This window comes from Physella acuta, unplaced genomic scaffold (genome assembly GCF_028476545.2).
Source record: "Physella acuta isolate Inbredline_101_S28 unplaced genomic scaffold, ASM2847654v3 ptg000029l, whole genome shotgun sequence".
Lineage (NCBI taxonomy): Eukaryota > Metazoa > Mollusca > Gastropoda > Physidae > Physella > Physella acuta.
This window is the reverse complement of record NW_026731549.1, coordinates 110,254-253,921: the sequence shown is the minus strand read 5'-3', so window position 1 is coordinate 253,921 and position 143,668 is coordinate 110,254. Positions and strand designations below refer to the sequence as shown.

Here is a 143,668-nt window from a genome sequence, read left to right as displayed (position 1 = left end):
TAATAACCTCAAAACCCCAGAATTAAGTGCAAACATTTACCCTAAATCAAATGGTAACTCTGAAATTAATAGTAATCAAAACTAATTAAGAACATGGGTCGATATAAAGTGGGTATTTATATATATATAATTCTCTTCTTGGAGACGATAGAAAACACCAAGCTGTAAGCGCGCTCCCTACCACCCCCACCCCGACATGGTCTGGTCAGAGGCGTAGCGACCCTTCCCGGCGCCCGGGGCGAACTTTCAATTTGGCGCCCCCCCCGCTTATATATATATATATATATATATATATATATATATATATATATATATATATATATATATATATATATATATATATATATACACACACATGTGTGTGTGTATAATTATGTGTGTGTGATAGTGTGTTTATATGTAAGCTTGTGTGTGGGTAAGAGTGTATTTGTGTGTGTAAGCGTGTGTGTAAGCGTGTATGCTACAGTCCGGACAAGGTTTAATAATTACATTGTATGATTTTCATTCCTTAAAACTTTACGACAATTTAATTCCCATTAAGATGCGTTTAATTTTTTTTGCGAAAGATTAGTAATGTCAGTAAAAAAAAATAAGCCTGATCTGTGTTAGAGGGTAGCTTGTAGCTAACGCTAATATGTTTAGACCAGCCTTTTATGTTCTAGTTTTGGAACGATCTCTGTTGTGATATGGTACATAGTTGAATTCGAAGTTTGTTAGAGTAAGGACACACAAGTGACATACAAGAATAAGTTATCAGAAATATGTATTGTTCACATTGGAATACGACATGGGTATTTCGTTGATTGGTTGATGGTATGACAAAACAAGCTAGAGAAAACAAACTGGAATCCAACGGATGTTAACAGCTCGTAGTCTTGGATTTCGCAGATTTGCCCTGCCTTCTCGCACACAGAGTTTCTTCCAGGCATCTCTTCGGGGGGGGGGGGGGGCAAAGCCCCCCGAAATTTTTTTACCGCCCCCCCCCCCCCTCGAACGAAATGAAATTTATATAATTTATATATAGAAAATATATACGTTTAAGTGTCCGCCCCCCCCCCCCCCCGAAGAAAGTCTACCGCCCCCCCCCCCCCTCGAAAATTTCAAGTGCTCCCCCGGAGAAAAAAGTCTGGAAGAAACACTGCTCGCACAACGTCAACAACAAATGCAGAACTAATTGTATTGATTGAAGAAGCAGTAACAATCAATTTAATGATAGCCCATGACGTTCTGATTATAATCAGCAGCAATAAAACGCGTTTTAACACTCTAAGAAAATGTAGAATTCAAATGCATTGTCAAAAAAATTCAATCAGGATCTATAACTAAATGTGGTCTCTTTTACTGTATGCCTTGGAGCTAGATTACAGACAGTGGAGAATGAAAAAAGAGCATGGAAAAAAGTGGTGGTTAGTGGCTTAGGGATTCAAGAATCCGTGATATTTAGTTCTCTTTAATATAGTTCAGTGATCCAGGTAAGATGTAATGCAATCAATCAAAAGTATCTGATCTCTCACGTTGAAGTTGAGAGAATCGTAAGAATCTTACAAAGAACTAGTCGCGTCTTTTTTTTAAACAAAACTGGCTATTGAAATTGTACATTACGCGTTAATACACTTGGTTTCTTTACTAAGTGTTAAGAGAGTTATCTACTCACCAATCCAGTACAAATACTTGCGATTTTTGTTAGCGAAAAAAGCACCCCCCACACACACTCATCACAACCATCTTGGACAAAGTATGTAGAGCGGTTTTTAACGTAACTAACTTTTTTTAAAATGTTACACAATTATACAATGCACAGTACAATTCGTTTCTTTCTGAGAGCTAAAGGTTGTTTACTCAGAATCCTGTGTAATTTTGCTATTTTATTTAGGCTAAAAGCGCCCCCCTGCACCATCTTGATAAAAGTCACTAACGTATTTTACAGTTCAACAATCGTACAATACGTTTTAATACAATTGGTTTCTTTTAATAGCGGTAACGTTTATCGACTCAACAATCTAGTGTAAATTCTTCCGTTTTAAGTCTCGAAAAAGCGCCCCCCCCCATCTAGGAAAAGCTTCAAAGCGGTTTTGCCGGTCACTTTTTCTTAAGAGTATATGTTTTACATTAAGAAATCAAGGTAGAAAACAGTTAAATCAGTATGTAAAGGCGTGTAGCCATTACATTTCTTAACTTAGACAGTTTATAATTCAAAACTGCAGCATAAAATCAGCTTTAAAAAATTTTTCCCACCCCTTTTGGCGCCCCCATAGGGTCGGCGCCCGGGGCGGCCGCCCCCCCCCCCCCGCCCCCCCTAGCTACGCCTCTGGGTCTGGTGAGCTGTGGTTCACGCTAAATGTTTACAATCGTAGAGCCGGGTTTAGTGACGCCTATTAGGGGCAGATAATTTAGCTTGAAACGATTTTAAACGAAGGGGAGGTAACTAAGAGGAGTTTACTTTCATGGTGGGGGGGGGGGGGGGGTAGATATGTGGGGTAGTGGGTTGGAGAAAGGAGGGGGGTTATCGTCCTTAACGAGCTACTGATAGTGTTTTAAAGCAAATATTTTCAGTGGCAGCGTTGCTACTGTCGAATTCACAAATTATGATTACTGAAAAGTAGAAAATAAAACTACTAAATAGTGGCGTATAATACTCCGCGGGTCGGCTCGTTCTATATAAAAGCACCCAAACCAACCGGGACGAATTAGAACAACGAGCCGACCCGCTGCGTATCATACGCCGCTATTTAGTTGTTTTTTTTCTACTTTTCAGTAATTTATAATTTGTGAATTCGACAGTACCAATGCTGCCACTGAAAATATTTGCTTAAAAACACTAAACCCCCCTTCCCCCCCCCCCCCCCCCACGTGAAAGCAGCCTCCTCTTAGTTACCTCCTCTAAGTTTAAAATAGTTTTGAACTAAATTATCTGCCCCTGATAGCCGTCACCAAACCCGTCTCTATGATTGTAAAATGTAAACAGCGTGAACCACAGCTCACCAGACCATGTGAGGGGGTGGGGGTGGTAGCGATAGAGAGGAAGAGAGGGGACTGTAAGGCGCGCTTGCAGCTTGTTTTCTAACGGCTCCCAGAAGAGAATTATATATATATATATATAGATACTAATTTATATAGAAAATATATCAAGTGGCGAACCATCCCCCCCCCCCTGCCGCTCCAATAGGTTTCAAGTATCCTCCCGAAAAAAATCTCGGTGGACCCCTCAGGAACTGTGCTGTAATAATCCTATTAGTGTTTTGATTTTTTGAAAAAGTAATTTTTTTATATTTCTCCATTTTTATCATTTTCCATTCCTTCATTCCAAAGCGTAAAATTCAGGTTTTGGTGGTGAGAAGATGCTCAATGAACATTTTAATCTGAGGTTGGGGCCCTTTTAAAATTTCCGGGACCTCTTGTGTGGAAATCGCGTGGTAGAAAACAGTGGTAAACTTGATACAGATATTTTGAAAAAAAAAATGTTAATGAAAAATCGTGACAAATGCAACAGACAAGTTTTGATGAATGTGATAGAAAAGTTTTGATGAATGTGATAGAAAAGTTTTGATGAATGTGACAGAAAAGTTTTAATGAATGTGATAGAAAAGGTTTAATGAAAGCGATATAGTGTTAAGACATGAGTTCAGAAATCGTGTTGAAGCTAAAACTTTTGATGAGTGTGATAAAAAAGGTATTGATTGTGGTTGGAAGTTTCGGAAGAAATATCTCTAAAGATTTTTTTAATGGCTAGTCTGAAATCATTTCACGTAGCATTTCTGTGAGCGTTTTGTGTTCAATAAATTGCTCCGTTTCTTTCGGTCTCCACAAAATTGGGTCACTAGGTTGGATAAAAAAAGATTGTTGGTGAGATTGGCATTTGGTGTGGTTGAGTGGATGGTGTGTTGGTTGGTAGTAGGCCTATAGGATGAAAGGACAAGTCATTATGTACCGGTCGAGTTGATTTATTCATGACTTTGAATGTATGCCAAGATTAGCATAAAGATATTCCATCAATAAAATGAATCACTTGAATTGTGGTTTATTCGATATCGACACCGTTTATTGATTGGAAGCTTCTGACTTAAGGGTTAGTGGCCACACGAGAATCAGCCCTAGTTTCAGTTAATTAATTCTCGAACATTAAATGACTTTAGCCAGGGAAAAAAAATCTTAGATCGACGTCAGTGCGCCATCAATCACTTTGACTATAGGGCTGGTAAGTAGGTCACCAACCAGTTCTATGGCTCAATAAAACCTGCATGAGCCATAGAACTGTTTATTGACCTACTTACCAGCCCAATAGCCACGTCGATGTTTTATAGAGCCGTGCGGAGCGAAACGGGAAGTAGTTAGAAGAGATTTCTTCAGCTTTGTAGCTAGCCGCCGGTGGCCCGTTGGTTTCCGCTAGGCTTTTGGATTTTCTTTTGGTTGGGAAAAGTGGGGAAAAAAAATTGGCTGTGGGGGGGGGGGGGGGGGGGGGGATTTTGCTTAGCGACAAAGTTCAGTTGAATAATTAGATTAATTATTGATTGCTTACTTTAACTCTGATGTTTTATTGAAATAATGAGGTTAAGAAAATTGCTATTTGATTATTTTTGGCGTTTGTATAAGTTTAGGTTTAATAATTACTTTCGTTAATGGTTTGCTTTGTTTGATGCTGATATTATAGTCAAAGATACCGATAAAATTATTTTTAGCATAAATTTTACATTAGCATACTCATAAATTAACTTCAGCGTCAAATTAAAATTATTGTTTGTGTTAAACTTGCGTTAATTAAGTGTTACATTATTAATGACTCACCCTGGGAATAGCTAGAGCAACGCCTTGACAGGACCGCAAGCGTATTATTCCTATATACACGTTCAAAACGTCTTGAAACTCTATGAGTAACGTTCAAAACGTCTTGAAACTCTATGAGTAATACATGGGGATAATCTATTTTAGACTTATTGAAAAGTGTTGTAAAACTTAAACAAAGCTTATTACACATCAATCCTGCAGAAGGAATTTGTTTTTTTAATAAAACCGAGAGTGATCTCCCCTAAAGTTGTCAAATATTCTTAAATACTTTGACACAAAGAGGATGGCACCTCGGGATATATACATGATTTTAAATCCATTTTTAATAACTTAAACTATTTAAAAGAGAAATGAATCTCGTGGAAAAAAGAATTGTGCACCAAGTGAACGCCAAACAATTTATGTATAATAGTGCGGAATATTACTAGTAGGCCACTACTTTATAATTATAAATTTACATGGTTTTTTTTGTGAGAAATCGGAAATAGCGTAAATTACTACTTCCGGCCAACGGAAATTACTCAAAATTTGACAGAAGGCATAGAATTAGATCTTTTACTTATTTGTGAAATTTCGTCGATTTATCTTAAATAGTAGTCGAGTTATAGGCTTTAAAAAAAAAAAATTGAATAAGCTCCTATTCCGTTTACCGGAAATTGCTGAAAAGCTGATACAGAACTACAAATTTGACATAATACTTATTTATGAAATTTCATCAACCTAGCTGTAACAGTACTCAACTTATCGTGTTTACAGACAAACATTCACACACAGACATACGGACATAATTTTTCCGAGTCGATTATGTGTAAAACGCCGAAATTGTGATAAATCTGGATTAATAGTTTTTACCCGATTAAAATAAGTCCCCTATACTCCAGATGTGATGAAGTACTGAGGTGTAAAGCGGTGAAAACTGTCAAAATTTCATGTGATTTTTGTGCACGATTACAATACTTCCACTACGAGAACGTAAAAAAATGTATATGCAACTTCAACTATCGTCACCCCCCCCCCCCCCCCCACAACCCTGTCACAAAAGTCTAAACCCATCTTGTTACACATTGAGATAACGATAGGATAGCTCTAAGCTATGGATGAGACCCCAAGTCGATGCTCCGTAATATCAACCCTACCCTTTATAAAGTATAAAAATTTATGTATATTTTTGTTCTCTAGTTTTCCCCGTGAGTAGAATTTGATTTATCTCGTCTTCACTGTGAGTTGATTCAACGACGAACTTTATAGAGGGGTTGTATGGCCGTGACCTCTCTGACCTTGACAACCTTCGGGTCAAGGTCCTTGTACCTGGTCATGACGTCATCGATCTTGGAAGGTACGCTGCAGGTCTTCCAGGTGTCCTCTGGGCACTTCCGGTAATGATGTAAGATGGCCTCGTTAGGTTCAATGTTGACCCTGGCGTAGAGTAAACGTTATCTGTGACATTTGGCCTATAAACGGATGGTCACATATTCAGCGAATTTCGCTTAAAAAAGGGTCATGGTTTAAATTTTTTAAAAATATTCATTACATTATATCGTTTTTATAGTATTAATTTATTCTATTTTATTTTTTTATTAATTTAAAGAGTATTTTTTTAAAGTATCCAGTATTGATCAATTCCAAACCTGATTGTGCAAATATCACTGAGTCAGTGGCGGAACTAGAAAAAAAAGGCTCCCCCGCAAAAAAATTTTTTGGGCCCTATATATATATATATATATATATATATATATATATATATATATATATATATATATATATATATATTTATATATATATATATATATATATATATATATATATATATATATATATATATATATATAATATATATATATATATATATATATATATATATTTAAATAGCCTGCTTCTCAAAATTTTAAATAGTCTATTACCTGAGTATTTTGATCTATTTTATTGCAATGTATAACCACTCTGAGATAACGAATCAGACAAAAATAAGTCCGATTTCATTTCGCGCCCGAAATAATCGTGTTTTACAAATGTTAGTATTACTTTCATGTTAACCGAAAATTGTGAAAAATAAAAATTCAATATTTTGCGAGCTGGTCCAATTTATATAAACACGTAAGCTTGATTTGTGCAATGGTTTCTCGCGTTATGTTTATTTTTATGATTTTTTGTATTTATATTATTAGTTTTGAATACATTCATTTTTATAACTCTAGATTTCTTCAGTATACCTTATTCAAATAATAATTAAGAGAATAAATTACTTTTTAATTTACATAGTACAAAACTATTTAAATTAGCTTTATGGGCACCTGTGTTTTAATGAAGGGCAGTAAGTCACGGAAGTAGTCTGAACATTTGACTACCTTTCAAAGTACAGCTCTTGTAGATTTTATATTTTTCTACGCAATAGTGTGTGTTAGTTACTGTAGAACAATCACTGCTATAGTAGACCTGTTTGTTTTTTACAAAACCACTATCAAGGTGCACGAAAAACATAATTTATGAAAAGAAACTTCATTGTTTTTTTTGGTCGAAATTGGGCCCCTAAACGTCGTGCCCCCCCCCCCCCCCCCCCGCATTGCGGGGTCTGGCGGCACTGTAGTTCCGCCCCTGCACTGAGTATATTCATTAAAAATACCAAACAATCGAGGTTTACCGTACATTTTGGTATTATCGTTAATTCTAACATTTATTTGAAAAATCGAATATTCGATTCTTCAAATGTCGCGGGCAGAGTAATAAAGAGCACGAATGTTTAAAACTGAAACATTATTTAACCCATTTTAGATTATCGATATACGGTTATGCAAAACTCTGGTTAAGTCCATACATCTTCAAAATATACGGAATGTGATACATCAAGATGTTTGACCAAAAGGTCTGTAAATGCCACTTTGTTGTGAGTATGAATTGTTGGGCTGGGTTTGGACAATACTTTAAATATAAACTAAGACGTTTATGTAAGTCTAACAAGTCTCTTGTTATATTGGCCCAGTCAAGTAATTTGCAGAAGAAATAAATCCCAACAAGTTGCTACAATAAAACTCACGTGCCAAAGCCTGGCCTGGCGAACACAGTGTGAGTAATGGACGTAATGACACGTGACGGCTTGTACACGTACTTGTAGCACTCCCACCGTGGTACTGTGGTGTTCCTGTATGACGTCACAGATTAGCTCAACGGTTACAAGTACACATTTTTACACACCAGATCAAAACTAAATATTCAAATTTTGATTTTAAAAAAATTAAGCTACTTACAACTAGCTGCATACCCGTGCTACGGTGAATCTTTTTTAAATGTACCAACTTTGGAACAGAACAAATCAAAACACAAACGCAAACACAAATGCAAACTCAAAACTCAAACACAACGCAAACACACACGAAAATGCAAACACAAATGCAAAAAAAAAAGAAAGAAAATACCTGCACAAACACAAAAGAAAACGCAAACACAAACACAAAAACAATGCAACCAAAAACACAAAAGAAAAAACACAAACGAATACACAAGCACAAACGCTAACGCTAACCCAAACGCAACACGCATACACAAACAAAACCAAAGTAATTATATGAGAGCCACAATAAATACATAATTTAGAACCGCATGTTAGTGAGATTGTTATGCTATCGACACCCTGATAGGTTTAATGACTTATCTGAACCACATTGACTCACCTGAACCACCCTGACTCACCTGAACCACCTTGAACCACTTGAACCACCTGAACCACCTTGACTCACCTGAACCACCTTGACTCACCTGAATTACTTTGACGCACCTGAACCACCTGAACCACCTGAACCACTTCGACTGACCTGAACCACCTGAACCACCTGACTCACCTGAACCACCTTGACTCACCTGAAGCGTTTGACCATCAGCTGTTCCTCAGGATTGCTTGGCTCCCAGGTGGTGAGAAAAAATTCCGTGTGGAAGAAAAGAGCTGAAGCCGTCGGGTGCTGGGACCATTTTTCCTGTCATACACAACATACAACAAAGTCATTGGTGGGACCATTTTTCCTGTCATACACAACATAGAAAGTACAATGGTGGGACAATTTTTCCTGTCATACACAACATAGAAAGTACAATGATGGGACCATTTTTCCTGTCATACACAACATATAACAAAGTCATTGGTGGGACCATTTTTTCTGTCATACACAACATAGAAAGTACAGTCATTGGTGGGACCATTTTTCCTGTCATACACAACATAGAAAGTACAATGGTGGGACCATTTTTCCTGTCATACACAACATAGAAAGTACAATGCTGGGACCATTTTTCCTGTCATACACAACATAGAAAGTACAATGATGGGACCATTTTTCCTGTCATACACAACATAGAACAAAGTCATTGGTGGGACCATTTTTCCTGTCATACACAACATAGAAAGTACAATGTTGGGACCATTTTTCCTGTCATACACAACATACAAAGTACAATGCTGGGACCATTTTTCCTGTCATACACAACATAGAAAGTACAATGCTGGGACCATTTTTCCTGTCATACACAACATAGAAAGTACAATGGTGGGACCATTTTTCCTGTCATACACAACATAAAAAGTACAATGCTGGGACTATTTTTCCTGTCATACACAACATACAACAAAGTCATTGGTGGGACCATTTTTCCTGTCATACACAACATAGAAAGTACAATGCTGGGACCATTTTTCCTGTCATACACAACATACAACAAACAGTGTTTCTTCCAGACTTTTTTCTCCGGGGGGGCACTTGAAATCTTCGGGGGGGCGGTAAACTTTCTTCGGGGGGGGGGCGGACACTGTTAAAAGTATATATTTTCTATATAAATTATATAAATTTCATTTCGTTCGGGGGGGGGGGCGGTAAAAAATTTTCGGGGGGGCTTTGCCCCCCCCCCCCCCCCCCCCGAAGAGATGCCTGGAAGAAACTCTGACAACAAAGTCATTGGTGGGACCATTTTTCCTGTCATACACAACATAGAAAGTACAATGCTGGGACCATTTTTCCTGTCATACACAACATACAACAAAGTCATTGGTGGGACCATTTTTCCTGTCATACACAACATAGAAAGTACAATGATGGGACCATTTTTCCTGTCATACACAACATACAACAAAGTCATTGGTGGGACCATTTTTCCTGTCATACACAACATAGAAAGTACAATGCTGGGACCATTTTTCCTGTCATACACAACATAAAAAGTACAATGCTGGGACCATTTTTCCTGTCATACACAACATAGAAAGTACAATGCTGGGACCATTTTTCCTGTCATACACAACATACAACAAAGTCATTGGTGGGAACATTTTTCTTTTTTCTTGAACGAAGTATAGAGAAAGAATTGAGTAATCGTACAAAAAATCGAAAATCTCGACGTTTTACAACTCTTTCAGTCGGAATAACACAGATTTGTATTTTTGTGCGTTTTTTTTTTCTTTGATATACAACACAACAATCATAGTTATTGATTAAAACATATTTCCTTTGTTTCACAACATATATATTCGGGGTATTGATTAAGGATTTAGCCCATGCATGTTAAAAATAGAACACATTGTACTAATGAAATTGGATAAGTATAGAAAATATACAAGAGGTTAAAATAAAATGAATAGTTTTTAGTTTTTAACGCATAAAATCGACTGTCGACCCAACATCCGTTAATTATAAACGTTTATTGTATTGTGACAGTAAATTAAAAATCTAACCTGAAAAAACGTTTTTAAATTGACTGCCTGTCGTGGTATGATCATCTCGTCCATGTCATGACTGATGACGTAATCATAGCCCGCCATCCTATGCCTACACTCCAGGACCGCCAAAGTCTCGTCATAATTAAACTGTGCCGTGTGCTTGTACGCCTCTGTCAGTGATCGGGTTTCCGGCTCCCCCGGAAGTTCGTACGGCTGCAAGTCTAGAATCCCTTCCTGTTGGTAATGTCTAAATACCCGCGTTAAACCTTTGGGATTTCCCAAGTCGTAGATCAGAATTTTATCAACTCCAAGAAGTTTTTGCATCTCAAACCATTCAATGGCTTTTTGTGGTTCCACACCTCCACTGTGAGCTATTTTACCACATAGTGCAATGCCAGGTTGTTTAGTTGGGTACAAGACTTTCAGGTAATCTTTCGTGTCTGTTGGGCACTTGGAACTGGAGGTCAATGTAGCGTATTCCGGCATGTTGTTTGCAGTAGAGACTGTTCCATGACAGACATATTGCCGTGCGGCATAAAGTTTTTCATTGGACGGACCACCCACAATAAACTCCCTAAAGTAGTGGCTAGCAGGCGTCACGGTTAGAGTCACCGACTCGGGGTCATGGTAGATGACGCAGCAGTTGTAACCGTGTCTAGTGGCGTCAAGCGTCGTGAGGATCAGCTCCAGGTCAAAGCTGGGGATATTTTTAGCTTCCAGCTGCTTCTTTTTCTCCTCGTATTCAATGTTAGCTATAGCCGAGTAGATGTATATATCTTGGCCTGGGACCCGAGTGAATGAGCGACTGCGACTGACCGGAGGCTTAACTTCGTGTGTTGTTGTTGGTGGTGTAGTATTTTTTACTGGGGCTTGTGTGTTGATCTGATTGTTTTGTTTGACAGCTTGACTCAATTGAAATGCTTTTATTTCTTTTTGAGAGTTGTAGCCAATTACATTAATCTGTAGAATATATATATATATATATATATATATATATATATATATATATATATATATATATATATATATATATATATATATATATATATATATATATATATATATATATACGTCAATTAGTGTCACGAAAATTCTCCATACTATTCAAATGAAAAGATTTTTGCCCGTTCTTTATCTTACCAACTCACTACATCAAATCATCAGAAACCGCTAAACCATTATTGATCTAGTTGTTGTATAACTGGTTACATTGAGCCTTTATCCGAATCGACCAAGACATTTTACATTTTGCTCACTTCCTCCTTGAAGCAAAACATATTCGCAACCTGTTCTTGCGACACGGATGCATAGGCCTACATTTGAAACGCTCTAATGATTTTATTCTTTAGCATTGATTAGGTGTATGTTCTCTCTTTTGGTTACACAATTCTTTTTTAACTGATATTTTCTCTTAAAACGTTATTGCAAAGAATTTGCGTCTTAATTTTTTTAAAAAAATAAAGCTTTTTAAACACCGCATTTGATAAGAGTATATTAATGGTAATTATTACAATTTTGCAAATACTCATCGAGGTAGTTTAACGAAGTGTTTGGTAAGCTTAATTAAACTAATTAATTAAATGACTCACCACCCAGTTGTTGGAGCAAAGCCTGATTGTCAGTACCAAAATAACCAAAACCAGAGTCCCTAGCTGGCACTTTTTCGACATCACCGGCATGTTTTCTGGGAGGTTGAGACACTTTTGTGTAGACAAGATGTTGTGCTATCTGAAACTTGATCACAAGATTAAACCAGTTTGTGAATAGGCATCTGATTACATCTCTGTATAGTTGATTTACTCCTAAATAGCTGTTTGCAATAAGGGATTATTGTCTTTAACTAAGGTCGCTTTATTCCATCTATGTGTATTTGATTCAAGTTCTGGATATTTTTGTCACAACTTCCATTCGCTAATCATCGCACCCTCAAACCAACACAACTCTTTTTTTAGCTAAATTTATTTAAAAATCGCTTACACGTTTGATAGTTGATGGTAACCTGACGTTTGCCCGAAAGATACTTGCCCAAATACGATCAAAGCCCTAATGGACACTTGCCCGAATACGACCAAAGCCCTAATGGACACTTGCCCGAATACGACCAAAGCCCTAATGGACACTTGCCCGAATACGACCAAAGCCCTAATGGACACTTGCCCGAATACGATCAAAGCTCTAATGGACAATTGCCCGAATACGATCAAAGCCCTAATGGACACTTGCCCGAATACGACCAAAGCCCTAATGGACACTTGCCCGAATACGACCAAAGCCCTAATGGACACTTGTCCGAATACGACCAAAGCCCTAATGGACACTTGCCCGAATACGACCAAAGCCCTAATGGACACTTGCCCGAATACGACCAAAGCCCTAATGGACACTTGCCCGAATACGATCAAAGCTCTAATGGACAATTGCCCGAATACGATCAAAGCCCTAATGGACACTTGCCCGAATACGACCAAAGCCCTAATGGACACTTGCCCGAATACGACCAAAGCCCTAATGGACACTTGCCCGAATACGACCAAAGCCCTAATGGACACTTGCCCGAATACGATCAAAGCCCTAATGGACACTTGCCCGAATACGACCAAAGCCATAATGGACACTTGCCCGAATACGACCAAAGCCCTAATGGACACTTGCCCGAATACGATCAAAGCCCTAATGGACACTTGCCCGAATACGACCAAAGCCCTAATGGACACTTGCCCGAATACGACCAAAGCCCGAATTGACACTTGCCCGAATACGACCAAAGCCCTAATGGATATTTGCCCGAATACGAACAAATCCCGAAAGCCATTTGTCTGAATGCCGTTTGCCCGAAAAAATGTTAATATTATACAATACACTATAATACCAAATGGACATTCCTAATCAATTGAAGTTTGACATTTTGATAATCAACGCAGTTCTAGGCAAAAAACGGAAATCGAACCTAGATTGAACCCGGCCTAATGAACCCATCAAATTTGAGGCACCTGTACAAACAGTTTTAAACTGTTTCACGTGACTGTTCTTTTTACTTTCTCGTAGACGAAGTTTAAAGAAAGTATTGTAATTGTGCAAAAAATCGAAATATCGACGTTTTACACCTCACTGAGTCGGAAAAACATAGTTTTACAATTTTGTCCGAATGTATGTGTGTGTGTGTGTATGTCTGTGAACACTACAACTTGAGTACCGTTACAGCTAGGTTGATGAAATTTCGTATATGAGTATTATATCAAGTTTCTAGTTCTGTATCAAGATTTCAGCGATTTTATTTACAAATTCTAATTCTCCGCCATCTGTCAAATTTTGAGTTATTTCCGTTTACCGGAAGTAGTAATTTACGCTATTTTCGATTTATAAATCAATTTATAAAGTACTAATATTCCGCACTATTATACGCCTATTGTTTGCCGTTCACTTGGTGTGCAATTTTTTTTCTACGAGATTCTATTCTATTTTAAAAAGTTTAGGCCTAAGTATTAAGAAATTGATTAAAAATCATATATCGATCTATATCCCAAGTTGCCATACCCCCCAGTTCTATATAAGAAAATTCGAGAAAGTTTAGGGGAGATCACTCCCGCTTTATTTGTCTTATAAAGGTGAGTAATTTTTAAAATATTTTAAATAGTTCATTAACTAGCGGTTGCAGTGCATATATTGTAGAATGTTATTAATTCTTAGAATAATCAGAAATGTGTTATAGTTAATGATAGATATGGATAAGGTTGAGTGTTCTTTTTAGAAGTATTTATATTGTAAACTGGGCATTACATTTTTGAGAAACTATGTTACACACGAAGACGCGCATACACACACACACGCGCATACACACACACGGACGCGCACTCAAACATACACATACAAACACACATACACAAGACTAGCACACGTGGTTTCTATGAGTCAGGAAGTTTTGACGTTTTGTGTTGTTAGTGTTATCAACATCGGAGTGAATGTGAATAATGTTTATCATCAACATCGGAGTGAATGTGAATAATGTTTATTATCAACATCGGGTGAATGTGAATAATGTTTATTATCAACATCGGGTGAATGTGAATAATGTTTGTTATCAATATCGGAGTGAATGTGAATAATGTTTATTATCAACATCGGGTGAATGTGAATAATGTTTGTTATCAATATCGGAGTGAATGTGAATAATGTTTATTATCAACATCAGAGTGGATATGAATAATTTATGATATCAAGATCGGGTGGATGTAGATAATGTGTATTGTTAACGTGCATGAAACGGAATTCTAAATTAAAATTATACAGAAATGTAAATGGACTCAGTGGCGATTATTTTTGTTAAATACAAAAGCACCAGAGAACGCTACGGCAGAGTTTCCAACCCGTCGTCTCAATTATCGATCTCGTTACCCCGGATCAATCGATTCATCAAAGTCACATCTTATAAAACCCAGCTCGATAAGAATTCACATCACCATTCAACGTATTGGCCAGGAAATTTGAAAGAAGTTTTAATTAAACACGAGATGAAACGACAGGAGAAAGAAAAGAAATAAAAAGGAAACTATTCGCAAGTCGGATCAAGCGAAGACTTTCCCAGTCTGGACAGCAAGCAATGATAATCTTTATGACGCTTCGTTAACGTTTATGTAGATAAAATGTAATTTGTCTATATAAAAATTTGGTTAGGGACAATACAACTCTACGGTCAGCCCCTCCCCCCCCTTGTTATAACTCCAAGATCAATTATATGTAATTAACAGCGTCAGTTCGCTTGAGTATTACAGTTTTCATCATCGGCTTGTGATGGTTTGAAGGTCCCTTAATATTATTGAATTTAGTAAGTTTTAAATTAAATTTGTAATCACTAACCATGTCTAATAAGATTGAAAAGTAGATATTATTGCATTGTCATTGGAGATTAATGTATATAGAAAGCTTGAACGAGATTGCTGGCTCGCTGCTTCAGAAGTGGGCAGATTAAGTTAAAATTGTAAGAAATTCACAAACCTACCACAAATAAAAGCTTATAAAAATATGATTTTTCTCTACAAACACAGAAACCCTAGAAAGTACAGTTTCTTTTTTTTTTTTTTTTACAAAAAGCTTTAATTTGAAGATAAAATTTAAAGCTTACCACGATAACTGTACCCTGAACTTTAAACTTTTGCAGAAATAATCTTTTTATTTCAACCAGAAAGCAATGACACAAACATCTATATATATAATTCTCTTCTGGGAGCCGCTAGAAAACAAGCTGCAAACGCGCCTAGAAAACAAGCTGTAAAAGCGCTCCCTACCTCCCCACCCCTACATGGTTTTAGTGAGCTGTATTCACTCTAAATGTTTACAAGCAGAGCCAACGATTTTAAACGTAGGGGGGGGGGGGAGAAAGGAAGGAAGGGGGGGTATGGTCCTTAACGAGCTACTTATAGTTTTTTAAAGAAATATTTTCAGTGGCAGCGTTGGTACTGTCGAATTCACAAATTTTGAATTACTGAAAAGTAGAAAAAACAACAACTGAATAGCGGCGTATGTTATGCCGCGGGCCGGCTCGTTTTGCAATATTTCATATAGTTAGCTGAGATGATGTCACCATCAGGGGTGGATTAAGCTTGAGAGGGGCCGCGGCTGAAATGGTTTAGGGGACCAGACACACACACACACACACACACACATACACACACACACATATATATATATATATATATATATATATATATATATATATATATATATATATATATATATATATATATATATATATATATATATATATATATATATATATATGCGTGTGGGTGCGTGTGAGATATTTTGTGAAAAATAAATTGAAGCTTGTGATGCAAACATTAAAACTTAAGTTTTTATAGATTAAACAGTAAATTGAGTTCCTAAAAATCGGGGGCCCTTACTGCAGTCCTCTCAGCCCCACCCCTCCCCCTTAATCCGCTACTTGTCACCATTTGCTTTTTTTTAACAGATGTTGACATTCAGTGGTTTTTAGATCGAAATTTAAACAGCTTAAACCTTATTTGCATTGATTTTTTTTTAAATTCAGCTTTGTGTTGATGACCTCTACATTTTTGCTCATAACAAACAGTGGAATGTTTCAAACAAAATGTTTATGTGTATATGTAGCGGACTATGCTTCAGTGTCACACTGAAATGTTAATAACCTAAAGTTTTATAAGAAATGTTTGTTTTTTAATTAAAAAACGAACAAAACTTTAAAAACGCTTTTAATACGTCTACATTTCAACAGTTTTTGAACGCTACCTCGACCCCCCCCCCCCACCAACACTTGAACCGAAACCAACAACCACTTCTGCTTTTGTATGTGTTTTGTATTGTTTGTATTCGAGTTCATAACTCTTGACCACCATATTAATGTGTAATTACTATTAATGTTTTTACATTAATGCAGGATCAACATTAATATCACCCATTTTCTTCAACCTAGCATTGAGCTCTAGATTAATGTAGAAACATAGCATAGTCCGCTACCTATATATAATGGTAAATTAACACACACACACACACATATATATATATATATATATATATATATATATATATATATATATATATATATTTATATATAAATATATATATATATATATATATATATATATATATATATATATATATATATATATATATATATATATACATATATATACATATATATAGACTTAAAACATTAAGGTCGCCATATAAGCCTGTATATAAACACACACACACACACACACACACACACATATATATATATATATATATATATATATATATATATAGGCTTATATGGCGACCTTAAGATTGAAAGTTTATATCCGTGTGTGCTCACATAACAAATGTGAAAATAATTCTTATCTTGTCAAACATTCTAACAATTTGATATAAAGCTAAAATATATTTCAAACGACACATAAGCATATAACTAAATAGAATAATGTTATCTTTGATCAACTCACCTGGTTAAAACAATCCTTCAAGTTTTTCCTAAAAGAATGCGGTATATATTCTAAACAGACGAAACAGCTCTACATAATTTGTAATGGTTACAAGCCCCACAGTTAAGATCGATCAATTTGTTTGTTGCACACAACGCCGCATATACTAAGTCGGCTGCCTCGATACGGAGCTGGGAGCAGTTCAATCTAGAGGTATGTGGGTAATGGTAAAGACGAAGTTTAACGTTATGGTTTGTTATAGCTTGTGTGAGACTTGGGTTATGTTTTAGGTTGAATGGTTTGGTTTGTATACTGTAGCTATTGACTTGACGTATAATGTTTAGACTCGTATTTCTTACCTACCGACTTGACTTTGAATGTTTAGACTTGTATTTCTTAGCTATTAACTAGACCAGGGGTCTCCAAACTACGGCCCGCGGGTCGGATACGGCCCGCGGAGATCTTTTTGTCCAAGGAAAAATCGTTGTTGGTGATGGCTGAGGAACTTTGTCCAGAAAAATCAAAGACATGCCTGGAAGAAACTGGCCCCCGAACTGAAATGTGATAGTTAATGCGGCCCTCGGACTGAAAAGTTTGGAGACTCCTGGACTAGACGATGAATATTTAGACCTATATTCCTTAGCTTCTTGACTTAAAGCTGAATGTTTAGTCCTATATTCTGTAGCTTTTGACATAAAGCTGAATATTTAGACCTATATTGACCTTGGACAGACACAGTTATTTAACTAGACCAGTGGTATTAGCTCAAATACAAAACATCCGGCCTGGTAATCAAGTGCTCTACTAATCGATCACCAAACACAAAAAAAAAAACCCAGTTTAATAAGAAAGAAATCATATTTTTATAATCAAACCAGCGAAATGCAGTTTTATCTAGTTGATTTTAAAAGCAGTTTATTTAAAAATGGAGAATCATTTCAATAAACATTACATTAAATAGGACAAAGCAAGAATTAATTAATTGAATGTACATAATAATATATCAAATCGATTTACAAACCAGATACTTACGCACAAAAAATTTGACAATCATACATTTGTTCGTTATTTTTTTAAATTACTTCCTTGTGTTTTTGCTTACTGTATCAATTCCATTTATCCTTGTCTATGTTGTCTGAGACACCATCTTTTAGTCTACTCCCTCCCCCAGATATCCACACAATCTCACATATTGGCTTGTTTAACACACACAATTTGAAATATTTCTATTTTCATTGTCATATCTCCTTTAATACAAACCTTAAAACAATGCGCAGATTTCTGATCGGACGATGTTTATGTGAAATCGTGTAAATCGTTTAATTGAAACTCGGATACTAATTTAACGTTGGGAATATTTAACTTTAATTATTTATGCTATGTACATAACCTATATACTTTGATTACGTTAACCCTAAAAATTTCAAGCTAAGTCATACACATTCAAAACATGTATAGGCCTAATATCACGTATGGAAAGTTTTTTTAAATTAGAACGTAATAGAGTTATATCTCTTCCAATACAAACATATTAACCTCAAATACGAAAATAGCTTCTCTGTGTTGCAAACTAATCACACGCTTATAACAAGCAATTTTGTCTCCACAACAAAGATACAGACCTTCATGAACAGATGCCTTAGACAGATATTGAAACATGGCAGGACAAAGTGCCGAACATAGAACTATGGAGGAAAGCTAGGCAGGAGCCTATGGGTGTGCAAATAAGAAGGAGGAAGTGGCGCTGGGTGGGTCACACACTGCGAAAGGCTTACACAAATGTTACACGCCAAGCGCTTGAGTGGAACCCCCAGGGAAAGCGAAAGAGAGGGTGCCCTAGACAGACCTGGAGGCGGAGTCTTCTTGAAGAACTGAAGCCAACAGGGATGTCTTGGGAGATGGCAAAATTAATAGCCGGGGATCGGATGAAATAGAAGGAAATGGTTGAGGCACTATGTTCCATAAGGAGCAAATGGGGCTAAGTCAAGTAAGTCATAACAAGCATTTTTATTTTGTGCACGATCACGAAAATCGATATTAATCAACACTCTATGTAAGGACATTCTGTCTGACTATATCATGGACACAAAGCGGCATATTTAATACGTGTTTAAAAACATTATGTAAAGATATGGACGAGGGCATTACACAATAGTTTAAAAACATTATGTAGATATGGAAGAGAGCATTACATAATAGTTTAAAAACATTATGTAAAGATACGGACGAGGGCATTACATAATAGTTTAACTGCTTCATTTTACCGGCTGCTTAAATAATTGTTACTGTACAGTTGTGAAAGGCGTAAACATATGATAGCACTACACCACACACAATTTAAAAAAATGATATAATGTCAAATTCTTTCTTGTTGAGTTGATTGTCAAAATGCTCCTTACATTAGTTTTCTGATTTGTATCAGCAAAATGTCATACCGTTGCACATATTCAAACATAATAAATGCATGTGTAGTTCATATAACCCTAGCATGTAGAAAACATAAGCAGTGGTTTCAATAATTATAGAAATATCACAGTTCTTAAAAGAGGGCACAGGTCAACTTTTGACTATCTTAATTTTTTACAAGATAGACGTTCTATATTTAGCTGGTCCAGCCTCCTTGCATGCATAACTCAAGCAGAAATAATCAGCGTCTGAACCATCAAGACCAAACTGTCCGTCCACACACGAGTACCCCTGTATGTCCACCTTCTGCAGGTGTCGGAACTGAGGTGAGTACATGGCTCCAATCACCTGCTGGTCAGTGCTGGACATGCCGGCCTTGATCAGCTCCTGGGATACATATTTGTACGACGTGATGAACGTGCGGATTACCTGGGGAAGGTTGCAGGTAAATTGTACAATATTTAAAATATAGAGTCGAATATTCAAATCCCTGGCTACATACTCTATGCAGACGCGTAGCGAGGGGGGGGGGGGGGTGCGGACCGCACCGGGTGACACCATTTCGGGGAGGGGTGACACCAAGGTAACAAATAGCAAAATATATAGAGACAAATGATAGTTCCACTTAATTAAGTGATTAATTCGAGTGTTTAATAGTCTTTTAAAATGTGCAAATCGAAAGTTTGGGGGGGGGGGTGCAAATCGAAAGTTTGAGGGGGGTGCAAATCGAAAATTGAAAGTTTGTCCCCGGGAAGGGTCGCTACGCCTTTGGGTGGTGACACCATTAAGTGCCGTTAAGTGCCGCACCGGGTAACACCCGACCTCGCTACGTCACTGACTCTATGGGCTTGATGAACTATTGCTAAAAGGACAATGATAATGGCAGGTCTGCCAAAGTTTATGAAGCTAACACGGAGTCGTCAATAAATGACACGACGCTATGCCTGTGCCAGTTTAATTTCATCTTAATAGGGAGTTTCCTACGCCATCAACATCCCATAAAAGATGATGACGTCACAAACCAATTATCCAATCAGAGACCTAGTTGTGGTTAGAAAATTTAAATGTAACTATTAAAAAGTTATTTTTAACCCAAGCCTAACCTCGTGAGTGCCCATCACGTGACCCCCTGCCACCCAGACATGATTATCTCTGATGTACTCCCACGGGCTGAGCCTCTCCATGGCTTGTCTTGACGACACCTGTGTAAACCCCACTCGACTGCTGTTGAAGTCTGCAGGTACCTCCATGGTGAAGCTGTTGTTTTTGGGTTTCAGCCTCTTCTTGAGGAGATTTCTGGAATGTAAAATTTTGGCAATGTGGGAAAACTTAAACAATGGTAAAATTATTCAAGTTTGGAAAACTAATTTAAAATATTTTCGTTGAACATTATTTAACAGTTGAACTTTATAGTAGTATATCAGGTCAAATTTGAGTCGTATTTTGAGGGGGAGGGGGAGCAATGAATATATAGAAATAAATTGGGGAGGCGGAGGGTTAGAGGGGTTCCGCAAACTGGCTGAGGGGGGAGGAGGGAGCAGATGGCTGTTCCGCCTCCGACCTATTTTTTTTTGTTCCGCGACACACGACCCATTTCAAGGCTATCGAATTTTTTTTTTAAATTTATGTTTAAATAGTCATTGTAAAATGTATTGAGCCAGTCTTACAATAGTGCATAACGACAGCACGTTTTAAACACGTTGGACGTATGAAAGAGCAATCTTTGTTGAATAGGGCTGGCCTTGTCTTACACCAGATGTTATTTACACCCTTTGTACTACATATAGTTTATTAGAAGTATTTTTTTATTTTTTTAATACTTGCTTGTTGGTTTCATGCACGTTTATTTATTTACATAGATGAGACTATGTTGTAATCGCTGCGTTTTAATTTTTTTTAGTGTTTTTAAAACGTCGATTTCTTTCTAAAATATTGACTAGGTTCAGATATCAAAGAGTATATTAATCAATTTCTTTAACAGTTTAAAAATTTAATTTAGGATGCCAATGGTTTTAACATAGAAATTACACTAAATATCCTTGATTATGTCTATGATTTTATAAAAGAAAGTCGGTTATGTTTCAAATCTCAAGTTGTGTAAACTTCTTTAAGTGTTTACATTGTTTTAAGTATGTTCACAGTATATTTTCAAAATGTATTCTTCGTCGTGTAATGTTTATAAAACCCGCCAAGTAACTCAACTCTAAAAGACACGAATTATAAAAATCATTACTCTTTAGACCTACCGATCCATGGTGCAGATGAAGTAGAGTTCTCATGTTTCTTGTTCTCGGCATATCAACAAATAGTGTGGTCAGTACTATGCCCAGCCGCCTTTACTTTCCCTAACTGACTTAAACCAGGATTCGAACTCGGGTTAGCAGTCTAGCACTCTACCACTAGGCCAAGCTGTCCCATGACCCTAATTATCAGCCTCTAATTGACCTCCGTGTTTGGCTCTAATGTGTTACCATCGTTAACATACTTCAATACTATCGACTGACTAAGGTAAAAGGTTACTAGAGATGTAGACAGGCAAAGGACTTCATGGACACATCATATGCAAAAAAACCTACAAGAAACATAAGCAAAAGCCTAGATTAGATCTATTGTTCAACCCAATATTTTTTATGATTTTACGACTTCACATGATGTCTTACATGCAACAAGGTAATGCGGACGATAATGTCCTATTAGCGACATTCACCCATGTTAGATGGGTAGATTGGGTTCTATGTGTACATGTACCACACTATCGTCTCATCTCGATCTGGGTTTTGTTACGCTAAATGGCCGTGACATTTATAAATAGTTGGTTTTAAAAATAGAAAGAAGAAAATATCTGATTGAGTTCTTTTAAAAATATGATTTAGGTTTATATTTAGAAAGTCGTACGTGAAATTGAAGCTGCTGGCCCCAGGGCTGCTGTTGAAGTATTAGGTCAGGTGTATGTGGGGTTGTTTATGTTGTGTGGTGTCGTACAGCACATATTGGATAATTAGGTCAGCTGTATGTGGGGTTGTTTTAAGTATGTTGTGTGGTGTCGTACAGCACATATTGGATGATTAGGTCAGCTGTATATGGGGTTGTTTTAAGTATGTTGTGTGGTGTCGTACATCACATATTAGATAATTAGGTCAGCTGTATATGGGGTTGTTTTAAGTATGTTGTGTGGTGTCGTACATCACATATTGGATAATTAGGTCAGCTGTATGTGGGTTTGTTTTAAGTATGTTGTGTGGTGTCGTACATCACATATTGGATAATTAGGTCAGCTGTATGTGGGCTTGTTTATGTTGTGTGGTGTCGTACAGCACATATTGGATAATTAGGTCAGCTGTATGTGGGTTTGTTTTAAGTATGTTGTGTGGTGTCGTACATCACATATTGGATAATTAGGTCAGCTGTATGTGGGTTTGTTTTAAGTATGTTGTGTGGTGTCGTACAGCACATATTGGATAATTAGGTCAGCTGTATGTGGGTTGTTTTAAGTATGTTGTGTGGTGTCGTACATCACATATTGGATAATTAGGTCAGCTGTATATGGGGTTGTTTTAAGTATGTTGTGTGGTGTCGTACATCACATATTGGATAATTATGTCAGCTGTATATGGGGTTGTTTTAAGTATGTTGTGTGGTGTCGTACATCACATATTGGATAATTAGGTCAGCTGTATATGGGGTTGTTTTAAGTATGTTGTGTGGTGTCGTACATCACATATTGGATAATTAGGTCAGCTGTATATGGGGTTGTTTTAAGTATGTTGTGTGGTGTCGTACATCACATATTGGATAATTAGGTCAGCTGTATATGGGGTTGTTTTAAGTATGTTGTGTGGTGTCGTACATCACATATTGGATAATTAGGTCAGCTGTATATGGGGTTGTTTTAAGTATGTTGTGTGGTGTCGTACATCACATATTGGATAATTATGTCAGCTGTATATGGGGTTGTTTTAAGTATGTTGTGTGGTGTCGTACATCACATATTGGATAATTAGGTCAGCTGTATATGGGGTTGTTTTAAGTATGTTGTGTGGTGTCGTACATCACATATTGGATAATTAGGTCAGCTGTATATGGGGTTGTTTTAAGTATGTTGTGTGGTGTCGTACATCACATATTGGATAATTAGGTCAGCTGTATATGGGGTTGTTTTAAGTATGTTGTGTGGTGTCGTACATCACATATTGGATAATTAGGTCAGTTGTATATGGGGTTGTTTTAAGTATGTTGTGTGGTGTCGTACATCACATATTGGATAATTAGGTCAGCTGTATATGGGGTTGTTTTAAGTATGTTGTGTGGTGTCGTACATCACATATTGGATAATTAGGTCAGCTGTATATGGGGTTGTTTTAAGTATGTTGTGTGGTGTCGTACATCACATATTGGATAATTAGGTCATTTGTATATGGGGTTGTTTTAAGTATGTTGTGTGGTGTCGTACATCACATATTGGATAATTAGGTCAGCTGTATATGGGGTTGTTTTAAGTATGTTGTGTGGTGTCGTACATCACATATTGGATAATTAGGTCAGCTGTATATGGGGTTGTTTTAAGTATGTTGTGTGGTGTCGTACATCACATATTGGATAATTAGGTCAGCTGTATATGGGGTTGTTTTAAGTATGTTGTGTGGTGTCGTACATCACATATTGGATAATTAGGTCAGCTGTATATGGGGTTGTTTTAAGTATGTTGTGTGGTGTCGTACATCACATATTGGATAATTAGGTCAACTGTATATGGGGTTGTTTTAAGTATGTTGTGTGGTGTCGTACATCACATATTGGATAATTAGGTCAGTTGTATATGGGGTTGTTTTAAGTATGTTGTGTGGTGTCGTACATCACATATTGGATAATTAGGTCAGTTGTATATGGGGTTGTTTATGTTGTGGGGTATCGTACATCACATATTGGATAATTAGGTCAGTTGTATATGGGGTTGTTTATGTTGTGGGGTATCGTACATCACATATTGGATAATTAGGTCAGTTGTATATGGGGTTGTTTATGTTGTGGGGTGTCGTACATCACATATTGGATAATTAGGTCAGCTGTATATGGGGTTGTCTTAAGTATGTTATGTGGTGTCGTACATCACATATTGGATAATTAGGTCAGCTGTATATGGGGTTGTCTTAAGTATGTTATGTGGTGTCGTACATCACATATTGGATAATTAGGTCAGCTGTATGTGGGGTTGTTTTAAGTATGTTGTGTGGTGGCGTACATCACATATTGGATAATTAGGTCAGTTGTATATGGGGTTGTTTATGTTGTGGGGTGTCGTACATCACATATTGGATAATTAGGTCAGCTGTATATGGGGTTGTCTTAAGTATGTTATGTGGTGTCGTACATCACATATTGGATAATTAGGTCAGCTGTATGTGGGGTTGTTTATGTTGTGTGGTGTCGTACAGCACATATTGAATAATTATGTCAGCTGTATATGGGGGTGTCTTATGTATGTTGTGTGGTAGATCTAGAAGTATTCCTAAACATCATCCATTAACCCTTATTGGATTCGTTGACCTTATAATTCTACGCCATCCGTCTGTGTCCTCTACCGTTCTGATTAGTGCAATAGATATTGAAGTATTAGATCAGTTGTGTTTGGTGTGTGTTGTAACTTTCTGTAGATCTAATCACTTTCTGTTTATATTGCTATTTCAGTTACAACGCCCGTTGCCACCCTCCCTCACCATGTTTACACTATACTCATTTAAGGAATCTACTATTTGTCTGTATCGTCGTCCCTGTACTTGTGTCGCCTATGTGGTCGAATAATGGTCCTTGTTGTGTGTATGAGGCTAGCGGTCAGACCTTTCGGGGTTCAGAGGTCAAGCCAGCCCGCGTCTTCCGTGCACAAGTTGTGATAGTGGTCTGTCATGAAAGAGCTATTTTTGAAGAGCTGATTGGCAGAAGTGGTGACACGTCTGCCCCTCCTACCCCCCTCCACCTCAGGATCCTGCGGCTCCTCAATTTATTTCTATATATTCATTGCTTCCGCTCCCCTCCAAAATTCGACTCAAATGCGACCTGATATACGACTCATTATAACAATTGTAAATAAATGTAAATAAAAGATATAATTTTCTGCCTTCGGTCAAATTCTGAGTAATTTCCGTTGACCGGAAGTAGTAATTTTCACTATTTCCGATTTCTCGAAAAACGCACGTGAATTTATAAAGTACTAATAATATTCCGTACTATTATACGCATCTTTATTCGGCGTTCGCTTGGTGCGCAATTCTTTTTTCTATGAGATTCTATTCTATTTTAAAAAGTTTAAGCGTTTAAGAGGGATTAAAAATCATAACTATATCCCGAGTACACATATCCTGTTGTTTTATATAAGATTATTCGAGAAAGTTAATGGGGAGATCACTCCCGGTTTATTTAAAAAAATATCTCGGTTATGTGCACAATCTATCTTCTAGAGATGTAGACTTGCACATCAAAAGTTAGAATTTTAATACAATCTACATGAACATATCAATGCCATACCTAAACAGACCAATGTCCATACCTAAACAGACCAATGTCCATACCTAAACAGACCAATGTCCATACCTAAACAGACCAATGTCCATACCTAAACAGACCAATGTCCATACCTAAACAGACCAATGTCCATACCTAAACAGACCAATGTCCATACCTAAACAGACCAATGTCCATACCTAAACAGACCAATGTCCATACCTAAACAGACCAATATCCATACCTAAATAGACCAATATCCTAAACAGACCAATGTCCATACCTAAACAGACCAATGTCCTAAACAGACCAATGTCCATACCTAAACAGACCAATGTCCATACCTAAACAGACCAATGTCCATACCTAAACAGACCAATGTACATACCTAAACAGACCAATGTCCATACCTAAACAGACCAATGTCCATACCTAAACAGACCAATGTCCATACCTAAACAGACCAATGTCCATCCATGCCAGATATTTTGTCTTGACCAGTCCCATGTCTAGTGCCATGGTCATGACGTCATATTTAGCACTCATGGTGCAGCTGTAGTTGGCGTTGATGGTGTTGGGTGAATGTTTGGGGTAGGAGCTGTTGCTGTAGATTTGTTTGATCCTCTCCAGGTTCTTGAAGGCGTCCAGCTGGGACCTGTTGACTTTCACAATCACAGTCCTGTGGGCGGGCTGCTTGCAACGGATTTGTCTGATAAAAAGATAACGTGTATGGTATATGAATATGAGCACTTACAAATCATTCAACCACATTCAACTCATTCAAGTTTGGTTCAATTAGAAGTCGTTGAGCTTACACAGCTGAAACGGGTACCAAGCTGTCGTTGGTGAAAAATAACAATTATCAGACAAATCTATCCCGAGTAAGGTAGCTGATGTACTCTACCTCGTGGTCTTGAGAATAAAAAGTTATTGGATTTTCACGACTTATCAAAAAATGTAAGTTTTTTTTTTTTTTTTTTTTTTTTTTTTTTTTTTTTTTATTTTTATTTATTATTGTATACAAGGTTTTATTTTTAAAAATGCATTAGCAACAAAGGCAAGTATATACAAATGTGAGTCATGTTCTTTACATTAGTTTCCATTTATGTGATCTGTTATTGCACTTCTGTTCACCTTGCCTTGCTCTTCAAACTCCTTGATATTTTTGTCAAAAATTTTCTCGGTCTTTATCATCAATATTTCCATGGCTAATTTTACAAATTCAGTGGTGGTAAGATTTTCAACTGGCTTCTTCAGAGTCAAAAAGGGACATTTGGGTGAATGCTTTGTGTGTTCTTTGACTGGATCATCATCTGGCTCCCACCCATCTAATTCTTTCAGGCAGAATATGCAGCACACATTGTCAGGACAATCAGAACATGGGCTGAAGTAAAATCCAGCTTGTGCAAGCTTTTCTGGAGTACAGTGCCAAGAACTATCATTTGGCCATCCTTTAAACGTCTTAAGCCTCTCCTTCTCAATAAACATAAGCATTGTTCTGTCGTCTAAAAGTAAATTTTCGGTCATTTTAAAATTCAAAAACTATTGTTTGTTTATTGTTTGAATCTCCTTCCGGAAGTGACATTCTCAAAAAATGTAAGTTAAAATTTAAACCAAAAACATAAATAGTAAAGTCGATTGAATAAAAAAAAATTCGGAGATTAAAAATACATTTGCCCTGACAAGTTCATCAAAGCGTTCATGTCATATTCTTACTACCTAGATAAAAAAAATTATAACCTACATTAGAATTTTGGCACCCGAATATATTATTTTAATATTTACAGTGTATTTTAGAAAGACATCATTTGCGCACATGTGAAGGCCGAAAAGTAACGGTGTTAGACAAGAGACTGTATCATTGTTTTCAATGTATTATTTGATTGCTTCCCTTGGTTTTTATTTTCTTACACAATCGAAGGGAGATAACGTATTTTTTTTTTTTTTTGCGGATAAGAAGAAAAAATATATATTTAGCAAAAGATTTATCTAAGCAGAAATAATTTTTGTATAACTATGTAATGATACAAATCTTCGTACAACAGAGAAATGCAAAATTTAAATAATACAAAACAAATGATCTTTTCCCCATGACAATATCCCGTTTTTAACCATGCAATGCCAGATTTTCACGGATGATAATTTTCACACGTGACCACGGCTGCTGTTATCAAGTTGACCTGGAGATCAGCATAAGATGCTGCAGCAGAGGGGTAGCGATGGGGGGGGGGGGCAGGGGGGGGACATATGTCCCCGGGCGCCGACCTTAGGGGGCGCCAAAATGGGTTGGAGAAAGTAATCGAAAGTTTGAGGGGGGGGGGGGGGAGGTGGGTGCAAATCAAAAGTTTGAGGAGGGTGCAAATCGAAAGTTTGAGGAGGGTGCAAATCGAAAGTTTGTCCCCGGGCGCCGGGAAGGATCGCTACGCCTCCGTGCTGCAGTCTTTAATAATCTTTTCCTCCACCAGAACAAAAAGTATACCTCTAGAATCCTGGGGTGGGTTATCGACTTACTTAAAATACTGAGATATCTCTTCGTCGTCTACAAATATGATCACGTGATTGGTCATCCAGCCCCACGTGATCATCCATTGCTTGTACTTGTCATGTGTGTTGTACAGGCCACTGAAGCCCTTCTGGAGAGATCCTAGGCGTAGAAACATTGTAACAATTGTGAGAGAAGGGACATCTTCACTTGCAGAGATCTGAGAAATGTTGCAATTTAATTAACAAATTAACAACCTGATATATATATATATATATATATAAATTTATTAATGTACTTACTTGATTTACTTGAATGTTCAGTACAGATTTTGTACCTTATATTAATTTTGTGTCATTTTTTCAAAATTTACAAGTTCCTCTTTTGTTTTAAAAATTTGTTTTAAAAGAATTCAAACATGCGACACCCTACACTTCAAATATTTATATAGGGTGGATAATATATATTACATAAAATAAGGTTCGCTGTAAATCTACCAGATTATTGTTTTAGCTGATATAAACGTAACCCAAATAAAAGAAGTCGAGAAAATATACTCTTGTCAGTTAATGGGAATCGATCAGAGTTAAAACTGTATTACCCAGCCAAGATGTTGAAATTTAAAAATTTCCTTCACCGAATGACACAAAAAAAAATGTTTTGGTTGATTGCTTAAAAAAATACTATGACAGCGTACAACAACAACAACAAAATTACCGTAATTTTCCTTTGAACCGTTTTCGCTAGGTGTTCATTGTTCTGCTGTTCTGCGGCGTTCTCAGTGCAGTTGGGAATGTACTGTGATGAAGAGAGCGAGATTTGAATCAGTTAGCTCTTGTATTAGACGTAAGTCCAATTTAAAGAAATTTGAAATTAAGTGTTCCTTAAATATTTGAGTCATATGCTAGAGATAAAATCATTTACAGATGTTGATTTTCGAAGTATTTGAAAGTTTTTTTTTATGCAGCAAGATAAAATGTAAATTCTAGGTTTGATATTTCGGTTATTTCATCTCGTAAGTATAATATGCCTATGTTTAAACTAAATTTTAGCAATACACATTTAACACTACATCTAATAGCTAAATCAGCATCGGGATCATTTGCCGTTCGTGTCCAAGACACACGGGGCAGATGAAGTAGAGTTCATCTGCTTCAAAGACTTTGGCATATGAAAGGATAGCATGGTAGGCTTTATGAAAAGCCGTCTTAGTTTCCTTAACGTGAGTTAGGTGAAACGTTAGAGGTGATTGGACTCGTGGACATTCTACTGACTTTAGCCCGGATTCGAACTCTAGACTCTCGGGTTAGAAGTCTAGCTCTCTACACTACGTCTCGTAATAGCTAAATACATAGTCGTAAAATAAAATTTATTTTGAATATTATTTGTTACAAAACGTTTAGTCCCATGTTTTGTGAAGTATATCACATGTTTTACCTAATATTTTGTGAAGTATATCAAATGCTTTTACCTCATGTTTTGTGAAGTATAACACAAGTTTTTACTTCATGTTTTGTGAAGTGTTTCACGTTTTACCTCATGTTTTGTGAAGTATATCCCATGTTTTACCTCATGTTTGTGAACTATATCACATGTTTTACCTCATATTTTGTGAAGTTTATCATGTTTTTACCTCATGTTTGTGAAGTATGTCATTTATTTTTACCTCATGTTTTGTGAAGTGTATCACATGTTTTTACCTCATGTTTTGTGAAGTATATCACATGTTTTACCTCATGTTTTGTGAAGTATATCACATATTTTAACTCATGTTTTGTGAAGTATATCAAATGTTTTTACCTCAGTGTAATCTATGAATTCATCCGATGAAAAATTTCCTGCAAAAATAATTTACAAATAAATTTTAAAACACGGTTCTGTTCATTTACTGTCATTTTTGTTTCTCTAGTACCTTATAACAACGGTATATTTGACATATTTCACTACATTAAATAATATAAAACAATTGTGATAAGAACAGAGACAAATACAGCTGTTGGTTGTGAGAAGGGGGGGGGGGTGCTTGGTATGAGGGTCTACATGTCCCTCCTGACATACGGCCATAGCCTTATACAAATATACATACGAAATATCAAGAACAAAAGATACTACACAATGAAGTAAAAAAAAGATTAACCATTGTTCTAAATTTACCTCTCCCCCTCCCCCCTCCCCGTCCCCGAAATAATTAATACCGAAGGGGTGTGGGGGCGGAGGTTGAGCTACAGTAATCAACAATGGGGGGTGGAGGTTGAGCTACAGTAGTCAAAAATGGGGGGCGGAGGTTGAGCTACAGTAATCAACAATGGGGAGGTGGAGGTTGAGCTACAGTAGTCAACAATGGGGAGGTGGAGGTTGAGCTACAGTAGTCAACAATGGGGGGGGGGGGGGTAGAGGTTGAGCTACAGTAGTCAACAATGGGGGGGGGGTGGAGGTTGAGCTACAGTAGTCAACAATGGGGGGGGGGGGTGGAGGTTGAGCTACAGTAGTCAACAATGGAGGGGGGGGGGGGGGGTAGAGGTTGAGCTACAGTAGTCAACAATGGGGGGGGTAGAGGTTGAGCTACAGTAGTCAACAATGGGGGGGGTGGAGGTTGAGCTACAGTAGTCAACAATGGGGGGGGTAGAGGTTGAGCTACAGTAGTCAACAATGGGGGGGTGGAGGTTGAGCTACAGTAGTCAACAATGGGGGGGGTGGAGGTTGAGCTACAGTAGTCAACAATGGGGAGGTGGAGGTTGAGCTACAGTAGTCAACAATGGGGGGGGGGGGTAGAGGTTGAGCTACAGTAGTCAACAATGGGGGGGGGTGGAGGTTGAGCTACAGTAGTCAACAATGGGGAGGGGGAAGAGGTTGAGCTACAGTAGTCAACAATGGGGGGGGGGGGGGTGGAGGTTGAGCTACAGTAGTCAACAATGGGGGGGGGGGGTAGAGGTTGAGCTACAGTAGTCAACAATGGGGGGGGGGGTGGAGGTTGAGCTACAGTAGTCAACAATGGGGAGGTGGAGATTGAGCTACAGTAGTCAACAATGGGGGGGGGGTAGAGGTTGAGCTACAGTAGTCAACAATGGGGGGGGGGGGTGGAGGTTGAGCTACAGTAGTCAACAATGGGGGGGGTAGAGGTTGAGCTACAGTAGTCAACAATGGGGGGGGTGGAGGTTGAGCTACAGTAGTCAACAATGGGGGGGGGGTAGAGGTTGAGCTACAGTAGTCAACAATGGGGGGGGTGGAGGTTGAGCTACAGTAGTCAACAATGGGGGGGGGGGTGGAGGTTGAGCTACAGTAGTCAACAATGGGGGGGGGGGGGTAGAGGTTGAGCTACAGTAGTCAACAATGGGGGGGGGTGGAGGTTGAGCTACAGTAGTCAACAATGGGGGGGGGGGTAGAGGTTGAGCTACAGTAGTCAACAATGGGGGGGGGGTGGAGGTTGAGCAACAGTAGTCAACAATGGGGAGAATCAAAGATCCCAGAGAATCTGTATAGTCTTATTAATTATCTCCTGGTCATGAGACTTTTGTTTTTAGACATTTTTGGTTTCAATCTTTTGTTATTGGGCGTTAGGTAGTGGACATTTGTAATTAGACATTTGTACTGGACTTTTGTTTTAGTGGACTACTGTTATTAGGTAGTTTTGTTATTGGTTCTTTTGTTATTAGACATTTTTGTTATTGTTTATTTGTTTTTGAGATTTCCACCATTAGACTTTAGTTATTAGACTTTTTTTGTCATCGGACATTTTTGTTACTGGGCTTTTGTTTTGAGACATTTTTATGCGACTTTTGTTTTTAGACTTTTGTATTGAGACTTTTTTATTAGACTTTTTTGTCATTGTACATTTTTGTTATTAGACTTTTGTTATTCGACTTTTTTTATATTAACCATTTTTGTTATTAGACTCTTGTTACGAGACTTTTGTTATGAGACTTTTGTTATGAGACTTTTGTTATGAGACTTTTGTTATGAGACTTTTGTTATGAGACTTTTGTTATGAGACTTTTGTTATGAGACTTTTGTTATGAGACTTTTGTTGCTATAAAAAAAAAGATAACTCACCCAAGCACGTGATAATTAAAACGAAAGACAACTCACCAAAATAAATGCTTGAGTAATTGAGCAGGAGGATGCACAGACCACAACACACCAGCATAAATAAGGTCTTCAGGACCAGCCGCATCTGATGTAACAATAGAAGCAGCTGGTTAACATTGGAGTATTTTTATCTCACTCACTATATGTTGGTTGGCCATTGGTGGTTGGCCATCGGAGTATTTTTATCTCACTCACTAAATGTTGGTTGGCCATTTGAATATTTTTATATCACTCACTAAAGGTTGGTTGGCATTGGAGTATTTTTATATCACTCACTAAAGGTTGGTTGATATTTAAGTATTTTTATATCACTCACTAAAGGTTGGTTGATATTTAAGTATTTTTATATCACTCACTAAAGGTTGGTTGATATTTAAGTATTTTTATATCACTCACTAAAGGTTGGTTGATATTTAAGTATTTTTATATCACTCACTAAAGGTTGGTTGATATTTAAGTATTTTTATATCACTCACTAAAGGTTGGTTGGCCATTTGAGTATTTTATATCACTCACTAAATGTTGGTTGGCCATTTGAGTATTTTTATCTCACTCACTAAAGGTTGGTTGATATTGGAGTATTTTTATATCACTCACTAAAGGTAGGTTGGCCGTTGGTGGTTGGCCATCGGAGTATTTTTATCTCACTCACTAAAGGTTGGTTGGCCATTTAAGTATTTTTATATCACTCACTAAATGTCGGTTGACCATTTGAGTATTTTTATATCACTCACTAAATGTGTAAAACTAAAAGCTTGTATAAAAATTATTCAATTAAAATTTACTTTATGATAGCGCATTCACTGAGCAAAAAATGTCACCAAATCCACTTTGAAATTTAATAAGTTCACCGAAAAAAAATATATTTGAACAACCTCTCCAAACATCTATCGTCCATGTGTTTGCTCGTGTATAGCTTGAAGATTCCACGCCAGTATCGCCCACAGGTATCGCTCGAGTATCGCCACATATCCCCACCAAGTCTCTTTTCCACAGGAGTCGCCCCAGTATCGCCCACAGGTATCGCTCGAGTATCGCCACAGGTCCCCACCTAGTATTTTTCATGGGAGTCGCCCCAGTATCGCCCATAAGTATCGCTCCAATATTGTCTACAGGTATTGCCGCCACACGACACCTCCCCTCCTTCCTCTTCCCCCCCCCCCCTCCGGGCGAACACTACTCAGAACAAATATGGGACATATCGGTGAGCCAAGATCAGGTAACCACCTTCCTTCTCACCTACAATGTACAATTTAGATACAAATAAAATGTTTCAGAATAGAATAATTTCAAAAGTTCTATAATTGACTTCATTACGTGAAAACTTCGTGTATACCGTGTTATGTATCTTGAGTTATGTAAAAACCAGAATGTAGGAAGGACAATTTTTTTTTACAAATCCCAACACAAATACAAATTAACAAAGCACTGTGTAGTATAGATTAAATAGAAGTAAAGCATGACTCTAGAAAGTGGACGAATTTTAAAATCAAAGTTACATTGGATATTGAAGGCATTTCCAAGTCACAAATAAACGTGAGGATTTTATGACTTGTTGAGGGGAGGTTGTTTCTCGGTATCACTGCTGAGATAATGTGTCTTGGTTGAATTGGTCTCACTATAGAGATTGTGAATCGTGAAATTGGTCTCACTATTATTACAGTATGTTTTGTAGATTTGGTCTCACTATTCTGACAGTGTGTCTTGGAAGAACTGGCCTCACTATCGAGGCCATAACGTTCACGGTCTACTCTATTTCTAGTCGCAGGGATGGATTAACCCAAGGGTTCTTGAAGAACTCGAGAATTCCGACGTCCCGTCTAACTAATCGACTCGATAAGGAACGGATTGAAAGATTTAGTCTTAATTATGAATGTAGTTCCTATTACAAAAATTCCACTTTAATTGTAATTTAAACGGGTTTTTTACCATTTTATTTTTAAATACAGCAATATCTAAGATGACATCTTTAAGAAAAATATTGTGTATAACGTCTAAATAATAAACAGCCAAATGTTATACTGTAGTGTAGTGGTGGAATGTAGCTCAACAGATTACTGCTACTCTCTCCTTGTCTCCACTACCTCTCTCTCTCTCCCCCTCTCTTTTTCCTCCTCCCCCCCCCCTCTGTCTCTCTTTCTCTCTCTCTCTTTCTTTTGTAAAAGGTCATCATAGACTCAATTCTCATCAGAAAAGAAGACTGAAATAAGAATCAAACTTTTTTCCTCTCACTAAATGTAACCTATCCTCCATACCAGAGGGTAACCGCTAGACTTTTGCGAAAAGTAAGGTAAATAATAAAAACAAAATTTACGTACAAGACATGTAGGCCTATACCTTATTTTTTTTTTAAATATACTTTTTTTTGGGATAAAAACCATGTAAATGAAAAGAAAATCGTTAAATCTTCTTACCTTCACTATACAAAAAATTTAGGTACGGTTTACTTAAAACATGTAAAAATCATAATAAAACTAATTTCAAGTACGCCACTTGCGACGAAAAGAAACATATATTCCACAACATTTTAAAATATTTCCTCTAGGAAAAGACGACAGTTTGAGAAGCTGTTCCAAACTTGCTCCACAAAAAAAAAAGCCAGGCCTCTGTGACGTTCGCGCATCAGCCAAGGACACCGCGATAGACTGGTCGATTGACACACAACTGTGTATTGGTTAGCCGTTATGTGTGCTAGCTGCTCAGTCAAGTGACTAAATCTTAATGGCCGTAACATAAAGAAACTGAATAAAAGTCTTTCCACTGCGTCATGAAACACGATGCTTCATGATACTTTATTGTTAATCCATGATTTTTTTTCTAACAGATCAGAAACACTCACTGTATTTTTGTATTTAAGTTTCATCTCAGAGAACATTGTCACGAGTTTAACAACGTCATGTAGGACTTACATTTTTTTTTAATTATTACGTTCTAAAATGTAATGTTTCTTAATATATGCACTTTTAAAACATACAACCAGCCTACCCCTCTATGATCACAACTAACCTACCCCTATATGATCATACAACTAACCTACCCCTGAATATACCCCTATGAAACTACTAAGCCCGTATATTTACCGTTTTATTCTACGCCAAGCGCAAAAAAAAGTTTCTCTCATACGTTTTGACTAAAGGATAATTTATGTCTAAAATATTTTGTCAAGAGATTTAGTGTCCGCAGAGGCGTAGCGAGGGGGGGGGCGGGGGGGGGGGACATATGTCCCCGGGCACCGACCTTAGGGGGGCGCCAAATTGAAAGTTTGAGGGGGTGCAAATGAAAAGTTCGAGGGGGGTGGGTGCAAATCGAAAGTTTGAGGGGGGGGGGGGGTGCAAATGAAAAGTTCGAGGGGGGGGGGCGCAAATCGAAAGTTTGTCCCCGGGCGCCGGGAGGGGTCGCTAAGCCTATGAGTGTCCGTAAGACTTTTGGGTCCATCAGCTGTGTGGAGAGGGGGGGGGGGGCTGATACATAAGCAATATCTCGCTCTTTTCATCTTAACATCCAATGGTCTATTAGACTATATATATTAAAGGGTGGGGGAGCGGTGGCAGGATGAATAGCGCCTTAATGTATTAACGCCACACTAGATAAACTTGTATAGATCCCCTGACAAAATAGTTCTGCTTCAAATTTCTTTACAACGTTTGTGCGATATCTTTAAGAGATCTTGTATAGTCGCGACTCATTACCACAACCAAAAGCTTAATAGGCGTACTCTTAAAGATTTATATATCGACGGTCGGGCTATTATATCAATAGTCTTATCTGGTGTATAGCAACAAGTCAAATCATGACTATATATCATTAATACTATATATATATATATGTGTATATATATATATGTATGTATGTATACGACAAAGTGGGTCAGCAACTGAAATAAGACCAACGATAAAATGTCTATCGCAGGTGGGTTTTTTTGTGTGTGTAGAGCGGTGCTTTAAATTCAAGCTGTCAACACGTTTTGGCTGGGTCTTTGTTCCGTGTTTTTAGCTGGGTCTTTGTTCCGTGTTTTTTAGTGTCCAGAGCGTCAGGCCTCGCTCCATTGATCGCCTGAGACATGAATGGTCAGGTCAGCTTGATTCAATCAACCGGAACGGGTGGCATTGAAGTCTCGGCCGGCTGTGTATGGTCCGACGCGACCATTTCTTTTGTGGTGAGGCTAGGCCTTCTACTACTGAGGGGTCGTACACAAAAGACGTTAAACTCTTAAGGGGGGTGGGAAGGGTGGGGGGATTTTTGTGACAATGTGAGATGTGGGTTGTGTCCGAAAGTGTGTAGACACACATTTGTATTTTTTAAAAATAAGTAAAAATAGAAACTGAAATTTAGCTGTTATTTAGCATTGTAAAATGCGATTTGTGTAAGTAGCATTACAAACAATTACCATACTTAACCGAGCACAGATATATTTTAGAAAAATAGCGATGTTTAAAAAAAAAAACGTGCTGAGTAGTTACGCCATTTTTTTTCTTTGGGGGAGGGGGAGGGGCGGTGAGTGATCTAGATGTTTGTGACAGCGTGTCAGGATTAGGAGCGGGGATGGAAGATTAAAATCGTCAAAAAGCTGAACGTCGTTTTTTGATAACCTCGAATTCGTAATAATTTTTAAAAGTTTGAGTCGTAGGCCCACATTCATCCTTGCAGCGTAAGAATATCTCAGTATCATTCTAATTTTGATATATAGTTCTCGGAAATACATAATTTATTCATAAAATATTGCTCTACTAATAAAAAAATAAATACAAAAAAAATTTGAAAAATAATATGAAATAATAAATATATAATTTTCATGTTTAATAAAAGCATTGTCGATTAATTAAAAAAAATGTATTACATTTTAAGACTATCATAGTAAAAATACAATTTTTGTATTTCTTTAATTCTAATTACCTTCATTTGAATTGTTGATCGACAAATCCTTTTTTAGTAAAGTTCACCATGTAATGATACATTTTATAAATGTTTAAATTATGTTACCGACTAACGCACACACACACATTTGTATTTGCTGATGTAATTACTTGTATTTGAAAATAAAAGTTAAAAAAGTTAAAGTCCCGGGCAAGAGGCCAACAGGGATTTTCCGCGGTAGACCCACGGGCCAGGGGCCAACAGGGATTTTCCACGGTAGACCCACCGGCCAGGGGCCAACAGGGATTTTCCACGGTAGACCCACGGGCTAGACCACACGTGACCACCCGGCCTAACGCCAACATTTGTACAACAATTTAAAAACTCTACCGAAATTAAACGAACATTAACATAAACCTCGTTTGAAAACCAAACCTAAAAACATTTTTAAAAAAGTCTTACGCTAAAGAACTATAAATACGCCTCACGCAGAACCTTGCCGTTAATTCCCCTACCCCCTACCTCCCACTGCCTACCTACGTACGGCCAACTCCCTACCCCCTACCTACGTACGGCCAACTCCCTACCCCCTACCTACGTACGGCCAACTCCCTACCCCCTACCTACGTACGGCCAACTCCCTACCCCCTACCTACGTACGGCCAACTCCCTACCCCCTACCTACGTACGGCCAACTCCCTACCCCCTACCTACGTACGGCCAACTCCCTACCCCCTACCTACGTACGGCCAACTCCCCACCCCCTACCCCTACCTACGTACGGCCAACTCCCCACCCCCCTTGCTACGTACGCCCTACCCTACCCTCTACCTACGTACGGCCAACTGCCATACCCCCTACCCCCCACCCCGTACCTACGTACCTACGTACGGCCAACTCCCCACCCCCTACCCCCTACCTCCCACCCCTACCTACGTACGGCGAACTCCCCACCCCCTACCCCCTACCTACGTACGGCCAACTCCCCACCCCATACCCTTACCTACGTACGCCCAACCCCCTACCCTTTACCTACGTACAGCCAACTGCCCTACCCCCCTTCCCCACCCCATACGTACGTACGGCCAACTCCCCACCCCCTACCCCTCACCCCCTACCTCCGTACGGCCAACTCATGCCAGAACTCTAACGAGGCGACTGCCCTGGATTCAGCAGCATTGTGTGCAAGAAACACATTGATCGGATTTCAGCGTGGTGCTTATAATTCAATTCTTTCAGCCGATCTGTTCGGTTTATTTGAAATGTATTTCAGTGTTTAGTTCAAGATTTCTAGTGACGTTGGATCTTATTATACGACTGTAGCGTATGTACCAGCTTATTTGTAATATAACTTAACTGTTACACTTTTTATAACAATTAATGATCCATACTCTATACCCCTTGTTCAAGTGACTTAATTACTTTTACGTGGTGTTTAGCATTTGTGTTGCGCTTATCAATCAACGTTGTTTTATTTTTTTGGGAAAACTTAAACAGCAAAACAATTCTTTTAACTCATTAAAAACAAACTGTCACTTTATAATTACATGGGGGGTATCCGTTCATATACCCCCTGGACATAAACCCCCAGGGAACCCCCCTCCCCCACCCAGCGACGTAAAACCCTTGCAAAATACCACCTTCCTCCCAACTGAGGTTTATATCAGAAATACTAATGATGATAAGAAACAGACATTTAAAAAAATTAAAAACAACACAAAGATTGGGGAAAAAATAGTTTTTTTTTTTTAAATTATAAATTGATAGTTTAAATTAATCAACATTTTAAAAATGGAGTTTGTGATCAATGCCTCGCAAATACTCCAAACGGCCGTTATTGAAATTTTTAAAAATTCGAGCGTAACTCTCAATATATTGTTCTGTGTTTATATAAAACATATTCCTGTGTTTATTGACATGGCGAAAACTCCCACGTTAAACTGGTAACTTTTTCTCCGGGGGTGGAGGGGTGGGGTACATAACACTTCCAGCGGGGGGGTGGGGGGGTGGAGCGGACTAATTTTTCCGGGTGGGGTGGGGAGGTGGTCGGACACTGGTAAAAGTATGTTTTCTATATAAATTCCATTTTGTTCGGGTGAGGGGGGTGGGTGGGGGGGGGGCTGTTTACTTTCTTCAAGCTCCCCGCTCTTTGATCAAACACAAATGACGTCTTTCCATGACGGCCGAATAGAATTAAAAGTAAAGTTCCCCATTCAAACCTGACGGTGTATGGGGCAAGTGAAGTAGAGTTTACTTGTTTCTGTTACCTCGGCATATGAAGAGATAGTGTGGTCAGCACTATACCCAGCCACCTTTTTTTTTCCTTAACGTGAGTTAGGTACCCGTGAAGTCACGGTCTACTGATTTGAACCTGGATTCGAACTCGAGACTTACGCTAACGGGTTAACAGTCTTGCTTTCTACCTCTAGGCCACTCCGTCCCATGGAATAACATTTTTTTAAGTAGAAACCGTGTTGTTAGTAGTTAAAATTTTAATTAATTTAATTAAATACAAAATTATATAAAATATTACCTTCATATTGATATCTTTCTTTCTGGTTATGATTCGTATTTCCTTGTATAATCCTCAATCGGGGGGGGGGGGGGGGGGGTGTTGTTATCCAGAATAATTTATGTCACGAGGTTTATGTTAGTGCGGATGTCCGAGTGGTCATTGTCCAGGAGCCTTTTATACAACACACGAGTATCGAAGTTAAAAGCATGTTCATGTCGATCCGCTCGAAACTTATTTGTGAGGAAAAGACATGAAACTTTTTGTTTAAGTGTTGACAGGCGATGAAAAAAGATTACATAATTACTTTTCATTTAAAATGACAAAACTAGTTTAATCCAAAGTGTTTCGAGCTTTAAACAAAGTCTAGTGTTTCCGGGCATAGAGCCTTGCCTAGCGAAACAAGTTCCGAATTTTTGTGATTCTGCCGGATGATTCATTCTCATGACTTGACATAAATGATTAAATTTAAAATAAGTCGTGGGTGATTTCCGATTTTAATTTTTTTTTTAAATAGAAAAAAATGTTGGACGAAGGAGTACATATGTAGACTTCTTCAACGGCAATCGATTATAACAACATTCACTCATAAAGTAAAGTATAAAAAGCACTTCAAGACAGTTCTATGCCAAGTCTCCGTTAATTTTAATGGTGTATGGGTAAACTTAGACTATAAATAACATTTGAAAACATTTGTCACACAAATATTATGATGAAAACTTGAATTATTCTGTTTGTGGATAAAGTTGAATTATTCTAGACCTATGTTTGTTTATAAAGTTAAGAAAAAAAAACCTAGACTAGACCTCGTCACACATATGTTGTGATGAAAACTTGAATTATTCTAGATCTATGTATGTTGATAAAGTTTACGAATAAAACCTAGACTAGTCCTCTTCATACAAAACTTTAACAATTGTTTATCAATTATATGTTTAATTCATTAATAGGCGCGCGCAACGTTTGGTAAACTATCAACCAGCATGCATTTAATCAATTCTCAACCGAATTCAGCTAGGCAGAGTTGAGTTTGATTATCCACAGCAGGAGAAAGCAGTCTCATGTTGGAATCGGATAGGAAAAGTTGGAGTCGAGTATTCACATTTCAGCCGGCGTGATTAAGGTTCAGATAGCAAGAAATTTCATGTTGGAATCGGCTAGGAAAAGTTGGAGTCGAGTATTCACATTTCATACGGTGTGATCAAGGTTCAGATAGCAAGAAATTTTATGTTGGAATCGGCTAGGAAAAGTTGGAGTCGAGTATTCACATTTCATACGGCGTGATTAAGGTTCAGATAACACAGGATAGTCTACAACGAAGTGTCTCAACCTCCCAGAAAACATGCCGGTGATGTCGAGAAAGTGCCAGCTAGGAGCTCTTGTTTTCGTTGTTTTCGTTTTGACAATCAGGATAAGCTCCAAGAACTGGGTGGTAAGTGTTTTAATTAATTAGATTAATTAAATTGACGTAATTACATTAGAGTTCATGATTAGCTGTTACATAGATTTGAGGAAAGGCAATTAACACAGACATATTGTACTGGAAGATATAATCAAGAGGAACTTATCCTTAACCCTATGACTAATGGGTTTCAAATACAGGCCGGTAGGCTACTTGACAAAAAGATTTAGATCTATGTACAAAGTGAGTGTAAACAATAAAAGAATTAACGTACATCTTCCGACGTGGTCGTCTTTAAATCAGATTAAGATCAAGATGACATGTTTGTGTGAAATCGTCAAAAAATCTGAATAACCTCTAAAAATAGATGTATTCGTCACCCAACCTAAATTTTAAATTACGTTTCAATTATGATGTCATACATTCAATGATATTCCATCTGATGGATCAGGCTAAATACCATACAGGGGGGTCGAATTTAACAATTAGTCTTCTTTGATAACAAATGTTAAGCCGCTAGGTAGTGTGTCATTCACTCATCGGTATATCCATGTCAACAATATTTATTTATACAATTCTGGGTATATATTTTTTTCTTCTTTTGCCTCAGACATGTAATTTACAGCGTCAGTTTACCGTGCAATGTTCGCTTTAGTATTACAGTTTTCATCATCGGCTTGTGAGGACTGATATAGGTTTACAAAAGTAGTATTATTTGTGACATGTACGCCTACTTTCTTTCATTGCAGATATTTTTGAAAAAAAAAGGGGTGGGGTGGGTTGAGAGTTTGGACTTATAAGTAGAGTTGCAGTAAATTTGGAAGTAAAGAAAACATAACATTATAAATATTATAAGCACTCTTTATGATTTGTTGAGTACACTGAGAAACATCAAATCAAACATTCTTCCCTTTCAAACATCTTTATCTATAGCAGTCATCCTAGGATTGTTTTTTTTTTTTGCTGTTTTTTTTAATAAATAAATTAAACAATTCAAATAATAGTAATAATATATTGGGTAGTTTAACACAGGTTCAAAGACACAATCATAAATTATACAAATACTAATTAAAGGGAATATAAAATTCCTGAATTGTAATGTTTGAAAAGCTGGTTCCAAATGCTTCCAAATGATTGTTGCCAGAAAACATAATTTTCAAACAAAATTGAATATTTGATAACATTTGAGAAATAAGTACAAAATTACTCCCGTTTTACTAAGGCTAGAAATATTCAAACAAATATAAAATAGTATTATAATAGTCATTTAGCAAACACTTTTGGATTAGTAGAGTCAGGGGTTTGTGGTGACAAGAAATATTATATTATTTAATATAAATAAACTACTAGGCTGTACCTATTATCCGTTATTGTGTATTTTATCATTGAAAACACTTGTTGCGACTTTCATTGTTTTACTTTCCCTGGCCACTCTGGTTCATTTTATAGGAGGGGTGGAGGGCGTTTTTTTTTTATATTTGAATTGATAAAATAATTCTAAACTGCTTTTCATCGGCTTATGTTCAATACAAAAATGTTAAAATGAGTGTAATCGACGGTCCCCAAAAGGCGTTAATTTTTAAAAAAATATTAACTATAATTTCATCACTTACAGTTTTTGTAAAGATTTTTTAAAAATTAGTATAATTACATATTTTGATTTTTTTGTTTAATTAGAAATTTTTTTGTTTCTTTTTTAAAAAAATTTATTTGATGCCAATTTAATTTTAATTGTCTGACAAAGAATCTTCTACTAATTATTCTATTTTTGTTTGTTTGTCGACAATGGTTTTATTATTTCCCATATGACAAACAAAAAAATGAGCTGAGAAAAATAAAGTTCTTTTTTTTTTAATTTAAGTTTATTAATAAATAATTATGTTTTTGTTGATATGCAGTAAAGTTTAAGAAAGAATATTTAATAAAAGGGTGATTGCAATGAAATATTTTAAAAATTATTAACTTTTTACAGTAGGGGAGACCACTTGAAAAGGAAATAATTCTAATGTTATATTTCGCTTTTAAAGTTTATATTAACCTTACATTTCTATTTTTTCCTGTCGCATTTATTATTGTTTGTTTTCTTCCCCCGCTGCATATTTTTCCTTTCTCCATGATGACTGTAGCCAATCACATTGTAATGTTAAACAATTTAAATACATGGAAGGTTTGGAATTTGTTTAATAAATCAATACGTATTTGCTGTGAAATTTTTCGCCGATTTGATGTTGGCTTTAGTGCTATCGTTAGGTTAGATGTACGAGTAAGATTATGACTAGTGAAATTATAAGAGGTAAAGTTTTGGTGGCTTTATAAGCATGGTGAGTGACGTGTATGTTGTGTGTGATGAGTGATTGAGTGATTGAGTGTGGGGTTGTGTCGCGCTGCTTGCGTGTTGGGGTGTGAGTGAGGTGTATGTTGTGTGTGATGAGTGATTGAGTGATTGAGTGTGGGGTTGTGTCGCGCTGCTTGCGTGTTGGTGTGCGGGTGCTGTGGTTAGGTGTATCAGGGTTGTGGGAAGGGGTGGCCTTTGGAGTGAGGGTCATGTGTCTTGCAGGGGGAGTGTGGAGTGGTTTATGGGGCGAATAGTGTGAGAGTCGATCTACTCAGTGTGCTATCTCGATTAAGTGTGTAGTAGCGTGTATAGTGTGTTTAAAGTGGATTGAGATGTGTATTGTGTGTTTAGTAGGTTGGTCATGGTCGTGCTATGTGGTGCAATGGAATATGGTTAGTGGAGTGTGGTTTTAATTTGTATTTTATATTGTAGTTGTAGCGTTTGGGTAGGGGGTGTGATGTTGCTATTCCGGTTTTTGGGTGGTGGTTGGAGGGTGTGGTGGTTTGTGGAATGGGGTTTTGTGGGGCTTTGTTTGGGTTGTGTTTGGGTTGTTGTTTATGGTGTCGTGCGGGGTGAGGGGGTGTGAAGTGGGGTCGTCCGAAGTGTGGTCTATTCCGTGTGTTGTGTATGTGTGTGGTTTTAATTTGGGCTGTATGGGGATATGTGGGTATGGTGTGTGTTATGATTATGTGGAGATCGTAGGACTAGAGGGTCAAGTTTAGGGTTATAATATGTGGTGTAGTGGGATGTGTCGTGTTGATAGCGATGTGTTGGTGTATGGTACAGGTAGTGTTGGAGTTTGTGGTTGATGTTGTGGTTAATAGTATCCTGCGGTTTCGGAAGCGATGAATTATCCCCCCTTCTGTCATTACTTTTCTTTAATAATTTTACTATCTCATAATATATGAAATTAATATTAATTGTACAATAATTTTAAAAATTGCATGGTGTTGTGCACCTTTATTTTCCTCAGCTTCATGTGATTGGCTACAATCATCATGGGGAGATGAGTAAATGTGCAATGTGGGAAGATAGCAAACCAAATCAGATCCATACACAACCAGCCAAGTACTCTACTGACTCAGCCATCACCAACATCCCGCCCAGTCGCCCTTTCACTCGGGTCCCAGGCCAAGATATATACATCTACTCGGCTATAGCCAACATTGAATACGAGGAGAAAAAGAAGCAGCTGGAAGCTAAAAATATCCCCAGCTTTGACGTGGAGCTGATCCTCACGACGCTTGACGCCACTAGTCAAGACTACTACTGCTGCGTCCTCTACCATGACTCTGAGTCAGTGACTCTAGCCGTGACGCCGGCTGTTATCTATTTCCGGGAGTTTATCGTAGGAAGTTGGTCATGGGAAAAATTGTATGTCGCACGGCAATACGTCTGTCATGGGACCGTTAAATCTGCAAACTACATGCCAAAACACGTGACCTTAAGCTCGAGTTCTAAGTGCCCAACAGATACGAAAGATTACCTGAAAGTCTTGTACCCAACAAAACAACCCGGCATTGCACTTTGTGGTAAAATAGCTCACAGTGGAGGTGTGGAACCACAAATAGCCATTGAATGGTTTGAGATGCAAAAACTTCTGGGAGTTGATAAAATTCTGATCTACGACTTGGGAAATCCCGAGGGTTTAACGCGGGTGTTTAGACATTACCAACAGGAAGGGATCCTAGATCTGCAGCCGTACGAACTTCCGGGGGAGCCGGAAACCCGATCACTGACAGAGGCGTACAAGCACACGGCACAGTTTAATTATGACGAGACTTTGGCGGTCCTCGAGTGTAGGCATAAGATGGCGGGCTATGATTACGTCATCAGTCATGACATGGATGAGATGATCATACCACGACAGGCAGTCAATTTAAAAACGTTTTTTCAGGTAATTACAACCTTAAAACATTATAAACTTGAAGTTTTTAACTTATTCATGGAAAAAAAAAAAATAAAATAAAATAAATAAATATATAAAAAACACTCAAATCATTTACATCGAAGTTTTACCTGCAAATTGAAGCTTTTCATTATAATAAGTTAACTTTATAAGTAGTTGTATGTAGTTTTCTTTTTCTCACTTGTATTGACATAGTTTACGGTTGTTTAAATCTCAAAGTCTCAACCCAGTGACTTTGATTTTTGTGTTGTGCATCAAAGGAAAAATAGTCCCATCAGTGACCCTAATATTTATGTTGATGTAAATAAGAAAAATGGTCCAATCAATTACTTTGATTTCTATGTTGTGTATGACAGGAAAAATGGTCCCAGCATTGTACTTTCTATGTTGTGTATGACAGGAAAAATGGTCCCAGCATTGTACTTTCTATGTTGTGTATGACAGGAAAAATGGTCCCAGCACCCGACGGCTTCAGCTCTTTTCTTCCACACGGAATTTTTTCTCACCACCTGGGAGCCAAGCAATCCTGAGGAACAGCTGATGGTCAAACGGTTCAGGTGAGTCAAGGTGGTTCAGGTGGTTCAGGTGAGTCAAGGTGGTTCAGGTGAGTCAGGTGAGTCAAGGTGATTCAGGTGGTTCAGGTGAGTCAAGGTGGTTCAGGTGACGTAAGGTGGTTCAGGTGAGTCAAGGTGGTTCAGGTGAGTCAGTTGGTTTAGGTGAGTCAAGGTGGTTCAGGTGGTTCAGGTTAGTCAAGGTGGTTCAGGTGGTTCAGGTGAGTCAAGGTGGTTCAGGTGAGGCAAGGTGGTTCAGGTGACGTAAGGTGGTTTAGGTGAGTCAAGGTGGTTCAGGTGAGTCAGTTGGTTTAGGTGAGTCAAGGTGGTTCAGGTGGTTCAGGTTAGTCAAGGTGGTTCAGGTGGTTCAGGTGGTTCAGGTGGTTCAGGTGAGGCAAGGTGGTTCAGGTGGTTCAGGTGAGTCAAGGTGGTTCAGGTGAGTCAAGATGGTTAATGCGAGCCAAGTTGGTTCAGGTGAGTCAAGGTGGTTCAGGTGAGTCAATGTGGTTCAGGTGAGTCAATGTGGTTCAGGTGAGTCAATGTGTTTCAGGTGAGTCAAGGTGGTTCAGGTTTTTAAAGGTGGTTCAGGTGGTTCAGGTGAGGCAAGGTGTGCTTTTAGACTGAAAAGTTCAAGGTTATCGCTAGCTCACTTATGCCCTTACATCTGGTATATCTGTTGAAGTAACACGGTTCAGTGATTCTGACGTGACATTTATATGGCAGATTTAAGAGCACAAGGATAGTTTGGTGACAGTGGAAACTGTCAATTTTGAATGTTTTAAACTAATTTTTTTATTTAGAGTAAGAGATAGACTATCCGTGTATGAACATTGCTACGTTTTTAAAAATTAAGCCATTTTTAAAGGTCATTAAAAAGTAAGTAAGTTTTAATCTGATGTGTTAAACCGTTGAGCTAATGAGTGACGTCATACAGGAACACCACAGTACCACGATGGGAGTGCTACAAGTACGTGTACAAGCCGTCACGTGTCATCACGTCCATTACTCACAAAGTGTTCTCAAAGCCTGAATTTAATACGTGAGTATTTTTGTAGTAGCCTTGTGTTGTAGTGTTTTCACGACCAATGGTTACTTCATATGTAGTAGAGTTCATGTAATTTTTTAATATACACATTAAAGCTTTAATGGGGCAGTCTTTACTTTCCCCAACATGAGTCAGGTACCCATCAGAGCTGGGTGGACTCAGGGGCATTCTGCAGGAGCCGAACTCGAGACCTTTAGACTTGCAGCCGAACGCTCTATTATAAATTTATAATTTGACGACGCCATCCATTACTAAGTAATTTAATACGAAATGTAACAAATATTTTTCGTGTAATTATGTTTTATATTTTAAATTGAAATCCACCTTAGAGTGAAGTTTGTCGAAAGTTTTTAGAGAACATTTCTAACACACCGTCCACTACGCCAGGGTCAACATTGAACCTAACGAGGCCATCTTACATCATTACCGGAAGTGTCCAGAAGACACCTGGAAGACTTGTAGCGTACCTTCCAAGATTGATGACGTCATGACCAGGTACAAGGAGCTTGACCACAGGGTCGTGAAGGTCAGAGAGGTCACGGCCACACGGCCACTGTATAAACCTCGTTGGTAAAATCTAAGAGACTGTACATCGGAAAATCTACTTTCGTGTACGGCTAGAAAGAAAAATCTACTTATCTGACGACTAGAACTTTCCAAAATCTAATCACTTGAATGACTATTCAACAACAGATTTCTTCACAAAAGAAACCAAGTCTAGACATACAAAGAAAATTCAGGACGATGAAAAAAATAACCCTGTTACACAATTAAAACGACGCGAAAGCTGATAACTATTTATGACAACAAACTTACAAATACCAGGCACACTTACTTCAGCTTTTAAAACAAAAGACAGATTCAATATTATTTGAATTGTGCCAGTCACAAAATTGTTTGTTTTGTAATAAATTTGGTGTAAATAAATTTTAAAAAAATGGCTGCCTAGTCTAATAAATGACTGGAAGTCGGTGTCTAGAATTCACGGCCATCCAGTGCTTGAAAATACTGGTGAGCATTTTTGTATAGGTAAAAAAGTACCGGCTTAAGTTGAAAAACGTATCAATGGAGTGGGGGTGGGGGTGGAGGAGTGGGGGCGGTAGACTTGTTTAGGGGGGGGGAGACACACTGTGTTGGAGGGTTGTTAGAGGGTTGTTAGAGAGTGGACTTGTCATGGATGGATGTACCGTGTTGCTAAAGAAGAGTGCGAGAACAAAATGTAAAGCTGGATAGTTTATTTGATTAAGTGGACTGTATATTCTTCATTGTTTATTTATTAAACCATTTTTTTCTCTCGTATGCGGAGTATAGAGAATGTTTTGTAATTGTGCAAACAAGTCGAAATCGAGTTGTTTTATTTTACACCCTTTTAAGTCGGAAAAACGTACTTTTGCCATTTTGTCTCTGTGTGTGTCTGTATGTATGTAGTTAACACAAAACAAAACTTGAGTTATGTTGACGAAATTTCATTTATAAGTTATACTTTTCTTTTAACTTTTGAACGATTTCCGGTAACCGGAAGTGATAAGAATGGTGGACGAAATTTCACGTATAATTATAACATTGTATGCTCAGGTTTCTTTTAACTTTTGAACTATTACAAGTAACTAGATGAGACACTTGACTCTATTTCCAATTGAACACGATAACTTGAGTGCTGTTTGAGTTAGGTAGACGAAATTATCATATATAAGTAGCAGACCTCATAATTGGATTGCTTCCGATTTTTGAGTGACCACCGGTATCCGGAAATAGTATTGTAATAATTCGAACATAGATACAAGATCTTATTCACTCGTTTTTATAAATGTTTTTGGTGCTTTCTGATGATAAAAACAAGCTTTTTTACGCTATTTTTTTATTTCTAAAATAAACACCACAATAATGACCTATTTAGCCTAATGCGCATCCAAGTTGTACGAACACGCTAGCTAGCGCATGACCTATTCAGTCTAATGCACATCCAAGATGAATGGGAAAAAAAACAGAACCATAATGCCGTGAAATTAATCCTGAGACCGACAAGTACCAACAGGATCTATTGGGTAGGTGTGTGTGGGGGGGGGGGGGGTAATGGGGCTGAACAAATAAAAAAAAAGACTAACATTTAACGACCGGGCATGGCTTTATTCACAATCACAAGCGACCCTGTTAATTACATTTTTATGACTTTATGACTTTACCCCCCCCCCCCCTTTTTTTTTCTTTCTCCAGATCAATTCCTTCCCACTAATATGACCCCCACCTACCCAGCCCCCTTTATTCTAAATCTGGAGCAGGACATTAACCCCAATTTGCATTCTCCGCCCCCCCCCCCCCCCCCCCACCTTCACCACCCCTTCACTTCATCCATTCCACGGCCTAGTACCGTTACTTCCCCGTCCCGTCAGTCGTTGAGCCGAGGGTAGTTCACCGCTGCGCCAGACAGGAAGAACCGTTAGAACGGTACCAGCCTACAAACTCCTGCCAGTCTGGTAGCAAGGAATAGTCTGCCGGGGTTCGTCTATCGACCGCCCTCGACTCCGCTGTCAGCCAATGGTGTGACAGCGGCAGTGACATGCGCACTAGATTAGTGCCCGCCCATTCCCTGCGCGAGGGTTACGTCATGATGTGAACGTATTCCGTAGAATTCCTATTGGACATGACAATCAATAGGTAAGATGAAGTAGAGTTTGGATGTTCTCTAACCTCGGAATATAAGGGGATAGTGTGGTCATTTCTATGCTCAACCGTCTTTGTCTTTATCTTCCTTAAAGAACTGTCTGTCGAAATCGTAAAAGAAAAGATTATTCTGTCTTGGTTTAGTACTTTATATTTTACATTCGCAAGTACATTCGTTTTTAGGCTGCTACCAGTACAGTGTTTCTTCCAGAATTTTTTTCTCCGGGGGGGGGGGGGGGGGGGATGGGGGTGGGGGTGGGGGGGGGGGGGGAGATGACACTTTTAAAAGTATATATTTTCTATATAAATTCCATTTCGTTGGGGGGGGGGGGGGGGCGGTAGATATTCTTTGATTGTGTTTAGCGGACCACCAGCGTGCTGCCCAATTAGACAAATGCGCCTAGTAGCTACATCGTAACAGCTCCACTAAATGCGACAAATGTCAACCGAACTCTACACACTTTTGCTGATTAACTCATGCACAAACTGATTTGTTGACAAACGTGGATGAAAACAGACTGTGTCCAGTGTCCTAGTTGAGTACCCGGATGGGCTGGTGAGTAGTATAGTAGGTCCCTTTTGAGTCGATTTTGTGCAGACATGTTTATATAGTAAAATATTGAGCAGCCAGAGCAGACATGTTATATAGTAAAATACTCCAGCTGGAGCAGGTGTTCCCCTCCTCCTATTGTCTTCCGTGACGCTCCTTTACGGCCGCGACGACAAACAATAGAGTATCGATTTTTTTTTTGAAAGATATGTTTAAATAGTCATTAAAAATAATTTATTCAGCTAGGCTTGCTTTACAATAGGCCATATTTCTCATACAGTTGATCTATAAATAGCCGTTACTATTTACTATCAGTCTGTTTTTGTCCTCTGTTTTTTGTCTAGTCGTGTTAATTATGTTAAGTGTGATTGCTTTATTTGTTGTGGGTGTTTGATTGGTGGTTTTTTAATATTTAGTATATTAGAAGTATTATATTTAAGTGCTAGGTTGTTGGTTTATTGTACGTTTATGTACATAGTTGAGGCTATGGTGTAATCACGACTTTTTAAGTTTTCCTAGTGACGATTTCTTTCTAAAATAGTGACCAGGGCTAGACATCAAAGAGTATATTAATCAATTATCTTTAAAAAAAAATTTAAAAATAATTATTTTATTTAGCAAGGCTTGACTATATTCCTTATTTCTCATCCAGTTGATCTATATATAAACGTTACTACCAGTCTGGTTTTTTTTTGTCCTGTGTTCTTTGTCTAGTCCGAGTCGTGTTAATTAAGTTTAGTGTGAGTGCTTTATGTGTTGTGGTTGTCTTCTCTTGGCTTGTCTGCTTCGTAGAGTTGTTATATTTTGATTTGATAAAAGCTGTTTGAAAAAAGATTATTATTATTTATTTATTTTTTTGTGGTCGGCGTGTTCTTTCTTCTTGAGGAAACATAATATTGACTTGATCAATCATTAATGAAGACATTGAATAATTAGCGTCTTTAGAATAATTAGACCATAGTCTGCGCTATTGCTGTAAGGTCGTGTTAGGTTAGTTCCTTGCCCATTTCAGGATTATCTTTTATAAAGTGATGGTACAGTTAGACCACTAATCCGAAAGTCTAGAGTTCAAATCCTGTTTCAAGATAGTAGCCCTGAGTTCACCCAGCTCTGATGAGTCCCAATTCACGTTAGGAAAAGTAAAGGCGGCTGCGTATAATGCTGACCACACTACCACTTCATATATCATTTGGTCTAAAGAGTAAACTTTTTTTTTTTTAAGAATATTTCATCATCAGTATTTTTATCTTTTTTTATTATATTTTTATTTCTATTTTTTGTTTTATTTTTAATAGTTATACAACAGTCAACAGAACAAATAGAATTATTTAATAAAGACATCATTGTATATCAAATGCTCTCCCTTTAAAAATTATGTAACGACTTTTAAAGTAATGACAAAATGGTGAGTTGACACGGTGGTAATCCGATAAAATATATTCAAAACACACTCACGTCATTCACTTTATTGATTTTTAAGGAACACAATGGCCCTAAAACTCCACCCTTTTGTATTCCATGAGGACAAAACTATTGTGCGCAATCGTGGCGTGTGAGTATAGAACAATAGCTATACCCCAACGCTCATGGACGGCTAGATAATTAGTGATGCATCTTTTCCGCGAAGCGAGCCGTGAATTGAAAGAAATTAGCTTTTTGACTTTATGTATCAAGCAGGTGACGGGGTATTTTTTCTTTGTAAACCAAGGATGGTAGTGGGGTTCAATGACCTCCAAATCTGCGTGACGCACGCTTGCATAATTAGACCAATTATAGAATGATAGTCAGGATTTTTTTCCCCACGCGTTCATAAAGTATAAATTCAGACGAAGTTTTACTTTAAACACTACTGCTCAGCACTGCAAAGCATCTACACCTCCACCTAACTAGCTACACAACCAGCTACCCTGCTACGGACCGAGCTCACTCCAACTTAGACATTCACATCATCCAGCACTAAGGTAAGGTTAATATTATTTATTTATTTTTTTATTTATAATTTTATTTTTGCTTTTAAGGGAGTTAACGCCATTAATAAAGATATACCATTTAATTAAATCTTATTGTACACCCGACCCACCCACTAGTCCACTAATAAAAAAAAATAAGCTTAGACCCTTTAATTAAGTCTTATTTATTTTTTAAATAAGTAGTCAAATATATTCGCTTTTATTTTTATTGTACAGCCAACCCAATTACTGAACAAGGCATTGAGCTAGCCAACCAGCCGACCCAAACACATCCAGCTGCCCAGTCACATACAACTACCCTGCTACGGACCGATCTCACACCTAGTTAGACATTAAAAGGTAAGGTAAATATTTTAATGGATTTAACCCCGCTAATAAAAATACGATTTTACCCTTTAATTATCTTATTTATGTTTTAAATAAGTTTCAAATGTATTTACTTTAATTTTTATTGTACAATCGACCCACCCACTAGACCACTAATAAAAAAGACGCTTATACTGCCTTATACCCTTTAATTAAAGCTTATTTATTTTTTAAATAAATAATCAAATGTATTCGTCTTAGTTTTTTTTTGTACAGCAGACCCATCCAGCCGACCCAATCACATCCAGCTACCCAGCTATGGCCCGATACACATGTGACATATGTGAACGTACATTCAGCCGTAAAAAAAATTTGACACAACATTGCAAGACTGTACACGGCCGAGAAAGGCATCGATGTATAGAATGCTGGCAAGAATTTACAAGAAAATTTAATTTAACGAGACACTATAGGATAGTGCACACCAACCTACTTACACCAACCGATGCCCCATCAGCATCCGACAGACAAACCGAACAACCGACATTAACATCTGACAGACTAACTGAACAACCTACATTAGCAAACGACAGACAAACAGACAACCTACCTATACAATTAAAGAGACAAAGGACCTATGACGACACAACAAACAAACGCATAAAGACATCTCACAACGACAGTAACGTTAATTTAAACACCGACGCTATACCTGTAGATGACCTAAGGGGAGCTGTGGTAGACCTACATTTAGAGGACGTGAACGACTTAGACTTACCGTTAGACGAAATTGACACCCTTTATAACCTAAACAGCGAATTACAAAACATATACATTGACAATTGGCACTCCATACAGACACATACAACTACAGGCAAACATTTATCCAGATTCAATTTTTTTCACAACCCACTACACACTACTCCAATAGATTGGGATACAAAACTTGTAGATACCATATTTAACACACAAACTAAGCGGTTCAAAATAAATTATAGTCACCATACCATTTTAAAACATAAAGAAACAGGAGAATATAGGTTTTTTCACTCAAGTAACAACAATGCATGCGTCTTAGAGCTTCCTAAATTAATTAACAATAGAGTAGATTTTAAAGATTTTTTAGAACACTTAAACACATCAGACATTCTAAATTACGCACAACACAATAGACCCAATACGAAATACGCCGTTGAGATCATTCCAGCCACCACATTCTATCTATATCACCTCAATGAATTTCCCATAGGATGACCTCTCACAAACATCCCGATTTTATTAATCCTTAAACCACAACACACTAGACAAATATTCATTTATACTAGTCCTCACGATAAAGGAACAGGGTGATGTAACAAATACAGGTTTCAGGGCATTCAACACAGGGATTTATACATACACGCAATACAGAAACGCACTTTCTTACATTTATATTAAAAGACAAGTACAGTCAGACAATGTGACAACATCTCCCCTAAACATATAATGCTTTGACATTTATAAATTTAACCATGACTTTAACGACACCTTATACTAATGTAGATATATAAATAACACATTTTTATGACTGTATGTTAATGGGGTTGTTTTTAATAAATAAAATTTAAAATACATTTTAAATCGCCTTTTGTGATTAATTGTGTTTGTTAATTGTGCATGAAGTATAACTTGTATTGAGTATAGATGTATAGTGTTTAATATTTAATGCATGGAACACATGGAAAAAAAAAACCAACAGATTTACATCACCGCAACATCCGACATAAGGGTTGGGATGGGTACGGGGAGGGCGGAGGAGAAGAAAAAAAAAACACCATAAAATGTATAACGCTACAAATGTTTGGCTTTATTCAACGACTTAAGAGTAGAAATGTGCTATAATTTTATGTATGTCTTCATTGTAACAGTCACCATAACAAATGATTAAACTTTATGATTTTTTTTGTGTGCGAGAAATGCTACCAGTGTGATTGCACCAAGTCCTGCCACAGACCATTTAATTAATGTTTTAAAAGATGCCCAATCTCTCTGACTTTCAGTGCGGCGTGAATAAAACTCAACCAGACCTTGCTGTAGAAGATAAAAATAAGAGAGATTGGGCATCTTTTAAAACATTAATTAAATGGTCTGTGGCAGGACTTGGTGCAATCACACTGGTAGCATTTCTCGCACACAAAAAAAATCATAAAGTTTAATCATTTGTTATGGTGACTGTTACAATGAAGACATACATAAAATTATAGCACATTTCTACTCTTAAGTCGTTGAATAAAGCCAAACATTTGTAGCGTTATACATTTTATGGTGTTTTTTTTTTCTTCTCCTCCGCCCTCCCCGTACCCATCCCAACCCTTATGTCGGATGTTGCGGTGATGTAAATCTGTTGGTTTTTTTTTTTCCATGTGTTCCATGCATTAAATATTAAACACTATACATCTATACTCAATACAAGTTATACTTCATGCACAATTAACAAACACAATTAATCACAAAAGGCGATTTAAAATGTATTTTAAATTTTATTTATTAAAAACAACCCCATTAACATACAGTCATAAAAATGTGTTATTTATATATCTACATTAGTATAAGGTGTCGTTAAAGTCATGGTTAAATTTATAAATGTCAAAGCATTATATGTTTAGGGGAGATGTTGTCACATTGTCTGACTGTACTTGTCTTTTAATATAAATGTAAGAAAGTGCGTTTCTGTATTGCGTGTATGTATAAATCCCTGTGTTGAATGCCCTGAAACCTGTATTTGTTACATCACCCTGTTCCTTTATCGTGAGGACTAGTATAAATGAATATTTGTCTAGTGTGTTGTGGTTTAAGGATTAATAAAATCGGGATGTTTGTGAGAGGTCATCCTATGGGAAATTCATTGAGGTGATATAGATAGAATGTGGTGGCTGGAATGATCTCAACGGCGTATTTCGTATTGGGTCTATTGTGTTGTGCGTAATTTAGAATGTCTGATGTGTTTAAGTGTTCTAAAAAATCTTTAAAATCTACTCTATTGTTAATTAATTTAGGAAGCTCTAAGACGCATGCATTGTTGTTACTTGAGTGAAAAAACCTATATTCTCCTGTTTCTTTATGTTTTAAAATGGTATGGTGACTATAATTTATTTTGAACCGCTTAGTTTGTGTGTTAAATATGGTATCTACAAGTTTTGTATCCCAATCTATTGGAGTAGTGTGTAGTGGGTTGTGAAAAAAATTGAATCTGGATAAATGTTTGCCTGTAGTTGTATGTGTCTGTATGGAGTGCCAATTGTCAATGTATATGTTTTGTAATTCGCTGTTTAGGTTATAAAGGGTGTCAATTTCGTCTAACGGTAAGTCTAAGTCGTTCACGTCCTCTAAATGTAGGTCTACCACAGCTCCCCTTAGGTCATCTACAGGTATAGCGTCGGTGTTTAAATTAACGTTACTGTGAGATGTCTTTATGCGTTTGTTTGTTGTGTCGTCATAGGTCCTTTGTCTCTTTAATTGTATAGGTAGGTTGTCTGTTTGTCTGTCGTTTGCTAATGTAGGTTGTTCAGTTAGTCTGTCAGATGTTAATGTCGGTTGTTCGGTTTGTCTGTCGGATGCTGATGGGGCATCGGTTGGTGTAAGTAGGTTGGTGTGCACTATCCTATAGTGTCTCGTTAAATTAAATTTTCTTGTAAATTCTTGCCAGCATTCTATACATCGATGCCTTTCTCGGCCGTGTACAGTCTTGCAATGTTGTGTCAAATTTTTTTTACGGCTGAATGTACGTTCACATATGTCACATGTGTATCGGGCCATAGCTGGGTAGCTGGATGTGATTGGGTCGGCTGGATGGGTCTGCTGTACAAAAAAAAACTAAGACGAATACATTTGATTATTTATTTAAAAAATAAATAAGCTTTAATTAAAGGGTATAAGGCAGTATAAGCGTCTTTTTTATTAGTGGTCTAGTGGGTGGGTCGATTGTACAATAAAAATTAAAGTAAATACATTTGAAACTTATTTAAAACATAAATAAGATAATTAAAGGGTAAAATCGTATTTTTATTAGCGGGGTTAAATCCATTAAAATATTTACCTTACCTTTTAATGTCTAACTAGGTGTGAGATCGGTCCGTAGCAGGGTAGTTGTATGTGACTGGGCAGCTGGATGTGTTTGGGTCGGCTGGTTGGCTAGCTCAATGCCTTGTTCAGTAATTGGGTTGGCTGTACAATAAAAATAAAAGCGAATATATTTGACTACTTATTTAAAAAATAAATAAGACTTAATTAAAGGGTCTAAGCTTATTTTTTTTTATTAGTGGACTAGTGGGTGGGTCGGGTGTACAATAAGATTTAATTAAATGGTATATCTTTATTAATGGCGTTAACTCCCTTAAAAGCAAAAATAAAATTATAAATAAAAAAATAAATAAATAATATTAACCTTACCTTAGTGCTGGATGATGTGAATGTCTAAGTTGGAGTGAGCTCGGTCCGTAGCAGGGTAGCTGGTTGTGTAGCTAGTTAGGTGGAGGTGTAGATGCTTTGCAGTGCTGAGCAGTAGTGTTTAAAGTAAAACTTCGTCTGAATTTATACTTTATGAACGCGTGGGGAAAAAAATCCTGACTATCATTCTATAATTGGTCTAATTATGCAAGCGTGCGTCACGCAGATTTGGAGGTCATTGAACCCCACTACCATCCTTGGTTTACAAAGAAAAAATACCCCGTCACCTGCTTGATACATAAAGTCAAAAAGCTAATTTCTTTCAATTCACGGCTCGCTTCGCGGAAAAGATGCATCACTAATTATCTAGCCGTCCATGAGCGTTGGGGTATAGCTATTGTTCTATACTCACACGCCACGATTGCGCACAATAGTTTTGTCCTCATGGAATACAAAAGGGTGGAGTTTTAGGGCCATTGTGTTCCTTAAAAATCAATAAAGTGAATGACGTGAGTGTGTTTTGAATATATTTTATCGGATTACCACCGTGTCAACTCACCATTTTGTCATTACTTTAAAAGTCGTTACATAATTTTTAAAGGGAGAGCATTTGATATACAATGATGTCTTTATTAAATAATTCTATTTGTTCTGTTGACTGTTGTATAACTATTAAAAATAAAACAAAAAATAGAAATAAAAATATAATAAAAAAAGATAAAAATACTGATGATGAAATATTCTTAAAAAAAAAAAAGTTTACTCTTTAGACCAAATGATATATGAAGTGGTAGTGTGGTCAGCATTATACGCAGCCGCCTTTACTTTTCCTAACGTGAATTGGGACTCATCAGAGCTGGGTGAACTCAGGGCTACTATCTTGAAACAGGATTTGAACTCTAGACTTTCGGATTAGTGGTCTAACTGTACCATCACTTTATAAAAGATAATCCTGAAATGGGCAAGGAACTAACCTAACACGACCTTACAGCAATAGCGCAGACTATGGTCTAATTATTCTAAAGACGCTAATTATTCAATGTCTTCATTAATGATTGATCAAGTCAATATTATGTTTCCTCAAGAAGAAAGAACACGCCGACCACAAAAAAATAAATAAATAATAATAATCTTTTTTCAAACAGCTTTTATCAAATCAAAATATAACAACTCTACGAAGCAGACAAGCCAAGAGAAGACAACCACAACACATAAAGCACTCACACTAAACTTAATTAACACGACTCGGACTAGACAAAGAACACAGGACAAAAAAAAACCAGACTGGTAGTAACGTTTATATATAGATCAACTGGATGAGAAATAAGGAATATAGTCAAGCCTTGCTAAATAAAATAATTATTTTTAAATTTTTTTTTAAAGATAATTGATTAATATACTCTTTGATGTCTAGCCCTGGTCACTATTTTAGAAAGAAATCGTCACTAGGAAAACTTAAAAAGTCGTGATTACACCATAGCCTCAACTATGTACATAAACGTACAATAAACCAACAACCTAGCACTTAAATATAATACTTCTAATATACTAAATATTAAAAAACCACCAATCAAACACCCACAACAAATAAAGCAATCACACTTAACATAATTAACACGACTAGACAAAAAACAGAGGACAAAAACAGACTGATAGTAAATAGTAACGGCTATTTATAGATCAACTGTATGAGAAATATGGCCTATTGTAAAGCAAGCCTAGCTGAATAAATTATTTTTAATGACTATTTAAACATATCTTTCAAAAAAAAAATCGATACTCTATTGTTTGTCGTCGCGGCCGTAAAGGAGCGTCACGGAAGACAATAGGAGGAGGGGAACACCTGCTCCAGCTGGAGTATTTTACTATATAACATGTCTGCTCTGGCTGCTCAATATTTTACTATATAAACATGTCTGCACAAAATCGACTCAAAAGGGACCTACTATACTACTTTTGTACCTTAACTCATTACGCTGAAAGCTCTTCTCAGGCGTAGCGAGGGGGACGGGAGACGGGAGGCAGTGTTTCTTCCAGACTTTTATCTCCGGGGGTGCACTTGAAATTTTCGGGGGGGGGGGGGACAACTGTCAAAAGTATATAAATTCCATTTCGTTTCGGGGGAAGAGGGTGGTAGGCGTTCTTAGGGGGGGGGGGGTGACATTGCCCCCCCGAAAAGATGCGTGGAAGAAACTCTGGCGGGAGGGCGGGAGGGGTACATATGTCCTCGGGCGCCAACCTTAGGGGGCGCAAAAATGGATTGGAAAAAAATTAAAAGCTCATATTTTAGCTGCAGTTTTGCATTTTAAATATAAAAATATATGGGCGGCGGGGGTCCCACCAAATTGAAAGTTTGTTCCCGTGCGCCGGGAAGGGTCACTATGCCTCTGATTGGGTCACCAGAGTAGTATAGTAGGTCCCTTTTGAGTCGATTTTGTGCAGACATGTTTATATAGTAAAATATTGAGCAGCCAGAGCAGACATGTTATATAGTAAAATACTCCAGCTGGAGCAGGTGTTCCCCTCCTCCTATTGTCTTCCGTGACGCTCCTTTACGGCCGCGACGACAAACAATAGAGTATCGATTTTTTTTTTGAAAGATATGTTTAAATAGTCATTAAAAATAATTTATTCAGCTAGGCTTGCTTTACAATAGGCCATATTTCTCATACAGTTGATCTATAAATAGCCGTTACTATTTACTATCAGTCTGTTTTTGTCCTCTGTTTTTTGTCTAGTCGTGTTAATTATGTTAAGTGTGATTGCTTTATTTGTTGTGGGTGTTTGATTGGTGGTTTTTTAATATTTAGTATATTAGAAGTATTATATTTAAGTGCTAGGTTGTTGGTTTATTGTACGTTTATGTACATAGTTGAGGCTATGGTGTAATCACGACTTTTTAAGTTTTCCTAGTGACGATTTCTTTCTAAAATAGTGACCAGGGCTAGACATCAAAGAGTATATTAATCAATTATCTTTAAAAAAAAATTTAAAAATAATTATTTTATTTAGCAAGGCTTGACTATATTCCTTATTTCTCATCCAGTTGATCTATATATAAACGTTACTACCAGTCTGGTTTTTTTTTGTCCTGTGTTCTTTGTCTAGTCCGAGTCGTGTTAATTAAGTTTAGTGTGAGTGCTTTATGTGTTGTGGTTGTCTTCTCTTGGCTTGTCTGCTTCGTAGAGTTGTTATATTTTGATTTGATAAAAGCTGTTTGAAAAAAGATTATTATTATTTATTTATTTTTTTGTGGTCGGCGTGTTCTTTCTTCTTGAGGAAACATAATATTGACTTGATCAATCATTAATGAAGACATTGAATAATTAGCGTCTTTAGAATAATTAGACCATAGTCTGCGCTATTGCTGTAAGGTCGTGTTAGGTTAGTTCCTTGCCCATTTCAGGATTATCTTTTATAAAGTGATGGTACAGTTAGACCACTAATCCGAAAGTCTAGAGTTCAAATCCTGTTTCAAGATAGTAGCCCTGAGTTCACCCAGCTCTGATGAGTCCCAATTCACGTTAGGAAAAGTAAAGGCGGCTGCGTATAATGCTGACCACACTACCACTTCATATATCATTTGGTCTAAAGAGTAAACTTTTTTTTTTTTAAGAATATTTCATCATCAGTATTTTTATCTTTTTTTATTATATTTTTATTTCTATTTTTTGTTTTATTTTTAATAGTTATACAACAGTCAACAGAACAAATAGAATTATTTAATAAAGACATCATTGTATATCAAATGCTCTCCCTTTAAAAATTATGTAACGACTTTTAAAGTAATGACAAAATGGTGAGTTGACACGGTGGTAATCCGATAAAATATATTCAAAACACACTCACGTCATTCACTTTATTGATTTTTAAGGAACACAATGGCCCTAAAACTCCACCCTTTTGTATTCCATGAGGACAAAACTATTGTGCGCAATCGTGGCGTGTGAGTATAGAACAATAGCTATACCCCAACGCTCATGGACGGCTAGATAATTAGTGATGCATCTTTTCCGCGAAGCGAGCCGTGAATTGAAAGAAATTAGCTTTTTGACTTTATGTATCAAGCAGGTGACGGGGTATTTTTTCTTTGTAAACCAAGGATGGTAGTGGTAGTGTGGTCAGCATTATACGCAGCCGCCTTTACTTTTCCTAACGTGAATTGGGACTCATCAGAGCTGGGTGAACTCAGGGCTACTATCTTGAAACAGGATTTGAACTCTAGACTTTCGGATTAGTGGTCTAACTGTACCATCACTTTATAAAAGATAATCCTGAAATGGGCAAGGAACTAACCTAACACGACCTTACAGCAATAGCGCAGACTATGGTCTAATTATTCTAAAGACGCTAATTATTCAATGTCTTCATTAATGATTGATCAAGTCAATATTATGTTTCCTCAAGAAGAAAGAACACGCCGACCACAAAAAAATAAATAAATAATAATAATCTTTTTTCAAACAGCTTTTATCAAATCAAAATATAACAACTCTACGAAGCAGACAAGCCAAGAGAAGACAACCACAACACATAAAGCACTCACACTAAACTTAATTAACACGACTCGGACTAGACAAAGAACACAGGACAAAAAAAAACCAGACTGGTAGTAACGTTTATATATAGATCAACTGGATGAGAAATAAGGAATATAGTCAAGCCTTGCTAAATAAAATAATTATTTTTAAATTTTTTTTTAAAGATAATTGATTAATATACTCTTTGATGTCTAGCCCTGGTCACTATTTTAGAAAGAAATCGTCACTAGGAAAACTTAAAAAGTCGTGATTACACCATAGCCTCAACTATGTACATAAACGTACAATAAACCAACAACCTAGCACTTAAATATAATACTTCTAATATACTAAATATTAAAAAACCACCAATCAAACACCCACAACAAATAAAGCAATCACACTTAACATAATTAACACGACTAGACAAAAAACAGAGGACAAAAACAGACTGATAGTAAATAGTAACGGCTATTTATAGATCAACTGTATGAGAAATATGGCCTATTGTAAAGCAAGCCTAGCTGAATAAATTATTTTTAATGACTATTTAAACATATCTTTCAAAAAAAAAATCGATACTCTATTGTTTGTCGTCGCGGCCGTAAAGGAGCGTCACGGAAGACAATAGGAGGAGGGGAACACCTGCTCCAGCTGGAGTATTTTACTATATAACATGTCTGCTCTGGCTGCTCAATATTTTACTATATAAACATGTCTGCACAAAATCGACTCAAAAGGGACCTACTATACTACTTACAAAACTGGCCATTATTGTGCTGCTATTATCACGGGGAAGACAACAATCTGTAAAGTCATAACGGTCTGACTTAACTTAAGTCAGCCTGCAAGCGTTAGACGGATATGACCCGTGAGACAACAAAGCCACGATTTTTTCAACAGTGTGCTTGGCCGTGCGAGACATAACCTTGCTTAGACGGGTGGTAGAATGGGTGTCTGAACACGTTCTCATGTACTTTAGACACGTAGCTCTCATAGACGGGTGGTAGAATGGGTGTCTGAACAAGTTCTCGTGTACTTTAGACACGTAGCTCTCATAGACGGGTGGTAGTATGGGTGTCTGAACACGTTCTCGTGTACTTTAGACACGTAGCTCTACTTTAGACACGTAGCTCTACTTTAGACACGTAGCTCTACTTTAGACACGTAGCTCTACTTTAGACATGTAGCTCTTATAGTTGGGTGGTAGTATGGGTGTCTGAACACGTTCTCGTGTACTATAAACACGTAGCTCTCATAGACACCCGTAGCTCTCATAGACGGGTGGTAGAATGGGTGTCTGAACACGTTCTCATGTACTTTAGACACGTAGCTCTCATAGACGGGTGGTAGAATGGGTGTCTGAACAAGTTCTCGTGTACTTTAGACACGTAGCTCTCATAGACGGGTGGTAGTATGGGTGTCTGAACACGTTCTCGTGTACTTTAGACACGTAGCTCTACTTTAGACACGTAGCTCTACTTTAGACACGTAGCTCTACTTTAGACACGTAGCTCTACTTTAGACATGTAGCTCTTATAGTTGGGTGGTAGTATGGGTGTCTGAACACGTTCTCGTGTACTATAAACACGTAGCTCTCATAGACACCCGTAGCTCTCATAGACGGGTGGTAGAATGGGTGTCTGAACACGTTCTCATGTACTTTAGACACGTAGCTCTCATAGACGGGTGGTAGAATGGGTGTCTGAACAAGTTCTCGTGTACTTTAGACACGTAGCTCTCATAGACGGGTGGTAGTATGGGTGTCTGAACACGTTCTCGTGTACTTTAGACACGTAGCTCTACTTTAGACACGTAGCTCTACTTTAGACACGTAGCTCTACTTTAGACACGTAGCTCTACTTTAGACATGTAGCTCTTATAGTTGGGTGGTAGTATGGGTGTCTGAACACGTTCTCGTGTACTATAAACACGTAGCTCTCATAGACACCCGTAGCTCTCATAGACGGGTGGTAGAATGGGTGTCTGAACACGTTCTCATGTACTTTAGACACGTAGCTCTCATAGACGGGTGGTAGAATGGGTGTCTGAACAAGTTCTCGTGTACTTTAGACACGTAGCTCTCATAGACGGGTGGTAGTATGGGTGTCTGAACACGTTCTCGTGTACTTTAGACACGTAGCTCTACTTTAGACACGTAGCTCTACTTTAGACACGTAGCTCTACTTTAGACACGTAGCTCTACTTTAGACATGTAGCTCTTATAGTTGGGTGGTAGTATGGGTGTCTGAACACGTTCTCGTGTACTTTAAACACGTAGCTCTCATAGACACCCGTAGCTCTCATAGACGGGTGGTAGAATGGGTGTCTGAACACGTTCTCATGTACTTTAAACGATTTTAAACAAAGGAGAAATAATAAAAAGTTGTGCAAGAGTTTTTTTTTTTTATTTCGACAGTAAACTGTAGCAACGGACGGCTGCTTATATATATATATATATATATATATATATATATATATATATATATATATATATATATATATATATATATATATATATATATATATATATATATATTATATATATATATATATATATATATATATATATATATATATATATATATATATATATATATATATATATATATATATATAATGTAGATTAAATCTATGTTAGAATGACGAATTCGTTAAAGTTAGTAATCCATCATTCACCGAAATAACTTGTGTATTTAAAGTAACTAAAGAGTAAAAAAACAAAAACAAACTAAAAATAATTTTAACTGCAACTCTTGTCACACAAAGATAATTACGAGTGATTAGATTTTAATATTTAGCAATCTAATTTTACGAAAGACAAATTTTAAGATGCTATTCCAGCAATCACGAGAAGGAACAGATAAGCACAGCAATCGTCTGCACAATACCCCATACGGCACGCCATTGGATGAAGATAGACACGTGATCGCTGCCATCATTTGCTGGGCTTGTGCCAGTCGATTGGTCAACTGTCGAGTCTGGATGTTTTATTGATGCCACTTTGTGTGTGGTCCCTTCCCTACCAGTCTGTATTGAGGTCGTTCCCTACCGTTCTGACATAACACTTTCAGTAAAAGTGTCACGCAAATGTCAAAATCAAGGCGAAATAAAATTAGAAAGACGCTTTAATTATTCATTAATTTATTCTCAACGATTTGACGAGGATACGAAACATGCAGAGGCATTTTCAACCGGGGGCCATTTTCAACCAGAGGCCATTTTCAACCAGAGGCCATTTTCAACCTAGGGCGTAGACCGAGTATTGCCCACTTTCCAAGCTTTACTTTATAGTTATTTAAATAGTTGTGTATATTTTATTTTCTACTTTTTAGTGCATTATTACATAAAATACTGTTATTAAAACGTTTTTAAGGAAATTTTTCTTAATTTTTTTTCGGGAACTGCACTTTGTATTTTACTTTTGACTTATTTGATAGGTTCTAGTTTTTCGTGTAAAACACGTGAGTGTCACTGCTCTTTCCATATGCTGCACTATATGTCAGTACTGTTTCCATATGGTGTACCATATGTCACTACTCTTTTCATATGCTGTACCATATGTCAATACTCTTTCCATATGGTGTAACATATGTCACTACTCTTTTCATATGCTGTACCATATGTCACTACTCTTTCCATATGTTGTACCATATGTCACTACTCTTTCCATATGTTGTACCATATGTCACTACTCTTTCCATATGGTGTACCATATGTCACTACTCTTTTCATATGCTGTACCGTATGACACTACTCTTTCCATATGGTGTACCATATGTCACAACTCTTTTCATATGCTGTACCATATGTTACTACTCTTTCCATATGGTGTACCATATGTCACTACTCTTTCCATATGGTGTACCATATGTCACTACTCTTTCCATATGCTGTACCATATGTCACTACTCTTTCCATATGCTGTACCATATGTCACTACTCTTTCCATACGCTGTACCATATGTCACTACTCTTTCCATATGCTGTACCATATGTCACTACTCTTTCCATATGCAGTACTATATGTCACTATTCTTTCCATATGCTGTACTATATGTCACTACTCTTTCCATGCGCTCCACTATATGTCAGTACTGTTTCCATATGCTTTACTATATGTCACTATTCTTTCCATATGCTGCACTATATGTCAGTACTGTTTCCATATGATGTACCATATGTCACTGCTCTTTCCATGTGTTGTACCATATGTCACTGCTCTTTCCATATGTTGTACTATATGTCACTACTCTTTCCATATGCTGTACTATATGTCACTACTCTTTCCATATGTTGTACTATATGTCACTACTCTTTCCATGCGCTCCACTATATGTCAGTACTGTTTCCATATGCTGTACTATATGTCACTATTCTTTCCATGTGTTGTACCATATGTCACTGCTCTTTCCATGTGTTGTACCATATGTCACTGCTCTTTCCATATGTTGTACTATATGTCACTACTCTTTCCATATGCTGTACAATATGTCACTACTCTTTCCATATGCTGTACTATATGTCACTACTCTTTCCATATGTTGTACCATATGTCACTACTCTTTCCATATGCTGTACAATATGTCACTACTCTTCCCATATGCTGTACCATATGTTACTACAATCACTACTTTTTCCATATGTTGCCCGACTGAAAGGTTTCCACCCAGAACCTAATACAGCCGTACACGTATCTCATGGTTGGAGTATTCAGATTGTTAAAGAAAAGCTTTAAATGTATTAATACGCCGATTTAATTTTAAAAAAAAAATCTAACGACTACACCTATTTAGTCCAATATTACTGCCTTTAACTGTCATTTTTATTTTATTTTCGCAACGTTGGTAATTTTTTAATTCCATGAATAAATTGTCCGTATCCTGAAATAAAACGTCAAATCCGCGATTTATCGTACCGATTGTGTGGATATTGCTCAGAAAATGTAATAATATATTTGATTTCTACGGCTTTTGTCCGTTTTCGTCCGGTCTGGGCACAAATTGATACATTTGGTGAACACGTGCAGTACAATTGTTGTTTTATTACAATACCAGATCTCGATTTTAGTTCACAAAAAACTAGGTCAATAGGTCACAGAGACGGTACCATTACTATGGAAAGGATCCATTAGCCCAGGTGAATAAGGCAGATGCCTCTTATAACCATATTCAGGTCAGCGGACAGGGTAAACACCCTCTTAATGCCAGTGTTGTCAATATCTTTTCATCCGCTCTACGCTGGTAGTTGTGCCAGGAATTTGTAATGAATTGGTGACAATGAAAAGTGAGAATACCTTATAGAAGCTGTGTGGCTTGGCTATCGTGTTCGTTGATTTGTTTGCAATGTTTTGATGAATGTGATTGAAATGTTTTATTCTAGGTGACAGAAGTCTTTGGATGATTGGGGTAAAGACGTCGTATTTAATTTGAGAGTATTTTTTATTAATAGGATGGAAAAGTTGTATTGATATGACAGAACATGTTTTAATAAATGTGACAGAAGCGTTCTGAAAATTGTGTCAAAAACGCTTTCATAAATGCGATAGAAAATTTGTAATGTGTGATAAAAGGTTTAATTATTGTGATAAAAAAAAAGGTTTAATGAATGTGATAAAAAAAAGTTTAATGAATGTGATAAAAAAAAGGTTTAATGAATGTGATAAAAAAAAAAGTTTTAATGAATGTACTGAAAAAAAAGTTTTAACAAATGTGATAGAAAATGTGTAATGTGTAATAAAAAAGTTTAATGAATGTGATCTAAAAGTCGTAATGAATGTGAAAGCGTAGAAAGCGTTGAACTACCTCCTTAGCCAAGTCTTTGTTATTCTCTGGAATTGTTGTATACCAACGCTATGTGTATTGCAGTTTCCACAGAGTAATTTGTCAGATTAGATTGGGGGGGGGGGGTAGTTTTTATGCCTTTATGGTGTAGTTTGGGGTGGGGGGGTCGTTTTTATGCCGTTAAGTTAGGGTTTGGGGGGGGGGGAATGGAAGGGTTTGTGTCTTGGTTTATGTTGGGATAGGGTAAGGCGTGGTCGAATGGTAGAGCTAACGCCTGCTAAACTGTAAGTCTTAAGTTCGGATCTGCTTGACGTCCCTGAGCTCACCCAGCTCTGATGGGTACCTGACTCAAGTTAAGGAAACAACGGTGACTGGGCATTATGCTGACGACACAATTAAAACAGGTGAACTCTACTTCATCTGTCCCAAGACAGATGATGTGATTGGATTAAGCAGTAGATTAATCAGGTCACGTGTATTAATTAACGGGTTTCATCAAAAGCTAATGACATAGATCATGTTAATCCAAAACCTCGGTCGACATTAAAATTAAAGTTATCCCCCTTTAAAGGTTGTGTTTTCAGTAAGGGAAAAAACCGAGAAAATCTTTGTTTTACAATATCCACAGGAGTTCACGTTCTTTTCAATTTTTTTTTAATACTTACGCCTAACTTAACAAATATATATCAATTTTTTTTTTCTGTATGAATTCAAAAATTAAGTAAATACACTTTCTCGGAAAGAAAACGAGGAAAAAAGCTATAAGTCCGTGTGTTAAAATAATTTTTTTTTTCTACTTTTCTAATTTCTACTGTATAAAAATATATTGTGTATCAATTTATAAGCTAATATTATGTATACATCATTTATCGGCTAGTTGTATACATGCATCATTTGTAGGTTTATTGCATGCTTATGCCAATTACAGGCCTATTGTATGCATATTTAATTTATTTGACTAATGTATACAGAGCCTATATATTTCTAAGGTCTATGGTGTTAAGCTGCTAGGCCGTAAACTTTTCAAAATTCTATCACGTTACTGTAAAACATATGAGTTTCACCAACCTTTCCATCGTTTGACCATACATAGTTCAACTCAACGTTTCCCACGTACTAACTAACAAAGTCTTACAATTGGCATTCAAAGCTCAATCTGCAAGTAACAATACATTCTTCATACAGTTTGTTTTTGGTGTGTAGATATAGCGTGTTGTTTGTGTGTAGATATAGCGTGTTGTTTGTGTGTAGATATTGCGTGTTGATGGTGTGTAGATATAGCGTGTTGTTTGTGTGTAGATATAGCGTGTTGTTTGTGTGTAGATATAACGTGTTGTTTGTGTGTAGATATAGCGTGTTGATGGTGTGTGGATATAGCGTGTTGATGGTGTGTAGATATTGCGTGTTGTGGTGTGTAGGTATAACGTGTTGATGGTGTGTGCATATAGCGTGTTGATGCTGTGTAGATGTAATATGTTGATGTTGTGTAGGTATAACGTGTTGATGGTGTGTAGATACAGCGTGTTGATGGTGTGTAGATATATTATGTTGTTTGTGTGTAGATATAGCGTGTTGTTTGTGTGTAGATATAGCGTGTTGTTTGTGTGTAGATATAACAAGTTGATGGTGTAGACAGAGCGTGCTGAAGCTCTAAATGTGCGTGTTTCCCACCTGTGACTACCCAGAAAGACCTCAGGTAAACCCAGCATTGTGTTGAGCATCACGTATAAGTTTACCACCAGTCCTCTCCCCTTGTCTGACTGAGAAAGTGACTTGGCCTCACAAGTCAGAACGTGACTTCCACGTGTTTCCGTGTTCCTATCAGCAGACGATGAAAAATAAAACCTTTTCTTGACAGTTTTGTGCTAAAGTCGCTTTGTGTTAGCTTTGTGTTAGCTTTGTGTTAGCTACTTTGTCGTTGAGTTTTCTGTGTCCTCGTTTTGAACTGAGTTGTTTAGCGACACTAAGGTTGTCGATACGAGCTTTCGTTTTTCGTTTCTGAATGTATTTCTGATCTTCATTCTTTTTATTTAATTTTGAAAACGTTTTTTTTTACACGGAAGCCATAGACCTGTTGAGAAAGTGATTCCATTCCCCCACCCCCCGCCCTACGCTAATACCCAAGAAGTAAAGGCGTCACTAGGTCGGGGTGTCAGGATATGAATGTGTCCTCCTCCCCCCCCCCCAATCCCTGTGTGTCTCTGTCTTAACTAGCTGTAACATTAGGTGTGTGAACATACTTTTTGGTTAGTTACGGAGCAGATACACATCAGGTTGTTCGTAGGACAGAGGAAGTAGAGTTTATGTTTCACTAACCATGGTATATGTAAAGAAAGCGTGGGCATCACTGAGTCTAGATATGTTCAGGTACCCATTAGTGCTGGGTGGACTCATCGGCTTGACCACTCGACACGAACTCTAGATCTAAGTATCAGTAATCGAGTTCTTTGCTATTCCACCATGCAATTTCTTCCATAACAACATTAAAAAAAAACCATTTATCATTTTTTTTAAATCTCAATATTTAAAAAATTAAAATTTCAATATTTCAAAAAGCCGAACAAAGGCAGAGCATATATTTTATTATTTTAAAATTTATAACACAGTTATAATTGTAAAAATAAATTGTATATTAAAAAATAAATTGCATATTAAAAAGGCAGCAAAAACAACACTCTATTCGCAAATCAGTTAAGTTTTTTAAATATTGAACTTCAAAGCTGCTGAAATCTCTTTTAGGTGATAGTTGTGTTTCTCTCACCAACACGCACGCACGCACGCGCGCGCACTCACACACACACACACACACGCACGTACACGCACCACAAGCACACACACGCACACACACGCAACCTGGCCTAACCCGGACAAAATCTTTTCCAGGTCGTTGGACGACTTTTAAATTTTTCTATAACATTTAGATTCGGATTCATTTTAAAAAGTAGTATCCATGGTCCTCATTCAAAAGTTAGACAACTACTATATTTTTCTTCCTTTATTGTTGTCTCCCCTGTTAAACAAACCATTCTCAAGTTCAAGTCATTTTGTTTTGTAAGGGAAGAAACCGTAAATTTGGCACACGGCTTTAAACAATCGAATGTTTTGGGGTAACGATTAGTGTGTACTTTTTAACAAAAAAGTATAAGTAGCAATTACTTAGTTACTCAAATTAAAATGCCAAAACAAATGTATCAAATAAATATGCATAAATTAAATATTCTTAATAACAAACACGCTGATATATATATATATATATATATATATATATATATATATATATATATATAATTATATATATATATATATATATAATTATATATATATATATATGTATATATATATATATATATATATATGTATATATATATATATATATATATATATATATATATATATATATGTATGTATATATATATATATTATAAACGTAAATCTCAAAGCATACATTAATAACTGGTGCACGCGATCTAGACAAAATGTCGTAAACACTTATATCTTTGGTGAGCTATAAAAGCAGGTGCTACAGTAAACAAGCGAATATTTTAAAGGCAATATCAAGTTTATATATAAATATTTTGAAAAAAAAAACCGTTTGGATTACAATAGTTTCAGATATTATTTGCATATTTGTAACGTGCATATGTTATATAAAACGCTGTGCTTGTTCTATTTCTTTGTGCATATTTGTATAAGCGGGCGGATTTTCGTACAAATGTGGAGGATTAGACCCCCCACCCCTAAAATCCAAATATATGCTTCTATTTCCGCATTCTCACCCAAAATAACGGAATGGTTTTATCAGTCTATAGAACTCACATTATATTTGTTCCGCATAGCTTAATCTTAAGCATATAAAGAAGTTATTAACCTTTTTAAAAAAGGAGGTGAATTATCATACTGCGAAACGTTAACAACTCTGTTAAAGCAACATAATACAGCGTCATCGCGAAATGACGTGGAAATGATGAAACTTCGCCGAAATTTGAGTTCAAATTTCAAAATATTATCCTGGCCATTTGCATAATATCGCAAAATATAATTCACAAAAGCAGTATCAACAAATCGTATCGTGTCAAATTCAAATCGAAACAAAGATACTAGTGCAACTTAAAAAGTTTGAATCTTCTATAGAAAAAATACAAGACTTTTCAGCAGTTAGAGAAATATTATCACAGTTGATGTTAAAGTAACAGCGGATTTGATATGTTTTCATCTTTATCAATATTCTTTAAAGGACGGACTCTCCAGTTTTATCTCTTTTACAAAGCGGAAGTTCTATTTTTAGCCTTCTCCCCCGCCTCCTTGCATATATAACTCAAACAAAAGTACTGCACGTCTGAGCCGTGTAGACCAAACTGTCCGTCCACACACGAGTACCCCTGTATGTCCACCTTCTGCAGGTGCCGGAACTGAGGTGAGTACATGGCTCCAATCACCTGCTGGTCAGTGCTGGACATGCCGGCCTTGATCAGCTCCTGGGATACATATTTGTACGACGTGATGAACGTGCGGATGACCTGGGGAATAGGTGATGTGGGTTAGTCAAAGGTTCAAAACATTTTGGTCAATAAATTGTTGTACAGAGGTTTGGTCAACGTGTTCTATGGAGGGTGGGTTAGAGAGTTCTATTGACGTTGTTTGACATGTATTATTACAATCTTTTATTTAAATCACCGTCTGTCGTCAGTCGACAGTCTAGATCGAAACGCCCGAGCGAAATTATGGGCACTTCTGACAGATACGGTTCGTAGTTGGTACGTGGATCAGGGCATAAAGACAATGCAACATGACATTAAATTTGACTTAATTGGTTCCCTGATTAATTTTTTTAATCAAAATTGTGTCCGAATTAGTAGGCTGTCTCATCAAACTATTTCGCACTATTATATACGCGTCATCACGTTCATTAGGTGCGCAATGGTTTTTAATCATGCAACTCTATTGTAAATTGAAAACATTTAAAGTACTTATAAAAAAATTCATAAAAAATGTTTTAATAACAAGATTTTATGTAATAATACTCTAAAAAGTAGAAAATAAATTATACACTACTATTTTAATAACTATAAAGAAAAGCGTGGTCTCTTCCTAAATATTAGTAAAGGTATCCAATAGATACTAAAGTGACCCACGTTTTATTTTATAGTTATTGAAATAGTAATGTATAATTTTTTTTCTACTTTTTGGTGCATTGTTACATAAAAGCTCGTTATTAAAACGTTTTTTTTATGAAAAAAAATATAATATAAAATATTAAGTTATTTGTTTATTATAGTGAGGTTTTGTCTAACCTCGTGAGTTCCCATCACGTGACCCCCTGCCACCCAGACATGATTATCTCTGATGTACTCCCACGGGCTGAGCCTCTCCATGGCTTGTCTTGACGACACCTGTGTAAACCCCACTCGACTGCTGTTGAAGTCTGCAGGTACCTCCATGGTGAAGCTGTTGTTCTTTGGTTTCAGCCTCTCTTCCAGAAGATTCCTGGTGATTTAAGGGGTTCAGAATTGTGTAAGATAAAAGCCAGAATAATTTTTGAAACATCCAACCTTATATTTATTTAGTTGTATTACATATCTGTATACAAAATAAATAAACAGACCAATATCCATACCTAAACAGACCAATGTCCATACCTAAACAGACCAATGTCCATACCTAAACAGACCAATGTCCATACTTAAACAGACCAATGTCCATACCTAAACAGACCAATGTCCTAAACAGACCAATGTCCATACCTAAACAGACCAATGTCCATACCTAAACAGACCAATGTCCATACCTAAACAGACCAATGTCCATACCTAAACAGACCAATGTCCATACCTAAACAGACCAATGTCCATACCTGAACAGACCAATGTCCATACCTAAACAAACCAATGTCCATACCTAAACAGACCAATGTCCATACCTAAACAGACCAATGCCCATACCTAAACAGACCAATGTCCATACCTAAACAGACCAATGTCCATACCTAAACAGACCAATGTCCATACCTAAACAGACCAATGTCCATACCTAAACAGACCAATGTCCATACCTAAACAGACCAATGTCCATACCTAAACAGACCAATGTCCATACCTAAACAGACCAATGTCCATGCCTAAACAGACCAATGTCCATACCTAAACAGACCAATGTCCATACCTAAACAGACCAATGTCCATACCTAAACAGACCAATGTCCATACCTAAACAGACCAATGTCCATACCTAAACAGACCAATGTCCATACCTAAACAGACCAATGTCCATACCTAAACAGACCAATGTCCACACCTAAACAGACCAATGTCCATACCTAAACAGACCAATGTCCATACCTAAACAGACCAATGCCCATACCTAAACAGACCAATGTTCATACCTAAACTGACCAATGTCCATACCTAAACAGACCAATGTCCATACCTAAACAGACCAATGTCCATACCTAAACAGACCAATGTCCAAACCTAAACAGACCAATGTCCTAAACAGACCAATGTCCATACCTAAACAGACCAATGTCCATACCTAAACAGACCAATGTCCATACCTAAACAGACCAATGTCCATACCTAAACAGACCAATGTCCTAAACAGACCAATGTCCATACCTAAACAGACCAATGTCCTAAACAGACCAATGTCCATACCTAAACAGACCAATGTCCATCCATGCCAGATATTTTGTCTTGACCAGTCCCATGTCCAGTGCCATGGTCATGACGTCATACTTAGCACTCATGGTGCAGCTGTAGTTGGCGTTGATGGTGTTGGGTGGATGTTTGGGGTATGAGCTGTTGCTGTAGATTTGTTTGATCCTCTCCAGGTTCTTGAAGGCGTCGAGGTGTGACCTGTCTATTTTTACAATCACAGTCCTGTGGGCGGGCTGCTGGGTTCGGATTTTTCTGGAAGAAAGAAGATGACGTATATGACATATTAACATAACGAAACACACATTTGTTTACCAACAACTTGAACCAGACGGAGGTTCCGGTGTGAATTCTGTAAGGTCACTGAGTCCACTCAGCTCTATTAAGTATCAGACTCAAGTTGGGGAATATTAATACCAATTCAGTGCTAGCCAAAATTATTATTTTAAATGCGAAGCCAAAGAAACAGATAAACTTTACTTCATCTACCGATGGTGTTAGAGAAAACTTCTACAAAAGACTGAAGAAATGAGCTGGTAAGAAAATCGCAACTATAAATTCGTCAGTCATATAAGTATCAAACCAGTGGCGTAGCGAGATCGGGTGTCACCCGGTGCGGCACTTAATGGTGTCACCACCCAGAGGCGTAGCGACCCTTCCCGGGGACAAACTTTCAAGTTTTCGATTTGCAACCCCCCCCCCCCCTCAAACTTTCGATTTGCACTCCCCACCTCAAGTTTTCGATTTGCACCCCCCCCCCCTCAAACTTTCGATTTGCACCCCCACCCCGCTCAAGTTTTTCTCTATATATTTTGCTCTTTTTTGCCTTGGTGTCACCCCCCTAAATGGTGTCACCCGGTGCGGTCCGCCCCCCCCCCCCCCCTCGCTACGCCCCTGTATCAAACACAAGTCAAACAAGAATTGTGAATTGATTTAAATGAATATTAAATGGAGAGAAACGATGCGAAATGTAAATAAATGATAGTTTGCGAAATGGTGTGAATGTATTTAAAACGGTGTAAATCGATGTGCTACCATGTGAAATGATATGCTCTCCACTAACTTATCTAAACATTTGTTCTCCTTCTAGTCACTGTGTAAGCTCAGACGTTTCTTCCGTTTACACAAGGATCTGAACTAACATCCGACATGGGACGCAATCATTGTAAATAATACATGGTTTGATTACTTCCCTTAGTGCTATGTTTCTTTGGATCTCAAAATTTTAAGTGGGTGTATGAAGTCAAAAATAGGGTTTCGCGTTTATACAACAGTTTATGTTAAATTTAGATAAAAACAAACAAAAAAAATCTTTAAAAAGTATATTCTATTTTCTTGTATAAAATGTTGGTATCCGCCCAAGTAATTAATTATTTTTGTTTAACTATCCGCATTTTCAAAAGTGTTAAAGTAGGAACGTAATCACTGCGTGTTTGTGTTCCAGAAAATTCTGCGTGTTTTGCTCCGTTAGTCTTAATATCTGTGTGATGAGCATAAAAGTATTAAATTTGATAACTCCTACTTGAAATACTCCAACGTGTCTTCGTCGTCCACAAAGATGATCACGTGATTGGTCAGCCAAGCCCACGTGGCCATCCACTGCTTGTACTTGTCGTGGGTGTTGTACAGGCCACCGTACCCTTTCTGGAGCGTCCCCAGGGTAAGGAACATCGTAACGATGGTGAGGGACGGGGCATCTTTGTCTTCAGCGGTGGCTGAAGTCTGAGAAATTTAAAATCAGGGCATGATATAATAATATGGGCATTTTTATGATATAATAATATGGGCATTTTTATGATTAAAGGGTAAGGTTTTGGTAATGGATAGATTCGGTTCCGTAAACACAATTAACAAAACGTATTCTGTGTATTTTTGTTAACTTGGAATTTTTTAACAGTATAAGTATTACTTCTCGGTAATAAAACAAAGTAGGAACTATATTCACCATCGTAAATATTCATTCAGGAAATGAGATACGATTAAGTTGGCCAAATTTCGCTAAAATTAAGTTATTTACTTGTGTATTTCCTTGAGAGTTTGGCTAGAATGTTTGTTTCCTACTTCTAATATTAACTTACTAGGCATGCTGCCCAGCTTTGCTTAGGCTTTCGAAAACATTGAGAATTTGAATGGTTAATTAATTCGCCCGAGGGTCGGTCTGCGACCTCAGGAGTTATGAAGAGGTTCCTCCGTGGACATTTTTTTTCGATTTATAGCTCATATAAGGCGCCGGTCAGTCGATGTCAGTTTCGACCCCATCATCGTAGACTTTTCGGCCAACCGGCCCCCGTGTTCTGTCGCCCCAAGGCAAGATCCTGCCAAATTTGAAGCGCCTGCGGCGCCGGGAAGTGCCCTATCGGGCACCCGACAACTTTGCATTATATATTATAGAGATTAGCAAATGGCATAGATAAACAAAGATTTCAATAAAGTAATTAAGGCCTGAAATACTTTAGTATAGAAATGTATTATTTGAATAGATGAATCTAGAATATCTAGATCTAGAATCCAAATAAATAAAATAAATTGTATGAGTTAAGCCGGAAAAATTGTATTGTATACATTTCATAGTGTACGTAGATCTAAATCAAATTTGAATGAAATAGTTCATTTCTTTTTATTCTAAACACGGCAGATGACGTCATTAGTTATTGTAGAAAGCAATAGTGACTTCACAGTTTTTTGCGTTCTTTTTCACATCTATTAATGCTTTTCCGGTTGCATAAATAATACTGTTTCTCTACATTCGAATACGCCTTTAATTTTTATTTTTCTTCTTTAAATAAAATTGTGGTTATACATTTAAAACATCTAACATATTATTTTCAACTAAAGTCCGTATAAAGTTCTCCATATATCGCTGCCGTTTCTGACGTGATGTCCGGCGAAAATATTTTGCGGACAGACAGAGAGAGAGAGAGAGAGAGAGAGAAGTGCGCACATGGGGAATTATATATTAGGATTTACTTTTGTTTCCTTAAGAACTACTTCTATCATTAACTTATTTACTTGTATATTTCCTTAAGAACTACTTCTAACATTAACTTATTTACTTGTGAATTTCCTTGAGAGTTTGGCTAGAATGTTTGTTTACTACTTCTAACATTAACTTATTTACTTGTGTATTTCCTTAAGAACTACTTCTAACATTAACTTATTTACTTTTGTTTCCTTAAGAACTACTTCTAACATTAACTTATTTACTTTTGTGTTTCCTTAAGAACTACTTCTAACATTAACATATTTACTTTTGTGTTTCCTTGAGAATCGCTTGCTTGTGACGGGTTTTGACTGGGTTGCTGTTCTTGGAAGCTTTTTACGTTCACAGTGCTCTGGATTTTACCAGAGAGAAGAAACAATGTGTTAGGTTTTGGGACGGATTTAACTCAAAGCTTAGCTTAGCTGGGAGTTCTTTAAGGCTTATGGTTGAAACTTTGGTTTACGATGATAACAAAACCAAACGATGTTTTTTTTTTTAACTGTTAGCAAATTTAGTTCAAAAGTGACTTGATTTATTAATTCTACATTAAATTTAACTTTTTAAAGATTCGATACTACACAAAAGATCAAAAACACTTAAAATAAAATACATTATTAAATTGAACATAATCATGCTACAACTAACATGTACGTATAGTTTTATATTAAAATATTTAGTTTTTAAAAGATATGAACTATATTTAAAAATACGAACTATATTTGAAAATATGAATTATATTTAAAAATATCAAATATATTTTAAAATATCAAATATATTTTAAAATATCAAATATATTTTAAAATATCAAAAATATTTTAAAATATCAAATGTATTTTAAATATCAAATGTATTTTAAAATATCAAATGTATTTTAAAATATCAAATATATTTTAAAATATCAAATATATTTTAAAATATCAAATATATTTTAAAATATCAAATATATTTTAAAATATCAAATATATTTTAAAATATCAAATATATTTTAAAATATCAAAAATATTTTAAAATATCAAATGTATTTTAAATATCAAATGTATTTTTAAATATCAAATGTATTTTTAAATATCAAATGTATTTTAAAATATCAAATGTATTTTAAAATATCAAATATATTTTAAAATATCAAATATATTTTAAAATATCAAATATATTTTAAAATATCAAATATATTTTAAAATATCAAATATATTTTAAAATATCAAATATATTTTAAAATATCAAATATATTTTAAAATATCAAATATATTTTAAAATATCAAATATATTTTAAAATATCAAATATATTTTAAAATATCAAATATATTTTAAAATATCAAATATATTTAAAAATATCAAATATATTTAAAAATATCAAATATATTTACTTCTGTGCCGTCCGCTGATTTTTCCGATGAAACTTTCCCTGAAAAAAATAAAAAAGTTGTTTAAAATTGCTGAGTGGAGCTCAAAGTATTTTATTTTGTGTACCTTTATTTTGTGTACCTTTATTTTGTGTACCTTTATTTTGTGTACCTTTATTTTGTGTACCTTTATTTTGTGTACCTTTATTTTGTGTACCTTTATTTTGTGTACCTTTATTTTGTGTACCTTTATTTTATGTACCTTTATTTTGTGTACCTTTATTTTGTGTACCTTTATTTTGTGTACCTTTATTTTGTGTACCTTTATTTTGTGAACCTTTAACATTTGAAAAACACCAGAGTGAAGCTAAAAACATACTTGACATAAAAAAACGAATGATGCATACAATTTTTAATTTAGTATCAAATGGAAGACAGCTGTTTTATGAGATTAGAAAGGCGTTTATATCACCAGTCTTGTAATGTGTCTTCATACGTTGGTTGAAAACAGTTTTAGAACCTTCTAGCAAGTGGCTTTTTTGTTTGTTTTGCTTTGTTTTGATTGATTTTTAGGGTGGGGGTAGGGGGGGGGACTGGGGTTTACCTGAGTTTTACCCTATTACAAAGTCAACTTTGGGGGGGGGGGGGATTTCTTTTCCACTCGTGCAACGTCTGCTTGTGTATGATTTATTTTACCCGTTAATGGATTGCTATTGTGTGGTTGGGACTGCATGTGTGAACTTCAATTCGGTTTTTCCACCGCGTTAAGGTCACGTTGACTTTGACAACTTGAGGGGTGTTAAGGTCACGTTGACTTTGACAACTTGAGGGGTGTTAAGGTCACGTTGACTTTGACAACTTGAGGGGTGTTAAGGTCACGTTGACTTTGAAAACTTGAGGGGTGTTAAGGTCACGTTGACTTTGACAACTTGAGGGGTGTTTAGGGTGGGGGGGGGGGGGGGTACGTATAGAAAAGATTGGATCTCATGTCCAACGTGTAAACGTCATACCACGTGATCAATACACCACCGTGCAGCGGTACACAGTGAATTGAACCACCAGCACACACGGCACGATTGAACGTCCGGTCCAACACACAAGCGCGGCGTAGCCTCTTTGTCACTCCGTGTAGCCTTTTTCTCACTCCGTGTAGCCTCTTTGTCACTCCGTGTAGCCTTTTTCTCACTCCGTGTAGCCTTTTTGTCACTCCGTGTAGCCTTTTTCTCACTCCGTGTACCTTTTTTCTCACTCCGTGTAGCCTCTTTGTCACTCCGTGTAGCCTTTTTCTCACTCCGTATAGCCTTTTTGTCACTCCGTGTAGCCTCTTTGTCACTCCGTGTAGCCTCTTTGTCACTCCGTGTAGCCTCTTTGTCACTCCGTGTAGCCTTTTTCTCACTCCGTATAGCCTTTTTGTCACTCCGTGTAGCCTCTTTGTCAATCCGTGTAGCCTTTTTGTCACTCCGTGTAGCCTTATTCTCACTCCGTATAGCCTTTTTCTCACTCCGTGTAGCCTCTTTGTCACTCCGTATAGCCTTTTTCTCACTCCGTGTAGCTACCCAACAGCCAATGCGGCATAGAGACGACTTCCGCTATACGCTGTACCTGCTAGCGACATGTGAAATAGTCCACAAAAGGGGCTTGGCGTCATAAGTGCTAATGCACACAAGGCTTTTCACAGCTCATGACCCTGGGGAGTAGGGCGTCGTCCCGATGCTGAGCTATTCAGGGCTGTAGGGTCAAAGAGTTAAGGTTCTTGTTAAGTTGGGCGAAAGAGTTAAGGTTCTTGTTAAGTTGGGCGAAAGAGTTACGGTTCTTGTTAAGTTGGGCGAAAGAGTTAAGGTTCTTGTTAAGTTGGGCGAAAGAGTTAAGGTTCTTGTTAAGTTGGGCGAAAGAGTTAAGGTTCTTGTTAAGTTGGGCGAAAGAGTTAAGGTTCTTGTTAAGTTGGAAGGAAATTCAAATGGTTGAAATTACTTTTGAAAAGTTGAGCCGGAGAAAGAAAGTTGAACTACGTATGATACAATAAATTCATATTACTAATTCAATGACATGTAGGCCTGTTGTGTGCGGTTGGCATACTTTGCTATTTTTAAATGTTTCTGACTGATTCTTGTATTTTAAAAAGGCTGAATCAAGAATAATATTTAAATATAAATATACGATGAACGTTCGTTTCCTTTGACTATCTCACCCCTCCGCCCCTTCACCATTGAAAACGATGTGAGAACTAAAATGTTTTTTGGAACGAAGTACTTTATGTAAATGTACGCAGCGTATGTTGTAAAACAGCGTATTCAAGTCCCTTGATTTTTGTTTTCATATTAGGTCAATCTTTAATCAACTTGGAACATTCCAAAAATCCTTTACAGTGTATTACAGATACCATAGTATATTAAACAAAGTTAAACAAAAAGATACAAAGATGTGACAGAAATTTCTATGCATTCAACATATTCACATCCGATGAGGGAAGATCGATTCCAAAGTATCGAAATAAGAAGGTGGATCTGGCTGGACGATATTGTTGGTGTGGAATAAGAACAAGAATGTGACAATGTGTGTGGGGGGGGGGGGGGGGGGGACACGGGCATTCGGTAAGGAAGTGATCTCTCGCTTTCCGAAACTTCACACCGATCTACATGTAGAGAGTATGATGTAACTACAAGCTGAAAAGTTTTTATAAACACGGAAACCGTCGATGCAATGTAAGCCTTTTGCGTGCCGATTGAAAATGTATTGTTTCATTGTAATATGTAGCTATTGTATCGTTTCATTGTAGGATGGGAATATAAGTGAATTGAATTTTTTTTTTGGAGTAGGAAAATATTAAATTGCTTGTTTATTGGGGCATGACAATAAAATGTAACGTGTGGTCTAACGTAACATTTTCTTACCCCCCCCCCCTCCCCGTGGAAGTCATTAATGCAAGTCAAATAAACGTCAGAAGTTAATCACAGTTTGATGGAGTATTGCGCTGGTACCTGTTTCTAGAAGTTTTTTTTTTTTTTACACTTTTAGATTATAGATTTATCGGATTATTGAACTCGGTTCGATTTTGTTAAGTGTAATAGAAATTTGGGTTAGTCCAAAAATCGAAAGTTCTTATAGCCCTCTGGCTTTTTTCTCCAGACTGAAACGGAATTACTTTTGCAAGCGGACCAAATTGATGGCTGTTCACCGACAGAAAGATCCTTTGCTGAAATCGATTGTAGCTAAGCCGTTCGATCCTTTGGTAACTGAATGTGTCAAATCTCATGAAAATTCTATAGATGCAGCAATACAATAAAACTCTCCTGAACATTCATGGTGACCATGTATTATGGAGATAAGCTGCCCCCTTTTTTTTTCTTTCCCAGACATTGAATGGTCTTCATTGCTCTATTGTACTCATCTCTTCATACTTCCGATTGCATGTGAGAACGTAGTTTCCCCAGGCAATACCTGCTGATTGACTGAGGCTTTGAAGATAACGTTATGAAGGTTCGGCACGCACACGTAGGCGATCTACTGGAGGTGTGGCACGCACACCTAGGCGATCTAAATGGAGGTTTGGCACGCACACGAAGTATCGCAGGAGACGATCTAATAAAAGTTTGACACGCTCACGTAGTAACGCTGGAGGCGACCTGATAGGCACGCACCTGCATGATCGCGTGGTTTTTTTTTTTAAAACTAAATAAACGCAAACTGTAGTGGACTTGGTGTGAGACTACCAGATACATTCAACTAAGTTATCAGAGGGAAAGTAAACAAATTGAAGAAAGTAGGAAAGAAAAAAAAAGTGAAAAAAGTAGGAAAGAAAACAAATTGAAGAAAGTAGGAATCAAAAAACAAATTGAAGAAAGTAGGAAAGAAAAAAAAAGTGAAAAAAGTAGGAAAGGAAACAAATTGAAGAAAGTAGGAAAGAAAACAAATTGAAGAAAGTAGGAATCAAAAAACAAATTGAAGAAAGTAGGAAAGAAAACAAATTGAAGAAAGTAGGAAAGTAAACAAATTGAAGAAAGTAGGAAAGTAAAAAAATTGAAGAAAGTAGGAAAGTAAACAAATTGAAGAAAGTAGGAAAGGAAACAAATTGAAGAAAGTAGGAAAGGAAACAAATTGAAGAAAGTAGGAAAGTAAACAAATTAAAGAAAGTAGGAAAGTAAACAAATTGAAGAAAGTAGGAAAAAAACAAATTGAAGAAATTAGGAAAGTAAACAAAGTGAGGAAAGTAGGAAAGTAAACAAATTGAAGAAAGTAGGAAAGTAAACAAATTGAAAAAAGTAGAAAAAAAAAACAAAATGAAGAAATTAGGAAAGTAAACAAAGTGAAGAAAGTAGGATAGTAAACAAATTGAAGAAAGTAGGAAAGTAAACAAATTGAAGAAAGTAGGAAAGAAAACAAATTGAAGAAAGTAGGAAAGGAAACAAATTGAAGAAAGTAGGAAAGAAAACAAATTGAAGAAAGTAGGAAAGTAAACAAATTGAAGAAAGTAGGAAAGAAAACAAACTGAAGAAAGTAGGAAAGTAAACAAATTGAAGAAAGTAGAAAAGAAAACAAATTGAAGAAAGTAGGAAAGGAAAAAAAGTGAAAAAAGTAGGAAAGAAAACAAATTGAAGAAAGTAGGAAAGTAAAAAAATTGAAGGAAGTAGAAAAGAAAACAAATTGAAGAAAGTAGGAAAGAAAACAAATTGAAGAAAGTAGGAAAGGAAAAAAAAAGTGAAAAAAGTAGGAAAGAAAAATAAATTGAAGTAAGTAGGAAAGAACACAAAAACATGTTCAAAATAGAAATAATTATAAATGTTTTAAAAGAAAAGTAAATACGCCTTGTAGCGATGTAAATAGTTTTACTGTGAATAGTGTAAGGTGAAACGGCTTATCGTCTTTTGTGTGTTTGGTGATGTATTCTATGAACTAATTCATACAGAACAGTGACCGAATGGACGTACGAGGTGGAAGGGGGGGGGGCAGTTAAATGTGTAAAAGGGAGAGAACTGTGACCGCCATGAGATTGATCGGATAATGCACTAAACATTAGAAACTTGAGTGTTTATTGTATTGGTTGAGTGAGGTAGGCTGTTCACCCACCCCTTCAACAATCCCTTCACCCCATGACACACCCATGCGATTGATTGGATACTGCACTAAGGACTACAGTAGAACCTTGAGTGTTTATTGTGTTGGTTGGGCGAGGTAGGCTGTTCACCCACCCCGTCAACAACCCCTTTCACCCCATGACACAGCCATGCGATTGATTGGATACTGCACTAAGGACTACAGTAGAACCTTGAGTGTTTATTGTGTTGGTTGGGCGAGGTAGGCTGTTCACCCACCCCGTCAACAACCCCTTTCACCCCATGACACACCCATGCGATTGATTGGATACTGCACTAAGGACTACAGTAGAACCTTGAGTGTTTATTGTGTTGGTTGGGCGAGGTAGGCTGTTCACCCACCCCGTCAACAACCCCTTTCACCCCATGACACAGCCATGCGATTGATTGGATACTGCACTAAGGACTACAGTAGAACCTTGAGTGTTTATTGTGTTGGTTGGGCGAGGTAGGCTGTTCACCCACCCCGTCAACAACCCCTTTCACCCCATGACACAGCCATGCGATTGATTGGATACTGCACTAAGGACTACAGTAGAACCTTGAGTGTTTATTGTGTTGGTTGGGTACAACTGCTGTAGGGATCTCCCGATCCGGCGATGACAAATTTTAATGCAACTTTTTACTGGGAATCGAACGGTTGAAATCTTATTGATACAGCATAGTGAGGTAAACTGTTCACCATGTGGGTCTATCTCCCCAACCCGACACCCACCCCATAACCCACCCCATCACCCACCCCATAACCCACCCCATAACCCACCCCATCACCCACCCCATCACCCACCCCATGACCCACCCCATGACCCACCCCATAACCCACCCCATCACCCACCCCATCACCCACCCCATAACCCACCCCATCACCCACCCCATCACCAACCCCATGACCCACCCCATGACCCACCCCATAACCCACCCCATCACCCACCCCATCACCCACCCCATAACCCACCCCATAACCCACCCCATCACCCACCCCATCACCCACCCCATAACCCACCCCATAACCCACCCCATGGCATACCCCATAACCCACCCCATCACCCACCCCATAACCCACCCCATAACCCACCCCATAACCCACCCCATAACCCACCCCATAACCCACCCCATCACTCACCCCATCACCCACCCCATAACCCACTCAATCACCCATCCCATCACCCATCACCCACCCCATCACCCACCGTCTCTACCCAATACATTATTCACCCTATACTCCCCTCTAACTATTCTTCACATGTTTTTCTGCGTTGAGTCGCAGCTTTTACATAAAGCAGGCTTTTGTCAAACTTCAAACCTAAACTTTAGTATCCGAAAAACACAGCTGTCGGTTTGAATATCAAGGACATTTTTATTGAGAAAACGTGTCAATGTATGCACACTTAGAGGTTTATCAAAAGAATGTATCTAAAAAACACAACTGTGAGGGTATTAACGAAACTTTTCTACATCGATTCTCGAAAAAGCAAGCTGAGCTTAAGCTGTTGCACTAAACAGAATGTTTTAATGTGCATAGCAGCTGGACCGCGAATTGAACTCCTTAACTAAAGTGCTAGAATCTAATGCAGTTGTAAAGATAAAGTGCACCACGTTGTATGACAAATGTAACGATATAGAAACTCACTGAAAGAGGCGCTAGTGTTATTTGTTGCTAAAATAATGGGCGACATAAAACATGGTGTGCCACAGCAAGCTGTTGCTAAAACATGCTGGAGTGATTGGTTCTTAGAATAGTGAACAACTCAATTAAACAATAAATAAATTAGCCGTTACAGTAATGATCGACTGACCTAAAGATGTACTCGAGTAATTAGTTCATTGAACTAAAGATGTTCTCGAGTAATTAGATGACTCACCGAATGATGTACTAGATGTAATTACACGACTCACCTAATGATGTAATTACACAACTCACCTAAAGATGTACTGATGTAATTAGACGACTTAACTAATGATGTAATTAGACGACTCACCTAATGAGGTAATTACACGACTCACCTAATTATGTAATTACACGACTCACCTAATGAGGTAATTACACGACTCACCTAATGAGGTAATTACACGACTCACCTAATGAGGTAATTACACGACTCACCTAATGAGGTAATTAGACGACTCACCTACTGATGTAATTAGACCACTCACCTAATGAGGTAATTACACGACTCACCTAATGAGGTAATTACACGACTCACCTAATGAGGTAATTACACGACTCACCTAATGAGGTAATTACACGACTCACCTAATGATGTAATTACACGACTCACCTAATGATGTAATTAGACTAATTACACGACTCACCTAATGATGTAATTACACGACTCACCTAATGATGTAATTACACGACTCACCTAATGAGGTAATTACACGACTCACTTAATGATGTAATTACACGACTCACCTAATGATGTAATTAGACTAATTACACGACTCACCTAATGATGTAATTAGATTAATTACACGACTCATCTAATGATGTAATTAGACGACTCACCTAATGATGTAATTACACGACTCACCTAATGAGGTAATTACACGACTCAAATAATGAGGTAATTACACGACTCACCTAATGATGTAATTAGACTAATTACACGACTCACCTAATGAGGTAATTACACGACTCATCTAATGATATAATTACGACTCACCTAATGAGGTAATTACACGACTCATCTAATGAGGTAATCAGAGTAATTACACGACTCACCTAATGAGGTAATTACACGACTCACCTAATGATGTAATTACACGACTCACCTAAGGATGTAATTAGAGTAATTACTCACCTAATGATGTACTGGTGTAACTGAAGAGAAGAGCACCAAGTCCCACACAAGAGAGAACCAGCAACGTCTTGTGTACAAGCCTCATCTGAAACAACAACAGACGTTGGTCACACTAAAGGTATACATTTCACAACTAACTCAAGGTATACATTTCACAACTAACGCAATGTATACATTTCACAACTAACTCAATGTAAACATTTCACAACTAACTCAATGTATACATTTCACAACTAACTTAAGGTATACATTTCACAACTAAATGAAGGTATACATTTCACAGCAGACAGAAGGTATACATTTTACATCTGATACGTCTGATAGGAGGTATACATTTTAGAACTAACAGAGGGTATACATTTTACAGCTAACAGAAAGTATACATACAGAGGCTTTTTTTCCATGCATCTTTTGACAGTGCCCCCCCCCCCCCCGCCCCACGAAAATTTCAAGTGCACCCCCGGAGAAAAAAGTCTGGAAGAAACACTGCATTCATATGACCTTAGATTCACTTTGATTTAGTACATTCATATTACCTTAGATTCACACGCTGCGTGTTCCTATCAAAGTACACCCTCCAAAATTCTCATATAATTCCCCACAAAAGTATACCCTCCAAGATTCTCATATAATTCCCCACAAACGTATACCCTCCAAGATTCTCATATAATTCCCCACAAAAGTATACCCTCCAAGATTCTCATATAATTCCCCACAAAAGTATACCCTCCAAGATTCTCATATAATTCCCCACAAAAGTATTCCCGCCAAGATTCACATACTATAGTTTCCAATGAAAAAACACCCACCAGGATTCACACACTGTAATCCTTATGTAACCAAACCCATTACTGTAAATGCATCGACACCAGGATTCCGATTAAAACGGACCCAACCGAGAGTAATCTCGAAGTTTTTTGAGAGGCCTATAAACTATTTTTACAAGCTTTTATTTAACTAACTTCCTCTGTCGTCAGTCTGTCTAGATCGAAACGGACGAGCGAAATTGCAGGCACTTCTACCTCACAGATACAGTTCGTAATTGGTATGTGGGTCAAGACATGAAGACAATGCATCGTGACATTAATTTTGACTTAATTGGTCGCCTGATTCATTTTTTATGGATTAATTAAAATTTTGACCAATTAAGTCGGCAGTTCTATCCACACGCGTCATCAATTACTATAAAGAAAAGCGTGGGTCTCTTCCTAAATTAGTAATGGTATCCCATAGATACTAAAGTGACCCACGCTTTTCTTTGTGGTAATTTAAATAGTAGTGTCTAATATTTAGGAAGAGACCCACGCTTTTCTTTATTGTAATTTAAATAGTAGTGTATAATTTATTTTCTACTTTTAAGTGCATTATTACATACAAATTTGTTATTAAAACGTTTTTTTTTATGAAATCTGTTTTAGTACTTTACATGTTTTTATTTACAATAGAGTTACATGACTAATAAAAGCTTGTTATTAAAATGTTTCTTTTATGAAATTATTTTAATATCATGCATGGTGTAATTAAAATTAATATGGTTATAAATCCTGATTGATCGGGTTTTTTTTTTTTTTGACTTAATAAAAAGAGTGGATGTATTTTTACGTTTTAGCATTTTCGGTAATGAAGCACAACTTTAAAAACAAAAGGCAAAAGCAATTTCTTGTTCACGCGGTAATAGCGACATGAACGAAGACATCCTGCTATTTGATAGGCTAGCATACGTTTCATCCTGCAACTTGTACAAAAAAATATGGCAGAACTAGGTCATGTGGTTTAAAATAGCATCATCTTATTTAAAAACTAACTGCAAAGATTTGTAAACAAATACGTATTGTATGCGGGGCTGTCAGAAATCGATCACGGAGTTTCTGTATAAGCCAATCAAAGTTTGTCTTAGGGGTCATCCAAAAATGACGTCACGCTTTCTTTTTTGACGATTTTTACCTTCCCCCCCCCCCTCCCCTCCGTCACACATCGTCACAAAAAGCCACCCCCCCCCCCTAAAATGACGCCACAGCTCAGCCTACAACCCCCCTCAAAATTGCAGTTGAATTTTTCTTAAAAAATCGATATTTTTCCAAAATCTTGTCTGAACTCTGCCAAAATAGAGTATTTTAATCAATTCCTATTGCAATTTATTAAAACAGTTTTCTAAAACGCAAACTAACGGCTAAAATTTGTTTTCTAACATTGCTTTTTTATAATGCAAAAGTGTGACGTCGCAACATCTGAACCCCCAACCCCTCCCCCTCATCACACACCATCACAAAATTATGGACCCCCCTCCGAGTATGACATCATTTATGGACCGCTTACGAAAGTGAAACAAAGGGTTATAACTTAGGCTTGATGAAAATAAATAGAAATGTAGCCTTAAACTCAACAAATTATTTTCACGTTCTCTGGTTTGCAACTTTTACAATATTAATTCTAAAAATATTAAATTTCTGAATTATTTTTAAACTTAAGTTTTTATTTTTACGAATTTTATCCATGTCAACAACAAGATGGAAAGATTCTCGTCAACTCTGAGCTTCCATTTGTAATGAATATTTACTCGTAGTGATGAATGTCTATTTTTACTCTAGAGTTGAACTAAATAAGCACAAAGGACAGAAACGCAAACACATGGCGCATCGTTGCATAAATTATTCTATGTAATTAGATATGGGCTGTGGGGGTGATTGATCCGGCACCCCCTACCCCCACACACTCACACACACACATACACACACACACAGCCCAGGGCTAGATGCCGACGCCCAACGAGACAGGATAGTAACGACCCCATGGGGTCATCAAAGGGAATAAAAAATAATTAAAAAGCTCATATTAAGCTGAAGTATTAAATTATACATAATCCAAGTTACGAAATAATACACTAGAAGGCTTACACAGGGATTTAACTGTTTTTGTGGCGCCAAACTAGAAAATGTTACGGGATAGTAAACGGTAAGAAGCGCCACAAACCTTTCCAACTGGAGGGGGCGCTTTTTCAAATACAGGTGTAACTATAAATAGAAATGGAATGAAAGGGCCAAAGTTGAGCGTCCGCCCATCCGCTGGAAAGGATTGCTACATGAATGATAGAGACATTCGTCATTCTGAACTGTTGAGAAATCCTCAGCAATGTACACTGTTGCGACAAACGCTCGCCAATATGAGATTTTGTGGGAAATGTTCGTCAATACAAATTGTGGCGACAAATGTTCGTAAACATGTACTTTTGTAGGGGAATGTTTGTCAATAGAGACCGCTGCGATAAATGTTGGTCATAGTGAATTGTTATGAGAAATACTCGTCCTTCTAATGGGAAAAGGCTTATAAAAAATTCACGAGATTGATTCTTAATTCAACAAAACAAAAACCACTGAATATTCTCGCTGAGACCGAATCGATTGATACCTTTATAAGACTCAGCAACTCATGCGGGGATAGCAATTTATTTCAGCAATTAATTATGCGTGTCTGAGCTTGTGGTCCAATTAAACCAGGTCTGTGTTCTAGAAGGTTCCAGTCGATGTTCCGGGTATCACCGTGGTGACGATTGATCCAGCATGGATCACAAGCCTGTTAGATTAGTGGTGCCGGCTCGACCTTGACTTTAGATCGATGGTTCATCGATGCGACAATGACCCCTCCATCCAACCTTCCCCACTACCTCCAGTATTCCACCACTTCCAATACCCCTACCCCCAACTCAAGAACCCCCCCCCCCCCTGGCAAACTCTGGTCTAAACTCCCCGATTCCCCCCCCCCCCCCCCTCTCTACCTTTTGTCATTGTTTCATAAAACTCTTCTGTATCATTTTTTAAATTATTTTTTTTTACTTTTTAAATTTTTTTTTCACAAAGAGTATTAGGCAAGCCGAATAACTCAATACAACGACACAGCAAGCTAATCAAATGTCAGAGCTACATAACACAGTGGGTTGCCATTGGCTGGTGTCCAATGATTTTTTTAAAATTTGTATTGAATAGCTCTCGTCTTTCTTAATTAATATTACACCACAACGCATTTTAAAGGAAATATAATAAGGAATTTATTATATTTAGAATGAAATGGATGCAAAAAAATACTAAATATTCTAAAAAAACAAACCAATATTGGCTTTTTTTTTTTATTTTATAAAATTTAATTTCTAAAAAGTGGAAGAAAACAAACATAAAAAACCATGTTAATAAGATTTTAAAGCAATCTATATATATATATATATAATTCTCTTCTGGGAGACGCTAGAAAACAAGCTGTAAACGCGCTCCCTACCACCCCCACCCCTAATGGTCTGGTGAGCTGTGGTTTACTCTAAATGTTTACAAACAGAGCCGGGTTTAGTGACGACTATTAGGGGCAGATAATTTAGTTTGAAACGATTTTAAGCGTAGGGAGGGGGGGGGGGGGTAACTAAGTGGAGTTTACTTTAACGGAGGGGGGGGAAGGAGGGGGGGTATCGTCCTTAACGAGCTACCTATAGTGTTTTAAAGAAATATTTTCAGTGGCAGCGTTGGTAGTGTCGAATTCACAAATTATGAATAACTGAAAAGTAGAAAAAACAACAACTAAATAGCGGCGTATGAATTGCCGCGGGTCGGCTCGATGAAAATGATAGTAAAAATAAGACAATCTTGTTTTGTTTAGTAACCAAAGTTGTTACTAAAGAAAGCAATTTCTCTAGGAGAGACAACTCGATAGCTAGGGGCAGCAACCCATCTAGGAGAGTCAACTCGATAGCTGGGGACAGCAAACTATCTAGGGGAGACAACTCGATAGCTAGGGGCAGCAACCCATCTAGGAGAGTCAACTCGATAGCTAGGGACAGCAACTCTTCTAGGAGAGTCAACTCGATAGCTGGGGACAGCAACTCTTCTAGGAGAGACAACTCGATAGTTGGGGACAGCAACCCATCTAGGAGAGTCAACTAGATAGCTGGGGACAGCAACTCTTCTAGGAGAGACAACTAGATAGCTGGGGACAGCAACTCTTCTAGGAGAGACAACTCGATAACTAGGGACAGCAACTCTTCTAGGAGAGACAACTCGATAGCTAGGGACAGCAACTCTTCTAGGAGAGACAACTCGATAGCTAGGGACAGCAACTCTTCTAGGAGAGACAACTCGATAGCTGGGGACAGCAACCCATCTAGGAGAGACAACTCGATAGCTAGGGGCAGCAACCCATCTAGGAGCGAAATCTCCAAAATCAAACAACTACTGCCTTGTAGTTTGTTTTTTAAAGTACAAAGGCTATGGACGCAAATCCAGTAAAAAGCAGGATTATATCGGATTAAACGGCCTGTAAGGCTTATTAACAGGTTGAAGCTTAGTACTTAATTGTTTTGGAGGAAATTCCTTCCAATATTACAATTAAGAAAAAATAAACCGGGAGTGATCTCCCCTAAACTCTCTCGAATATTCTTATATAAAACAACAGGGGATGGGAACTCGGGATATATAAATGATTTTTAAATCCATTTTAAATACTTAAACTTTTTAAATAAAATAGAATAAAATATCGTGGAAAAAGAATTGCACACCAGGTGAACGCCAAATAAAGATGTTCATAATAGTGCGGAATATTATTAGTATTTTATAAATTTACATGCGTTTTTTTGAGAAATAGGAAATAGCGTAAATAAGTACTTCCGTTCAACGGAAAGTACTCAAAATTTTAAGGAAGGTAGAGCTATAGATCTTTTACTTACATGTGAAATTTCATTTATCTATCTGAAATAGTACTCAAGTTATAGGCTTTTGAAAAATTCAAAATAGAAAAAGTACCACTTCCGGTTATCGGAAATCGCTCAAAAGCTGATATGGATCTACGATTTTGATAAAATACTTATATATAAAATTTCATCAACCTAGCTGTAACGGTACTCAAGTTATCGTGTTTACACACTCACAGACAGACAGACAGACACACACACACACACAGACATACGGACAAGATTGCAAGATTATGTTTTTCCGTATCAGTGAGGTGTAAAACGTCGAGATTTGTGAAAATCTCAATTTGTTTTTTTTTTTTTTGTTTTTTTTTTTGCATGGTTACAAGACTTTCTCTATAGGGCCTACTTCGTACGAGAAAGTAAAAAAGAAGAGAAATACATCTAAAATATGTGTTAAAATTATCACTCAGATTATGTCTTTATATGTGTTAATGTAACGAGCCCCCCCCCCCCCACCACCACCACCACCACACCTCCATTACCATTTTAGTGAATAAACGCTGTGTTGATCAAATAAATCTAAGCCCTAAACGCTGGAATATAAAGGGGGTTTAAAAATGAATTAATGCGTTCATATTTGAATTAAACAGAGCATCAGCGGAATAAAAATCTGTCTATTCAAGCTTACTGAAAACGTTTTATCCATATTAGACCGGTGCGGAGATTTAAAAAAAAAATCCTTTTGAAAATGATATTGCCGCAAGTGTGGGGTATGGTGACCCAAGTATTGCCGCAAGTGTGGGGTATCGTGACCCAAGTGTTGCCGCAGATGTGGGGGTATGGTGACCCAAGTATTGTCGCAGATGTGGGGTATGGTGACCCAAGTATTGCCGCAAATGTGGGGTATGGTGACCCAAGTATTACCGCAGATGTGGGGTATGGTGACCCAAGTATTGCCGCAGATGTGGGGGTATGGTGACCCAAGTATTGCCGCAGATGTGGGGTATGGTGCCCCAAGTATTGCCGCAGATGTGGGGTATGGTGACCCAAGTATTGCCGCAAGTGTGGGGGTATGGTGACCCAAGTATTGCCGCAGATGTGGGGGTATGGTGACCCAAGTATTGCCGCAGATGTGGGGTATGGTGACCCAAGTATTGTCGCAGATGTGGGGTATGGTGACCCAAGTATTGCCGCAGATGTGGGGTATGGTGACCCAAGTATTGCCGCAGATGTGGGGGTATGGTGACCCAAGTATTGCCGCAGATGTGGGGTATGGTGACCCAAGTATTGCCGCAGATGTGGGGTATGGTGACCCAAGTATTGTCGCAGATGTGGGGTATGGTGACCCAAGTATTGCCGCAGATGTGGGGTATGGTGACCCAAGTATTGCCGCAGATGTGGGGGTATGGTGACCCAAGTATTGCCGCAGATGTGGGGTATGGTGACCCAAGTATTGCCGCAGATGTGGGGTATGGTGACTCAAGTATTGCCGCAGATGTGGGGTATGGTGACCCAAGTGTCGTACGACAACACAGACAGGGGCACCACTTTTTACAGCTAGGATGTTCGCGCTTATCTTCCCATTTCAAGACGTGATGAGATTTTTTGAAGGGTAAAAATAGGCTGGCCCATGTTTTAGTTTTCGCAACCCTTAAGACTGTCCCGTGTTTACTGAAACCGGGCAACCCTAAAGACAGTCCTATTTTAGCTGAACCCGAGCAGACCTACAGGCTGTCCCACTTTAGCTGAACCCGGGAAGCCATTAAGACTGTACCATATTACAGTACTGAAGCCGGGCAACCCTAAAGACCAGTGTTTCTTCCAGACTTTTTTCTCCGGGGAGGGGGGGAGCACTTGATAATTTCGGGGAGGGGGGGGAGGGTCAACATTCTCCGTGGGGGGGGGGGTCGGACTAGTAAAAATGTATGTTTTCTATATAAATTCCATTTCGTTCGGATGGGAGGGGGGTAGACTTTCTTCGGGGGGGGGGGGGGGGGGGGGGGAGGGAATGCCTGGAAGAAACTCTGCTAAAGACTAACTATATTTACTGAACCTGGAGACTGTCGCATGTTTACTAAACCCCGGCAGCTCTAAAGACTGTCCTTTATTTACTGAACCCCTGCAGACCTACAGGCTGTTCCATGTTTATCGAACCCGGACGGCCCTTTAAATTACAGCACCAAATCACAGGCGTCGAGGAATAAAGATCGATATTTGATTATGCCGTTCATATTAACCTGCAGTCTTAACCACGCCCACATCCCCTCCCATCGCGGTAATATCACATTATTATTGACTTCTCTCTACCCCTATAGAAGATATATATATATATATATATATATATATATATATATATATATATATATATATATATATATATATATATATATATCGGAGAACACTTAGCTAGAAGATTCTTTTTAATATAAATTTTGGCTAGCTTTTAACAAACCAGCACTACACTATCATTCATTACCTCAACCTTTGATTATTCACAAGTCATTTCTATTTAAAGAACATAAAGCATATATTTACCGGTTTAGATCAAAGTGGCTTATCAGGCAGGCCACTTAGAGGGTTATAGCACCTCCCCACACAATACAGTTTCCCCACACATTATTTGGAACGGCTACCACACAAAATAGCTACAGTTATCACATACATTATTTTCCCTACACTAAATAGCTGCTCCGCGTCACAAAATAGCTACAGTGTCAAAATAGCTTTAGCTACCACACTTATTATCTAAATTTCCAGAACTCGAAATAAGCTAAATAACTACAGTTGCCACACAAAATAACTACATTTACCACACAGAATAACAACATCTACAACAGAGAATATCAACATCTACCACACAGAATAACTACATCTACTACACAGAATAAAATCTACCACACGTAAACAAGAAGTCAAACTCGCTGGATAACCAACTCATTTCTCTCTGTCACTCAAAACGACATTGCGCGTCAAGTATGTGTGGGGGAGGGGGTGAAACAAGGATTCTGTACCTGAGCCTGTTTTGCCTGAATTGTTGTGACCTGCTCGTGGTGTTGAAGGCAAAATTATAAAACAAATTAAAAGAGACAAACCTGTCCGACAAATCATCTTTATACAAAAAACTCAACTGGTGATCTTTATAACCGATATATATATATATATATATATATATATATATATATATATATATATATATATATATATATATATATATTATTTAAACGGGGAAACTAATAACAACTTTGACACAGGCTATTAAATACTATTTTTAGCCCTACTTACTGTTATGATACATTATGGTAATCGTGGTTTTTCCAGTGCCATAGAACTAATTCTGTGTTTTGACCACCCCCCTCCCCCCCCCCCCCCCCACACACACATACACACCCACTCCCCGCCCTCGCCCCTAACCTAGAGCGCATTAAATCTCTACCCCTGCCTGATTCCATATAATTCTATAATTCTATGCGCAGAGACGAAAACCCCTTTCCCTATGGTGGCAGGTTTTGTTGTGTAAATCTCAGCTCGCTGACACTGGTGATCTTACCTAAAAGATAGTAGCTGACAGGTAGTAAACAGGTGGGGGAGGTCAGTGATTAGCAAGGTGAGAGGGGGTTAATTAAATGGAAACGTGGTGAACGCATATCGCTGCAGTAAAACTCACATGAATACACAACGCAACGTAAAGTAAAGCGAATGCCTGCAAATTAATATGACTACCCTGAGTCCACCCACATCTACCTGATTCCGCCCACCTCTACATGACTCCACCCACCTCTAGATGAATCCACCCACTTTTGGCTACCTGAGTCCACCCACCTCTACCTGACTCCACCCACTTTTGGCTACCTGAGTCCACCCACCTCTAGATGAATCCACCCACTTTTGGCTACCTGAGTCCACCCACCTCTACCTGACTCCACCCACTTTTGGCTACCTGAGTCCACCCACCTCTACCTGACTCCACCCACTTTTGGCTACCTGAGTCCACCCACCTCTACATGAATCCACCCACTTTTGGCTACCTGAGTCCACCCACCTCTACATGAATCCACCCACTTTTGGCTACCTGAGTCCACCCACCTCTACCTGACTCCACCCACTTTTGGCTACCTGAGTCCACCCACCTCTACCTGACTCCACCCACTTTTGGCTACCTGAGTCCACCCACCTCTACCTGACTCCACCCACTTTTGGCTACCTGAGTCCACCCACCTCTACATGAATCCACCCACTTTTGGCTACCTGAGTCCACCCACCTCTACCTGACTCCACCCACTTTTGGCTACCTGAATCTACCCACCTCTACCTGACTCCACCCACTTTTGGCTACCTGAGTCCACCCACCTCTACCTGACTCCACCCACTTTTGGCTACCTGAGTCCACCCACCTCTACATGAATCCACCCACTTTTGGCTACATGAGTCCACCCACCTCTACCTGACTCCACCCACTTTTGGCTACCTGAGTCCACCCACCTCTACCTGACTCCACCCACTTTTGGCTACCTGAATCTACCCACCTCTACATGAATCCACCCACTTTTGGCTACCTGAGTCCACCCACCTCTACATGAATCCACCCACTTTTGGCTACCTGAGTCCACCCACCTCTACCTGACTCCACCCACTTCTACGTACCTTACGTAAGACAAACAACTGGCCAGACTATCACATTACATGCCGTGGTCAAAGAAACAGGTGAGCTCTACTTCACCTAGATTATAGACCATAATGTCAAAAACGGCGAATTTACTTTTTATACACCAGATTTGTCAGATTTTAATATTAATTTTTATTTAGTGTTTCTGAGAGTTTCGGTTAGAGATACTCGGCATCGGAATGTGGTTTTCCGGTAAAGAGTTCCGGCTATGCTTGTACGGCAACGACACACGTGTAATGTAGCCAGTGGCGTAGCGAGGTCGGGTGTCACCCGGTGCGGCACTTAATAGTGTCACCCCCCCAGAGGTGTAGCGACCCTTCCCGGGAACAAACTTTCAATTTTCGATTTGCACACCCCTCAAACTTTCGATTTGCACCCCCCCCCCCCTCAAACTTTAGATTTCCATCTCTTAAAACACTATTTAACGCTCGAATTAATCAGTTAATTAAGTGGAATTATTATTTTTCTCTATACATTTAAGTAAACAATATACTTCTACTATTACAGCGTTGAAAAAGTAAAAAAAATAAACTGCTACAATGTCAAACTGGTTAAATGCGGACATTGTAAACAAGATACTTTTCTTACTACTTTTGAATAAACAAACGTACGATGTAGCATTACACTACACTACCAGAACCTAACTATTCCACCTATAAGGTCTAGCTAAAAGTTTGAAAAGGCTGAAATGAAAAGCAATTATTTATTGGTGGTCTTGTGTTCCTTTTTTATGTGCTTGAGAATAATTTAAACATTAAAGCGAATACGTTCGGTGAATGGGTGGGGGGGGGGGGGTATTGAGAGCGCAACAGTCGAAGCGACTTATTAAGAATTCCGACTACAGAAATATTTCAAAAGGACTTCTTTAGTATAATAAGCTCCCTCCACCGTCCCGCACAATTTTTATTTTCGCCTGGAAGGTTCTTTACAGAGTTCCGTGCACTATTGGATCAGCGACCCACGCGGTACTAGCCCCACCTTATACCAATTGATACAAAAAGGCTACTTTATAACTAGCTACCCCCCTCCATACTTGTCCTAGATTTGGAAGGTTCTTTTCTGGAGGTTTCACTCCTAGTGTTTAGGGCAAACTTACCGGCACCCACCCCTCCCCTCTACCAACCGGTATTAAAAAAGGGAGCAGTATGTTACAGATCCCCCACCCCTCTCCTCCCCTCCCTCTCCTCCCCTCCCCACCCACACATCCTACTTTTCACAGGCAACTGAAATGTTTTCCTCCACGTGCTATATCATAGTGAATGGCAGGCTAACCGGTAACCAGCCTCTACCAACTTCTAACCGGTAACCACCCAGCCTCTGCCAACTCTAACCGGTAACCACCCAGCCTCTACCAACTTCTAACCGGTAACCACCCAGCCTCTGCCAACTCTAACCGGTAACCACCCAGCCTCTGCCAACTCTAACCGGTAACCACCCAGCCTCTACCAACTCTAACCGGTAACCACCCAGCCTCTACCAACTCTAACCGGTAACCACCCAGCCTCTACCAACTCTAACCGGTAACCACCCAGCCTCTACCAACTCTAACCGGTAACCACCCAGCCTCTACCATCTTCTAACCGGCCACCACCCAGCCTCTACCATCTTCTAACCGGCCACCACCCAGCCTCTACCATCTTCTAACCGGCCACCACCCAGCCTCTACCATCTTCTAACCGTTACCCCCCCCCCCCCCCCACCTCTACCAACATCTAACCAGGACCCCCATCCCGCACCCTCCCCCTCACCACCCTCTACCAACGGGTACAATGAAGTCCCGCCTGTTACACTAAGCAAACAGACATCGACATGAACGAATGAAATACTATAGACACGGTCGCGTTCGTATCGCGTATATGCGCATACATTACTAACACAAATGTTGGTTACCTTTGATCAATTATTTAAATTAACTATACGAATGTAAATGTATATTATAACCTGAAAAAAAAACCGAATAATCGAATTACATATTAGAATAACTTTACATAGACCATATCGAAATACTTAAAACTGTGTTAATTAGGATTGTTCGTATATGTTAGACTCCGGGATAGAAACTATAGGCCTACTTTACTACAAGAACTAAAAATTGAAGTAAATGTTAAATTTACGGCATCTGAAGTACACAAGGCGTACACGAATAGTACGTGTATGTCATTAAATTAACTCCTCAAGTGTTTATGACTACCTTACAGATTAACAACAAACTCTGGGTCGTGTACCATGGAGTGCTGTCCCTTGTATCTAGGCTTAGTTTTACGCTGAATCAAAACGAGGCTAAAATTTTACCTGCTGGGTTTGATATCACACATCTCCTAACAACCAAATCCACCAAAACTAAAACACTTTACGGCAAAATCCACCAACCTAGATCGAATAACGACCAAATCCACCAACTTACATCCACCAAATCCACCAACCTAGATCGAATAACGACCAAATCCACCAACTTGCATCCACCAAATCCACCAACTTACATCGAATAACGACCAAATCCACCAACTTACACCTACATATCACAACAACGTTACAAATGTGTTAAACCTTAAACCACTGAACCTGACAATAACCAGACTCGCCAAGGGAGACAAATCTCCAATTTCCCGATGTTAACTGAAGAGATGGCGGGGATTTTAAAAAATTGAGACTGATCTCATTTTAATCCTAGCAAAACCTGGTGAATAATTGAACTACATCAAGTTAATAGGTAACCTTTTTAGATCAGTTATGATGAGTTAAATTCGATTATCTACACTGATAGTTGATCAAAGGTTAAAGTTAAATGTTATTAAATTTAAGATTTGCTGTCTCCTTATGCACTTTAATTTTTGCAATATTGATCATTTGTTGTTTTTTAGTCGGATTTTTAAACAATGCTTTAAAAAACAAATTCCACAATTCCAGATATAAATAGAACATCATACACGTGAGTTTAAGTTAGTCAGGTGGTGACTATAATGCCGGCTTTAGTCAGGTGGTGAATTTAATGCCGGTCTTAGTCAGGTGGTGACTATAATGCCGGCCTTAGTCAGGTAGTGACTATAATGCCGGCTTTAGTCAGGTGGTGACTATAATGCCGGCTTTAGTCAGGTGGTGAATTTAATGCCGGTCTTAGTCAGGTGGTGACTATAATGCCGGCCTTAGTCAGGTAGTGACTATAATGCCGGCTTTAGTCAGGTGGTGACTATAATGCCGGCTTTAGTCAGGTGGTGAATTTAATGCCGGTCTTAGTCAGGTGGTGACTATAATGTCAGCCTTAGTCAGGTGGTGACTATAATGCAGGCTTTAGTCAGGTGGTGACTATAATGCCGGCTTTAGTCAGGTGGTGACTATAATGCCGGCTTTAGTCAGGTGGTGACTATAATGCCGGCTTTAGTCAGGTGGTGACTATAATGCCGGCCTTAGTCAGGTGGTGACTATAATGCCGGCTTTAGTCAGGTGGTGACTATAATGCCGGCTTTAGTCAGGTGGTGACTATAAAGCCGGCCTTAGTCAGGTGGTGACTATAAAGCCGGCCTTAGTCAGGTGGTGACTATAATGCCGGCTTTAGTCAGGTGGTGAATTTAATGCCGGTCTTAGTCAGGTGGTGACTATAATGTCAGCCTTAGTCAGGTGGTGACTATAATGCAGGCTTTAGTCAGGTGGTGACTATAATGCCGGCTTTAGTCAGGTGGTGACTATAATGTCAGCCTTAGTCAGGTGGTGACTATAATGTAGGCTTTAGTCAGGTGGTGACTATAATGCCGGTCTTAGTCAGGTGGTGACTATAATGCCGGTCTTAGTCAGGTGGTGACTATAATTCAGGCCTTAGTCAGGTGGTGACTATAATGCCGGCCTTAGTCAGGTGGTGACTATAATGCCGGTTTTAGTCAGGTGGTGACTATAATGCCGGCCTTAGTCAGGTGGTGACTATAATGCCGGCCTTAGATGGTGACTATAATGCCGGCCTTAGTTAGGCGATAACTATAATCGGCAAACTCAGTGTAACAGCCGCATTCAATGCGTTAACGACTCTAAACCACGGGTCTCCAAACTTTTCAGCCCTATGGCCGCATTAACTATCAAATAGGAGGGGGCAGAGAACACATTCGAGGTCCAAATGAAAAAGAATCAAAATATGGATGCTGGTTTTAATAATTCTTAAAGTGGGTTACTATGTAATAACACATTTATACACTACACGTTGGTACACTGCACATTTTACACTGCACATTTATACAATGCACATTTATACACTGCACATTAATACAATGTACATGAACACCTGTATTAGTGGAAATGGTGACAATGTCTCCTTTATGCCAGAATAGAAGACGTTTTAGGCTTTAGCTTTGATGTCCGCAACATCAATAGTGACCTGAGATTTTCATTGTACAAGTTTGGCAGGATACACGTAACTTTCTGTAATTTTTTTGTTCGTGCACAAAAAGATCTCCAGGGGCCGGAGTAGAGGGCCTCGCGGGCCGCAACTGGCCCGCGGGCCATAGTTTGGAGACCCCTGCTCTAAACAACCAACGTCAGTTCGGTTGATGAAAAGGGAGCATACGAGATAATTACGTTTGGTGAACGAAAAAAAAAACCGTCAAGGATAAGTCGGCCCAGTGGCGTAGCGAGGTCGGGTGCCACCCGGTGCGGCACTTAATGGTGTCACCCCCCACGGGCATAGCGACCCTTCCCGGGGACAAACTTTCAATTTTCAATTTGCCCACCCCCCCCCTCAAAATTTTGATTTGCAACCCACCCCCCCCCCCCCCCCCCCCTCAAATTTTCGATTTGCACCTCTTAAAAGACTATTTAACACTCGAATTAATCACTTAATTAAGTGGAATTATCATTTTTCTCTATAAATTTTGCCTTGGTGTCACCCCCCTTAACGGTGTCACCCGGTGCGTTCCGCACCCCACCGCCCGCTCCCCCCCCCCCTCGCTACGCCTCTATGTCGGCCACAAAAGATATGTCGGCCACAAAAAAAAATGTAGAAAAAGAAACACTTACTTAAAAAAATCTTACAAATTAACAATTGAAAAGTCACACAAATAAACACTTGAATGGTCACTAAAATAAACAGATGGAAAGTCACTAAAGATGAAAAGTCACAGAAATAAGCACTTCAAACTTAACAGAAATAAGCACTTCAAACTTAACAGAAATAAGCACTTCAAACTTTACAGAAATAAGCACTTCAAAAGTAAAAACAATAAAATGAACCGGGAGTGATCTCCCCTAAACTTTCTCGAATATTCTAATATAAAATTACGAGGGATAGCAACTCAGGACATACACAATATTTGTTGTCCATTTTTAATTACTTAAACTTTTTATAATAGAATAGAATCTCGTTAAAAATAGAATTGCTCACCAAGTGAAAAGTTTCCCTTTCAAACCTGACGGTCTTTGGGGCAAGTGAAGTAGAGTTCACTTGTTTCTGTGACCTCGGCATATGAAGCACTATGCCCAGCCGCCTTTACTTAGGTACTTAGGTACCCATCAGAGTAGGGTGGACTCAGAGACGGTCTACTGACTTGAACTCGGATTCGAACTCGAGACTAAAGGGTTAGCAGTCCAGCTCTCTACCGCTAGACCACTCCGTCCCACACCAAGTGAACGCCTAATAAAATGTGTATAAAAGTGCGGGATATTATAAATTTACATGCGTTTTTTGAGAAATCGGAAATAGCGTAAATTAGTACTTCCGGTCAACGGAAATTACTCAAAATTTGACAGAAGGTAGAGAATTAGATCTTTTACTTACGCGTGAAATTTCATCTATCTAAAATAGTACGCAACTTATAGGCTTTTGAAAAATTCAAAGTAGAAAAAGTACCACTTCCGGTTATCGGAAATCGCTCAAAAGTTGATCAGGATCTACGATTTTGATATAATACTTACATATAAAATTTCATCAACCTAGCTGTAACGGTACTCAAGTAATCGTGTTTACACACAGACACACAGACAGACACACAGACATACGGACAGAATTGCTAAAGTCCAGTTTTTACGACTCGATAACGCATAAAACGCCAAAACGTTTATATATTTGTATTTATAATTTTTGCCTGATTAAAATAAGTCCTCTATACTCCGGATGTGATGAAGGACTGAGGAGTAAAACGGTGAAAACTCAAAATTTCATGTTATTTTTGTGCACGATTACAATACTTTCTCTATACTTCGTATATACGAGAAAGTAAAAACCAGTCAAAATGTCACAGAAATAAACACATCAGAAATCACACAAATTCACTCTTGAAATATCACAAAAATAAACAGTTAAAAATTCACAACATGAACAACTAAAAAAAAAAATCACTTATTTGTAGCTGCGCACTCAGGTTTTAATGTGTTTTCTCACTTGTTGGATATACAACACAAAATGTAGGTACGTCTAATCGAAAAGTATGGCGACCACTTCTTAAAAATACAACCATCGTACTCGAACATAAATAAAATAAAAAATAAAATATGTAATCACTTTTGGAATTGGAGAAACTACAATTTTTACGAAAAACGAATTCTTTACACGCTATCCAGTCTTCACTTTATGATGTATTAATCCACGCAGTAGAAAAGTGTAGTGATCTTGGTACGGCTAATCAAAAACAGTAAAAGCTTAGAAAAGTCTGAACTATGCACATAAATTATGTCCATCGACAATATCATTAAGTTTACAACAACATTATTAAGTTTACGACGATATTATTAAGTTTACGTACTTTTTAATTTGAAAATAAATTACTTTTCGTTTTACACGCTAACCAAAAGTTCTCCCAGTGACGTAATTCCCCGCATTAGAAAACGGCAGGTACCTGGATCGACTGAACAAACTCTAGCGGTCTTGCTATTGGCTGACGGACTGGTTTGGTCGTGTGGGGGAGGGCGATTGGCAGGCTACGTCACTAGTCGGTCGCTTGGTTGAGCTGTTGAGTCAAGGTGTGTCTCGTGTCGAGGGAACGTTTGAAGCAGGGGTCTTGATCGGTTTTAGGGGTCTTGATCGGTTTTAGGGTCTTGATCGGTTTTAGGTGTCGATCGTGTTTATGAGTATCTGAAGGTATAGGCTATGCATGTGCCTCGTCTAGAGGTGTTTATGTGCTAATATTGTCCATGTTTTACAAGTATGTATATGTGCTTAAATTGTCCATATGTTTCACAAGTATCTATCTGTTCTTAAATTGTCCATTTATTTCACAAGTATCTATTTGTGCTTAAATTGTCCATTATGTTTCACAAGTATCTATGAGTCTATAGCCATTTTCGACACGACGTATTAGATCCCCGGTAATTTAAACGAAACTTTGTGTGCTAAAAATGTTAAGTAAAAAATGAAACTTGATGCTTATAATGTAGGGTGTTGTGCAAGAAAACATTTGAAAACATTACTGGGAATGAAATTCTGTCGAATGTCTTGTGTACAAAATATCACATCGTGTCGAAAGAGGATACAGTTTATAACATCAGGAAAACGAGAATTTCCTGAGGTTGTAATGAAGAATCTATATCGTACCTACCACAGGGAGTCAACAATACCGACCTATCTTGTCACCGTTTACTGGTGAAGTAAAATTCATACAATCAAGTTTTAACTTCAACCAGTGTTGATTAGTAATGAGTACCTGACTCACGCTAATGAAACAAAGCTAATTACACTGTCTATTTATAGATCAAATCTGCGTGATGTGTAGTGGGCACGAACGGGAAAATGTGATTATGAGTGTTGATGACTAACAATGTTTTTATTAAAATTGCTCATAATGCCTAAATCGTGATTTTTTTTTTAAATTGGTCATTCTTTTATTAAAAGTATTAAATGATTTCGGATTTTATGTTAGCATACCACTGCATTAATGGTAAAGCAGATAATTAGCTCATTAAATAAAGTCGTGGATTCTCACGTATAACCTTGTGCCAATTCACTGATAGTGAAGCACATAATTAGCTGATTAATTAAGTCGGGATTCTCACTTATAATCCTCTGATGTTGTTTGACGCCACTACCAGTGAAGTAGAAACGGAAATATTAGGAACAACATGACAAATTTCGACGTCATAATTGACGTCACGACAACGCCTACATTTTAAACTGCTAGCGATTAGTCGAAAAAAAAAACCCAGCAAATAAGTTTTACCAGATTATATCGTGGGATCCACAAGGATAAGCAACAAAAGAGACACACAAACACACCGATTGCGCCTAGTTCAATATTGTCAAGGATTTTAGTAGCCCACCGTCACCTTTGTGTATGGCGCTCTTTAAAATTAACGTAGGCGATATAGTGCTCACGAGGGGAATAAAACAGCAAATAATAAAAATAAACATGAAAATGGTGTGTAAATGACCTATGATACTTTGGGAGTTGAAAAAAGCAAAGAAGAAGAAGCACTAGTCGCATACTGGTAAAAGTTTTATGTTGTGGGCGTGCCACCGTTTAGCAATTAACACGTATTCTTGTTTACAAGTGTTGATAATTCTATCCGTCTAAATCGGTCAAGGTTCTAGTTGTAACTTTTAATAAGGGCGTTGGTTTTATGGCCTTTCCGTCGCCACATAGATTAAGTCCTTACCCAGCGTCGATGTATGCCACAAGCACAAGAAGAGACGTTTCGTACAGAAGACAGTGTCGGCAACTACTCGAAGCCCGACCTGTATCTCCTTATAACTGTATCACCCAATTCTACCACTAGCCTAAAATTTTTATGTCGGCCATATAACCATAAACCTTGCAGCGTTTATAACGACACTAAAGATATTATCGCTGCCACAAAACTATCGGACGACCAGTGTCTGAGAGAAGTCTCTTGCGTCAATACCTCTAAGGCTTGGTCTACTTTTTTTATAGTTTTAATTAATCACATTTTATTCCGATGTCAACAAGACCATTGGGGAATATGCGGAGTTACGACCTGCCCCCCCCCCCCCCAAACACATACACCCATATACCTTCACCCCCCCCCCCCCCACCCCCGACCGTCCCCATTCGCTACAAAGGCCGATACCCCACCAGCAAGGAATAAAGTGTATTCGCTTAATTAAATGTAAATAGTCCCTAGGTCAAACGGCACAATGGAGATAATGCAAACTTCCCATTTATGCTTGGGTCTAGCATACACATGTATTTAATGGCTATTGTCAGAAGACTTAAACACACACATATATTTAATGGCTATTGTCAGAAGTATCGGTGTAACACACACATATATTTAATAGCAATTGTCAGAAGACTTAAACACACACATATATTTAGCACCTATTGTCAGAAGTATCGGTGTAACACACACATATATTTAATAGCAATTGTCAGAAGACTTAAACACACACATATATTTAGCACCTATTGTCAGAAGACTTAAACACACACATATATTTAGCAGCTATTGTCAGAAGGCTTAAACACACACATATATTTAGCACCTATTGTCAGAAGACTTAAACACACACATATATTTAGCAGCTATTGTCAGAAGACTTAAACACACACATATATTTAGCAGCTATTGTCAGAAGACTTAAACACACATATATTTAGCAGCTATTGTCAGAAGACTTAAACACACACATATATTTAGCAGCTATTGTAACAAGACTTAAACACACATATATTTAGCACCTATTGTCAGAAGACTTAAACACACATATATTTAGCACCTATTGTCAGAAGACTTAAACACACACATATATTTAGCAGCTATTGTCAGAAGACTTAAACACACACATATATTTAGCACCTATTGTCAGAAGACTTAAACACACACATATATTAAGCAGCTATTGTCAAAAGACTTAAACACACACATATATTTAGCACCTATTGTCAGAAGACTTAAACACACACATATATTTAGCAGCTATTGTCAGAAGACTTAAACACACACACATATATTTAGCAGCTATTGTCAGAAGACTTAAACACACACATATATTTAGCAGCTATTGTCAGAAGTATCGGTGTAACACACATATATATTTAGTAGCTATTGACACAAGACTTAAACACACATAAATTTAGCACCTATTGTCAGAAGACTTAAACACACACATATATTTAGCACCTACTGTCAGAAGACTTAAACACACATATATTTAGCAGCTATTGTCAGAAGACTTAAACACACACATATATTTAGCAGCTATTGTCAGAAGACTTAAACACACACATATATTTAGCAGCTATTGTCAGAAGACTTAAACACACACATATATTTAGCAGCTATTGTCAGAAGACTTAAACACACACATATATTTAGCACCTATTGTCAGAAGACTTAAACACACACATATATTTAATGGCTATTGTCAGAAGACTTAAACACACACATATATTTAGCAGCTATTGTCAGAAGACTTAAACGCACACATATATTTAGCAGCTATTGTCAGAAGACTTAAACACACACACTTATTTAGCAGCTATTGTCAGAAGACTTAAACACACACATATATTTAGCAGCTATTGTCAGAAGACTTAAACACACACATTTATTTAGCACCTATTGTCAGAAGACTTAAACACACACATATATTTAGCACCTATTGTCAGAAGACTTAAACACACACACATATTTAGCAGCTATTGTCAGAAGACTTAAACACACACATATATTTAGCAGCTATTGTCAGAAGACTATTGAGAGAGATATTCCTTTTATCTGGTCCTAATCGATACGTTAATGTAGGCATCATGTATGTATGGATGTCTACATTAGAGAGACAGGGCCGCAGTTGTCTGTGATTAGACGCGGGTTAGACAACTTTCAGACTAGACAGGCAAAAACTGGGTTGTCTAGACTGGACAAGACCCGGGTTGTCTAGATAAGTCAAGACCCGGGTTGTCTAGATTAGATAGACTAGAACCGAAGTGTCTGCGTTAGACAGACGACCCGGGTTGTCTAGATTAGACCAGACCCGGGTTGTCTAGATTAGACCAGACCCGGGTTGTCTAGATTAGACAAGACCCGGATTGTCTAGATTAGACCAGACCCGGGTTGTCTAGATTAGCCAAGACCCTATATTTCTGCGGGGAAAAAAACGCATGACCAGACCCCCTCCCCTTCCATATACAACACCGTGTAGTCGCCACACACAGCTCACACAACAACCCTACCAGAACATCGATCTCACTATTTCTATTTTACCTGAATCAACACATCTGGCCACAGATGTAACTCAAGCCTCAGTGTTAACTAAACCCCTCCCGTGTATTGATACAGGCATCATTTCCCAATGATAATATTGGCAGCTAAAGATACCGATTGGCGTCACAAGGGGGTGCAGGGGTGCGGTCACAAATGGTGCACGGGTGCGGTCACATCAGGCGTAGTCAAGTCTAGTGACGCCAAGGTCAATATTAAAATAAAAGATAATTTAACTACCCTAATTTATTTTATTTAGTAGGAATGTTGTTGTTGATCTCGGTTATTAAACTATTCTCTCCTTCCCAAACTCTATAAAACTCTCTCACAATAACTCTCCTTAACTCCATTTCTCTCTCAATATACTTCACTAACTCTTTCTGTTAGAAACTCCATCGTCCTAACTCTTTCTCAAACTTTCTCCCTCCCTCTCTCTCTATAACTCTGTCTAACTCCCTCAACCTCTCTCTCTCTTCCTCCTCTTTCCCGACTCTCTCTGTTCTCATAGTTCTCTTTCTGCCCTCTCTCCCCCTCCCCCCCCCTCTCTCTTTATCTACAACACAGTGTGTGCTATTTACAAAAGCAAAAAAAACAACAGAATTTTTTTTAAAATTTAAAATATTCATCTCTGTAAATTAATCTTATCATTGAGCCAAAGGGGGGGGGGGGGGGCTTAAAACAGCTTTCAAAACGTGAATCACAGTATTGAAGAAAAAGAACAAACTACTTTTTTTTTTTTGCAATCAGAAATTAAAGTCCTATAGAAATTGACGTTCTCTGAAAATTATTTTGAAATTATCAGTAATCTAACGATATGTTTGAACGTTACAGAAATCCAACAATATGTTGTAGAACAAAAATATTTAAGAATGTAATAAGCTGCTTAAGTAAGCTACAAACAAGACAAGAGATGAAGGGGATAGGACAAGTTCAAAATTTACACGCTACATTGGGTTGTGTATTGTTGTGTTAATCTGGAGATGGATACCTTTGTGTAGCCTTCCAGTATCAACGCCGAATAGCACCTTTTAAAAAATCTTTTTGTTCAGGGTATAGTGTTCGTTTCTATCAATTTAGTTTTTATAAACGCGCGTCATGGTTTAAGCGTGAAGCATAATTAGATTAAAAAAACATCTACTTTTGAAAGGGACAGAAATATCTTGTAAAATAAATTGCAAACTATTCTAAAAGAAATTTTAAATAGTATCTTTGATTAGAAATAAAATTAGAAAGAAGTAATTAATTATAATAACGGAACGGTATTTGTGTAGGGAACTGTATTAATCTATATATATATAATTCTCTTCTTGGAGATCATAGAAAACACCAAGCTGTAAGCGCGCCAAGCAGCCCCCTCTCTTCCTCTCTAGGCATATCCTTACCACCCCCACCCCCACATGGTTTGGTGAGCTGTGATTCACGCTAAATATTTACAATCGTAGAGCCGGGTTTAGTGACGGCTATTAGGGGCAGATAATGTAGTTTAAAACGATTTTTAACTTATGGGAGGTAACTAAGAGGAGGCTGCTTGGGAGGGGGGGGGGGGTTATCGTCCTTAACGACCTACTGATAGTGTTTTAAAGCAAATATTTTCTGTGGCAGCATTGGTACTGTCGAATTCAAAATTATGAATTGCTGAAAAGTAGAAAATCAAACAACTAAAAAGCGGCGTACGATACGCCGCGGGTCACCTCGTGAGTGATATTGTTACTCCTACTTTTGATCACCGCCTTGATTCGTTGTCTGTTTGTGGGTTGTGTCAAATCTTGTAACTCAAACAATTTTAACCTATTTCTAATGCAGCGAGTTCGTTCAAACTTTTCAGATACGTTTTTCTTCAATGACAGTTTAAGAATATCTAAAAAAAAATTATTATCGAATTTAATCAGTTATTAAAATTCAGTTTTAAAATTTCTAAATTTAGTACCATAAGGGGAGATAAGAGAGAACTAATCCCCAACGATTACTGGATCAGCCTGGTGACAGCGGTGAAGTGATCGTCACTGACGGCTGGTTTCCACGGGCGTTAAGATGTGACAGATGGCTATCTGTCACAGATTATCTGTCAGAGATCACGAGCTACTGATTGGGTTTTAATGGGGGCCCATTTTATTAAGAGTAAGCGTTAAAAAAAAAGAAGGGAAAAAATAATTCAATTTCACATTTAAAATATCTTTTTAATTGACAAATGCTTTTATTACATCCAGAAATCACATACACACATACACATACATACATACACACAGTCACAAGTTAAAAAATGCAGTTACAAGTAAAAAAAAAAACTTAGAGAGTTTGTTGTAACCTTACTCAAGCTTTATACTGGTATAGTTAAAAATAAAACACCGGGCTCTCACTTATGGAAAATGTATACCTTTTCAGATATAGGTCAATGATAGGTGATTGTTCCATAACATAAAATAGGACGTATGTTCAATTTTCATTATAGAGAACCCAGGCTTTTATTTTTAGTCATGACATAAAGCTATATATATATATATATATATGTTTATATATATAATGCACAATATATTCATTGCTGTCCCCATCTCCACACGAAAAACCGCTAATTTCAAACGGTAAAGACTGCCAGTTTTTTAACGGTACGCCACTGAATGTCGCAGGAGATTATTTGAAATTTTTACTACCATTCAATGGGAGAAACACTGATTGAAAACAAATCTTTTATTTTTCCATGAATTCGATGACCAGATTAATAATCAATGTAAATCAGTTGCCAGGAAAAAGCTTTTTAAACTGCAATGAAACATCAACAATGCTGAATTATTATTTTTTTGCGGTGTGTGTGCAGGGGGGGGGGGGTGACTACGTGCGGCCAATCATACCTCAATTAACATTAATGTCCTACAACGTAGCGACTGGGAGACTTTGTTTCCTCTTCAAAATAAAGCGAGGATAATCAGCTGCTAGAAAGCATATCGATTTTTGATCGATTCTTTTTAATTCTATGAACGATACAATCGATTGACTAAAGTCATTTCATCTACGTAAAAACATGATTAACTCTTCTACTAACACAGACGTGTTTTGGTTAAATTAAATATAAATTTATGCTAATAAAGTGTTATGTAGGCCTACCTAAAACTGGAATGAAAATTCGAAGTATTAAGACACACAAAAATTTCAACCAGCAGCTGCGCTAACACTAAGAACGAAGGTACTGCAGCAGAATATTTTCAAATTTATAACTGCAATGTTAGAATGACCAATAACCCAATCTATGACTGCTAATTTAGAATGACCAACCCGCAAATCTATGACTGCTAATTTAGAATGACCATTACCCAAATCTATGACTGCTAATTTAGAATGACCATTACCCAAATCTATGACTGCTAATTTAGAATGACCAACCCGCAAATCTATGACTGCTAATTTAGAATGACCATTACCCAAATCTATGACTGCTAATTTAGAATGACCATTACCCAAATCTATGACTGCTAATTTAGAATGACCATTAACCAAATCTATGGCTGCTAATTTAGAATGACCAACCCGCAAATCTATGACTGCTAATTTAGAATGACCATTACCCAAATCTATGACTGCTAATTTAAAATGACCATTAACCAAATCTATGACTGCTAATTTAGAATGACCAGCCCGCAAATCTATGACTGCTAATTTAGAATGACCATTAACCAAATCTATGACTGCTAATTTAGAATGACCATTAACCAAATCTATGACTGCTAATTTAGAATGACCATTCACCAAATCTATAACTGCAATGTTAAAATGACAACCCAGCAAATCTATAACGGTCATCTTAGAGACTTTGAACTTCTTCTACCGTCTCAACAAAGACAGCGTGGCCTAGAGAGCTAGACTGTAAACCCGAAAGTCTTGAGTTCGAATCCGGTTCAAGTCAGTCAGTCAGTCAGTCAGTAGAGTGTCCCTGAGATTGGTGCTCTCATCGGTTTACGTTTTAGCGTATGTCCATACAAATGTACTCATACCAGTGGCGTAGCGAGGTCGGGTGTCACCCGGTACGGGACCTCATGGTGTCACACCCCCCCCCCAAAACACATGTCTACATAGGCCTATATATATATATATATATATATATATATATATATATATATATATATATATATATATATATATATATATATATATATATATATATATATATATATATAGTTGCGATTGGTGGCATACCCTTCCAGTGGCGGAACTAGAAAAAAAGGACCTCCCACAGAATTTTTTTTGGGCACATATATATATATATATACAAATATATATATATATATATGTATATATATATATATATATATATATATATATATATATATATATATATATATATATATATATATATATATATATATATATATATATATATATGTATATATATATATATATATATATATATATATATATATATATATATATGTATATATATATATATATATATATATATATATATATATATATATATATATATATATATATATGTATGTGTATGTGTATGTGTGCGTGTGCGTGTGCGTGTGCGTGTGCGTGTGCGTGTGCTAGCGTGCGTGCGTGCGTGCGTGCGTGCGTGCGTGCGTGCGTGAGTGTGTGTGTGTGTGTGTGTGTGTGTGTGTGTTTGTGTGTGTGTGTGTGTGTGTGTGTGTGTGTGTGTGTGTGTGTGTGTGTGTGTGTGTGTGTGTGTGTGTGTGTGTGTGTGTGTGTGTGTGTGTGTTGAAAACAAGGGTGGCTCTAAATTTAAAAAAAAATTCCATCTGGTACCCGAATAAATCAGAGGTTTTCCAACACACGAGCTGGCCCCATTCAGTTTTCCATGTGAGAAGCACGGACTCTCTAAATCTAGTCCAACACACCAAATTGACGCCGATTTTTATGAGGCTTTCATCAAAACGTTACCAACAGTGTGCCCTGATTTCCAGAAGTTGAATTAAATGTTAACAATGTCGGCACTTCATTTCTTGGATCTTATGGCGCGGGTTTGTCCACAGTACCAAATAGGCACGCCAATGCATGCTGTAAGTCCCTCGGCGACGGCGCTCAGGATGACACTGCCGCCGGTGGATTCAAGTAGTAACCTCAGTAGCTTAGCGAGGGGGGGGGGGGGGGCGGGGGGGGACATATGTCCCCGGGCGCCGACCTTAGGGGGCGCCAAAATGTTTTGGAAGGGTCGCTACGCCTCTGAGTAACCTCATCCGCTTATGCAGGATCTTGGGGCGTTAAATCACATATTTCCTTTAGGCATCCCCACTCCAATATATAAACAAATATTAGGCCTATGACAGAAACATTTGCGGAGTTGTACTCAACAGCTTCCCAAGTTCTCATGGCGATTAGGTGAATGATGCAGTAATGCATAATATACAGAAACATGTTTTTCACATGTACAACTGTATGTGGCCAGCTCACGCGTCGGATAACCTTCTGATTTATTGGGGGGGGGGGGAGGAATCCACAAATGACGTCACATTTTGTAACGACTAACAAAAAACCAGCCCCTCACACACCCCCATCTCAATGACGTCATTTATAAATAGTAATTGACTATTAATAATGTTCAATTAATTCTAAACGTTCTAATTAATTTTTACATATTTATTTAAAAAATTATCTTACCTTCCCTGTTTTGTGAATTAGATGTGCCTAATACTTTGCATGTAAATTAATATCTGTTGACTAGTGCTGTCTGGTGTCTGACAAGATGTGCGGAAGTGGTGAATCGTACGGTTAGTAAGTAGCTCATAAACGATACATTGATCTACTCGATACATAAGAAACAGGGATGGGATGGGGGTCGACTCGGGAAAAAACTTGAAAGAGACAACAAAACGCCTAAATACGTCAGCATCACCCATTGTAAAACTTACTCGGGGGAGATAATTCCAAGTATAGACCTTAAAAGTTTACTATATTTCTTGTAAAAGCTAAAACAAGTAAACGTATATAAAACTGAAGTTTCTAGTATTATATTATTTTTTTATTATCTGTTGGATACAAGATAGTGCAGGATACATATTCAACCACTATCACAAACACATATTAACATTGAAAAATGTATAATGGATTTCGGGTCCCTAACCAATGCCGCAAAGAAGAACCGCTCATCATGAAAACCCACTTCAGATGTAGCGTCTTCTCGTGCTATCGACATTGTTGTTTTATTTTAAAGAATTTTGCCGGCGACAGCGTGTGTTTGATAGTAGGGAAATAGAACTCGACCTTGAGAATGGTTAAAAAATACAACTATAAATAACTTTTTTAAATATATAAAAAATTTGACGACAATTTTTTGAGCCCCCTTTTTGGTCCCAACCCCCTGCCCCATCCGCCACAGTACACTTTGGAGGATCGGTCATACAGTTACGTGTCTTCTATTTAGCTATCAAAGGGTGTGGGGGCAACGAGTCAAAGAAGTCTGGCGGCACTGTAGTTCCGCCCCTGCACCCTTCCCATTTTGCCTAATGGCATTGCTTTGTGCGCACAGTCCACCTATTAATTCATGAGGAAAAAGCATCATTTTTATCGTAAGTCATTAGTTTTTTATCTCACCCCCTCTACTGTCGTAGATTGACTTATCTGTTAATCAAAATACTCAACAAACCTTTATTCCTCCATAAATTATTCAGTTGATGTCATTCCCCCCCCCCTCTCCCCCCGATGATAGCTTTGAAGTGTTCACAGGCAATAGTAAAGATGGTTATCTATAGTCAGTTATTAATACAAGTGGATTCACTCTTATTAATCATTTTAATTTAACTGACAAAAAGCATTTTCCACTATATATTTTGCCTCTGACCCATACTACTAGCATTCAACCCATAAGTCGGAAAATTTCATTAAGAATTTTTGTGGGTCGGCGAATAGAACATACTAACGGTGTAAATTAGTGATAAGGAATACAAGGATAATTCAATAGCAGGATTGAATAAATTATATGGAGCATTTTTTTAGAAACAGAACGCAAAACAGAAATACTTTTTTTAATCTTATAATATTTTTTAAAGCAACTCCTTTTAAGCACTTTCCCATTCAAGCCCAAAACACATGGGGTAGATGAAGTAGAGTTCATCTGTCTCAATGACCTCGGAATATTAGGGAATAGTGTGATTTATTGCTATAGCCTACTTTTGTTATGAAACAATTCTATGCAATATTTCCCCCTACAACACATGTTGCTATACAGTCTGTGATTGGTCTGATGATTGAGTATGCAATTCAAAGCCCAATATATTTCGCCTTTTATTGAAACATCGATCCAATTGTATAGTGACGTCAGCGCCTAAAAATAGGCGGATCATATTGTGTACAATGGCAGGGTAATACTTTTTCATAAAGGGCTAGTGGCACACTTTTTAGTTTCGGCTATACATAATTGTTATTTTGACTAGGTAAAATTGTGATGAGATTTTCTGATTCGCTTCTCGTTTCTGCCTTTGGTTGCCAATACAATGTGACAATGACAGAACATATGTTTTCGTCACCCAAGAACTACGGTTAAATTTGCAAGTTTTTCGTCACCAGACAACATCAGTTGAGCCTGCGAGTTTTTCGTCACCCAAGAACTACGGTTAAACCTGCGAGTTTTTCATCACCTAAGAACTACGGTTAAACCTGCGAGTTTCTGTAGTCAGCGACTCTAAAAAAAACCCCTAAAGTTCAGTTTTATCTACCTGTGCATCTTCACCAGGGGATTATGCTATGCCGCACTAATCAAAGTTTAATCAGATTCACGTTAGGTCATGGTGACCCGGGTAGTTTGTCATCCTGTAGACAATGGGCCGTCTGTGTGTGTGTGTGTATGTGTGTGTGTGTGTGTATGTGTGTGTGTGCGTGAGTGTCCCTTGTTTCTATCATGTCACGTTGTATCTTTATAACGTAGCAACTCCACAATGTCGTTTACAAATTTTACTCACACACACACACTCACCACGTATAACATAACTGGTTTGTTACCATTTGAAGTATTTCTAATACCCACGTATTGATGTTACACTCGAGCAGTTGAGCACTTATTAGTTTTCACGGGAACAACAACGAGAAGGGATTCGATTTTCATTGCTGTCGATTTTGTGACAATATGACAATGGATGTCACTGTCATGGTTCAGTAATTTTCCTACAAAAAGTTCTAGTTGGTTGCGCGTTAAAATTTCACGGTAAACAGAGAATTAGCTCTTCTACGTGTATGTGAAGTTTTTTCTATCAAACTGAAAAAGTACTTAAGTTATAGGCTTTTGAAACACCAAAGGTAGAATAAGTTCCATTTCCGGTTACCGGAAATCGCTGAAAAATTGATATAGATCTACAAATTTGACATAATACCTATACATGAAATGTCGTCAGCCTAGCTGTATTGGTATTCAAGTTATCGTGTTTACAGACAGACACACATAGAGACAGACACACGGACAGAATTGCAAAGTCCAGTTTTTCCGACTCTATTAAAACCGTAAAATGCCAAAAAAATATTTAAAAACTTAAGTTAAACCTGAAAATAAATCAGAAATTAAATATTTTTAGAATTAATTAAAAAGAATGGCATATCCAGAGAACTTGTTTTTTTTTTTTTTTTTTTTTTTTGCCTTTTTATAAAACTTTATTTAGTCATTGAAAATACTTAAAACACTAAATAATTCAATAAAGCCTAACAAGAATCAAACAGTGAGATTTCTATAACCATATTTATTTTAATAACTTCATACATGATTTTTAAAAATATTTATTGGGCCTTTCAAATAATTTGTGAGTATTCTCCGTTGAATCCATTGTAAGCAATATAGAGCGACACTGTCCCATTTAGCTTGGCGATAGTACAGGGTACATGTATTAGATTACAACCAGGAGTTTTACTGGAAAAAATGGCAACTAATTGAAATATATTTTTAATGAGCCCATGGCCTTTAAGTGCATGTTGCTTGCTTTATTGATTGTTGAGCGTGTTTTAAAAAAAGTGTTCTGCAGTGAAACGTGATACAAAGAATTCAGATGTGATAATTAAATGGGGTTGTTGAATTAGTATAGAAGTTGTGTGTTTGGTGATGATATTAACGTGTTTGTTTTTAGTGCCTGTGTTCATTGTTTGTTTGTGCGTTATTTGATTGGAGATGTATGTATTTATTTTCATATTTGTTTGTTTGTTTGTGCGTTTGTTCGTGCGTTTGTTTGTTTGTGCGTTAGTTGAATTATGTAGATCTGTAGCTGCATGAGTTGATCCAGTGTTGGTCCATCTAGGGTAAACGCTGCGTGTTACAAGCTTAGTGTCTTATCCACTCAGTTTTTTGGGTACCTGGCACTATTTGGAAAAAATAATACACTGCATCATGACGTTGAGCACAACCCCTTCGTATCAGTGACAAAAGTCTTCACCCTATTAGCCTTGTGATTATCAGGTCTAAACATCAATTATTATTTTTTTACTGGTAGATCAATAACCGACAGTCTAGAGGCGTTGTATGTAAAAACTACTTTGGAAATCAACGAGTTGACGAGAATCCTTCCATTATTAGTGTTGACATGGATAAAAAATTGTGTTTTTGTCAATTTTGCACAAAAAATATAAACTTGAAAAAAAGTTCAAAAATTTATTTTTTTAAATCCAAAATTATAACCTGAAGTTTTACGTTTGTAAGACAAGCATTGATTGACTGTATAGACTTCCGTAATCGATCTTCTGAAAACCCCACTTTCTGGTAATTTGTAATCAAAACTTCACCGATACAATTTTTCTTGATAAAATAATACTTTTTAAAACTGTATGGCCTAGTAATACCATATTTTTTGGTAAATTTTCAGTAACAAAATGAAAACATCAAAATTTATAATAGCTGTATAAAATTGTGTTTAGTTACCAAAAATACTAAAAACATCAAATATATCCAATCTTTAACCCCAGTCATAACCCCCCCCCCATAGACCCTCGGTATATAGAAAAAGTATGAGGGGGGGTGCAATTTAAAAGTTTGAGGGGGGTGCACATCGAAAGTTTGAGGGCGGGTGCAAATCGAAAGTTTAAGGGGGGGGGCGGGGTGCAAATCGAAAGTTTGTCCCCGGGTAAAAATTTGAACCCCCCCCCCCCCCTCCTTGAGACGATCCTGGCTACGCCACTGTCGATAACTATTCTCGATTGGCTCCCATTTCTTGGTTCTAGGTGGCGCTCATAGTAGCCATTTAGGCGCCACTTGTTGATGCCAGCCATTTGGAGCCCGTCGTGGTTACTCAACGTCATCATGCGTGACGAGCTCTACATATGTCGGTAGCGTGTGGTCATCCGTGTCGACTGTTACACGAATGTGTAGCGTCGACAGCTTGGGTGTGTAACTTTCCTGTGTAGAAAATTTTACTTGTGAATTATTACAATAACTATTTACAATAACCGAATATGTGTTGTTTTTTTAGGGTGGAAATTTTTTAAGCAATCTTTTATTTTATCCATTATACTAAGTCACACCTCAGTGCATCAGTTGACCATAACCACTGAACCGTAACTCGGTCACGGAGAGGTCAATTTAATTTTATCTACATACAGTGTGCTATGTCAGTCTCTCTTAGTAAATCGTTTATACTAACGAATTGAGGGTACTCAGTGTAGAGGGTGTGGGGGGTAGTGGGGGTACTCAGTGTAGAGGGTGTGGGGGGTAGTGGGGGTACTCAGTGTAGAGGGTGTGGGGGTAGTGGGGGTACTCAGTGTAGAGGGTGTGGGGTAGTGGGGGTACTCAGTGTAGAGGGTGTGGGGGGTAGTGGGGGTACTCAGTGTAGAGGGTGTGGGGGTAGTGGGGGTACTCAGTGTAGAGGGTGTGGGGGTAGTGGGGGTACTCAGTGTAGAGGGTGTGGGGGTAGTGGGGGTACTCAGTGTAGAGGGTGTGGGGGTAGTGGGGGTAGTGGGGGTACTCAGTGTAGAGGGTGTGGGGGTAGTGGGGGTACTCAGTGTAGAGGGTGTGGGGGTAGTGGGGGTACTCAGTGTAGAGGGTGTGGGGGTAGTGGGGGTAGTGGGGGCACTCAGTGTAGAGGGTGTGGGGGTAGTGGGGGTACTCAGTGTAGAGGGTGTGGGGGTAGTGGGGGTACTCAGTGTAGAGGGTGTGGGGGTAGTGGGGGTAGTGGGGGCACTCAGTGTAGAGGGTGTGGGGGTAGTGGGGGTACTCAGTGTAGAGAGTGTGGGGGTAGTGGGGGTACTCAGTGTAGAGGGTGTGGGGGGTAGTGGGGGTACTCAGTGTAGAGGGTGTGGGGGTACTCAGTGTAGAGGGTGTGGGGGTACTCAGTGTAGAGGGTGTGGGGGTACTCAGTGTAAGGGGTAGTGGGGGTACTCAGTGTAGAGGGTGTGGGGGAAGAAAGGCTGCTTTCCTTGCAGACACCCTCCATTGAACTAGTTATTCCCAATGTGGGGTAAAATTGTATAATGTTAGGACTCCTATAAAAAAATTTTGTAAACGGCCGTTGAAGTCACGTGATACATAAACCATCTCCCATCGTCTTCTGTTGAATTAGCAGCTTTATGCAACTAGACCACCAATGGCTGTTACGTTAATAAATCTTTGAAATATTTTTTTTAATGATTGTTTGATTGATTGTTCGATTGATTGTTCGATTGATTGTTCGATTGATTGTTCGATTGATTGTTCGATTGATTTTTCGATTGATTGTTTGATTGATTGTTTGATTGATTGTTCGATTGATTGTTCGATTGATTGTTCGATTGATTGTTCGATTTATTATTCGATTTATTATTCGATTGATTGTTCGATTTTCTTTCTTTTCTTTCTTTTTCGTTCTTAATAATTAGTGTTGAAGGGGATCGAGATTTATCTGCCAATGGGTTTGAACTCGAGACTTTGTTCGAATATATCAACCTTGAGCTTTTTGCCGACTCGACCACGCCTCCAACACAATTAAGCGTTACGTGTCAACTGGTTATGCGCCATGAACTCCGATTTCAGCCTGCTTTTCTTTTTGGATTTGCTTCCATAGCCTTTGTGCAACCAAGAACAAACTACAAGGCAGCAGTTGTTTAATTTTGGAGTTGTCTCTCCTAGAAGAGTTGCTGTCCCCAGCTAACGAGCCTCATCTGCCCGAGGGTTCGAACTCAAGACTTTTCGGTTTAGCAACCATGAGCTTTATCGACTCGACCACGCCGACCCCCTATTGTTCGATTGATTATTCGATTTATTGTTTGATTGAGAGCAACCCTCTAGTTGCACACAATTTAAAATCTTTTCTAATCTCGATACAATCGGATGTCGCCTACAAAATGAAACCTTGCATTACCTGATTGCAACACAGATTAACATATGCTAATTATTTACATGTGTCAATTCAGTATCTCATTAATGAGTTAATTAGTTACCTATGTCCGTGTGGTGTTGAATTACCGCACTCGTTACACTTTCCATTAAGACCTGTCTGTATTTGATCCATTACTGAGGGCAAACCCATTACCGAATCCTAAATTAAAAACATCAATTTACATAATTTGTTTTATTTTAGTGCAACCCTCCCCCTCACCAACACCCCGTTGTGACGTCCCTGATTGCAGTGATTGTTGCTTTGTGTGCATGCTATATTATTAAAACGCGCATATTTAAGGTCACCGCAATTAACCTCTACCACTTAGCAGGATGTATGCCCGCTGGCTTGTTTAAAGTCAATACACCAATCGTTAATCAATGGACCAATGTTCAACTATTTGTTGTGTTAAAAGCGTGTAGCTCATGTTCTATCAATTCGTGGATTGCGAGAAAAAAAGAAACGATTTTTTTTTTTTAAATTTCGTGAAACTGTAAAGAAAAATATTTCAATCATATCGATTACCGCCAATATTTGATCGTCTTCTACACAGAGGCGTAGCGACCCTTCCCGGCACCAGAGGACAAACTTTCTATTTGGCGCCCCCTCGGGAGCAACCTTGCAATTTTCAATTTGCACCCCCTCCCCCTCAATTTTTTTATTTGCACCCCTATCAAACTTTCAATTTGCACCTAAAATGATATTTTAATTTGTTTTTTCCAACCCATTTTGGCGCCCCCTAAGGTCGGAGCCCGTGGACATATGTACCCCCCCCTCCCCCGTCGCAACTCAATCTCTAAAAGAGAAAGATTCAGTTAAATTTCAATAATATTACAATTATATTTCAATTATATTTCAACTCAGTGCTACAATTGATTCAGGCAACCAATTTGTTGTAAATGGAATATGGGTGTCATAGTAAGGTGACACAGTTTGAAATCAACATGTGGCATTGAATGACACCAACATGTGACATTAAATGACACCAACATGTGACACTGGATGACACCAACGTGTGGCATTGAATGACACCAACATGTGGCATTGGATGACACCAACATGTGGCATTGAATGACACCAACATGTGGCATTAAATCACACCAACATGTGGCATTAAATCACACCAACATGTGGCATTAAATCACACCAACATGTGGCATTGAATGACACCAACATGTGGCATTAAATCACACCAACATGTGGCATTGAATGACACCAACATGTGGCATTGGATGACACCAACATGTGGCATTGAATGACACCAACATGTGGCATTGGATGACACCAACATATAGTGTGACACTGGATGACACCAACATGTGGCACTGGATGACACCAACATGTGGCATTGAATGACACCAACATGTGGCATTAAATCACACCAACATGTGGCATTAAATCACACCAACATGTGGCATTAAATCACACCAACATGTGGCATTGAATGACACCAACATGTGGCATTGGATGACACCAACATGTGGCATTGAATGACACCAACATGTGGCATTGGATGACACCAACATATAGTGTGACACTGGATGACACCAACATGTGGCACTGGATGACACCAACATGTGGCATTGAATGACACCAACATGTGGCATTGGATGACACCAACATGTGGCATTGAATGACACCAACATGTGACACTGGATGACACCAACATGTGGCATTAAATCACACCAACATGTGGCACTGGATGACACCAGCATGTGGCATTGAATGACACCAACATGTGGCACTGGATGACACCAACAAGCAGCATGAAATACACTGACTTTAAAAACTAGTCCATGTGTATTTCTAAAAGTACTTTTAACACAAAAATACAGAACAGGCTTCAACAGGAAATAAAATTGACAATTATTTTTTATAAGCCATTAAAGATAAACCAACAAAGTTGAAAGTTATGATATGTTTCAAAGGATTTGGCTTGTAATGGCATTATACGAAGCCTTTCAATATGCGCATTCAAGCACCTACTCATGCTTTAATAGCCCCATTCTTTTTTTAAATGGCCCCGTTCTGTTTTAAAATGGCCCAGTTATGTCTTTGAAATGGCCCCGTTCTGTTTCGAAATGGCCCAGTTATGCCTTTGATATGGCCAGCTCTGCAATATTCTTAAAGTGGAGGGGTTCGTAAGGAAGGCGCAAAACCAGTTAAGATACCACGCTTCATTGCAAATCTTTGACTGGAATAACCTTCCCAAAGTAGTCACTCCTGACACGTCGATTGTTGGATTCGTCAAGTTATGGACCAACAAATGGTGCTCTGTCGATGAAGTGGTTTTCAAGTAGTCAAATAGCTACACGGTACAGAGATACCATCTCATAGTTTAATAGGCGGTCTTGGCTATGTCAAATTTACGATGTAAGATGGAAGGTGATAGTTTTGTTTAGAAAGAAAGTTTGATATCAGCCGCAAGATCGGCCTGCGTATACAAATTTATATGACGATAGAAGGCTTTAATGTAAGATATGGGTTAATGGGTTTAGTTATTAGTCAAATAGGTTTTTAACTGCAAGACCCAGTTGTAATGTCATCTACACGATTACACCCAATGTCATCTACCACACTCAATGTCATCTACACAATCACACTTAATGTCATCTACACGATTACACCCAATGTCATCTACACAACCACACCCAATGTCATCTACACGATTACACCCAATGTCATCTACACAATTACACCCAATGTCATCTACACGATTAGACCAAATGTCATCTTTACGATCACACTCAATGTCATCTACACAACCACACTCAATGTCATCTACACGATTACACTCAATGTCATCTACACGATTACACTCAATGTCATCTACACGATTACACTCAATGTCATCTACACAACCACACTCAATGTCATCTACACAATCACGCACAATGTCATCTACACAATCACGCTCAATGTCATCTACACGATTACACTCAATGTCATCTACACAATTACACCCAATGTCATCTACACAATCACACTCAATGTCATCTACACAACCACACTCAATGTCATCTACACAACCACACTCAATGTCATCTACACAATCACGCACAATGTCATCTACACAATCACGCTCAATGTCATCTACACGATTACACTCAATGTCATCTACACAATTACACCCAATGTCATCTACACAATCACACTCAATGTCATCTACACAATTACACCCAATGTCATCTACACGATTAGACCAAATGTCATCTTTACGATCACACTCAATGTCATCTACACGATTACACTCAATGTCATCTACACGATTACACTCAATGTCATCTACACGATTACACTCAATGTCATCTACACGATTACACCCAATGTCATCTACACAACCACACTCAATGTCATCTACACAATCACGCACAATGTCATCTACACAATCACGCTCAATGTCATCTACACAATTACACCCAATGTCATCTACACAACCACACCCAATGTCATCTACACGATTACACTCAATGTCATCTACACAATTACACCCAATGTCATCTACACGATTAGACCAAATGTCATCTTTACGATCACACTCAATGTCATCTACACAACCACACTCAATGTCATCTACACAACCACACTCAATGTCATCTACACGATTACACTCAATGTCATCTACACGATTACACTCAATGTCATCTACACGATTACACCCAATGTCATCTACACAATCACACCCAATGTCATCTACACGATTACACTCAATGTCATCTACACAATCACACTCAATGTCATCTACACGATTACACTCAATGTCATCTACACGATTACACTCAATGTCATCTACACGATTACACCCAATGTCATCTACACAACCACACTCAATGTCATCTACACGATTACACTCAATGTCATCTACACGATTACACCCAATGTCATCTACACGATTACACCCAATGTCATCTACACAACCACACTCAATGTCATCTACACAACCACACTCAATGTCATCTACACAACCACACTCAATGTCATCTACACAATCACGCTCAATGTCATCTACACGATTACATTAAATGTCATCTACACAATTACCCCCAATGTCATCCAAATGAACACTCAACCTCACATACCAAAGAGTTAAAAAACAGAAACTATTTTATTAAATATTTTAACATTACAAATAAGTTGTTCGAGTTTTAAATATTATATATATATATATATATATATATATATATATATATATATATATATATATATATATATATATATATATACATATATACATATATACATATATATACATATATATTCATATATCTATATATATATATATATATATATATATATATATATATATATATATATATATATACAGATTGGTAACCAGTTGAATTACTTGCACCATATAAATAAATTGATCGACAGTTGAATCACAACACAATATAGATAAATTGTTCGACAGTCGAAATATGTAGAGTCTTTTGTCGACCATAAGCAGAGATAGGTGACAAATAGCTGACATGTGTAAACAGGTAGCCTACAGAAAAACACCCCTGAAAGAGTTCAGTCCATCTTTTATTTCTAATGCCAATGGTAGAGCATCAAACAGCATTAATGCCAGTCGTGGGTAGGCTAATCCCAAAAGTACCGGTGCACTAAGTCATTTGAATTTCTAAGTCAACTGTGTAATTAGATTAAATATACCTCGTCTATGTTAATAATTGTTTTAATAACAAGCTTTTAAATTCATTACGAAATTTCATAAAAACGTTTTAATAACAACCTTTTATAGAATTGTGCATTAAAAAGTAGGAAATTAATTATTTTCTTTAAAGTATAATAAATGCATCAATATTAAAATAACTATAAAGAAAAGCGTGGGTCACATCTAAAATTGTAATTAAAGTATTCATTACGTAACAAAGAGAAACACCCTTTTGTTTATAGCACGAGAAAGGAAGTTCAATAAAAGCTTGTAATTACAAAAGTTTGTAAAAATGACAAACATTAATTTGCGCTTCAATAAAAGCTTGTAATTACAAAACTTTGTAAAAATGACAAACATCAATTTGTGCTTCAATAAAAGCTTGTAATTACAAAACTTTGTAAAAATGACAAACATCAATTTGCGCTTCAATAAAAGCTTGTAATTTCAAAAGATTGTAAAAATGACAAAACAAACATCAATTTGCGCTTCAATAAAAGCTTGTAATAACAAAATATTGTAAAAATGACAAAACAAACATCAATTTGAGCTTCAATAAAAGCTTGTAATTACAAAAGTTTGTAAAAATGATAAAATAAACATCAATTTGAGATTCAATAAAAGCTTGTAATAACAAAATATTGTAAAAATGACAAAACAAACATCAATTTGAGATTCAATAAAAGCTTGTAATAACAAAATATTGTAAAAATGACAAAACAAACATCAATTTGCGCTTCAATAGAAGCTTGTAATTACAAAAGTTAGTAAATATGACAAAACAAACATCAATTAGCGCTTCAATAAAAGCTTGTAATTACAAAAGTTAGTAAAAATGACAAAACAAACATCAATTTGCGCTTCAATAAAAGCTTGTAATTACAAAAGTTAGTAAAAATGACAAAACAAACATCAATTTGCGCTTCAATAAAAGCTTGTAATTACAAAAGTTTGCAAAAATGACAAAACAAACATCAATTTGCGCTTCAATAAAAGCTTGTAATTACAAAAGTTAGTACAAAGGACAAAACAAATATCAATTTGCGTTATGTTTAGCCGAATGATTAAAGCGTGGTTGCAAGGACGTCTGCAGGTCCTTGGGGGAGAGGGGCAGCGGGCTAGTAAACAAGCACAAGCTTCTTGATTTAGGTGCGTGTGTGTGTGTCCGTGTGTATGTGTATCTGTGTGTATGCTTATGTGTGTGAGTGTGCTTACGTTTTTCCGTGTGTTTATTTGTGTGTGTGTGTGTTCGGTAGTTAATTGTTATAATAATTACTCCATTTGAAGAGTACAAACTGCCATGTGTGTGTGTGTAAGTGTGTATGTGTGTCCATGTGTGTCCGTGTGTGTGTATGTATGTGTGTGTTTGTGTGTGTTTGATAACTATTTTTTATAATAAATACTATATTTGAGGCGTTCTTTTGCAAAACATGCCAAGTCCACTTTTTGCCAAAAAATATTTGAGTTATTCTTATAGCCTTCTCAAATTTTGTGGCAATCAAAGCAGTATACTATTTTTTGATCTAGAAAGTATAGTTGAAAAGAATTACGTTATAGTAAAATCTTGAGCATCCTAAGAATAGTTTACCAAAAAAAAATATATTTTAAAAGTCGCTTTCCTCAAGATCATCCAAACTTGACTTAGCAGATTTTACAAGTGGACTCCCTCTTGTGATCAGTTTGCCCTTTAAGCTGCGCGGTTGCGCGGCCGCGCACTAGTTCTGAACATGTCGCGCAGTCCTTTTGTTAAATACATGTACACATTGCACACTAGCCTTTTACCATTGGAGGGAATGTTGCTTATGATAAAATCTCGGGAAAATATCCATAAAGACACCACACACGAGATTTAAAAGCTACTTAATTGATTGAGTGATCACTTTCGCATATAAACCCGTTTAAGTAAGGGTTCGCATCCAGGTTAGACGATGAGATTTACACATCAAGGCGTGTTTCTGGAAAACAAGGTAATTAAAAAGTCTAGTGACAATTTTAGCGCAATTTCCTTGTTATCTAAAAATAGCTCTGTCGTAGCGTAAATCAAGAGCAGGGTTAGTAAAACCATTGGTTAAAATACATGTTTTATTTACAATAGAGTTACATGACTAAAAACCATTGCGCGCCTAGCTACCGAACGTGATGTCGCAGCCATTGAACGTGATGGCGCAGCTATTGAATGTGATGACGCGTGTGGTGTGGTTGGATAAAAATGCATACTAATTCGGTCCAAATTTTAATTAATTCAAAAAAATTTTTGTGACCAAACGAAAGGATATTTTTGAAAACTTTCTTCGGCAATATTGTTCTAAATTATGGCAGGAATCGATTGCTACATGTTTCAAGTCGCTAATTGGTCTGGTTGCCTAGATATGGGCAAAAAACTGCATTTTTTCTAGGTCTTTTGGCTTTTCCGGGACATCCATGAAAGAAACCCGAATTTTTTTTGGCCTATGTTCATCCTCGTAACTTGCTTAATATAATTGCTTTTGGAACTAGTCATCGATATTGCTTCGTTGAGGAGGACATACGACTTAAAGCTGCGGACACACATCCATTCATACATCCAGAAATGACGGGTTAATAAACGCAATTCTCCAGAATGGAAACTGCGCTAAAAAATTGTCCTGTAGATGAGCGGTGGATTCCCAGGCTTGACATGTTAACCCTCTCATGAGTCGCGCGTATCAGACATTCAATGGGTGATCTTTCAAAACCTCGGCCCAGTTCACGCCTCGTTCGTTTGAATTAGAATTGAAATTTTCTTGACATTGAGACGTAATCGTTCGGAGAACCCGAAATGTTTAGGCGCCTGTCAAATCTGAAAAGATTCATTGGTTTTTTTAAGTTGGTGTTTATAGCCACCTTTCCAGGCGATGTGTTTAAGTGCGAATTTGTCGCATTAAAAAAAGTTTAGGCTAAGATTGAGACGGTTTTCAAGCTTAGCGAGCAAACTGAAGTCAAAGCAAAGTGGCGTGTCTAGTAGGGGTGTAGAGCTTTCAGAAAGCCTTGGGTTATAATTCACATTTAAATTTAGATCTTTTGTATGATTGGATATTGGATACCTTTTTAAATTTTACTAGTTGACATATCCCGTAAGTTGGTTGAATATCTAGTGTTATATTTTTGTACTTTGATCTCACTTATTAAGTTTGACGGGATTGCCTCCCTACAATTAAGTATTACGTGTCAACATATTTTACTCCATATGACTCGTTGAGTCCGACTTCCGTTGACTTTCTTTCTGGGTTTGTTCCTGTATCTTTTGTCAAACCAGAATCAATTTCAAGGCTTCTGTGGATTTTTGAGTTTTCTCTCCTAGATGAGCTGCAGTCCACAGCTAGCGAGCCTTATGGCCAGAGGTTCGATCTCTGGCCTTTGAGTTGGCAATCATACGCTCCCCCGCCCGACCACGCCGTTCCTAACGCTCAACTCATCTCTCCAGGCCTGCTGCGCTCCTGTCCTACACGTGCTAACAGTTCCGTGTCAGCTTGACCTATGAATGCACATGCGCCTGAAGATCTTCACGTGGTGTGCAGTGTCGCGTAACGAATTAATCGGGGCTTATATTCACGTTCACGGTCCATTAAAGCGTATTAGTGCCAGTTTAATTTTAATCTGTAGACTAATGTTACACATACAAATTTTAAAAGTGCATGATTTTTAATTAAATTGGAACGCCGTTCGCTTTAGAAAACTATTAATGTGTTGAAACTAAATTATATATATATATATATATATATATATATATATATATATATATATATATGTGTGTGTGTGTGTGTGTGTGTGTGTGTGTGTGTGTGTGTGTGTGTGTGTGTGTGTGTGTGTGTGTGTGTGTATCTATACAATGCACAAAAACCATTATAAAGTTGATCATAATGTTTCTCTGACTACCTTGAAGCAGACTATAGCATGTACATATTCTTCTACGAACGATAAACCAACAATTTGAGACTCACTGTACTAGTCTGTAGGCTTTTCGATTGGTCAAAAGAAGCCTAGGTATTTGATCGAACCACATTCTATCGTCCGCTTGTTTGACCTAGCTTATCTGAAGGGGGTAAGTCACTGGTGTTTGTCTACACACTGACCTGACCACGACTGACCGCTGTGACGCAAATGATTAGTGTTTGCCTACTTGTAACATGAACCTTTGACTGACGTGAATACACACAGGCATTCAGTTTGTTCATGAACCGCGGGATTTGTTTGATACTAGGATCCTCCCTGGGTTGATTCGAGTTTTGGTAATACGGTAATATGTTCAAAGTGTCGCGCGAGCAGAAGCAGTAGAGTAGACTTGTTACTGTTATGACTTTCGGTGAAATCACACATTTGACCAAGTTCAGTTTGACCAAGTAACTGTACTGGTGTGGTCTGTGGGGGTCAACTGGTTGTTTCGAGAGGTCATAGGTCGCCAAAAAAAGGTCCGTTGGAGAGATCATCAGTCGCCATGTTGCAAAAATCTCAGTCGCCACTTCAGGTAAGATCTTGTCAGCATCAAAATGTGCTCATTTTGCTACATGTGACGTCATATTCCTTGTATCTAAATCTATAATGGGCCACGTTCGCACTTCTCTCTCTCTCTCTGTCCGCAAAATATTTTCGCCGGACATCACATCAGAATCTACAGCGAAATATATCGAGAACTTTTTACGGACTTTTGTTGAAAATAATATTTAAGATGTTTTAAATGTATAACCACAATTTTATTTAAAGAAGAAAAATATAAAATAAAGGCGTATTCGAATGTAGAGAAACAGTATTATTTATGCAACCGGAAAAGCATATATGGTTGTGAACAACAACGCATAAAACTGTGACGTCACAAATGTTTATACATTAACTAATGACGTCATCTGCCGTGTTTAGAATAAAAAGAAATGAACTATTTCATTCAAATTTGATTTAGATCTAGATCTACGTACACTATGAAATGTACACAATACAATTTTTCCGACCTAAACTCATAAAATTTATTTTATTTATTTGGATTCTAGATCTAGAGATTCTAGATCTAGACTAGATCTAAATCTACAAATCTACGCAATAACTAGATCGATACGTAGACGCTAAGATCTAGATTTAGACTCTAACATCTCTAGAATCTATTCCAAAAATAAAATTCTATATTAGGACTAAACTAATTCAAGACATAATTATTTTATACAAAATCTTTGTTTGGAACTGGCTAATTTGGGATAAAAAAAATTAATTTGAAAGAATAGGCATATTCGCGTAAGTTAAGATTTTAAAATACGTCTTTCATTCTCCATGTTTTATAAGGTGCCTATTTAGCGGAGATGATAGTGTACCCACGCAGGTGGTGCGGGTTCGAGACGCACCAAGTCAACTTGGTTAATCTATTTTTTTTTTATTTTGTACGGGCTGAACTTTAAAAAAAATTCTATTAGGATTCTAGATCTAGATCATCCTCCCAAGTAGAGTTGCCTGAAAGAAACTCTAAATGCGACTTTTGTCATGAATGAGATCATCTAGATCTAGGGAAAAATTAGACTTACACAGATGTAGACCCTACCTAGATCTAGAATCTATTCAAACAATACATTTCTATACTAAAGTATTTCAGGCCATAATTACTTTATTGAAATCTTTGTTTATCTATGCAATTTGCTAATCTCTATAATATATAAAGCAAAGTTGTCGGGTGTCCGATAGGGCACTTCCCGGCGCCGCATGCGCTTCAAATTTGGCAGGATCTTGCCTTGGGGCGACAGAACACGAGGGCCGGTTGGCCGAAAAGTCTACGATGAGGGGGTCAAAACTGACCTCGACTGACCGGTGCCTTATATGAGCTATAAATCGAAAAAAAAAATGTCCACGGGGGAACCTCTTTATAACTCTTGAGGTCGTAGACCGATCCTCGGGCGAATTAATTAAGCATTCAAATTCTCAATGTTTTCGAAAGCCTAAGCGAAGCTGGGCAGCATGCCTAGTAAAGTTATAACGTGGTTGCTATGCTATCAATGATGTTACGATGTTAATTTGCTAGGTATCACGTCATGATGTGGTGGTTATGCTGTATATATATTATCATAGTTTAGCGTTTCTGCTATGAAAATTAAAATAAACCGGGAGTGATCTCCCCTAAACTGTCTCAAATATTCTAATATAACACTACGTGGGATGGCAACTCGGAATATAGTTATGATTTTTGTTGACTTAAACTTTTAAAAATAGAATAAAATCTAGTAGAAAAAAGAAATGCGCACCAAGCGAACGCAAAAACAAAATGTGCATAATAGTGCGCAATATTATTAGTACTTTATAAATTTACAGGCGTTTTTTGAGAAATCGGAAATAGCGTAAATTAGTACTTCCGGTCAACGGAAATTACTCAAAATGTAATAGAAGGTAGAAAATTAGATCTTTTACTTACATGTGAAATTTTATTTATCTATCTGAAATAGTACTCAAGTTATAGGCTTTTGAAAAATTCAAAGTAGAAAAAGTATCACTTCCGGTTATCGGAAATCGCTCAAAAGTTGATCAGGATCTACGCTTTTGATAAAATACTAATATATGAAATTTCATCAACCTAGGTGTAACGGTACTCAAGTTATCGTGTTTACACAAAAACAGACACATAGACACACACACACACACACACACACACACATATATATATATATATATATATATATATATATATATATATATATATATATAAGGGTGGCCTTTATTTCACGAAAGTTTGATTTTTCAATGTGGCACCTGCTAATTGGGCTCTATTTGGAGGCCGAAAAAAATTTCAGTTTAAAGATTTTTCATTTGGGTGTCGCTACCTGAGACAGAAGACTTGTGTGTGTGTGTGTGTGTGTGCTTAAACCCTTCCCAAGACAAATTATGCCTACGCCGCTGACACCATCTGTTTTCCGTCCAGTCAACTTTGTGACACAGATGATCTTTACCACCATGTCAAGCTGACTTTGTCATGTTTTATGTCAGCGGATGAAATCATGCTGCATATATGTTGTGGTATATGTATTGCTTAGATCATATGTTAAGGCATCTTTAATATATGTTTTGGTAGGCCAGGAGTTTTCAATTCCCCAACTAGGTCAAGTGTTTGTAATGTCAAAAGTAGGCCAGGAGTTTGTAGTCCCCCTGCTAGGTAAATAGGTCAGGAGTTTATTTACAATTCCCCAACTAGATCAAGATTTTTTTTAATTATCAAACTTGTCAAATTAGCTCACGCATAAGAAAGTCTCTAATCCTGCTTCATGTTTACCTTTGTTTAATAAAGATTAGCACATTCTATCTGTATCTAGGTACAAGCACGTGCCATAATGGAAATAAATCCCAGTCACCTATCTTTCACATGAGCTAATCCTTGAGTCAAGTAAATTAACAAAATTGCAAACAGCTGAGGTCTTGAGTCTCATGCCAGGATAAAGGAAGATCTATTCATTTAGTCTCTTATTCAACCTCTCCCACCGCGGTATTGTTTCTTCCAGAATTTTTTCTCCGTGGGGGGGGGGGGGACTAAAATTTCCTGGGGGGGGGGGGGAGGTCGGACACTGTTACAAGTATATATTTTATATATAAATTCCAATTCGTTCGTCTAGACTTTCTCCGACCCCCTCCCTCCCCGAAGAGATGCCTGAAAGAAACTCTGCACCGCGGAAACTCCACCGCAGCACCCCCCCCCCCCATTCATTCATTCATTCATTCATTCATTCATTCATTCATTCATTCATTCATTCATTCATTCATTCATTCATTCACTCATTCATTCATTCATTCATTCATTCATTCATTCATTCATTCATTCATTCATTCATTCATTCATTTATTCATTCATTTAATTAATTAAATTTATCAATTTAACTTATTCATGTTTTTTTTTCTTTGGTTATTTAATTATTTATAACATTTATTTAATTCCTAACATCACTCAAAATTTGTAATTTAGTTTTTGGCCAAAAACTTTCGTGCCAAGGGCGTTCGGGTGAGGGTTTAGAACAAAATTCAAATAAAACTCCTGATGTCTGAAACGAAATCGACCACCGGACTTCTAGTCTAATAAGAAATCGGGGACTGATTCTAAAAAAACAAACAAAAATTATTAACACCATTAACATTTATGTAATAATTTTATTGATCAAACCCTAATATTATGTAATAAAACATGAATCCACATCCACTTTACTTTAAACAAATTGTATTTTTTAAAAACGTGATTAACTAAAACAGTTAAAATTTCGAGTTTCTTATTCATTTTCTTGCTATTATTCCTCCGCACTTGGTATTTTAGGTACACAAAGACCATTGCGGCAAGACTTCGGGAAAAGACCTAAACTTTGAACGTCTAACCTAGAACCAGGATTTACGAAACAACCAATTAATGATTGCAATACTTAACAAATTCTAACTCTATTCCTGTATCAGTGTACGCAGTTTCTGTAGATATTCCTTAGACAGTGTAAACATATTTCATACACGATCCGAGGACCTCTGTACACATTTCTGTACACAGTCACCGGATCAATGTACACCTGTTTTAAAATATTCTTAAATAACACTAAGGGAAATGGCAACTCCTGTGCAGTCGGGATAAACATTTTTTTTAAACTTTTTAAAGGCTTGAATTTTTTAAATAGAATCTCGTAGAAAAAAAGAATTGCGCTCAAAAAGAACATCACCGGGGTCGGCGTGGTCGAGTCGGTAAAGCTCATGGTTGCTAAACCGAAAAGTCTCGAGTTCGAACCCCCAGGCAGATGAGGCTCGTTAGCTGGGGACAGCCACTCTTCTAGGAGAGACAACTCCAAAATTAAACAACTGCTGCCTTGTAGTTTGTTCTTGGTTGGACAAAGGCTATGGAAGCAAATCCAAAAAGAAAAGCAGGCTGAAATCGGAGTCAATGGCCTCAATAGCGCATAACTAGTTGACACGTAACGCTTAATTGTGTTGGAGGCGTGGTCGAGTCGGCAAAAAGCTCATGGTTGATAAATTTGAACAAAGTCTCGAGTTCAAACGCACTGGCAGATAATTCTCGATCCCCTTCAACACCAATAATTAAGAACGAAGTAGAAGAGAAGAACATCAAACAATGAGTGTGTAACTTGTTCGCAAGTTTCCGACGATGACGATAAAAAGAGAAATCAAGTTAAAAATAAATTCAAATGTCTTTTTTGAGAAATCGGAAATAGGGTAAAGTACTACTTCCCGTCACCGGATATCACTCAAAATTTGTCAATAAACAGATTATTTGATCTGCTGCATACATGTTAAATTACTTCTTTCTGACTGAAACAGTACTTAAGTTATAGGCTTTTGAAAAACCGAAAGTTATCGTGTTCACAGACAGACACACATACAGACACACGGACAGACACACAAACATGCAAAACTAAGTTTTCCCTACCCAGGGAGGTGTAAATCGATTTCAATTTCCGGCACGATTACAATATTTACATTATACTTCGTATACGAGAAAGTAAATGTCATAAAACGCTGATTATTTCTTTTATCACACACTAGAAGGGAATATTGAATTCTCTGAAATCAAGTCTTCATTACAGTACTGCTTGTAAGGCATAACAAATCAAGGTGCACATGTTAGGGTGTGTTACTGTTAGGTGTCAAGGTGTTAAGGTGTGTTACTGTTAGGTGTTAAGGTGTTAAAGTGTGTTACTGTTAGGTGTTAAGGTGTGTTACTGTTAGGTGTTAAGGTATGTTAGCGTTATGTGTTAGGATGTGTTAATGTTATGAGTTAAGGTGTGTTACTGTTACGTGTTCAGGTGTTAAGGTGTGTTACGTGTTCAGGTGTTAAGGTGTGTTACTGTCAGGTGTTAAGGTGTGTTACTGTTACGTGTTAGTGAAACGTAACCCGGACGGTTGTGCTTGTAAAACACATAGTAGTTCACTAGTAAAAACATAGCACGACGTAACGAATCATAAACAGCCAATGGGGAAGGGGAAATCTCTTTACAGACTGCCCACGTTTTCTGCTGACGATTTCTTTCAAAGGACGGCTGTAACTTTATGTTCCCAGTGTGTGTAGACACGCTTTTAATGTTAAAATAAAATGTATTTCAGTTTCAAGTAGGAGATTATAAAATTAATTTGGTTACACGGGTGTTGAAATTATCGTGAGTTAAATCTATTTTCTTAATCTTATTGTTTTAAAAATTGTTTAAAATAGGAAGGTTTTTTCCTGCTTGGAAATTATTTTAGAAGTTATTGTAAGGCTTTAAAATAATTATTAAGTTTTATTGTTTAAGGAACGTTTATTTTTCTTGAGAAGTTATCATTATTTTAAGGCTGTGTTCTGTGCTGTTGTGAGGCTTTCGTTTCGTATTCTTGTCGATATTAAAACATTTGGGATTCTTGTGATAGTCTAAATATTAGAAGCAAATACCTGTTTCTGTTACAGGCCGCAATGACAAGCAAAATAGTAAGTAAATTGGTGTAGACTAAGGATGGTTACACACGAGGTTCTTTCCAGGCATCTCTCTACCGCTCCCTCCCCCCCCCCTCCACCCCCCACCCCCCACCCCCGAAGGAAACGGAATTTATATAGAAAATATAAACTTTTACTCGTGTCCGCCCCCCCCCCCCCCCCCACACACACACACCGGAAATTTTAGTCCCCCCCTTCTCCGAAAATTTCAAGTGTCTCCCCCCCTTCTCCCTCCGGGAGAAAAAAAGTCTGGAAGAAACACTGGTTACACAAAGTTGTGGCGACATAGACTTAAAATATTGCGGGAGTGGTCTCCCCTAAACTTTCTCGAATATTCTTCGCCAACAATACAGGGATGGCTACTCGGGATATAGACACGATTTTGAATCAGTTTTTAAACACTTAAAATTTTAAAAATACAATAGAATCTCGTAGAAAAAAGAATTGCGCACTAAGTGAACGGGAAACAATATGTGTATAATAGTGCGGAATAATAGTACTTCATAAACTCATATGCGTTTTTTTTTTAGAAATCAGAAATAGCGTAAATTACTAGACTACATCCGGTCAACGGAAATTACTCAAAATTGGACCGGAGACACTTGTATGTGAAATTTCTTTTATCTACGTGAAAAACTACTTAAGTTATAGGCTTTTAAAAAATCAAAAGTAGAATAAGTTGCCCTTCCGGTTACCGGGAATTTCTGAAATGTTGATACAGAACTACAAATTCGATATAATACTTATAAATGAAATTCCATCAACCTAGCTTTAACGGTACTCAAGTTATCGAGTTCACAAACATACACACACACAGACAGAGACATACGGACAAAATTACAAAGCTATGTTTTTCCGACTCAGGGAGGTGTAAATTGTCGAGATTTGTGAAAGTATTGATTTCGATTATTTGCACGCTTACAACACTTCCTTTATACTTCGTATTCGTAAAAGTGAAAATAAATATCTGATTCTCAATTTTGGCAATTGTTTAAATTTTAAAATCCACAATTATTTTTTTACTTAATTAATCATAACTCATGCTTTTTTGCAATATCTAATTTCTAAAAATGTAGAAAATGTTAAAAAGAATTTTTTTTAAAAACTTTATGATACAAACTTTTTAAATGAACAAAATAATTAATTTCTGTCGATGGTAAGAGCACAATTTAAATTTGTAAATGAGATTTAATGAGCGAATAATCTTTTAACTAAATAGAGAAAAAATTGATTAATTTTCTATTTACAGTGCCTTGTACACCTATTATTATAAAGCTTTTTAAAAATTGTTTTGTTTATGTACATGATTGTATTAAAACAAAAGTCACAAGTTTATGTTTGCATTGTATCTGCAATTAAAATCGATTTAAGTATTTTAGAAAAAACGTATATAAGACTAAAACATATTATACTATATGATACAGAACAAAAACAAAATTTGTTTGTAGTTCATTCAAAATAAGAACAATTATTAAATAATTGAAAAAAAAATCGATATAAGTGATGACATTTTGTAAATTTACAAGCAAGTTGTATAAAAAAAATATTTATATGTAAAACAGGGTGTAAAGTGTGATAGTTTTGTGTAGCCATGAATTTTTTTTTTAAATGTTCCAGACCAAAGCTTTGAATTGGCGCAACCAAATTATAACAAGTAGACTAAGTTATTTTCACTTGTCAACAGGGAATTATCGCACTCATATTTTAATTAATTATAAACTATATATATATATATATATATATATATATATATATATATATATATATATATATATATATATATATATATATATATATATATATATATATATATATATATATTCTTGTTCTATCTCCTAAAATGTGGTTTTGAGAAAAACGCATTTGAAGTTTCATGGAGTCTGATTTACCTATTAAAAATAAAATATTTTAAACTCATTTGTTTTTTGGTAGGAAGCAGATGACTTAGAGTCACGTAGATAAGTGGAGATTGAACATAGTGCTTTTCTACATCATAGGGTCGAGTTTTTCGAAAAAATCAAAATTTGTAGTTAGAACAAGATAATACTGAGGGGACGAATTATATAAAATATATATAAGGGCCTATATATATAAATATATATATATATATATATATATATATATATATATATATATATATATATATATATATATATATATATATATATATAAGATAGGAATATATATATATATATATATATATATATATATATATATATATATATTCCTATCTTTGTATCCGAGCCAATAAAGATATCCTGATTATAGAACTAAAAAAGATGAATAGATAAATTGTCACGGTGATAAATTTGACGGGGTTCGTGCAATATCTCCGCAGCAATATCGCCGCAGCAATATCGCCGCAGCAATATCGCCGCAGCAATAACGCTATGGCTTTGTTGGTCTGAGAACCCCGGGCAATAAATGTGTGTTGTACCACATCTGACTGGTGATTATATGAGAGGGGTGGGGTGGGAAGGTCGGGTGGTATTTGCCCGGGTAGGTTATAGTCTTTTTATCGCGCTAGGTTTTAGTACCGTGTTCGTTTTGTAACATTCGAAGTATTCTTTTCAACAAGGCGAATTGCAAATATGGAAAATAAAAATCTTGTTACTTAATAAAGTAAAGAGCGAATAACTCCTATAAATTTTCTAGAATATTCCTACATAACATTGATGGTTCGGATAGCACTGCCTGTGTATCACGCTAAAAAAATAGAAAAGTTTTTGAAATGACCTCTCAATTAGTTCTTTTGTTTTGCTCTTCTTCTTTTTCTTTATTTATTTATTAATTTTTTGTTAAGAACTTACATAGAGGAGAAAAATCATCCGATTATACTGATTTAAAAAATATGATATAAGTCGATCAAGTTTTATCTGAAAATATGATATGAGTGTATCAAATTGTATCTTCAATAGTTCATCCATGTTCAAAAAGTTGATAATAAACTGCCCATACAATATAATATTTATAAGTGAAATATTGTTCACGTAGGCCTACTTTAAATAGTACGCAAGTTATTGAATTTTGAGTAACCGGAAGTTGAGTAAGTATCAGCTCTAGTTACGGGAATTGCTTAAAAATTGATAGAAATCTACAAATTTGATGTTATAGACCTGATTATTCGTGTTATTGTATTCACAAACAGACACATAGACAGAGAGACACACAAACATACAGACAAACATACAAATCTAAAAGGTGCGTGCAAAAGATCTAGATGTGTCAAGATTTTGATTTCGACGATAATAGCCTACTTTATCTATACTCCGCATACCAGAAAGAAAAAGTTAAGTACGCTTGTTGAACGTGACGTTTATAGTGCTGGTGCAGTAGAGTTTACTTGCTCAGTGACACTGGCTACCAAGGGGTAGCCCTATGCATAGCCACCATTACTTTACCTAACTAGATCCGGTACCTATCTTTGCTCAAGACTTCCGGTTAACAGTCGTATGCCCTACCGCCCACCATGCCAAACACGCCCAAACGATTCCACGCGAGGGAAGTGACGTCACCAGGGTGGGATAAAACCGGGCGCTGTAATCTATTCAGTGGCACGAAGAAAAATACGCCAGCTGTCCGAAGCCTATAGAAATGTTGTAGTAGCGTAGCAGTATTCAATCGGTGGGAGGGGCACTACCGTGAATAGACAGCAAAGTTTGTTTGTTTGTATGTTCCCTGACTCGTGGAAGGTGTAATAGACAGCAAGGTGTGTATGTTTGTATGTTCCCTGACTTGTGAAAGGTGTAATAGATAACAAAGTTTGAGTGTTTGTATGTTCCCTGACTTGTGAAAGGTGTTATAGATAGCAAAGTTTGTTTGTTTGTTTGTATTTTCCCTGACTCGGGCAGGTGTAATAGACAGCAAGGTGTGTATGTTTGTATGTTCCCTGACTTGTGAAAGGTGTAATAGACAGTAAACTTTGCAATATGTGTATGTTCCCTGATCGTGAATCTCTGCCTAGACAAGTTGTAGTTTTAATACACAACAATAAATTACAGTGGCACTGCAAGTGAAATAAGAAAATAACATCAATGTGATAAAGTTCGATAACCACTGCACGTGCCAATGCAGAGGTTAACGGCCTTGGATCGGAATGCAATAAAAGAAAATTATTAGCAATAAAACTAATAATAAAGCCGAACACTACGTGTATATATTTATTACATGAATAATAAACCGGGAGTGATCTCCCCTAAACTTTCTCGAACATTCTTATATAAAACAACAGGGGATGGGAACTCGGGATATAGACATGATTTTTAATCCATTTTAAATACTTAAACTATTTAAAATATAATAAAATCTCGTAGAAAAAAGAATTGCACACCAAGTGAACGCCAAATAAAATGTGCATAATACTGCGCAATATTATTAGCACTTTAAAAATTTACATTAGTTTTTTGAGAAATCGGAAATAGCGTAAATTACTACTTCCGTTAAACGTAAATTACTCAAAATTTGATAGAAGGTAGAGTATTAAATTTTTTACTTACATGCGAAATTTCATTTATCTGTGTGAAATAGTACTCAAGTTATAGGCTTTTGAAGATTTCAAAGTAGAAAAAGTACCACTTCCGGTTATCGGAAATCGCTCAAAAGTTTATACGGATGTACGATTTTGATATAATACTTATATATGAAATCTCATCAACCTAGCTGTAACGGTATTCAATTTATCTTGTTTACACACACACACACACACACACACACACACACACACACACACACACACACAGACACACATACACACAGACATACGGATAAGATTGCAAAACTATGTTTTTCCGACTCAGTGAGCCCTAAAACGTCGAGCTTTGCAAAAATCTCGATTATGACTTTTTTGCACGATTACAAGACTTTATACTTCGTATATACGAGAAAGTAAAAAAAGTTAAAGCTTCGGGGTGATGTTTTTTATCTTCTCTAAAACGTTTGCGTTGGGTAATGAAGTGTGTGCCGGCTCACTGTTGTGACGCCCCGTCTGTACCGTATTTGGTTTCTCAGCGTAGGCGACAGCCCAGAGGCGTAGCGACCCTTTCCGGGGACAAACTTTTCGATTTGCACCCCCCCCCCTCAACCTTTCAATTTACTTTTCCAACTCATTTTGGCGCCACCTATGGTCGGCGCCCGGGGACATATGTCCCCCCCCCCCTTGCTACGCTACTGCGACAGCCTGACCTAGCTGGCTGATAGATGATATGATGAAACGATGTTATGTTCCTAGAAAACATTATTATGTAAAGGTATCTCTTGTGAAAGTGGTGCCATCTGTATTATCATACGGTTCGCAAAGGCGAAAGGAAATAAATCATGAGGTAGAATTAAAAGGACTGGCAATCTAAAGCTCATTTCAAATGCCTTGCCCCATGGGACGAGGCTAGGGGAGGTCGTGTTGGGGGGCTGTCTCTGACGACCACAAAAGGGCGCCAAAATGGGAGGTAAGGGTGTACTTACGGCGTCGATTACCTCAAGCGTTCTTTTTTCTGATTAAGTTGTTTCGACATGCACACACACGCACATACCATACACATAAACACACACTCACGTACACACACTCACATATTTAAATATATATATATATATATATATATATCTATCTATCTATATATATATATATATATATATATATATATATATATATATATCTTTTTTTTTTTTTTTATTTATTTATTTATTTATTTATATATATATTGGTTGGCCTTTTCTTTCAAAATTTTTATTTTATAATGCCTTTAATCATTAAAAGAAAATTAAGTTGCAATATTTATCAACGCAGGTTATATTTATATTATTTTTTTTTTAAATAAAATCAAGATTGAGCAATTTTAAAGAACTTTTCTTGATTAAAATCAATATTCCCATCACTGATTCACCAGTGTCTATTGTTTCAGATGAGGGCTGTGATCAAAGTATCCCTTGTGGCCTTAGGTCTGGGTCTGAGCTTTATGTTGGTCAACTATTGCATCACAGCGGTCGGTAAGTTCCTTACTTTGTGTTTTGTGCCGGTTTGCCTGCAGTAGGCGACCTTCCAGTCGATTACGACTTTTGATTAAAGAGTCATCGTGACCTCACATTGATGCTCTATCGGATCGGTTCGTGGCGTTCGTTCCATTCGTTCACTTCGGGTTTTCTGCGTGTACAAGGTGTGATGTGCAAATGGCACTAGCCGTTCCAGGCTAGCGTAAATAGTGCAGTCTGGCTCGCCGCTAGACAAGTTGGGACAAGTATCGAACATATTTAATAAACCTAGGCAGTCAAAAAAAAATTAAAACTGTAACAAATTAATAAAAATAAATCTTAGTTTAAAATGTTTATGAAAAAAATTCTGTCTCTGTCGAATAGTGAGAGGCGGGCACATACGAATCGTTCAGCGGGCGCCATGGCGCCCGCGGGCACAGGGTAGGGAACCCTTGCTCTAGATCCTGGATGTCCCAGGAGGGAGGGGGGGGTATTCATTTTCTTTCCGTAGGTCAAATGAAGACATTTTATTTTTGTAGATGAGTCATACAAAGACACAAGCTATTAACAAAGACACTAGCTATTAACAAAGACACAAGCTATTAACAAAGACACAAGCTATTAACAAAGACACGAGCTATTTACAAAGACACAAGCTATTAACAAAGACTCAAGCTATTAACAAAGACACAAGCTATTAACAAAGACATAAGCTATTAACAAAGACACAAGCTATTAACAAAGACGCAAGCTATTAATAAGGACACAAGCTATTAACAAAGACACAAGCTATTAACAAAGACACAAGCTATTAACAAAGACACAAGCTATTAACAAAGACACAAGCTATTAACAAAGTCACAAGCTATTAACAAAGACACAAGCTATTAACAAAGACCAGCAAAAACACAAGTCAACAACAAAGACACAAGTAATCAAGCAAGACACAGTAAACAGCCGCGAGTGAAACAATTCATTTTCTAATCTTTGTTTTCATGCCTTACCGAAGCATCACATCAATATCAATACAGTCAGAATGGACGCTTGCACGAGATGTATCATGCAAAACAACCATGCGACACGTTAACTTTAAAACAATACAACATATCGATCTCTTGGAAGGGATTGCCATTCAGTTAAGAACACACAAAAAATGTTCTCGTGCAAATAAATAAGAGGCAAGTCTTTGTTCTAGCCAGGGTGGGGGGGGGGGGAGTTGATTGAAGATTGTTCCCAATCATGGGAGGAGATTTGTTCGTGCCACAAGCACTAAGCCAATATAAAACCGGCTATTGAAATACGACCCATTTCATCTGCACTCAGGGAAAGAAATAGTATCGAATTTTAAATAGATTTTTTTTTAATTTAGATTATAGATTAATCGGGGAATCAACATTCTTATTACCAGGAAAATAGAAGAAACGGACTGAATTGTTTTTCTTTCCTTTTTATTGTTTCGTTTCTTCCATTTTTCTTATCAAGAATGCCGAAAACAAAGAAATTCTTATTTTACATTCACTTGTCAGAACGTCTAGTGAACGGAAATCTTATCCCTGGCGTCTTTGTCCAATCCTATCCCCTCCCTGCCATGCACTGTTCTCCCCCGGGGGACGGGCGTTGACGTCACGTCCTGTGTACTTCAACGACCATGCAAGGTCAGCCAGTCAGTCTAAACAAGAATTCTTGTCTAGAACAGTTCAAACAAAGACGTCGTTAAGCGAGACGCGACGAACGCCGTGTATGAAACCACCCAAAGGGAACGTCGCCGGTGGCAACTTTTAACGACGCCTTTCTCAACAACACTTTGTTAATAAAATATTAAAAAATACATGCGTGTCAGTATGTGGTATATGTGTTTGTGTGTGTGTGTTTGTGTGTAACTAGATATGTGTTTGTGTATGGCCATAACAGCAAGAATTAAAAGGCTATTTAATATCATTGTCAAGATAGAGTTAAACGGCTGTTATATTTGGAATTGTCTAGACATTGTTTCTTTCATTCATTTTTCTAGGAGGGGGGAGGGAGGGGTTGGGGGCACATGAAACTTTCGCGAGACGGACTTGTAAGTCCAGGGAGAGGGGGGGGGGGGTTCGGACACTGGTTAAAGCATGTACTTTATGTGTAAATTATATAATTTTTCTATTCCATTGTGAGAGGACGTGGTGGGGGCTTCAAGAAGAAATGCCTGAAAGAAACAATTTTTTTGTGTCCAGCTAAATTTAAACGGCTATTTAATAGAACATTATTTAGCTATATTTAACAATCTATTTAATAGCATATTGTGGCGATAGATTTAAACGTCTATTAAATAGTAGGATCGGTGGTAGAC

General features: G+C 37.6%; 5 protein-coding genes and 1 long non-coding RNA gene across 7 annotated transcripts in view; 1 reads left to right on the top strand and 5 right to left on the bottom strand.

Moving 5' to 3' along the window:
• Positions 1–6,011: 6,011 nt before the first annotated feature.
• On the bottom strand, positions 6,012–11,304 carry LOC131941540 (uncharacterized). Its single transcript, XM_059300822.1, has 3 exons — positions 10,493–11,304; positions 8,635–8,747; positions 6,012–6,198 (listed from the first exon to the last, which is right to left on the bottom strand). The coding sequence occupies exons 1-3, from the start codon at positions 10,961–10,963 to the stop codon at positions 6,012–6,014; spliced, it is 771 nt and encodes a 256-aa protein (XP_059156805.1). The 5' UTR covers positions 10,964–11,304.
• An 8,656-nt stretch (positions 11,305–19,960) lies between these two features.
• LOC131941601 (uncharacterized) lies at positions 19,961–29,004 on the bottom strand. The gene is made up of 4 exons (XM_059300925.1): positions 28,825–29,004; positions 26,768–27,022; positions 20,922–21,114; positions 19,961–20,247 (listed from the first exon to the last, which is right to left on the bottom strand). Exons 1-4 carry the CDS (start codon positions 28,971–28,973, stop codon positions 19,993–19,995), a joined length of 852 nt encoding a protein of 283 aa, XP_059156908.1. The 5' UTR covers positions 28,974–29,004; the 3' UTR covers positions 19,961–19,992.
• Positions 27,341–27,874, bottom strand: LOC131941608 (baculoviral IAP repeat-containing protein 5-like). The gene has a single exon (XM_059300938.1). It carries the CDS (start codon positions 27,838–27,840, stop codon positions 27,406–27,408), a length of 435 nt encoding a protein of 144 aa, XP_059156921.1. The 5' UTR covers positions 27,841–27,874; the 3' UTR covers positions 27,341–27,405.
• A 524-nt stretch (positions 29,005–29,528) lies between the features above and the next one.
• On the bottom strand, positions 29,529–32,965 carry LOC131941619 (uncharacterized). Its single transcript, XR_009386663.1, has 3 exons — positions 32,882–32,965; positions 30,596–30,633; positions 29,529–29,593 (listed from the first exon to the last, which is right to left on the bottom strand). It is a non-coding gene; the product is annotated as an uncharacterized LOC131941619 (long non-coding RNA).
• Positions 32,966–71,143: 38,178 nt separating this feature from the next.
• LOC131941572 (protein HtrL) lies at positions 71,144–103,721 on the bottom strand. Of its 2 annotated transcripts, none has more exons than XM_059300884.1 (8): positions 103,619–103,721; positions 86,569–86,653; positions 78,702–78,739; positions 77,603–77,686; positions 75,877–76,076; positions 74,355–74,609; positions 72,996–73,188; positions 71,144–72,221 (listed from the first exon to the last, which is right to left on the bottom strand). In XM_059300884.1, exons 2-8 carry the CDS (start codon positions 86,651–86,653, stop codon positions 71,964–71,966), a joined length of 1,113 nt encoding a protein of 370 aa, XP_059156867.1. In that variant the 5' UTR covers positions 103,619–103,721; the 3' UTR covers positions 71,144–71,963. The 2 variants fall into 2 exon arrangements, with proteins under 2 accessions (XP_059156867.1, XP_059156876.1); XM_059300893.1 differs by lacking the exon at positions 103,619–103,721 and adding an exon at positions 103,378–103,607.
• Positions 103,722–134,949: 31,228 nt separating this feature from the next.
• LOC131941584 (uncharacterized) overlaps positions 134,950–143,668 on the top strand; it is a 24,961-nt gene continuing 16,242 nt past the window's right edge. The window contains exons 1-2 of the mRNA XM_059300903.1: positions 134,950–135,067; positions 141,273–141,357. Of these exons, the coding sequence (XP_059156886.1) occupies positions 141,273–141,357 (85 nt within the window). The 5' untranslated portion in view covers positions 134,950–135,067. The remainder of the gene's footprint in view (positions 135,068–141,272; positions 141,358–143,668) is intronic.

Coding starts and splice junctions, on each gene's coding strand:
- LOC131941540 (XM_059300822.1), bottom strand. CDS start 10,963: ATGCCGGAATACGCTACATTGACCTCCAGTTCCAAGTGCCCAACAGAC. Junction 8,748..10,492: donor ATTTAAAAACGTTTTTTCAG/GTTAGATTTTTA, acceptor TGTGTATGACAG/GAAAAATGGTCCCAGCACCC. Junction 6,199..8,634: donor CTGATGGTCAAACGCTTCAG/GTGAGTCAAGGT, acceptor ACTCTACGCCAG/GGTCAACATTGAACCTAACG.
- LOC131941608 (XM_059300938.1), bottom strand. CDS start 27,840: ATGACCGAAAATTTACTTTTAGACGACAGAACAATGCTTATGTTTATT.
- LOC131941601 (XM_059300925.1), bottom strand. CDS start 28,973: ATGTTTCTACGCCTAGGATCTCTCCAGAAGGGCTTCAGTGGCCTGTAC. Junction 27,023..28,824: donor GAGATATCTCAGTATTTTAA/GTAAGTCGATAA, acceptor TCTTTTTATCAG/ACAAATCCGTTGCAAGCAGC. Junction 20,248..20,921: donor ACGTGATGGGCACTCACGAG/GTTAGGCTTGGG, acceptor AACCTTCCCCAG/GTAATCCGCACGTTCATCAC.
- LOC131941572 (XM_059300884.1), bottom strand. CDS start 86,653: ATGAGGCTTGTACACAAGACGTTGCTGGTTCTCTCTTGTGTGGGACTT. Junction 73,189..74,354: donor ATGGACATTGGTCTGTTTAG/GTATGGACATTG, acceptor TTAAATCACCAG/GAATCTTCTGGAAGAGAGGC. Junction 72,222..72,995: donor ACGTGATGGGAACTCACGAG/GTTAGACAAAAC, acceptor CCTATTCCCCAG/GTCATCCGCACGTTCATCAC.